The sequence below is a fragment of the Ranitomeya variabilis genome, chromosome 1 (assembly GCF_051348905.1).
Source record: "Ranitomeya variabilis isolate aRanVar5 chromosome 1, aRanVar5.hap1, whole genome shotgun sequence".
Taxonomy (NCBI): Eukaryota; Metazoa; Chordata; class Amphibia; order Anura; family Dendrobatidae; genus Ranitomeya; species Ranitomeya variabilis.
Genome location: NC_135232.1, coordinates 907212560 through 907356738, shown reverse-complemented (window position 1 = coordinate 907356738; position 144179 = coordinate 907212560). Strand labels below are relative to the sequence as shown.

At 43.6% G+C, this 144179-nt stretch overlaps 1 protein-coding gene across 1 annotated transcript; it reads right to left on the bottom strand.

The window, feature by feature from the left end:
• Window positions 1–33386: 33386 nt before the first annotated feature.
• Window positions 33387–107638, bottom strand: ETNPPL (ethanolamine-phosphate phospho-lyase). Its single transcript, XM_077278991.1, has 13 exons — window positions 107266–107638; window positions 77222–77340; window positions 76912–77071; window positions 60332–60406; window positions 60142–60235; window positions 54758–54874; window positions 51653–51735; window positions 50229–50454; window positions 48972–49126; window positions 44501–44590; window positions 39308–39438; window positions 35009–35073; window positions 33387–34070 (listed from the first exon to the last, which is right to left on the bottom strand). Exons 1-13 carry the CDS (start codon window positions 107319–107321, stop codon window positions 33963–33965), a joined length of 1479 nt encoding a protein of 492 aa, XP_077135106.1. The 5' UTR covers window positions 107322–107638; the 3' UTR covers window positions 33387–33962.
• Window positions 107639–144179: the final 36541 nt, after the last annotated feature.

Genomic DNA, 144179 nt, shown 5'->3' with positions numbered 1-144179 from the left:
ATCGGCCGATATTTGCTGTATCGGAATTCCGATACCGAGTTCTGATATTTTTGTGATATCGGAAATCGGAATCGGAAGTTCCCAGTGTATGGTTCCCAGGGTCTGGAGGAGAGGAAACTCTCCTTCAGGCCCTGGGATCCATATTCATGTAAAAAATAAAGAATTAAAATAAAAAATATGGATATACTCACCCCTCCGGCGGCCCCTGGACCTTACCTGGCCTCCGTTCCTAAGAATGAGGAGTTTAGGACCTGCGATGACGTTGCGGCTTGTGATTGGTCGCGTGAGCGGTCACATGAGCGGTCACGCGACCAATCACAAGCCGCGACGTTATCGCAGGTCTTTCACTCGCTCATTCTTAGGAACGGAGGCTGCCGGTTACAGCGGTTACTACCAGGGCGCGTCAGAGGGTGAGTATATCCCTATTTTTTATTTTTATTCTTTATTTTACACATTAATATGGATCCCAGGGCCTGAAGGAGAGTTTCCTCTCCTTCAGACCCTGGGAACCATCCAGGATACCTTCCGATACTTGTGTCCCATTGACTTGTATTGGTATCGGGTATCGGTATCGGCGATATCCGATATTTTTTGGATATCGGCCGATACCATCCGATACCGATACTTTCAAATATCGGAAGGTATCGCTCAACACTATCCGTGACGTTGCAGCGTCCTGGATAGCGATCTCGTTGTGTTTGACACGCAGCAGCGATCTGGATCCCGCTGTGCCATCGCTGGTCGGGGCTAGAAGTCCAGAACTTTATTTCGTCGCCAGGTTGGCGTGTATCGTCATGTTTGACATCAAAAGCAACGACGCCAGCAATGTTTGACATGGAGCTAACAACCAGCGAGAACGAGAAGTGACTCGCCGTTACGTCACTGGATCGCTCCTGCATCGTTCTGGAGTTGCTGTGTTTGACGTCTCTACAGCGACCTAAACAGCGACGCTCCAGCGATCTAGTTTAGGTCGGCTCGTTGTCTATATCGCCGCAGCGTCGCTGAGTGTGATGGTACCTTTAGTGACTGAAAACTGCAAATACAGAATAAACAACAACCACAAAACGTATTTCATCAACCCATGTATCATTTTAATCAGTGCAACGGCACCAACCTGACAATGTCTGTAGCTTGCTTAGCAAAATCCCGATGACACGTTCACTTTAAGTACTGGTGTTTTGCTGTAGATAGTCTTACTTCAGTATAATGGCACCCTTCATTGGGCTTCTTCAAAATGGCAGTTGATATGCACCTGTGCTCTGCAATCACAACTCCTTGTTGTTTCCTTAATGGCTTCAACTGGGGGAGTGAGCATGTCTGTGACAACATCTGGAGATTTCTCCTTCACGTGCGCTCACTCTGAAAATTCTAAGAAAAACAGGCAGATAGTTATTCATCATACAATACCATAAGTGAGGCATCTGATTGTCTCCAAAGTTATTCTGCAGCTGGACAATGACCCCAAACATATAGCCAATTATATTAAGAACTCTCTTCAACAAAAAAAAGAAGAACAAGATTTCCTGGATGTGATGATTTGCCCAGTCTCTCTCTTATGGTGGAGCTATGAATGCTGACCTTAACTGAGGCAAGTGAGGCCTGCAGTTCTTTGTATGTTGTTGTTGGGTCTTTTGTGACCTCTTGTTAAATCGTTGCTTTGCTCTTGGGGTAATTTTGGGGAGGTTCACCACTGTTCCTTGTTTTCACCATTTGTGGATAATTGCTCTCACTGTGGTTCGCTGGAGTGCCAAAGCTTTAGAAACTGCTTTATAACATTTTCCAGACTGACAGATCTCAATTACTCTGTTTCAAATATGTTTGTATCATGGCAAGATGTCTAGCTCTTGAGTTTTTTTTTGGTCAACTTCAGTTTTTCAGGCAGGTCCTATATTAGTGATTTCTTGATTGAGAACGGGTGTGGCAGTAATCAGGACTGGGTATGGCTGGGGAATTTGAACTCAGCTTCCCAAAGATATGATAAACCACAGTTAATTTATGTTTTAAGGAGAGGGGGGCTATCACTTTTTCAAACAGAGCCCTGTAGGTTTGGATTTCTTTTTCCCTTAATAATAAAGACCTTCATTTAAAAACTGTATTTTGCGTTTACTGTTGTGTATCCGCTTTTTGGGCTCCCCTGGTGGTTGCTGGTGGTACTGGTGACTTGTTTGCACTTTGCTGCTTCTGTTCACCTGCTTCCATCAGCGTTTGGGAGTTTCCTATTTAGCCTTGCTCTCCAGTCATTTCCTTGCCGGTCATCATTGTAACCAGAGCCTTCGGTTGCATGTTCCTGCTACTAGTCTGCTGATCAGCTAAGTGGACTTTGTCCTTTTGTTTTGTATCTTTAGTCCAGTTTGCAGTTTTTGTAATTCTCTGTAGCTGGAAGCTCTTGCGGGCTGAAATTGCCACTCCTGTGTCATGAGTTGACACAGGAGTCTTAAAGTAATTTCAGGATGGTTTTTTGAAAGGGTTTTCAGTTGACCGTGAAGTCCTCTTTTGTATCCTTCTGCTATCTAGTAAGTGGACCTCTCTTTGCTAAATCTACTTTCATACTGTGTATGTCTTTTCCTCTTATTTCACCGTTATTACATGTGGGGGGCTGCTATCATCTTTTGGGGTATTTCCCTAGAGGTAAGCCAGGTCTGTTTCTTCCTCTACCAGGCTTAGTTAGTCCTCCGGCTGGCGCGTGGCATTTAGGAAGCCGTAGGTATGCTCCCTGGCTACTATTAGTTGTGTGGTAGATTTAGCTCACGGTCAACTCGAGTTTCCATCACCCGAGAGCTCGTTCGTTATTTATATGTTTCTTACGTTCCCTTGCCATTGGGAACCATGACAGTATGACCGGCCATGTGTTAAACTTATTGGCAGAAGAAAGGAGAGAAAAAGGAAGTCTGTAAATTTTTTTTTTTTTTTCTTTTTCCCTATGCTTGCTCCATAGTTGGATCAGTTGTATTTCAGCTCTAATTACTGCCTTTGCCTTTCTCTCCTTATAATTAGTGTTGAGCATTCCGATACTGCAAGTATCGGGTATCGGCCGATACTTGCTGTATCGGAATTCCGATACCGAGATCCGATATTTTTGTGATATCGGGTATCGGTATCGAAACAACATTAATGTAAAAATGTGTAAAAGAGAGAATTAAAATAAAAAATATTGCTATACTCACCTCTCCGACGCAGCCTGCACCTTACCGAGGGAAGCGGCAGCGTTCTTTGTTTAAAATTCGCACTTTTCTTTCCTTTACGTGAGTCCCGGCTTGTGATTGGTTGCGTGCCGCCCATGTGACCGGGACGCAACCAATCACAGCAAGCCGTGACGTAATTTCAGGTCCTTCAGGATTTTAAAATTACGTTCCGGCGTTGTGATTGGTTGCGTCGCAGTCACATGGGAGACGCAACCAATCACAGCAAGCCGTGACGTAATTTCAGGTCCTTAAGGATTTTAAAATTACGTCCCGGCTTTGTGATTGGTCCGCGTCCCGGCAACATGGCCGCCATTAACCAATCACAAGCCGTGACGTCATGGGAGGCTGGACACGCGCGCTTTTTAAAATGGGCGCGTGTCCAGCCTCCCGTGACGTCCCGGCTTGTGATTGGTTGCGCCGCGGTCAACCAATCACAAGCCGGGAGGCTGGACACGCGCCCATTTTAAAAAGCGCGCGTGTCCAGCCTCCCGTGACGTCACGGCTTGTGATTGGTTAATGGCGGCCATGTTGCCGGGACGCGGACCAATCACAGCAAGCCGTGACGTAATTTCGTCACGGCTTGCTGTGATTGGTCCGCGTCCCGGCAACATGGCGCCGTGACCAATCATAAGCCGGGACGTCACTGGAGGCTGGACACGCGCGCTTTTTAAAATGGGCGCGTGTCCAGCCTCCCGTGACGTCCCGGCTTGTGATTGGTTAATGGCGGCCATGTTGCCGGGATGCGGACCAATCACAGCAAGCCGTGACGTAATTTCGTCACGGCTTGCTGTGATTGGTCCGCGTCCCGGCAACATGGCCGCCCTGACCAATCACAAGCCGGGACTTCACGTAACCAAGTAAAAGCGCGAATTTTAAACAAACAACGCTGCCGGTTCCCTCGCTGAGGTGCAGGCTGCGTCGGAGAGGTGAGGATAGCGATATTTTTTATTTTAATTCTTTCTTTTACACATTTATATGGATCCCAGGGCCTGAAGGAGAGTTTCCTCTCCTTCAGACCCTGGGAACCATCAGGAATACCGTCCGATACTTGAGTCCCATTGACTTGTATTGGTATCGGGTATCGGTATCGGATTGGATCCGATACTTTGCCGGTATCGGCCGATACTTTCCGATACCGATACTTTCAAGTATCGGACGGTATCGCTCAACACTACTTATAATCCTTGAATGGCTCTGAGCTCACCTGTTTAAAGATGGATCCTCAGAGTTTGGCTGCAGGTTTAAATAATCTCGCTACGAAGGTTCAAAATTTACAAGATTTTGTTATGCATACTCCTATTTCTGAACCTAAAATCCCTACACCAGAGGTGTTTTCCGGAGATAGATCTCGGTTTCTGAATTTCAAATATAATTGTAAATTATTCCTTTCTCTCAGACCTCACTCCTCAGGAGATCCTGTCCAGCAGGTTAAGATTGTAATTTCTTTGCTGCGAGGTGACCCTCAAAATTGGGCATTTTCATTGGCACCAGGGGATCCTGCTTTGCTCAATGTGGATGCGTTTTTCCTGGCTTTAGGCTTGCTTTATGAGGAACCTAATTTGGAGATTCAAGCTGAAAAAGCTTTGATAGCCCTATCTCAAGGGCAAGATGAAGCTGAGATATACTGCCAAAAATTTTGTAAATGGTCTGTGCTTACTCAGTGGAATGAGTGCGCCTTAGCGGCAAATTTCAGAGAGGGCCTTTCTGATGCCGTTAAAGATGTTATGGTCGGGTTCCCTGCGCCTACAGGTCTGAATGAGTCCATGACAATGGCAATTCAGATTGATCGGCGTTTGCGGGAGCGCAAACCCGTGCACCATTTGGCGGTATCTTCTGAAGAGACGCCAGAGAAAATGCAATGTGACAGAATTATGTCCAGAAGCGAGCGGCAGAATTATAGGCGTAAAAATGGGTTATGCTTCTATTGTGGTGATTCTGCTCATGTTATATCGGCATGCTCTAAACGTACTAGGAAGGTTGACAAGTCTATTTCAATTGGCACTTTACAGTCCAAATTTATTTTGTCTGTAACCTTGATTTGTTCATTATCAGTTATTACCGTGGATGCCTATGTGGACTCTGGCGCCGCTCTGAGTCTTATGGACTGGTCCTTTGCCAGGCGCTGTGGGTTTGATTTAGAGCCTCTGGAAGTCCCTATACCTCTGAAGGGTATTGATTCTACACCTTTGGCTTGTAATAAACCACAGTTCTGGACGCAAGTGACTATGCGTATGACTCCAGACCATCAGGAGGTGATTCGCTTCCTTGTGTTGTACAATTTACATGATGTTTTGGTGCTTGGATTACCATGGTTACAGTCTCATAACCCAGTCCTTGACTGGAAAGCTATGTCTGTGTTAAGCTGGGGATGTCGGGGGGCTCATGGGGACACTCCTATGGTGCCCATTTCGTCATCTATTCCATCTGAGATTCCGGCATTTTGTCTGATTATCGTGATATTTTTAAAGAGCCTAAGATTGGTTCACTCCCTCCTCACAGGGATTGTGATTGCGCCATAGATCTGATTCCTGGCAGTAAATTTCCAAAGGGTCGTTTGTTTAACCTATCTGTACCTGAACATGCTGCTATGCGCGAGTATATTAAGGAGTCCCTGGAAAAGGGACATATTCGTCCTTCTTCATCACCTTTAGGAGCCGGTTTTTTCTTTGTCTCTAAAAAGGATGGCTCTCTGAGGCCTTGTATTGATTATCGACTCCTGAATAAAATTACAGTCAAATATCAGTATCCGTTGCCTTTGCTGACTGATTTGTTTGCTCGCATAAGGGGGGCTAAGTGGTTCTCTAAGATTGATCTTCGTGGGGCGTATAATTTGGTGCGAATTAAGCAGGGGGATGAGTGGAAAACCACATTTAATACGCCTGAGGGCCATTTTGAGTATTTGGTAATGCCTTTCGGCCTTTCTAATGCACCTTCTGTCTTTCAGTCCTTAATGCATGATATTTTCCGTGAATATTTGGATAAATTTATGATAGTGTACTTGGATGATATTTTGATTTTTTCTGATGACTGGGAGTCTCATGTTCAGCAGGTCAGGAGGGTTTTTCAGGTTTTGCGGGAGAATTCTTTGTGTGTAAAGGGTTCAAAGTGTGTTTTTGGGGTTCAAAAAATTTCCTTTTTGGGGTACATTTTTTCCCCTTCTTCTATTGAGATGGACCCTGTCAAGGTTCGGGCTATTTACGACTGGACGCAGCCTACTTCTCTGAAGAGTCTCCTGAAATTCTTGGGCTTTGCTAATTTTTATCGTCGATTTATAGCTGGTTTTTCTGGCGTTGCTAAACCTCTGACGGATTTGACTAAAAAGGGTGCTGATGTTGCCAATTGGTCCCCTGCTGCCGTGGAGGCCTTTCGGGAGCTTAAGCGCCGCTTTTTGTCTGCCCCTGTGTTGCGCCAGCCTGATGTTTCCCTTCCCTTTCAGGTTCAGGTCGATGCTTCCGAGATTGGAGCGGGGGCGGTTTTGTCGCAGAAAAGTCCCGACTGCTCAGTGATGAGACCTTGTGCATTCTTTTCGCGAAAATTTTCGGCCGCCGAGCGAAACTATGATGTTGGTAATCGGGAGCTTTTGGCCATGAAGTGGGCATTTGAGGAGTGGCGTCATTGGCTTGAGGGTGCCAAACATCAGGTGGTGGTTTTGACTGATCACAAGAATTTAATTTATTTGGAGTCTGCCAGGCGCCTGAATCCTAGACAGGCACGTTGGTCGTTGTTCTTTTCCCGTTTTAATTTTGTGGTCTTGTACTTACCGGGTTCTAGGAATGTGAAGGCAGATGCTCTTTCTAGGAGTTTTGAGCCTGACTCTCCTGGGAATTCTGAACCTGCTGGTGTCCTTAAGGATGGAGTGGTTTTGTCTGCTGTCTCTCCTGATTTGCGACGTGCTTTGCAAGAATTTCAGGCGGATAGACCTGATCGTTGTCCGTCTGGTAGACTGTTTGTTCCTGACGAGTGGACCACTAGAGTCATCTCGGAAGTTCATTCTTCTACTCTGGCAGGTCATCCGGGAATTTTTGGCACCAGAGATTTGGTGGCTAGATCCTTCTGGTGGCCTTCCCTGTCTCGAGATGTGCGTGTTTTTGTGCAGTCTTGCGATGTGTGTGCTCGGGCCAAGCCTTGTTGTTCTAGGGCTAGTGGGTTGTTGTTGCCCTTGCCTATTCTGAAGAGGCCTTGGACGCACATCTCTATGGACTTTATTTCGGACCTCCCTGTTTCTCAGAAGATGTCTGTCATCTGGGTGGTGTGTGACCGTTTTTCTAAAATGGTTCATTTGGTGCCATTGCCTAAGTTGCCTTCCTCATCTGAGTTGGTCCCTCTGTTTTTTCAAAATGTGGTTCGCCTGCATGGTATTCCGGAAAACATCGTTTCTGACAGGGGTACCCAGTTCGTGTCTAGATTTTGGCGGGCAGTCTGTGCCAGGTTGGGCATTGATTTGTCTTTTTCGTCTGCATTCCATCCTCAGACCAATGGCCAGACGGAACGAACTAATCAAACTTTGGAGACTTATTTGAGGTGTTTTGTGTCTGCGGATCAGGATGATTGGGTTGCCTTTCTGCCGTTGGCGGAGTTTGCTCTTAATAATCGGGCTAGTTCTGCCACTTTGGTTTCTCCTTTCTTTTGCAATTCAGGGTTTCATCCGCGCTTTTCATCTGGTCAGGTTGAATCTTCGGATTGTCCTGGAGTGGATGCGGTAGTGGATCGGTTGCATCAGATTTGGGGACAAGTGGTGGATAATTTGGAATTGTCCCAGGAGAGGACTCAGCAGTTTGCTAACCGCCGTCGTCGTGTTGGCCCCCACCTTCGTGTTGGGGACTTGGTGTGGTTGTCTTCCCGTTTTGTCCCTATGAGGGTTTCTTCTCCTAAATTTAAGCCTCGGTTCATCGGTCCTTATAGGATTTTGGAGATTCTTAACCCTGTCTCCTTTCGTTTGGACCTCCCGGCATCTTTCGCTATCCATAATGTGTTCCATCGGTCGCTGTTGCGGAGATATGAGGTACCGGTGGTTCCTTCTACTGAACCTCCTGCTCCTGTGCTGGTGGAGGGTGAATTGGAGTACGTGGTAGAAAAGATCTTGGACTCCCGTATTTCCAGACGGAGACTTCAATATCTGGTTAAATGGAAGGGCTATGGTCAGGAAGATAATTCTTGGGTAACTGCCTCTGATGTTCATGCCTCGGATTTGGTTCGTGCCTTTCATAGGGCTCATCCAGATCGCCCTGGCGGTTCTTGTGAGGGTTCGGTGCCCCCTCCTTAAGGGGAGGGTACTGTTGTGTATCCGCTTTTTGGGCTCCCCTGGTGGTTGCTGGTGGTACTGGTGACTTGTTTGCACTTTGCTGCTTCTGTTCACCTGCTTCCATCAGCGTTTGGGAGTTTCCTATTTAGCCTTGCTCTCCAGTCATTTCCTTGCCGGTCATCATTGTAACCAGAGCCTTCGGTTGCATGTTCCTGCTACTAGTCTGCTGATCAGCTAAGTGGACTTTGTCCTTTTGTTTTGTATCTTTAGTCCAGTTTGCAGTTTTTGTAATTCTCTGTAGCTGGAAGCTCTTGCGGGCTGAAATTGCCACTCCTGTGTCATGAGTTGACACAGGAGTCTTAAAGTAATTTCAGGATGGTTTTTTGAAAGGGTTTTCAGTTGACCGTGAAGTCCTCTTTTGTATCCTTCTGCTATCTAGTAAGTGGACCTCTCTTTGCTAAATCTACTTTCATACTGTGTATGTCTTTTCCTCTTATTTCACCGTTATTACATGTGGGGGGCTGCTATCATCTTTTGGGGTATTTCCCTAGAGGTAAGCCAGGTCTGTTTCTTCCTCTACCAGGCTTAGTTAGTCCTCCGGCTGGCGCGTGGCATTTAGGAAGCCGTAGGTATGCTCCCTGGCTACTATTAGTTGTGTGGTAGATTTAGCTCACGGTCAACTCGAGTTTCCATCACCCGAGAGCTCGTTCGTTATTTATATGTTTCTTACGTTCCCTTGCCATTGGGAACCATGACAGTTTACTCTTGTTTTCTTTGTCTAATATTTAACTTTGTTTGGTGATCTGAAACATCTAAGTGTGACAAATGAATGCTAAAGAATAGGAAATCAGGAAGGGGGCAAACACTTTTTCACACAACTGTATGTAATATGGCAGGACTACCCAAGTCAGGGGGAGAGGAAACCCCATTTACAATGAGAAGATCCTAAAGTGAAGGACCTTTTTTTTCTACGTGCACTTCAGCACATATCGATTCAAGCTCTGATTTCTCGGTAAAAGTGGAACAGATTGACTAACTAAATGTGTGGCTGGATTTGTCTTTACAAGAACAACATGTGTATACAAATAGTTTGGGGGTTAGGGGTTGCGGGGAAATCCTGCTAATATATTCCCATCAAGCGGCACACACATTTCTACGTGCAGGGTATGGGCTATAACGATGGCAGTTCATGTAGGGTAGCAGCCGCCTAGTTGTTGCAAAGACCATTGAAGGTCCTTAGCGCTGCTATAAATGTGGCACTAGTCCGTGGGGGCTGCTAGAAATGTGGCACTAGCTAGTACCCCCCAACGAGAAGCATTTTGGTGAGATAGGCTGTGACATAGGGTGGTCTCCCAAAGATGTAAAGAAGCAAGAAATGTTTGGCATCAGCAATCTAGGGGATTCGTGACGACCAATTAAACAACACTTTGTAAATTTCATAATTAAATTATTTCCTGTAAAAGTTCAATCTAATCACCCAGCACATTGTGCTACTTATGTGAGCTGCATCCATCAAGCACATTAAACCTAGATGTGGGAAGAAAAATAACATTGTTCTCCATCATTACGTGAGATACCACCCCTTCATACACCGACTGAACAACCCCTAAATTCCTATTCAATGTGTACAATCAAAGCTATCAAACAGCATTTTTAGATATTTTCTTATGGTAGCAGCATGAGTATTTCATCAGATGCAGAACTTTGTGATGTCTGCACCCCAGCACTTAAGAGTCTGTAGGAAATTGTCCGAAATAAAAAGCATGCCTGTCTATGCATTATATTCTGTGTACTCAGGATTTTTGAACAGGCAGCTGCTATGCACTATTTAGCATGTAGAATAAGCTGTGTCATCTGGATTATATCTGACAATAGTTAATCAGCGGGTGTTTGAGGAGGAAGCTCCTGTAAACTCTTTTCAAAACTCCCACACTCTATGCAATGCAATGCCCATTATTTTAATCCTACATATGACGCTCCATGCTACAGTCCACCTGTATGATGATAACTACTAGGCATAACAATTACCAACAACTACTGGTGAAGGTCTGTTAAGAAACTTGCCACAGGCACAAAAAGAAGGCATGACCTCTGTAATGTCAAGTAGAAAACATGAACCTAATGAGACATTCAATATTTCAATTTTACAACTAAGTTTCTGCTTGCGGAGTAATAATGTAGTGCAGTCTAAAGACGTGCTCTTTATGAAGGGTGCTTCATGGCATTGCCCACGTGGTCTCATAAAAACGTGACTCATCTTTAAAGCGGATAGATCTCCATTCCTCCCTACAATGCAGTCTTGTTCTGCACCATGATAGGGTCTTGAGAGAGGTGGTGTGAGGTCATTGAAGAGGTCTTGTCAAGGGAATGTCACACTGGCCCTATCCCCAACATTATAGCGTGAGGTGACCCCTGTAGCTGGAACCCTGTAGCCTTCATTCCAGGTACACATTTTGTTGTTAAACCAATGGTGGCCATTTATTAAAAGTGTCCCAGGAGCAGTTTTACATCACAATGCCAGACGGCATGTTGCTCATGCTTCTGTGAGCAGCCTGTGAAACGCCCGCCAGGACCGTGGGGTACTCGGCACCGGGTCCAGTCGCTCTTAAAGGGGATGTCACGTGGCTGTGACCCGGTCTGTGGCCCTGGGACTCAATTAAAGGGGGGAAGAATAAAGTCTATTGTTCGTGACACCAGCTGTGGTGTTCGGTCAGTGGGGACCGACACTGCTTAAAGAGGTCCTCTGGGGTGATGGTATGCAGCAAGATGGTGACGCTTCCCACAGGTGAAGCGAGGTCCCCAGGGCTTCCCAAGTGTAGGGCACAGATGGTGTGGTGGATGGTATAGCAAAGAACGAGGACACAGGTTTGCAGTCTTTACCTGGTTTACTGATGGTAGTAGTAGTCCTCAGTCCAGGGTACCAAGTGCAGGGTAGCTGTGGTCCGGCTGGCTTGGAGGCAATAGGAGATCCCTCTCCCAGGTGAGTTCTGTAAGCCTTTCCTACTTGTGCTATTTTGTTGATTAGGTCCCTGCTGCTTGAAGCTTATTGCAAGTCCCCTCTCTCCTGTCCTAAGACACATGTCTGTACGATAGGCAGTTCGAGCCTGTTTATAGGATCTTTATCATGACCCAGGCTCTAAGGTCACTGCTTCACCTCAGACTTGATGCAGGCAATTGACATACAGTCCTATGCCCTCCGGTTCTGCCGTGTGTTCTGGAGAACAACACGACCTCGGGCTCCCGGTACCCGGCTTCTGCGCTCTGGCTCCTAGGATGTACTTCCAATGTTCCCCTTCTGAACCCTTTCCTCTTCTGTTTCCCTCTAAGCTCCTCCACAATTCAACTCTCCTTCAGATTCTCCCTCTTGTCAGGGGTAGCTGCTCCCTCGTTGCTGCTCAGCCCCTACGTCTGTTACAGATGTCCTTCTACTTTCCTCTCCTCTCTCAGACTGACTGGCTCCTCGTCCAGACCAGGATACATAAAGTGTAAGGAAGCTCCCCTGAATCCGGGTCCTGAGCTCCCCCTCCTGGCCTAGATTCAGACGTGTTGAATGTGAGTGCCTTACCTGATACAGAGAATCTCCCTTGCCTCCAAGTGTGACATCACCCTCCCCGAAAGGAAGGCAACATCACTGCAACAACCGGTTACCTGGGGTGTTGCACCTGCATGGCCTAATTGTGCTACTATAGCCTGCGGCATCTCCGGTCTTGTCTTCAATTGTGTACATCCCTGGTTATCAATTACAAAGGGAGCTGCCATCAGCAGATCTTGATGACTTGTGTGCCCAAGTGCATTCAGCGCGGCAATATTCTTCACACAGCCATTAATAATGTAATTGATAGCACGTCTATGTGTGTAAGTACGTGTATTTCTGCACTGGTCCACAACTTTTTCTTCTTAGTGTTGCAATGTCAATGTTAAGGAGTGATATAAAGAGCATTAACTTTAACTTTAACACAGTACTTTAACTGATTTTAAAGGTAATTTATAGACTATTTAAAGGGACTCAGTTTGAACAGTGATTCTGTGCTGGCAAAGTCCTGCTACTCGGTACTTCACAGTGGGGCCAATCATTTAAATACACCTTCCCACCTGTTTGTTTTCCCTCTATCTCCACCCTCTCTCTTCTTTGAGCCACAGCTCTGGCTTCATAGAGCCAGAAAATGGTGGAGATAGATGCAAACTAAGCAGGTGGGAAGGTGTATATAAATGATTGGTCCCACTGTGAAGCACCGAGCACCTGTGCTTAGTTTAATCAGTCTTTCTGTGCTGACAAAGTCCTTTTAAAAGGAACCTGTCACATTGGAAAACACTATTTACCTGCAGATATAGAGATAATATGCACGTATATAGAATTACAAAGCTGCCCGGCTGCCTTACTGAAAGTGCGTCTACTGGGAGAAAATTAAGTTATTTCCTCCCAGGAACTGCTGGCTTTCAGTCATAGGGCCGATGCAGAGAACACTTACAGTCATCACCCACGTCATCACTCATCACAGTCTTGGTACTTTGATTTATAGCCGGCTTTGCAGCACATCTGTGCAGAGCGAGATGTCAATAAATGTGCCAGGAGTGCTTAGAGCCACTGCTCATAGTATGAGTGGTGATGTGAACTGTGACTGTAGCTGCTCTGTGCTCTTGAGTGAAAGCTGCTGGTCAGAGGAAATAAGTTCATTTTTGTCTTTTTGCCACACTTTTATTAAGTTTTATTTATTTTATAATGTTTATTAAGCATTGTAACAGTATTTACCTGCAGATTTACCCTATATCTGCAAGTAAATAGCATTTTCCAAGGTGATTGGTTCCCCTTAAGATTGCTCCAGGACTGGATACAAAGGGAATCCGTCAGCATGTTTTTGCTATTTAATTTGATAGCAGCACGATATGCAAGGGAGCCTGATTATCGGGATGTGTCACTTATTAGGCTGCATGTTGTAGTTTCAATACAATCAGGTTTTTATTGGCAGGAGATTATCAGTACTTGACTAGGTCCCATGTGAAAGCCAGTCCAGCTAATCTGTGTAGCCCATCCCCCACTATTGATTGGCAGCTTATTGACAATGCATGGTGTAAACAGGAAGACGACAATCAGTGTTGTGGGCAGACTTCTAGGCACCTCGGAATTTTGACCACTGCTATATCAACAACAGAGAAAACAGGAATTTTATGAAAACTACACAAAGCACCAAGCAGTCCAGTAAGTGAAACATAGCTAGAATCCGGCTCTCCCCCCCCCCCCTACATCTCAGATTTCATGGCAAAAAACTGCTGACATATTCCCTTTAAGTCCAATCTGTATTCCAGCTTCTGTTCTCTCAGTTCTACTGAACCAAACTTAGCTCATAACAGCCTATGGTATTTAAACTCCAATAAGTTGAACCACAGGGAATCTGGTTGTTGTAATTCTTAAGGGCAATTCATACTTGGCAGCTGTTCACGCTCCATCAGGAGCCCTTATCCAGCCCTTTTCACTTAGAAGTAACCCTTTAAGGGAAGCAATGGACTTCCTTATGTCATTTATATGGAATAAAATGCAAAAACTCTATAAAATCATAAGGCATATGGTGGTACAGTAGAAAGGGAGTGTGAATAAGGGTCTTATTAAAGCTAATTTCCAAACAGAACCATAATACATTTGTGTAAATTAGACATTTAGGTTTGGTTATGCCAAAGAACCTGAATCTTTTTGATAAATTCATATATGGGCATTAGTCAAAGCCAGACTGGCCATCGAGCAAATCTAACAATTGCCAGATGGACTACTGCGGCCGTGTGCTGTGTCAAATACAACACTGACAACACTATCGGTGTCCTCAGGACATTGGTACTGTTAACAGCTGTGGAAGAGCATGTAGCCACCACAGGTTACTTCCAAATATGCAGGGACCCCAGTTGGCACAATGAAGTCACTGCAACACACCGCCCATGTAAAAGATAGGAGACGGCTGCTGCAGCATGATTAGGTGAGTATAAGGTTTTTTACTGTGGGCTGTGGTGACCATAGTGTGTGAAGGGACCATCATACTATATGGAGGGCTGTGGTGAGATCATCATATTGAATTGAGGATGTGGGAGATCGCCATACTATGTTTAGAGGCATCATACTGTATTGGGGCTGTGGGGACTATCATACTATATGGAGGGCTGTGGGGGGGCCATCATATTGTATTGGGGCTAAGGGAGATCACCATACTATGTTTTGGGGCATCATACTGTATTGGGGCTGTGGGGGACCGAAATACTGTATTAGGACTGTCGGGACCATCATAATGTATGAATGTGTTGTGAGCACTGGTGGACATCATACTGTGTGGGAAACAGTGGGATCCATCATAATGTGTGCGTGTGGGTGGAATAGCGGTGACCATCATATAGTGTGGGGGCAGTAGTGATCATCATACTGTGGATGGAGGTGGGGGGCAGTGGTGACAATCATACTGCGCTGGAAACAGTGTTGACCATTATATTGCGGATGGCGAGGTAGTGAAGACCATCATACTTTGTGGGGGCTGTGGTGACCATCATGCTGTGTAAGTGGAGGAATGTGGGAACATTATTCTGAGTGTTGGCATTTTGGGGGGTATAGTGGGTGATAACACTAGGGAGCTTTAGTAGCGGCAATATTACTGTGTAACTGATGCAATACATGTCCCTCTCTGTACCTTTAAAAGTAGGTAGGTATGCCCTTCTGTGACTGCCTCTTTGTGCTGAGATAGGACTTTTACCATGGGGTTCTTTGATTTCTATGTATGGAGGCATGAGCATTATTACAATAAAGAGGCACTCAGGGTCATGTTTATATATGAGGCACAATGCGGGATTGTTATCATTGTACAGTAAGAACAAAAGGCATTATTATTATTAAAAAAAAAGGGGTGTTTGTTCTATTATAAAAAGAAGCGGGGTCATTATTATTATAATGGGCCAAGGGGAATTATTATAAGGCAACATAAGGGAATATTATTTCAATAGTATGTTGTGTAACTTTAGGGAGGCAGAGGGGAGCATTATTACTAAGAGGAAGTACAAACAGGGCCAGAGTTAGGGGCAGGTAAACTAGGCATTTGCCTAGTGCCCCCACTCCACAAGGGGCCCCCAGCAAGTGGTGGGGTGCAGCGGGCGCAATGACGTCACTTCATCACGCACCATGCTGTGCTGACCAGTGGAGCTGGTGAGTAGACGTGCTGCAGAGAGCAGAGCAGCCAAGGAATGACAAGAGGAGAGTATTGTATTTTTTTCTAAATCAGTGAGTACATGGTGGCCATTATACTGGAGGATTATAGGAGCTGCATTATACCATATGTAATCAATGGGGCTTCATTATACTCTGTGGGGGCTGCATTATGCTCTATGGAGGCTGTATTGTACTCTATAGGAGCTGCATTATACTCTATGAGGGCTGAATTATACTCTACGGTGGCTGCATTATACTCTGTGGGGCTGCAATATACTCTATCAATGGCTGTGAGGAGTGCGTACTATACATACTATACGGGGGCTGCATTATATTCTATCGAGGACTATGGGGAATGCACTATATTATATGGGGGCTATGTTATACTATACGGGGGCTGCATTTAACCAGGAATTGAAGCTCAAGAGAGATAATTTGCATATTCCTGGTGCATTCTGGGAAGTGTGAAGAGTCGCCATGAGTCTGAGGATCTTTGGGTGTACCTGGATTGAGCAACTTGGAGGAAATCATCAAATCGAATCTTTACAGTGATTCCACAGAAATTTGTTTTGTTCAACATGTACAGTAGAAGGTGATTACCCATATGATGTGCTGCAATGTGTGCTATATGTTTACAGACTTGCCAGAGGAAAGGTAAACTTTACGTGCCAGAAATGCAAGCTTGTGACTCTGTTAAAGAAAAAGGTGCAAAGTCTTCAGGAGAGACTAGCTGCACTGAAGCTCATCAAAGAAGATGAGGCTATTCTTGACAGAGCAGAAGAATCTCTTCAAAATGTTGCAAGAGAACTTTTCTGCACTCCTTCAAAAGCTAATGACAGAGTAGAAATAACTCTTCAGAATGTACAAAGAGAAGCATCTTGCAATGTACCTGCACAAGAAGAGAAATGGAAGCATGTGACCCAGAGAAGCAGGAGGATGAGGAGGCAGTCACCACCCATACCACTGGAGAACCGCTGCCAGGTTCTCAAGCAGGATAAGTATGAAGATGTAACTCAAAGAAATGCTTTGCCTTCAAAGAACACCCCAGTAAGAAATCAGAAGCATCTTGAAGAGAGAAAAAGAAGCACTGTGATGAAGAAGAAAAGGAGAGTAGTTGTGGGGAATTCCCTAATGAGAGGAACAGGAGCCGCTATCTGCCGACTGGACATTACCTCACGAGAAGTGCGCTGTCTTCCAGGTGCCCAAAACAAAGATGTGTATGATAGGGTATCAAGACTTTTCAATGCTACAGACGATTATGCAAGCCTACCAATACACATAGGAACAAATGACACAGCAAAAAAGAACCTGGAAACTATATGCAGAGAATTTGAAGACATAGGCCAGAAAATTAAGGAACTGGAAGCTCAGCTCATCTTATCAACCATCCTCCCAGTGGGTGGACATGGACCAAGGAGATTAAACAGAATTCTTCAGGTGAAAAACTGGCTACATCAATGGTGCCATGGACAACGTTTTGGGTTTCTTAACCATGGAGTGAATTACCTGTATGATCGACTACTTGCTAGAGATGGGTTGCATCTTACGAAAACAGGAAAACATATATTTGGTAGGCACCTTGCTACACTCATCAGGAAAGCTTTAAACAAGATACAATATGGGATGTGAAATATACGGCCAGGAAAACATATGCAGCTAAAGAATTATTTTGAGAACCCTGCTATTAGAAATGGAAATAAAGAGCAAAAACAACAAATTATTAATGAATATAAAGGAGTAGAAGAAACCGATTACAAACTAAAATGTGTCTATACAAATGCACACAGCATGGGAAAAAACATGGAGAAGTGGAGCTGCTAACACAGGAAGAGAGATATGTCATAGGAATCATTGACAATTGGTTGGATGATGCACATGATTGGAATGCAAATCTTGAAAGCTACAACTTATTTATTAAAAGTAGTGTTAACAAAAGTGGAGGGGGTGTTGCATTGTATGTTAGTAAAATGAACATTTCCACAGAGATCCAAGCTTCAGAGACTGGTAGCTTTGTAGAAATTGTTTGGGTAAATATAGAAGGAGAGAAGAACAGAAAGTAGGTGTTTACTGTATGCTGCCTGGACAGACTGAAGATATGAATTAACTCTTTTTACATCATATCTCTCTGTTATACAAAAAAAGTACAAGATAATGATTATGTGAGATTTCAACTATCCAGATATTTGTTGGAAATCTCTCTGAGGCAAAAATAATGGGCCCAGAAAATTCTTATCTTCTCTTGTTGACAACTTTATCTTTCAAAGGGTAGAAGAGAGAACAAGAGGATCTGCAATCTTGGACCTAATTCTTACCAACATGGAGGAAATGGTTGAGAAAGTAAAGGAGTAAACGATCATGCTATCCTTGAATTTTGGATTACAAGAGTAGGAAGACCTGCAAGGACTCAGATTTTAAAATTGGACTTCAGAAAGTCAGACTTTAATGGACTCAGAAAGAGGGTAGGAAAGGTCCAATGGCTGAATGTTCTTGATGACAGAAATGTCCAAGAAGGATGGAAGATTTTGCAAAATGAAATTCTCACTGCACAATCAGTAACAATCACAAATGTATATTACCGTATTTTCCGGCGTATAAGACGACTTTTTAACCCCTCAAAATCTTCTTAAAAGTCGGAGGTCGTCTTATACGCTGGGTACAGACAAATGTGCATATGGTGGGTGGGGGGAGTGGTCCGATGACGAAGAGAGGGGGCGTCTCACAGGAAAGTGTGAGTGGAGTAGCCCCCTGTTACCTCATTGCGGCAGCGTGGGGGTCTCTGTGCTGGGGAGCGGCGGCTCCTCATTGCGGTAGCATAGGGTTCCTGTGCTGGGAGCGGCAGCTCCTCTTCGTGCTGTGGGGGCTCTGTGCTGTGGGGCGGTGCATCTTCTTGCAGCATCGGGGCTCCTCTGGCATCTCCGCAAGGCCCGGAGGCACCGGCAGCTCCATTATTACGATGCGGTGGCCTCCGGGAAAATGGCTGCTGGGGGCGGCGCATGCTCAGATTCAGATCTCGTCTCCCGAGATCTCGGGACGAGATCTGAATCTGAGCATGCGCCGCCCCCAGCGGCCATTTTCCCGGAGGCCACCACATCGCAGCAATGGAGCTGCCGGTGCCTCCTGGCCTTGAGGAGATGCCGGAGGAGCGCCGACGCTGCAAGAAGATGTACCGCCCCACAGCACAGAGCCCCCACGGCACAAAGAGGAGCTGCCGCTCCCAGCACAGGAACCCTATGCTACCGCAATGAGGAGCCGCCGCTCCCCAGCACAGAGACCCCCACACTGCCGCAATGAGGTAACAGGGGGCTACTCCACTCACACTTTCCTGTGAGACGCCCCCTCTCTTCGTCATCGGGACCACTTCCCACCCCAAAAGGCACATTAGTCACCGGCCCTATAAGAAGACATACGGCACATTAGAAGACCCCCGACTTTTAAGAAGATTTTATATTTTAACTGGAAAAGTTGGGGGGTCGTCTTATACGCCCAGTCGTCTTATATGCCGGAAAATACGGTAATTGGAAAGAGGGGCATATCTAAAGAAGAATATAATGCTGTTTGGAGGGAATTCAGGGTAAGTGTTAGAAGACCTAAAGTCAGTAATGAAGTGAGGCTAGAAAGGGAGGCTGAAAGCAGCAAAAAAAGGATATTGGCGGTATGTCAAAAGCAAAACAAAAATTAAAGATGCTATAGGATTTTTATGGGATGAAAATGATGAAGTGGTCAAAAATGATGTTGAGAAGGTCAAACTTTAAAATTCCTATTTTAAATCTGTGTTCTCCAAGAAAGCAGTGGTAAAACGGGAAAGATTTATTCTGATTTCATGTCAGATATTGAGAAAAACATGCATATGTATCTTTTTATATAGTGTATGTAAACTTCTGCTTTCAACTGCATGTAAGTGCTTGGATAAGAATACAGTAATTAACCAGAGCCAGCATGGATTTATAGCAAACAAGTCATGCCAGACTAATCCAATCTCCTTCTATGATAGAATCACTGACTTGGTAGACCAGAGAAATGTGGTGGATATAGTAAAACTCAACTTCAGCAAAGCATTTGATAAAGTATCTCATACTATCCTTATTGAAAAAATGTATGGGATTACAAGGCTACAGTTAGGTGGATTCATAACTGCACAGTGATCGTACAAAAAGAGTGGAAATAAATGGTTGCACATCCAATTGGTAGATTGTTTCAAGTGTGGTGCCACAAGGCTCTGTCCTGGCCACAGTGTTTTTTATAAATTATCTAGATAGGGGAACTGCAGGTAAAGTAATAAAATTTGCAGATGATGCAATGTTAGGAGGGATAACTAATGCTAGAGAAGACAGAGAAAGGATTCAGAAGGATCTAGATAAGCTTGAACAATGGGCAGCGACTAATAGAATGGTATTTAACAGGGAGAAATGCAAGACTCTACATTTGGTCAGGAAAAACAAAAAATACATCTACAGAATGGGAAGAATAGAAGTAAGCAACAGCAAGTGTGAAAAAGAATCGGGTATACTAAAAGATCACAGACTGCACATGAGTCAACAGTGTGATACAGCAGCAAAAAGGCAAATACAGTTCTAGAATGTATTAAGAAAAGCATAGAATCTAGATCACGTGAAGTAATTATCCCCCTCTACTCCACCCTAGCCAGGCCTCATCTGGAATACTGTGTATAGTTCTGAGCACCATGTTTTAAAAAAGACATTGAAAAACTGGTGCAAGCTCAGTGAAGAGTTACCAGGATGGTGAGCGGACTGCAAAATATTTCCTACGAGGAATGGTTAAAGGATATGGGGATGTTTAGCTTGCAAAAAAGAAGGCTGAGAGGAGACTTAATAGCTGTCTACAGATATCTGAAGGGATGTCATAGTGTAGACAGATCATCCTTATTCTCATTTGCACATGGAAACACAAGAAGCAATGGAATGAAACTGAAAGGGAAAAGATACAGATTAGATACTAGAAAAAACTTTTTGACAGTGAGGGTGATTAATGAGTGTAACAGACTGCCATGAGAGGTGGTGAGTTCTCCATCAATGGAAGTATTCAGAGGCTGGACAGACTTTTGTCTGAGATGGTTTAGCGAATCTTGCATTGAGCAGGGGGTTGGACACAATGACCCTTGAGGTCCCTTCCAACTCTAGCATTCTATAATTCTATGGTTATACTCTATCAAGGACTATGGGTAATGCAATAAACTATGTGTCCTACATGAGGAGTGCATTATACTGTATGGAAGACTAAGGAAAGTGCGTTATACAGTGTGGAAGACTATGGGAAATGCATTATAATGTATGGAGGACTATGGGGAATGCATAATACTGTATGGAGGACTATGGGGAATGCATTATATTATATAAAGGATTATGGGGTGCATTATACTATGGCAAGTGCATTGCTCTATATGGAGGATTATAGGGGGTGCATTATACAATATGGAGGACTATATGAAGTGAATTATTCTGTATGGAGGACTATTGGGTTCATTATATTATATTGAGGACTATGGGGTGTGCATTATACTGTAGGGATGACTATGGGGTGCATTATACTATATGAATGACCATGGGGAGTGCAGAGTGCTATATGGTGGTCTATGGGGAGTGCATTAGACCATATGGAGGACTTTAGTGAGTGTATTATACTATATGGAGGACTATGGGGACTGTATTATACTATATGGAGGACTATGGGGTGCATTATACTATGTGGAGGACTATGGGGTGCATTATACTAAACAAGCAAAATACTGCCTATTCATTGAGTAATTGTATTGTTTATGCCAAAACAAAAATCATTGTTCTCAGTGCACATTGAAAACTGCAGATATGATGCTGATACATGGTATTGTGTGAGGACAGACTGATCTACTAGTGATCGTTCTGTGGTCATCATCCTAAGGCAGTGAAGAGAGGCCAGGAAACAAGTGTCGAATAACTTCAATATTGTATATATATATATATATATGTAAATACATCCGAAATACAGAGTACAAAGGGATCATTATTACAGTGTAGGTGCAAGAGGGGACACTGTGATTGTGTCAGACACAAAAGAAAGGGACTATTACAATACAGGTCAAAGAGAGGGCATTATTACTGTCTAGGACAGATGGTAAAGCTGAACACTCTTCTTGGCAAAAAGCCTCCAGTTCCTGTAAATTACTGGGCTGTCTAGTATGAACTGCATGCTTGCGATCTCCCCAGAGTGGCTCAATGACACTGAGGTCAGGAGGCTGAGATGGCCACTCCAAAACCTTCACTTTGTTCTGCTGTAGCCAATGATAGGTCGACTTGGCCTTGTGTTTTGGATTGTTCTCATGTTAGAACGTCCAAGTACGTCCCATGCGCAGCTTCCGGGCTGATGAGTGCAAATTTGCCTCCAGTATTTGCTGAAAATGTGCTGCATTCATCTTTCCTTCCACTTTGACCAAGTTTCTTGTGCCTTTGTAGCTCGCACATCCCCAAAACATCAGTGATCCACCTCCGTGATTTATGGTAGAAATGGTGTTCCTTTCATCATAGGCCTCTCTCCAAATGTAACGTTTATAGTTGTGGCCAAAAAGATCAATTTTTGTCTCATCACTCCAAATTACCTTGTTCCAGAAGTTTTGAGGCTTGTCTCTGCGCTGTTTTGCGTATTATAGGCAAGATACTTTGTGGCATTTGCACAGTAATGGCTTTCTTCTGGTGACTCGACCATGCAGCCCATTTTTCTTCAAGTGCCTACTTATTGTGCATCTTGAAGCAGCCACATTGCTAGTTTTCAGAGAGTCCAGTATTTCAGCTGATGTTATTTGTGGGCTTTTCTTTGCATCCTGAACAATTTTCCTGGCAGTTGTGTATGAAATTGTTGCTGGTCTTCCTGACCATAGTTTTGTTTTTACAGAGCCCCTGATTTCACAGTTTGAACGCTGCTGACTGGCATTATCAATTCCTTGGATATCTTTTTGTATGCCTTTCCTGTTTTATACAGTTCAAGTACCTTTTCCCGTAGATCCATTGACAGTTATTTTCCCCATGACTCACAATCCAGAAACATCAGTGGCTGGATGAAAGATGCAAGAGTCTGTCTGGATCCCAGAAACTCACTCAGCTTTTATGCACACACACTGATTACAAGCAAGCAGGTCACAGGTGAGGATGTTACCTTTAGTAGGCAATCAAACCCATTTGTGTCAACTTCTGTGCATGTTATCAGGCCAAAATCACCAGGGCATATGAACTTTTTATCAGGGTCATTTGGATATTTTGGGTTGTCATTATGATTTAAAAAGAGAAAACACAGTAGTTTGACAATAAATGGCTTCACCCAACCACTAACCATGAGTGGAGAAAAATTTTTGGTGTTATCATTCATATTCTCTAAAAAAAGGCCAAGAAAGCAAACATTCTGCTGGGGTATGTAAACTTTTGAGCACAACTGTATATGGTCTGAAGAGCAATGATGTACTAGTGATATTACCATTATATGGTCACTATATGGTGATAATATAAGTTCTAGATCAGTAGTCTTGGTTAATGATCAGTATGGCAGTATTTTCCCTACTGTGCAGTATATGCTGGTAATATGTTGTTATGGTCTGGTGGTATTTGTTATATTAGAATATTATTATTACACTATTATTATTGAATGACATAATCCATTATTGGAAACATAGGTCTTGTAGTAAATCTTGATTTCCTGCAGGAACGATATTATAAGTAATAGAGACCCCCATCTGGGGATGTGGATGGAGCCGGCATGGGCTTTAAAATGCCATGGCTGAATTATGTCAGTCCGTCCCTGGTGTCAGTATCAAATATTTTGTTTCCCAGTCGCTCTTAACATTTCCTGCTGACTTTGTAGAACATTTTACAAACATTGTTCCTATGTCACACAGGAATGACAGAAGCAATTTGTACACACAGAGCAGGATATAACCAGTTTGTTTCCAGGTATTTAACGGAGGGCAAAGACCAAGTGTCTGATAGTGTCACAGACCTGTGAACAACTGTAACGCTAAGGATCAAGGTTCCAGCAGGTAAACAAAAAATTCTACATTTACTTCATTATGACCTTTACAAGTGGTATATCTCATATGAAAGTCAGATCCAACAGCTTGAATTTCTCTGTCCTTAGTGTGCAAACATAAATGAATTTCCATTTCACAGCAGATCTGGGTATTTTATATACTGAAGTTGCAACATTTATTAATACACACAAGAATAGACAGCAAGGGAAATCATACCTATTTAACCTAATTAAATTAGATTATGAATTTTTTTCCCCTTATTTTACAATATATCTTTCATCAAGGATGCAATCCATGCATTCTCATAACCATGGACAAATAGTATGTAGCATAAAATAGTCACACAGTGTTTAAAGGGCACCTGTCACCCCGTTTTTTCCGTATGAGATAAAAATACCATTAAATAGGGCCTGAGCTGTGCATTACAATAGTGTATTTTGTGGACCCCGATTCCCCACCTATGCTGCCGAAATACGTTACCAAAGCCCCGGGCAGCAGAGTGCTCCATCTGCGCACGCGCGGCCACAGGAAGATGGCCGCCCCCACCGATCACCAGGGAAATAGCGCAGATCGCACTCTTTTCCCTCCCCTGTGCAGTGGATTCGGGACCTTGGGCATGCGCAAACCACTACGCCACCAACGGAAAAATAAGCAAGATCTGGGGGAAGAAACAGCGATGTCACCACGCCCATTTGACCAGACCAGCCTGATTGACAGGCAAAAGCGGCTACTTTGGTAACGTATTTCGGCAGCATAGGTGGGGAATCGGGGTCCACAAAATACACTATTGTAATGCACAGCTCAGGCCCTATTTAACAGTATTTTTATCTCATACGGAAAAAACAGGGTGACAGGTTTCCTTTAAAGGGAATGTATCATCAGAAAATGATCTATTGTTTAAATCACGGTTTTCTGTTAAATGTATTTTGTTATTGCAAGTTTCTTTTCATATCACGATCTTTATTAAAAAAAAAAGATCTTTTGCAATTTTCACACTGGTCACAGGTAGTGATGGGCTAACCCCCCGATGTTTGGGATCGGCGTGTTCACCCTAGTATTTCTGTAAAGTTCGAGTTGGGGCAGGAGATGATGCAAACTTGCGTCCGAACCCCAAACTTGGACTTTACAAATATGGTATGGGGTGGGGAGGTTTGTAAAAGAAAGCATAAAATTAATAATAAACATTATAATTATACTTACCTGTCCAGTGATGCGTCCTCCCGTCCTGCTGTCTCCCGGCTGCATCTGCTTCCGGGGCTGCTCATTACCTTCTAGCAGTATTCACAGCACTCGGCAGTCTTCGGCTTTTTCCGGCAGTGTTCGTGCAGGGTCTAGTTTCCAAAATTGTTTCCCCTGTTCATGCACAGTAGGGGCTCTACAAATGGGACATGACGTCAGCTGATGATTCCAGGAAATTTTGCATTTAAAAAGTCAAATGGCGCTCCTTTCCTTGGGAGCCCTGCCATGCGCCCAGACAGAAGTTTTCTCCCTCATATGGGATATTGACGTACTCAGGAGAATTTTCACTACAAATTGTATGGTGCAATTTCTCCTGTTACCCTTATGAAAATGCTAAATTTGGGACTAAAATAATATTTTTTGTGAATAAAATGTGATTTTATTATTTTCACGGCTCAACGTTATAAACTTCTGTGAAGCACCTTGGGGTTCAAGGTGCTCACCACACATCTAAATACATTCCATGAGGTGTCTAGTTTCCAAAATGGGGTCACTTGTGGGGGTTTCCACTGTTTACGCACATCAGGGGTTCTCCAAATGGGACATGACTTCTGCTAATCTAATGATTCCAGGAAATTTTACATTCAAAAAATCAATTTACACTCCTTCCCTTCCGAGCCCTGCTGTGCACAGAAGCAGTAGTTTTCTCCCTCATATTTGGTATTGGCGTACTCAGGAGAAATTACACAACAAATTGCATGGAGCAATTTCTCCTGTTACCCTTATGAAAATGCAATATTTTGTGCTAAAACCACATTTGTGGGGAAAATTAGATTTTTTTATTTTTACAGCTCAACATTATAAACTTTTGTGAAGCACCTGAGGATTTAATTTGCTCACCACACATCTAGATCTGTTCCCTGAGGGGCTCAGTTTCCAAACTGGTGTCACTTGTGGGGGATTTTCACTGTTTAGGCACATCAGAGGCTCTCCAAATGTGACATACATCCGCCAATTATTCCAGCAAATTTTGCATTCAAAAAATCAAATGGCGCTCCTTCCCTTCCAAGCTCTGCCGTGCGCCCAAACAGTGGTTTTCTCCCTCTTCTGGGGTATCGGCATGCTCAGTAGAAATTATAGAATAAATTTTGGGGTCCATTTTTTCTGTTACCCTTGTAAAAATAAAAAAAATGGATCTGAATAAATTTTTTTGATGAAAAAGTTAATTGTTCATTTTTATTTCCACATTCCAAAAATTTCTGTGAAGCACCTGAAGGATTAATAATCTTGAATGTGGTTTTGAGCACATTGAGGGGTGCAGTTTTTAGAATGGTGTCACTTTTGGTTATTTTCTATCATATAGACCCCCCAAAGTGACTTCAAATGTGATGTGGTCCCTAAAAAAATGGTTTTGTAAATGTTGCTGTAAAAATGAGAAATCGTTGGTCAACTTTTAACCCTTGTAAATTCCTAACAAAAACAAAAATATTTCAAAATTGTGTTGATGTAAAGTAGACATGTGGAAAATGTTACTTATTAAGTATTTTTTGTGACATATCTCTGTTATTTAAGGGCATGAAAATTTAAAGTTGGAAAATTGCGAAATTTTCAAATTTTTTGCCAAATTTCATTTTTTTTCACAAATAAACACAAGTCATATCAAAGAAATTTTACCACTGCCATTAAGTACAATATGTCACATTAAATAATCTCAGAATCACTGGGATCCATTGAAGCATTCTAGAGTTATTAGCACATAAAGTGACAGTGGTCAGAATTGTAAAAATTGGCCTGGTCATTAACATGCAAACCACCTTCGGGGGTAAAGCGGTTAATTAGAATTAATCCAGTGCTATGGGTGTGTCAGCCTTCTTGTGAGACATCATGTTTTTACTAATAACAGAGCACAGCAACCTATGTAATGGTAGCAAATCCAAGGTTATGTTGGCATTGTTTTCACTTCTCTATTAAATTATATAATATAATATGTAGTTTTCTATCATAGCCATAGCATTGATGTAACACTAACCTCTCATCACTACACAACACTATCACACTGTGGTTGTCATTGATGTAGGGCATACATTTAATATTGTACATAACTGAATATTAGGCAATTAAGTTTTGCATTGGCACTGCATGGACTGGCACTAACCCACCTTATTTAAAAGGAACCTGGCAAAAGATTCATGCTACCCAAACCACGGACAGCAAGAATCAGAGCCTCACTGCTAGATTGCAGCTAGGTATGTTTTAATGCCCCCATGCACATCAGATTAATGTTGGCCAATATTGATGGGCTTGGCTGAAGCACCAGCCAACTGATTGTCAGGTGAGATGTAGATCGGGCGTCTCCGAATTCGGATTGCTTGTGGGTTTATTCTCCCGGAGATATGCCGCCAGCAGAGATGTCTGTCGCTGTTTTTTCATGGAGAGCACAATATTGCATATGGGAGCTCATGTGTATGGGAGTGACGACCAAGGTGACTGTTAGACAAATGATAATCCGAAGCATCATACAGCTAAAAGTCATCTTATGTGTTTGGCTTTAGTCTAAAACTTTGCAACATTTCAGAGAGAACATAGTCTGAAAAACCAGCCAGATACTCTATGTGTCCATATGGAGAGACTTGTAAATCAATTTGTGTGGGGTGAAGAGAAGCCCGCTGCAGATTGCACCAAACTAGTCCGCTCTCTCCATATAGTCTCCTTTTTCAAAACTATGTTTTCTCTGAAATGCTGCAGTGTTTCAGAGAAAGACATCCCTGGCTGCAATCATCAGGCTCTGCTTTGGGCATCATAAAAGCTCTTGTGTTGAAATTGCAGATTTTTTCTTGGCTTGTCTTGTCGGTTGCATAACTTTCTGTTGACTCTGCACATTGGCACATTGTGATTATTTCACACTGTTCCGTTCTGCTGGCTAACATAAGGTAAATGACCCTAGCTACGTAAAATATGGATTTTTCAACTCTCTGCATACAATAAGTTGTATAGTTGATGTCTTAAATAGTGATGAGCGAATATACTCGTTACTCGAGATTTTCCGAGCACGCTCGGGTGTCATCCAAGTCTCTTTCAGTGCTCGGAGATTTAGTTTATCTTGCCACAGCTGAATGATTTACATCTGTTAGCCAGCATAAGTACATGTGGGGGTTGCCTGGCTGCCAGGGAATCCCCACATGTACTTATGCTGGCTAACAGATGTCAATCATTCAGTTGCAGCCAGAAAAACTAAATCTCCGAGCACTAAAAAATACTCGGAGGACCCCCGAGCATGCTCGAGAAATCTTGAGTAACGAGTAAATTCGCTGATCACTAGTCTTAAACCATTCAGTTTCAGAGGTGCACTGACCATTTGCTTACAAAGGCAATACTGTAGGAGCCAGAACCAAAAATTATCTAAAACCCCGATTCTGATATCATGGAGTCTATCAGCATTTTTGACCTTACAGAACAGCAGATGACTCTAGATAAAAGACTTGCAGATGTTTCAAACCTTGCTGTAGCATTTTACCTGCAGCACTAAATAAAAAAAAAGAAATTTGAATCCAGTGGGCACCTTTCCTGCAATTACTCTAGAGGTAAAGGTGAAGTTCTCTCAGCTCTTTGCTATATAAGGGTCCACAAACTCTTCCTTCTGACTGCTGTAGCTTCCATCAAAGACCCTTCTATAGTAGTTGGTCAAGAAGAGGGGAGGGGATTTGGAGTCACATAATGCAGAGAGCTCCTAAACTTTAGTAAGCGGCTTAAGAGCACACTTAGACCACCATTATTGCTCCCCATATAATCTGCTTCCCCATGTACTCCAAGCATAGGCTTTCTGGATCATTCAATAATGCTCACCTAATCACGTGTGTTCTCCACCTAACACTATCACACGACAAAACTTTGCATTTGTATTTATTTTATCCCTGACCCATCTCTTCAAACTAGCACTTAAAAGGTTTATCTAGGATTATTTCACTTTTTTACAATAGGCCTAAGAACTAATAGGCAGTTAGCTCCTATCTACCAGCCTGTTGTGACCGCTGCTGGTCTCTGTCGGCACGGAGTGGTCACAGACCACTATTGCTGGTAATTCAGTGGCTGCTGCAGACATCACATCAACAGAGCAATGGCTTCTCTTCCTCTCTGCTCCGTTGATATGGAGTGAATGACAATGTCATGCTGATTGACAGCTGTCTTCTCACTGCCTAACTGCATGAAGCAGCTGTCACACAGCATGACATCAGCAGTCATGCCCCATCAACTGAGCAGCCTGGAAGAAGAGTCTGTTGACATTGAGCAGTTGAACCGCAGGCAGGAATGGTCGGTGTTGCCTCTGTTTGAAACTATCTACCTGTTAGTTTTTATGCCCATTTCAAAATAAAAAAGTCCTGGAAAACTCCTTTAATATTAACAGTTTCTGATCGATTATGGTAATGGCACGTGGATTAAACTCTGATCATAGTTTGAGCCAAGCATCAGCTTAGTGTGATCCAATTTTCTCGGATCAGAGAATCGTAGCACAAGTGACGAGGAGATGGAGAACAAGTTTTCTCCATCTTATCCATTGTGTGAGTGCATTCGAGAGCAGTCAGATGTTTTCAACGCACCCATAGACTTGAATGGCTAAGTGCCATCCAATATGCAGAACCACTTGCGGCATGCTGCTACTTCTCTCATAGCCAATTAGCAAAATAAAACCCGCAGATTAGCACTGCCGCATAGAATAACATTGGTCCAAGTGCTATCTGATAACACATCGGATAGTGCTCATCCAATGTATATGCTTATGTGAGTGAGCCCAAAACATGCAACTATTACACCCATCCATGAGAAGCCATATCTAAGCCCATCCTATGTATCTAGCTATTGCCACCTGTTATAAATCCTCTTTTCCTCAAACCTCCTTGATACAAAAGTCCACCTTTGAAGTGAACCTCGATTTTTGCTGCTCAGAACATCTAATGCATCATGAATCCAATGCAATTCTATGAAGAACATCCACACAATAAACTCATCGTACTCTTAAGAAAAACTCACGTTGCCAATTTCAAACACACACCACAGATCAGTATATGCAGCATAAAAAAGAAGCACAGAGGGCATGAGATTTCTGTAAGTCCCATACACTTTGCTGGGACTGTAGGACGCTGTGTTTTTAGAGCAGCAAAAATACATAGCGTCAAAAACTCACCAAAACCTCATGTGACCTTAACCTCACAGTCTTTTTCATATACCCACGCATGGCTAAATCTTGCTAGCACAGCTCATCAGTAGCCTAAAGTGAATCATAGCTTGAACTAATGCCAGTCAGAAGAGGGTCCAAGAACTAGACCTAACCACAAAAATAAACAGTATAAAAAGACATTTGTGCTTATAGGCAGTTCATGTCAGGACAGCGAGGAAGTCACTTGGCAAGACATGATGAAGTACACAAGTACAGAAATTAAAAGAAGAAGATGGTAATTTAATATAGCAATTAGTACTTGTTTGCTTCATTCTTTAATTAAAAAGTAACTTCACCTTGAGTGAAAAATTACTCGCTAAGGTATCAAAGTGTCAAAATACAGAAGAGACAGACTTTTTAGGATATAGAGTTTGTCATAGGCCCATTGCTGTTTTAATCAACTTATTAAGGTTCATGCAGACAACTATATCTGGTCCACATCCCAATACAATGGTAACACCCTTCACTAGGGGCATGGAGGAAGGCGATCCCATATCTTAACCATATTGTCATCTAGAAAACAGTGTTCTTAGTCGTTCATGTGGGGAATATGCTGCCATGTATGACACCCAGTTGACTGTGATACTCTTCTAAATTGCACATCAGATTACAGCTGAAGCACACACAGTCATGTACTTGAGGCTTTGCTCTGCTTTATGGAATATGGCTCCAAAAGTGATTATGGCAAGTGACTGTGTTTTTTTTTGTATTTTATTATACAGCACTTATGGTACCTTAGGGTACTGTCACACAGTGCAATTACGATCGCTACGATGGTACGATTCGTGACGTTCTAGCGATATCGTTACGATATCGCAGTGTCTGACACGCAGCAGCGATCAGGGACCCTGCTGAGAATCGTACGTCGTAGCAGATCGTTTGAAACTTTCTTTCGTCGCTGGATCTCCCGCTGTCATCGCTGGATCGTTGTGTGTGACAGCGATCCAGCGATGTGTTCGCTGGTAACCAGGGTACACATCGGGTTACTAAGCGCAGGGCCGCGCTTAGTAACGCGATGTTTACCGTGGTTACCAGCGTAAAAGTAAAAAAAAACAAACCGTACATACTGACCATCTGATGTCCGTCAGGTCCCTTGCAGTCTGCTTCCCGCTCTGACTGTGAGCGCCGACCGGAAAGTGAGAGCAGATCACAGTGGTGACGTCACTGCTGTGCTGTGCTCTCACTGTACGGCTGCACTCAGTCAGAGCAGGAAGCAGACGGCAAGGGACCTGACGGACATCAGATGGTCAGTATGTACGTTTTTTTTTTTTTTACTTTTACACTGGTAACCACGGTAAACATCGGGTTACTAAGCGCAGCCCTGCGCTTAGTAACCCGATGTTTACTCTGGTTACCCGGGGACTTCGGCATCGCTCCAGCGCCGTGATTGCAAAGTGTGACCGCAGTCTACGACGCTGGAGCGATACTCATACGACGCTGCGACGTCACGGATCGTGCCGTCGTAGCGACGAAAATTGCACGGTGTGACGGTACCCTAAGGCTCTATTCACACCATTATTGTAAACATTTGTTCAGCTTCACAGCATGCAGTAATATTCATGATATTACAGTGATGGAAAACTTGATGTAATTCTGACAGACCCTAATGGAAGTCCATGAGATCTCTTAGGCATCCTTGGGATCTTTTGTGTGATGGATTCAGCAAAGTGTTTTGGCTCCATTACAAATGAAGCAACAATGCTGATGAAAATAGTTTCTAACAGAAGCAACTGAAACAATTAATGATGCTTGGATCATCATCTCTGATGTCATTCGTAGGCACTTTTTTATTCGGCAAGAATTTAGATCTGGACGGATCCATTTATAATAATCCTGCTGGTTCCTTGTCAACTTCTCTACAATTTAGAAATACATTAGCATTTTAAAGTATGTGAACCCTTCAGAATTTTCTATATGTACAATTAAATTCGGTCTAAAATGACATCAGATATTCACACAGAAAAAGTAGAAAAAGAGAACCAAATAAAACAAATGAATCAAAAGACTTTGTAATATTTAACTGAGAAAAATGATCCAATATCACCTGTATGTGAACAGTAAAAGTAAATGAACCTATAGTGAACAGTACTGGGCCTCATCAGAGCTGGTAGTGCCAACCTAATGTGAGAGGCGCAGCGATATCAGGGCTCACTGCATTGATAAGAAGAAGAGATGAGCAACTGACAGGGGGACTGTGAGGAGAGGAGGGACTGTATAGGTGAGTATTAAAGTGAATATAAGTTTTTTTTAACCTCTTGATGGACCTTTACAATTCAGAAAAATGGTGGACGACCACCGCAATTTTGCCAAATCCATGTGAAAGCAAATTGCAAAAAAATCTTCAGTTTTGTAATATTCAGTTAGAATAATTCCACTGGAATATATTCGCTCTTCTCTATTTAAGATCATTTTTACGCATCCTGGGTAAGCAAAGATTACTCCAAGCGTAAGGTGTATAATAGTTTACAAAGTCACAAAGGAACCCATGGTAATCTATAAGCAACTAAAGGCCTGATAATGGAAATGCTCAAGAGTCCACTATCAGTAGGACACTGAGCAACAAAGGTGTGCATGGCAGGATTGAAATGGGATAAACCAATGCACTCCAAAAGGGACCTTTCTGCCCATCTTCAGTTTACTAAAGATCATTTGGACAAGCTAAAGGTATATTATAACAATATTTTGTGAACAGATGAGCCGAAAATAGAGCTTTTTGCTTTAAATGAAAAACATTGTGTGTGAAAAGCCCTAGTGCATTACTGCATAAAAACCTCATACTATCTGTGAAACAGTATATTATCACATTTTCTGCCCGTTTTGCTGCATCTGTACTCGGGTGGCTTGTCATCATTGATGGAACAATGAATTCTACATTATATTAGCAACTTTGAAAGTGAAATGTCAAGACATCTGTCCATGAGCTGAAAGTCAAGAGAACATGGGTCATACTGCTAGACAATGACCCAATACACCACAAATTGTACTACAAAAGAATGGCTGAAGCAGAATAAAGGTAAAGCTGCAGAATAAAGGTAAAGCTGCAGAATGGCCAAGTCAAAGCCCCAATCTTAATTCTATAGAAATCTTGTGAAACCGTTCATGGGAGAAAATCCACCAACATAACATAATTAGAGCTGTTTTGTAGAAATAAATGGGTTAAAATTCCTCCAAACTGATGAGCCAGACTAATCAATAATTACTGGAAATGTGTAGATGCAATAATTGCTGCACAAGGGGTCACAGCAGATACTGAAAGCAAAGGTTCACATGCTTTTGCCACTCACAGATACTGATATTGGATCATTTTTATTGTTCTAATATTTTTACTATCGAACTTTTCAAGCACGGCTGCAGATAGATAAATAATACACATTTAAGAAATACGGTAATTAAACTGGTAAATGAAATGGTTTATTGATATTACTATAAGTAATAGTGAAAAGTTACAGTACAGTATTATATTTATATAGTATCATTATCCAATACGTTAGGTTAAGTCTGTCACCAATAAGTCTCCACACGATTTCATGAACTTTACAGTACTGTCATTTGTTCTCCACGTTTGTTCCTATTACACAATTGTATGATTTATTGGTTAGACTTTGGATTGTGAAATAGCTGTACAAATACCATGATTACTAAATTAAGAATTCCGCACATTAATTTGCAAAACCTGATAACATGATGAAATATTGTAACTTGGCAATATGTATGAAAAGGTTATTTGATGGCATTGCACTCTCATAATGCACCACCCCCAAGCCAGAAATGTGAAATTGTGTCATATATTTAAGCCATTAAAACATGGATATAGTTTCCATTCCAATAAGATATATTGAAATTACAGGCACGCATACAATACAGATCACGGTAGAACCATGCATTTCTACCATTACCCATCCATACACTAGCTTTCATCGCAATATTGGAAGCATTAAAAACTGCAAAGGAATCTGGCATCTGGTTTATGTTCTTATTCTTTTGTTGCTGACGGCATGGTTTTCTGAGTGTAATCCACTCTTTTGGGTTCTGCAAACATTGCCTTGTAAATTGTTAGAGGTCTCATGTGCATCCTGTAAAGAGAAAAAGTTTATGAAGGTGAGGTTGCACATCTATGGTAAATGACCTTACATATTAGTGGTCAGAGCAATATTATCACATTACTGGAAATGAGCTTATGCCACTATCATCATGTGTATGGGTTTCCTCAGACTACTGCCATTCCTTAAAGAACATCCTAGCACACAACTGACTTCCTCTGGAGATCGCCTTGCGTCTGTGTGGTTTTGTCGAATGTAATGCATTTTTTAAGGCTGGCCAAGAAGCATTCCCACAAACACCTCCGGCACTGCTTTTCTCTAGATAGGATAGATGATCGAAGGTTAGGGAAGATAAAAGTTCTACATGTCCGATCCTTTTTTATCACAATAGCTGACTCTGGGACATAAGGAAGGAATTATAGGAATGAGAATGTTTGTAAATCCACTATAAAATTATGTGATCCAGTGATAAAAATGACATGTCTATGGACACGGTAGTACTTGATCTTGGAAAAAACCTATTTTAATGACAAATTTAGTGCTAATTAAATAAAACATGGTAATTGTAACCATAAAATGTCTACTTCAACATAAAGCAATCTCATATTCTTCATTTAACAGCATATACAGTACATAGACCAAAGGACTTCTACATAATTTTTGGACGTATACGCCTAGACTAGACTAGAATAGTAGACTACAACCTGGTGCCTGCCTCAATAGGTGTAGACAGCCAAAAATGATGTACAGCAGAGCACACCGTGACTCCGTCTGCATCATTATAGTCAATGGCCCCCTCAGTGCATACGAATAAATCCCGATTTGCTTGGCTTCAGACAAAAACCCAGAGAGAGACACTGAATGTAGGGTCAAATGTGATGTGAACATTGCCTGAATAAGAAATCTCCTCTAATAATATTTAAATTGCTGCAAAGATACAATGGTACAAATCAGCAAGGTTAGCAACTTACTTTTCTTTTGTTTCCAGACTGTTCACTCGTTATGGCTTGTTTTGTTCCTGTTGCTTCTTCAAAAGCTGCAAAGAAGCAATTACAAGATGTTTTTTGTCACCAGTGTTTTCCATTATATAATTCTAGTGTAGCTCAGAATATTATCGGTTTGCAATGGTGGTTCATAAATGTCTGGACTTAGGCAAATTCAACCAAAAGGAAATTTCCTTGAACTTTCTCCTCAGTTAATAATATGTAACTTTTAGATGTTATAACTGTATACACTGTCAGAATGGGGAATAAGGAACTGTCATGTATTGCTGCTGTTGCCTTGCTATGCAATAGGTTGGCCTTTTATGAGTTTGTCCTCCCTCTCTCCCTGTCTGCCTCCCTACCTCTGATGTCATCTTATGAGGCTCATGTCTTTGCATCTCTGGTTCAGAAAAGTCTTTTTACCTACTGTATTGTGCTTAACTACAAGAACTAACCTTCTGCTGGAATTTTCATACATGCCTCCTGCAGTCGAGTCAAGCTATCCGATGAAATCTCTCTGTGTGAGTACAAGTACATGGAGATATCCATAGAAATGGAGTCTCAAGTGTCCTACACTCGCGGCCTAGTTATGGAGCCAGAATAGGAATTGTTTTCCAATGAATTCTGTCTAGAAAAGCAGTCAGTTCTCTGATATACTATGGATCACTTGGGTAGCGAGAGTTGTCAGTGACTGGGACAAGTGTTGCACCCACTAACTCTGAGTGTCACCTTAAGGGCTCGCTCACACAACCGTATAAATTGGACGAGTGCTATCTGTTTTTCTACCACTAGAACTCGGACCAGTGTTATTCAATGGGGTAGTTCTGATGACCATTCTTTTGACTGACAGAATCTGTCTGTGAAAAAAATCTCTGCATGCTGCAATTTCACTCTGAAGTCAAATGGGTCAGAGAAAAAATCAGATGCCATTCAAAGCCACAGTAAAGCATCCGATTTTTACTAATGCATTACAATTCTGATTCATAGGAAGCTCTAAACAGAAAAAACAAGCCAGATTGAATACTGAGTGTACACAGATGACAAATGAGAAAATAATCATCCTGCGTTTCCGGATGAAAATAGGCCCAATTTTTATTACGCTTGTGTGACCCTAACTTAAAACTAATAATGCCCCCTGAGTGCCCCCTTTCAAAAGTGTTAATGCTCCCTTAAAAAGTAACGATGCCCCTGAGTGCCACCTCCAAAAGTATGAATGCCATCTTTGACCAACCCACACAAAAAATTGTACTCATCTAATCCAAGGAACTGGATCCTTTTCTTCCCTGCACACAGAGTGGGTGATGCAGTGCAGCGATATCACAATTTGTGACTTATCTCGGGGAAAATAATGCAATTGGTGGGCTGAAACTGTACATGCACGATCAACACCTCTGTCAGCTGCTGCTCCCATACACATTGCACTTTTGGCCTAAACCGTCAGTATCAACTCAGTTAGCCTACAGTAGTCTAATGCAGGGGTGCACAGCCTGCAGCCCAGGAGCCACAAGCAGCCCTCCATGCCATTTTGTGTGGCCCTGAGCATTCTGTATACAGTACTTTGCAGGTCAGAGTGGAAAAGTGTAGCACATTGCTGAGGAGCGAGGATGGACAAGCAGGGATAAAGCACTGTTTAACCATAGCTGGGTCCACCATACATCAATAAACTAGTTCCTTGAACTCTGCTTAGTACTTTAGAAAGGTATATGTGAGTTAGGGTACTGTCACACAGTGGCACTTTGATTGCTACGACGGTACGATCCGTGACGTTCCAGCGATATCCATACGATATCGCTGTGTCTGACACGCAGCAGCGATCAGGAACCCTGCTGAGAATCGTACGTCGTAGCAGATCGTTTGGAACTTTATTTCGTCGCTGGATCTCCCGCTGTCATCGCTGGATCGTTGTGTGTGACAGTGATCCAGCGATGCGTTCGCTTGTAACCAGGGTAAACATCGGGTTACTAAGCGCAGGGCCGCGCTTAGTAAGCCGATGTTTACCGTGGTTACCAGCGTAAAAGTAAAAATAAACAAACCGTACATACTCACATTCCGGTGTCCTTCAGGTCCCTTGCCATCTGCTTCCCGCTCTGACTGACTGCCGGCCAGAAAGTAAGAGCAGAGCACAGCGGTGACGTCACCGCTGTGATCTGCTTTCACTTTACGGCGGCACTCAGTCAGAGCGGGAAGCAGACAGCAAGGGACCTGAAGGACACCGGAATGTGAGTATGTACGGTTTGTTTTTTTTAACTTTTACGCTGGTAACCAGGGTAAACATCGGGTTACTAAGCGCGGCCCTGCGCTTAGTAACCCGATGTTTACCCTGGTTACCCGGGACCTCGGCATCGTTGGTCACTGGACATCTGTCTGTGTGACAGCTCTCCAGCGACCACACAACGACTTTCCAACGATCACGGCCAGGTCGTATCGCTGGTCGTGATCGTTGGAAAGTAGCAGAGTGTGACAGTACCCTAAGTGGGGTGGTTGTCTACATATGAAACTTGCACTATTCTATTGTAAAGGTAATTGTGAAATACAGCCAGCAACTAGAACCATAGTCTTCAATGAAGAAAGTTACTTGTGTGCAGGGTCTCATCCTGTCTAGAGTACTGATTGGAGGAGATGATCACCACTTTTCCCTGATATGTGAAAGTCCTGGTAGTGGTATCTGTATCTCTTAGACCTGTACTTTTGACATTCCATAAACCTTTCAAAAGGTAATACCCCTATAACTGCGGCCCTTGAAGTAGTTCAATATGATAGCATGGCCCTTGGACCAGAAAAGGTTGTGCACCACTGGTCTAAGGTGTATGGGACCCTTTATTCTGCCATTTGTTTGTCTGCCCTTACACTCAATAAGAAATTCTGAAACAATTATTGACAATCCCTGACACAGAAAATGCCAATGCAATCTGTCTAACCTTGTGCATTGCTGATAGCTGCACATATTGGCAGTATCCAAGGCAATATACTTTATCTTTACTGACGTGCACAGACGCAGCACTGAGATATGGAAGTATTATAGATGTCAACAACACAAATACAGTCTCCGACTCCTGTACATATGTTGTACAGGACAGTGTCCACCATCTGACTGTATTGAGAGATTTGCTGTTTCCCATGTATAATATCTACACCTTATCATAGATAAGAGGCCCGTGAACTGCACCTTCTCTATTCATGACCTATTTTTTCTTTGCTGTGATCTTTTAGCCTTTGTAAATAAATTTACCGACTTGCTGGCTGCAATGTTTGTCTTTTCTCCTAAGTTACCCAAAAGCAGAAGAGATTGAGATGTTTATAAAATGTATATGTTGTAAAGGCCCCGTCACACTTAGCGACGCTAAAGCGATCCCGACAACGATACGACCTGTCCAGGATCGTTGCTGCGTCGCTATGTGGTCGCTGGTGAGATGTCAAACAGTGAGATCTTCCAAACGACGCAGCAGCGATGCGGCGACCTGTAGCGACCTGTACAACGATGTCGTTGGTCGTTGTGACCCTGTCACATGGCAGCTATTATGACGATTCAGACCTCGATGAGGGATGTCCTGTGTGACGTTATAGTCACACAGGCGTGCATTTGCGTTGCCTTTTCCGCGCCCATTCAGTTCCGATTGGTGGTCGCTACTGCGTTCTGATTGGTGGCGGCCTTGCCTTATGAGGCGACAGAATAGCCCTTCCGTCCTTTGTTCCTGACCACGTGGTCAGGAACAAAGGATGGAAGCGCTACTATGTCTCCTTCTGTCGAAGGCATGACCGCCAATCAGAACGCAGTAGCGACCACCAATCGGAGCGGAGGGGTGCGGAAAAGGCAACGCAAATGCACGCCCATGTGTCGGTGTCTGAGTCGTCAACGAGGTCGTTGGTAAGGTGTCAAACACAGCGATGTGTGCTACCCAGCGGAACCTCAACGATCAAAAAAAGGTCCAGGCCATTCCGACACGACCAGCGATCTCACAGCAGGGGCCTGGTCGCTGCTACGTGTCAAACATAGCGAGATCGCTACTGAGGTCGCTGTTGCGTCACAAAACTTGTGACTCAGCAGCGATCTCGCTAGCGACCTCGCTTAGTGTGACGGGGGCTTAAGGCTACATAAGAAAATGTATGTTTCATTCTTTATGTGTACAATGCATATGATATGTATCTGTGAAACTTTTGTTACTTTCAATTCATACATTGCTTTTCAGGGCTTTGGGAAGCTGTGTCTCCCTAGGTATAATTTTTAATGGAATATTCCTTTTTTATAGAGGCTTGACATTACAAAATATTCTCTTGCGGTGTTCTTACCAGTAAGTAATTCATCTATAATATCCACCACCATCTTAGCATCTTCCTTTGTAAAGCACATCGGAGGCTTAAATTTAAGAACATTTCTATGGGGGCCATCTGCACTCAGAAGAATATGTTTTTCTTTCAACCTGTAATATACAGAAATATTTAGGTTTTTTTATTTTTATGTTAAACTTAATTTTCCATAAATGTTTAGTCATAAAACATTCAGAACAAATAAAGTGGTAGGAACAGATGTCATGAATTGTCTTATAATAGTTTCCAGGAAAAAAGAAAATGCAAAGCTATAGTCATAGGCTAACTGAGTACTAAAAGAGGTCATTTACTGCTTTTATATTGATGACCTATCCTTAGTATAAGTTAACGATTTCATATTAGTGGGGGTCCAGCCAATATCACCTCCGGTGGCCAGATGTAGAGAGTGTAAATAATAGAGCACAACAGCTCCACACACTATTTAGTGTACACAATAGAGCACAATAGCGCCACACACTATTTAGAGAACACAATAGAGCACAACAGCTCCACACACTATTTAGTGTACACAATAGAGCACAATAGTGCCACACACTATTTAGAGAACACAGTAGAGCACAACAGCTCCACACACTATTTAGTGCATGTGGCGCCCCAGGGTCCTGGTCGTCGCAGTGGTATTGCTTTCTTCTCGGCGAGAGTGATATTATGTTTGGAGGCAAAGAAGGATAACTGCATCCAGGTATCACAAACATGCAACACATTTCACACTCCAGGCACGAGGGGGAGCTTCTGCTCCTATTTATTAAGTCACTCCCCACATAGGTAAGGGAGTAGGGAAAATGAGGTAGTTGCTGGCTGAGCTCAGCTCAGTTAGTCAGTCCCTGACAGGGGTGGGATCCTGTCAGTGAACGAAGGAGAAAGGACACGGAACTGTGCATGCCCTCAGAGCTGTAGCTCCCAGAAAACAGACACACAGAAGGCAGAACTGTATTGCAGCGAGCGTGAAGGGAGTTGCAGCAAAGGAGAGGATACCAGAAGGGGACAGCTCTACACAGGCTGCCGCCTTCTGAGGCGCAGAAGCCCGGTAGCCTGAACACCGAGGGAGTAAGGACCTTTATGCTTTGCTCCAGAGACCGGCAGGACAGCTAATTGCAAGTTACCTGTCCGCCCTACACCCAGGAGGCACAGTGGCAACCTTTGGAGGCCAGGGCGTGTTAGAGTCCCTATAAACAGCATCAAGCCACCAGTCATACGGGTTTGTCCTATCCTATATGGGGGACAGAGAGAAAGACATTACATCTGTGAGGACCTTATGTGAAGCCTTAGGCAGTAAGGAACTACAAACACTGCAGCGCAAGGGAAGGCTACTGTTTTCCACCTGGACAAGGGGACTCTGGACTTGCCTGAACTCAAACTGTGGCTTTGCGACACTGCAGGAGCCCAGCTGTGTTCAGTGTCAGTGTACACTCTCATTGCTGGTTGTTGCCTGCAGTACAGTACCAAGTGCCATGTAAAGACAGGAGCTGGAACACACTAACACTGCAGGAGTACAGACATGTGCCACTCCCACACTGTCAATGTGTGCTCTGTAAGAGTGCATACTGACGCTAAAGGTACCTTCGCACTCAGCAACTTTACAACGAGAACGACAACGATCCGTGACGTTGCAGCGTCCTGGTTAGCGATCTCGTTGAGTTTGACACGCAGCAGTGATCTGGATCCCGCTGTGATATCGCTGGTCGGAGCTAGAAGTCCAGAACTTTATTTGGTCATCAGGTCGGCGTGTATAGTCATGTTTGACAGCAAAAGCAACGATGCCAGCAATGTATTACATGGAGCTAACGACCTGTGAGAACGATAAGTGAGTCACCGTTAAGTCACAGGATCGCTCCTGCATCGTTCTGGAGCTGCTGTGTTTGACGTCTCTACAGCGACCTAAACAGCGACGCTCCAGCGATCGGCTCGTTGTCTATATCGCTGCAGCGTCGCTGAGTGTGACGGTACCTTAAACCTGGCTGAGCTCCTACAGTGTCACTGTGTAGGTTCCAAGCTGCTGGTTGTGGTCAGGCAGCAGTTGCTTGGGTGCTTTTAATTAATATATGTCAATGTGCTCAGTATGCATATAGAGGGGACATAACGGTGCCCTGAGCCCTTGGTCACAATAAGCGTGCACCAAAGACCCCTCTTGTGCATACAATTTTTTTAAATACCTAAACCACTAGCATCTATACTACAAATATATATATTTTTTAATAGGAATTCATTCTACTACCTACATGTGTAAGTCGTTGAATTAAACCCTTTGCCACATTCTCTCATAGACAACAACTGATTACTGAATTATCATCATCTGCCTATTGTCATGGGACCAATCATATGTTATTCATAGTATGTAGATAAATAGGACAATAGGAGTTCTTAGTGGGGTAATAAATGTGGAATGTAATAAAACTGGAGTGTGTAACTATAGATTTGCTGTATTGATAAAGACACTGAAATCTTGAATACTAGGTTTCACTAGTTGTTAATTGTAACATTATTCAGTATCTATAAGGCTACATTCATGTCTAACAGTCCAAGCACGGACCATGATGCTCAAACTCTCCGGAGGTCTTCTGGCTTGAGCTTGATAGCTCCGTAGACATACATGAGGCTGTGAAGTCAGGAGACGCAATAACGGGCCGCAAAAAACCCAGTAAGTATAAAAGAAGCCTTAATGGTAGAGATACTCCTTTACAGAAAGAGAAAATATTTACAGTCATGGCCAAAAGTATTCACACCCCTGCAATTCTGTCAGATAATACTCCGTTTCTTCCTGAAAATGATTGCAAACACAAAGTCTTTGGTATTATTATCTTCATTTAATTTGTCTTAAATGAAAAAACACAAAAGAGAATGAAGCAAAAAGCAAAACATTGATCATTTCACACAAAACTCCAAAAATGGGCCAGACAAAAGTATTGGCACCCTCAGTCTAATACTTGGTTGCACAACCTTTAGCCAAAATAACTGCGACCAACCGCTTCCGGTAACCATCAATGAGTTTCTTACAATGCTCTGCTGGAATTTTAGACCATTCTTCTTTGGCAAACTGCTCCAGGTCCCTGATATTTGAAGGGTGCCTTCTCCAAACTGCCATTTTTAGATCTCTCCACAGGTGTTCTATGGGATTCAGGTCTGGATTCATTGCTGGCCACCTTAGAAGTCTCTACTGCTTTCTCTCAAACCATTTTCTAGTGCTTTTTGAAGTGTGTTTTGGGTCATTGTCCTGCTGGAAGACCCATGACCTCTGAGGGAGACCCAGCTTTCTCACACTGGGCCCTACATTATGCTGCAAAATTTGTTGGTAGTCTTCAGACTTCATAATGCCATGCACACGGTCAAGCAGTCCAGTGCCAGAGGCAGCAAAGCAACCCCAAAACATCAGGGAACCTCCGCCATGTTTGACTGTAGGGACCGTGTTCTTTTCTTTGAATGCCTCTTTTTTACTCCTGTAAACTCTATGTTGGTGCCTATGCCCAAAAAGCTCTACTTTTGTCTCATCTGACCAGAGAACATTCTTCCAAAACGTTTTAGGCTTTTTCAGGTAAGTTTTGGCAAACTCCAGCCTGGCTTTTTTATGTCTCGGGGTAAGAAGCGGGCTCTTCCTGGGTCTCCTACCATACAGTCCCTTTTCATTCAGACGCCGACGGATAGTAAGGGTTGACACTGTTGTACCCTCGGACTGCAGGGCAGCTTGAACTTGTTTGGATGTTAGTCGAGGTTCTTTATCCAACATCCGCACAATCTTGCGTTGAAATCTCTTGTCAATTTTTCTTTTCCGTCCACATCTAGGGAGGTTAGCCACAGTGCCATGGGCTTTACACTTCTTGATGACACTGCGCACGGTAGACACAGGAACATTCAGGTCTTTGGAGATGGACTTGTAGCCTTGAGATTGCTCATGCTTCCTCACAATTTGGTTTCTCAAGTCCTCAGACAGTTCTTTGGTCTTCTTTCTTTTCTCCATGCTCAATGTGGTACACACAAGGACACAGGACAGAGGTTGAGTCAACTTTAATCCATGTCAACTGGCTGCAAGTGTTATTTAGTTATTGCCAACACCTGTTAGGTGCCACAGGTAAGTTACAGGTGCTGTTAATTACACAAATTAGAGAAGCATCACATGATTTTTCGAACAGTGCCAATACTTTTGTCCACCCCCTTTTTTATGTTTGGTGTGGAATTATATCCAATTTGGCTTTAGAACAATTCTTTTTGTGTTTTTTTCATTTAAGACAAATTAAATGAAGATAATAATAACAAAGAATTTGTGTTTGCTATCATTTTCAGGAAGAAGCTGAGTATTATCTGACAGAATTGCAGGGGTGTGAATACTTTTGGCCATGACGGTATATACAATCCACTGGCTATGACATTTTAAAATGTTCCAAGAAACCTTAGAATAAAGTTGATGAAAATGATCAATTTCAACCAAAATGTTCATTGATTGGGTAAAAGCTTAAGAAACAACTGTATCAGCTGAATCATCGCTGGTCGTCATCATTTGTAATTAAGTCCACTATGTTTAATTTTTTGGGCCAAAAGTCGTGCAAATGAAAGATTGTTCATCCATGAAGGATTTTTTATTGTCATCTGGTGAACATCAGTAATGACCTTTATGTAGTAAAATGTTGTCTCGTGTTGAAATTAAAATTGTTCGTTAAATGTTCTTTCGTTAAACAATCATGTAACCAGCAACATACTTTAATCTAATGTTTAAGTGGACTTTTACTTGAGATAGGAAGGGTTCCTTTTTGATAAGCTTTTTGTACTGCTGTGCTGGTAACTACTCATGGACTTACCGTGAGGCAGGATAGTCAAGAAGTCCAGAGTCAGTACCAAGAGGGCTCGTAATAGACAAAGGGAAAAGACAAATGCGTACTAAGGTAACAGTACAGTGCTAAATAGCCCAGTAATCAAACAGAATGGATGACTTTTGGAGGAGATCCCACAGACCTAGCCAGAAGGGACAACTGAGCTGTCAATCAACCTCTGCGTTAGATTGGATGGTAGAGCTGTCACTCACAATCCTGACGGGTCAGCAAGCCCTCGATCCCACATGGTGGCAGAGCTGTTATTCACATTGTCCATAGGACGCTGTGAATGGTGGAATCATGACACTTTTACTCGGCACGCACTTGCCTCACTGTTAAATAACGAAATACTTACTTATATATGATGTGCTGGGCCTCTGCTGTAGCCGGAGTCCTCAGTTGTCGGTCTTTAACCAGATCTACACCAACGAATAAGCCGACACCTCTGAAAGAATAGTGAATGATAGTTTAATATATTTTTACAGCACATAAAGGTAATATGCATTGTAATATGTAATATGAGCTTAATACAAATTGCTTTGCTCTGTATAAATCTGGGGTTAATAAAGTGTTTTATATGTAATTAATAGTCACGGCTATAGTTGAACACATACTGTAATAATAATCATTTGTATTTTTATAGCGCCAGCATATTCTGCATAACTTTACAATTTTAGAGGGGACCTGTACAGACAATAGATACATTACAGAATAGCAAATAGCTCAGGCGTGAGGACCCGGCTGGCAAGCTCACCATCATGTATAATACACTGTAGTCTATAACGATTCAGTGTAAACTTATTTAGCCTTATAAGCAATTTTATAAAATTTTACAGCATCCCATCTTTTTTTTGGATGTTGAGTAATTATTTTCAACCCCAATTCCCAAAAAGTTGGGACGCTGCATAAAATGAAGAAACAAAACAAGAATGCAATGATTTAGAAATATCTTATTACCATATTTTATTCACAAAAGAACACAGAGCGCATATAAGGAGTTGAAAGGTGAGACGGAACTATGTCTAACTTTCCACTTCTGATCTGTGTTCTATGTTCTTTTGTGAATAAAATATTTCAATCATTGCAATCTTGTTTTCATTACACTTTACACAAGATCCCAACTTTTTTGGAATTGGGGTTGTATAATAAATATATAAATTATTATATTAGAAAAATACATGTAAGCATATAACCTCTTCTTATAATATTGAATTAATATTCACGACATAAATGGACGACCTAAAATGTTCTTAGATTTAATGACCAAATCGATTTGTTATATATTTCATAGCCCGCTGGATTACTTATAGCAAATAACTGTGCAAAGATTTCAGTCTAATGATCCCATACACATTAGATTAAAGAAGGCCAAACCTGCAAATTTCTGTGGAATTTCTGGGGGACACCTAATGTGGATGGCGGCCTGCTGACTTTCCCTCAACAGAAAACAAGGGGGAGATAAGGATCGACAATTTGTATTCAAATCCCTGGCCAGTTTGGTCTCCAGCTAGGGGAGCCTTAGGCTACTTTCACACTAGCTTCGGTACGGGGCCGTCGCACTGCGTCGGCCCAACGTACCGACGCATACTGTGAAGAAAATGCCCGACGTTGGCAGCGGAAGCAGTCTTAAGATGCTTCCGCTGCTTCATTGTAAGGTCCGGGGAGGAGGGGGCGGAGTTTCGGCCGCGCATGCGCGGTCGAAAATGACGGTCCCGAGGCACAAAAAAAGTTACATGTAACTTTTTTTGTGGTGGCGGTATGCCAAAACACAATGCAACCATCGCAGGACGGTTGCGACGTGTGGCACTGCGTCGCTAATAAAAGTCTATGGAGAAAAAATGCATCCTGCAGACAACTTTGCAGGATGCGTTTTTTATCCACAAAGACGCATTGCGACGTGCAGTGCACGACGCTAGTGTGAAAGTAGCCTTAGACAGAGGTGTGCGGCTCTGTTCTCCCTAATAGATAATACATTAAGACTTGCTGAGCATCCATGTCTATGGGAAAGTCATGAAAGATACTGTAGCCATCAACCAAGCTAGTGTTTATCCAACAGATATCTGACTGACCTGTTTAGGCACCTTTAGGGTACTGTCACACAGTGGCACTTTGGTCGCTACGACGGTACGATCCGTGACGTTCCAGCGATATCCATACGATATCGCTATCTCTGACACGCAGCAGCGATCAGGGACCCTGCTGAGAATCGTACGTCGTAGCAGATCGTTTGGAACTTTATTTCGTCGCTGGATCTCCCGCTGTCATCGCTGGATCGTTGTGTGTGACAGCGATCCAGCGATGCGTTCGCTTGTAACCAGGGTAAACATCGGGTTACTAAGCGCAGGGCCGCGCTTAGTAACCCGATGTTTACCGTGGTTACCAGCGTAAAAGTAAAAAAAAACAAAACCGTACATACTCACATTCCGGTGTCCTTCAGGTCCCTTGCCGTCTGCTTCCCGCTCTGACTGACTGCCGGCCGGAAAGTAAGAGCAGAGCACAGCGGTGACGTCACCGCTGTGATCTGCTTTCACTTTACGGCGGCACTCAGTCAGAGCGGGAAGCAGACGGCAAGGGACCTGAAGGACACCGGAATGTGAGTATGTACGGTTTAGTTTTTTTTTACTTTTACGCTGGTAACCAGGGTAAACATCGGGTTACTAAGCGCGGCCCTGTGCTTAGTAACCCGATGTTTACCCTGGTTACCCGGGACCTCGGCATCGTTGGTCGCTGGAGAGCTGTCTGTGTGACAGCTCCCCAGCGACCACACAACGACTTTCCAACGATCACGGCCATTTCGTATCGCTGGTCGTGATCGTTGGAAAGTTGCAGAGTGTGACAGTACCCTTAGACAATGACAAGCATTGAAGATAGTGTTATCTTGCTGGGACTTGTGTTCTGGGATTGGAGGTCTTTCGTCCCTGTATGCACTTGGAGCGCCCCTAGATGCAGGGCCGCGGGGTACTCAGTACCGGGCCTCTCTGTTTCAGTTCAGGGGTTGTCACGGTGGCTAGACCCGGTCCGTGACCCTGCTAAGGGGCGTCCAATGAAAGGTGTAGGTGGTGGTGCGTGGTGCAGGTCGCGGTGAATAACGAGGACACAGGGCTGCAGTCTCTTTACCTCTTTACTGAAGACTTCAAGATCCTCAATCCAGAGTACGGTTAACAGGGCTGGCTGAGACCGGCCGATCCGATGGCACCTCCAGAGTTCCCTTTGCAGGTGGAAATCTGTGCCTACCTTCTAGTTCCTGTGTGTTGTAGCACTTCCCTGCTGAGCACCACGGGATAGTCCTCACAACTGTTGTGTCTGTTTCTGATGTTCTTTCCCACAACTTATATATGTTCTGATGTTCTTCTCCGTCCCCCAGATGATATGGCTAGGACGCACCCGTATGACGGGTAGGCCTGGAGTTCTTCCGGGACCCTAGTGACGCCCCTCTCCCACAGTTGCCCCCTATGTCTGCTTAGGTGATTTAGGTGAGACAGCCAACCTATAATTAACTGTCCTGCCGTTGGTTTGAAGTAATGCTTGGAGCCCAATACTTCCTCGGCATTCCGGCCACCGACTACGCGCCTCAGTAGGATGTTGCCTCGATCTTACGGCACGACTCCTACTGGTGTTATCTCCTTTTTGCTATGATCTCATTTCTCACTCTTCACAATAAACCTCGCTTCTTGTCCTTTCTTGAGATACCGCCGCGATGTAGTGCAGGCGCGGTTCCTTAACATTCTTTCTTGTTCACTAGGCCTCTATCAGGATCCCACCCCTGACAGGGACCCCCCTGAATCTTCCCCTGCAACACCCTCTGCCACAGGATGTTGCTTGGTTCCAACCCAGTCAGCTTCTGTCTAACTTTCTATCCAACCCCCAGTTTTACCAGATTGTGAGGAGTGGCCTAATACATAGTGCCCTTTGCTCCATCCTGGATGCCAGACTATGAAGTGTATTGGTGTCTGTGATACCTGGTCAGATGAACTCCTTAAGTGCCATCAGACCTACCATCACTCCCCTTAGCGACGGAGCATCAGTACTGCAACGACCAGGACTCTGGGGAGCTGCACACTCATTATAAGACCCTTGAAACAACTTGCCATACCCTTGTTTGCGAGCAGTCTAATTTCTATATAAGATCAATCTAACACAGGTTCTTGCTACCCTTGGTACCAGCTAGACTTGGTCCGCTCTTTTTAGCCTCATGATCTATCTTTATGGTATATATGCCCTTAGTCTATAGGTGTAAACTCTTCCTTATGTATCATCCTGTCATCAAGATTTGCAGAGTATCTTCTCTTCTTTTTATTCTTTATGCTGTGAATGTATTCACCATTATGACACGTAGTTCATATCAAGGCATATAGAATTCAGAATGACTACATAGTGCTCATAGTTGAATTTTTCAAAGAAAATGTTTCTGCTACGTAAATGAAAGAAAATTACGTCCAGCTGTTTTTCCAAAGTAATTGTCTCATATATATTCGTAAGGAATGTTTCCATTGCATTCCACTGAATGAAGCGTCTCATGCTCACATGTGAACAGAACATATAACACTGAAATTAATCATTATTATGAGTTTCCATTTCTGGATTAGAGGAAACTGAACATAGTTAGTGATGCTAACAATCATTCCATTCATTCCACTTGTGAGCCTATTCGGGAACTGAGGAGCTGCTGCTATACTTATGTCATTCACAGTCAGTTATTATGGAAAGTAGGAGGGAGAGGAGAAATATGGCCAAGAGAAGGACAGCTGGTGACCTTGCCCTGCAGCAAGGTGTTTTGGAAATCTATTTTAGCATCAAGGCAGATCACTTTTACAGAGAGCAGTTACCTGATATCACCTATCATCTGGTGTTTTTCTTTCTGCTCCTGCAGTAGTTCTACAAGATAGTTTCCCACTCTGGTAGCATTTCCTCGCAAATCTTCTTTTTCAATAATATCAAGCACTGCCAAGCCAATTGCACAAGACACAGGATTTCCTCCAAACTGCAAAAGTTACAGAGATCAGTTTTACCAAAAGTCACTGAAAAATTATTAATAAAATCACTTGCAACATGTGAGGCCTTTCGAACTTGCTATTTGAGAGCTGTCTTGTAAAATAACTGTTGTTATATGAATGGGCCAGGGCGGATGTTCGGCCACCAGTCACTGTGTGCTGAGCGGTGGCTGTAATCTCTTCGGGCACGCCTCTGTGACTGAAAGCCTGAGGAGTAAAGTTCATTTTCTGCCAATAACTGCACTTTCAGCAAGGCATCTGGACAGCATTGTAATGCTATTAACTTGCAGATTAAACCTATATCTGTAGGTTAAAAGTATTTAGGGACACAAAGGTTTTTAAGCTTACCATTGTATATAATGGTCATTTGAATCCATGGATTAATTTACTGAGTATCAAGCAATTTTGCAATAACTTTCTGTTAAAATTTGCCCCCGTTCTCCCATTATTTCAATGTTAATATTCTGTTGTTTACTTCTTGATGTCCAGGGGCCAGTTCACTCCGTGGTCTAGAAGCGCAGGCTGAACATGCTCAGTGGTCCTCTTTTCAGTCAGCTTCAACCCCACTGCACTTTCAATGCTGCAAAGTTGCCATATAGCAACATTGAGAGGCCAATGTTCAGGCCCGCAGCAAGGCAATGCCACTGGTCTGTACTACTACTGAAGCAGGAGCGCCTGCACTGATCCCCAGCAGTCAGGAAGTTGACGACCTGGGGAGTAGTGCGCTCCTCAAATGCACAGACTAGAGCAACCCTTCAAAAGAATAACTCAACCCTAGACAGACCTCTGTGTACATGATTATTATTTGCTCTATAGAAAAGATATTAACACATTAAAGCTAATGGGGTGGAATACAGGCTGTACTGTTCTTTTGTTTGCTTTTAATGAAATATTATTATTTATAGTATTCTAATATATATAATATATATATATATAATTCTATATTAATTTAAGTATCTTTGTAATTCTACACACTTTATATGGGATGATAATGGTAGCTTACTATAGCAGTAATTAATAGCCATATAGAAGGACTTATCAAGTGCATAGTTTTCAAATGACGTACAATTTTTTAATTTTTCACAAATTTACCGTGTTAAAGTATTCCAAGCCAGTCGCTCCAAATGCTTCTGCAATTTCCTTGGTTGTCACTACACAAGACATTGGATGCCCATTACCAATAGGCTTTCCCATGGTGACAATGTCTGGCACAAAGTCTTCACCTTGTAACTGGAAACTCCAAAAATGTTTTCCAACTCGTCCAAATCCAACCTGAACTTCATCAGCTATAAATACTCCTCCAGCCTTATGTACGTACCTGGAAAGAAATATATACATCAATCAAATGCGGAAATAGGAAAGAGGAATATAAATGCTATCAGGGAATGTGAGTAGAGGGCATGAGTTCCACAGACAAAATGTTGTTATTTTTTGCCAGAAATGGAGCCTGTAGTGATGAAATTATCACATCCATGGGCCATGTCTCCCATCAAAATATATTTGTGGCAAATGTATGCATGGCTATTGCACGTTAAAGTTACTGCTCTGACTACAAATGTTATCTGTATAGGTCTTCAAAGTGAAATATGCACCAGAGTCAATCAATAAAGGACCACAAAATTTGGGGGTTTATGAGTGGAGTATTAGAAATAAGTGGATCCCATTGGTCTGCGAAGTAAAATGCCTTCAGTATTGCTTATTGGGGCAATATCAATATCTTCAAAATATAAGCTTTTTGCGACTTGAAAGGGAATCTACTAGTTAAAATTTTGATCAAATGTAAGTATGTAAAAAATGCCTTGGATGTTTTGTAGCATTTTATTTTTAGAAGCTCTGCTGGGGGCAGGAATACTGATAGCATACCCATGCTCTCTGTAATGTCTGTGCACGTACACAATGCATACTGATAGCATACCCATGCTCTCTGTAATGTCTGTGCACGTACACAATGCATACTGATAGCATACCCATCCTCTCTGTAATGTCTGTGCACGTACACAATGCAGCAGGGTGGGTGCGCTTTAGGGCAGATACAGACTGGGTGAGCTGGCTATAATTTAATTGTTTGGACATATCAATATATTTGGTGTATACTTTGGCTTTCCTAACTTATCTGCACCCCTAGCAGTACAATAGAGCCATTTGTCCATCCATCTACTTGTAATTTGATGACTCTGCTGCCGTAACCTACGTAGCAAAGCTAAGAAGCAAAAAAACTGAAATATCTTTTTTGCTCCAGAAGCTAGTGTAAAAACTGGAACTGGAATCAAAAATATATTTATAATACAATCCTGATTTACATACTATGCCAAATTCAGATGACAATTGCTCCATAAAAATAGACAGTTTGTGCATTGCTGAACCCTAGAAAGACATACGTGCTTCTTAATGTAATTGGCTCTTGTATGACATGTTCGTTACACTTTCGATATAATGGTCTTGGGTATAATCTAGATTTCCTTTAATAACTTTTATAGTACTTAACCAAAGAAATCCGTCATAAACTGTGTACATACTCTGAGACTTTCTGGAAATAGCCGGGTGGTGGGATGATTTGACCTCCACAGCTTTGCATGGATTCAGCAATGAATGCAGAAATCTATACCAAAGAAAAGAAAGTCAGGGCAATATTCTTGTAGATTCTGGTAAAATGTCTTCAGTCCACGATGTGTAACCTTTATTGACTGTAAAATAATTAATCTAAAATACCTAAATAATAAATATATTATCCTACATTCCATTATAAAGTCAGTTTGGTGGCAAGAAGGTTGGTAAAAAGGACCACCATTATTCAGTAATGCTCTGAATGTCACTTGACCTTGGCTATGAAGACCTTCATTAGATCCACAAGAGCACTAAACAATAAAAAGTGCTGGTTTAGTTCATTTCTTCCTACAAAAAAAAACCCTTTATGATAGTTCATTACCAACAACTGATTATTTTCTAGTTCTAGCAAGGGAAAATCAAGGTTATGTAATATAAAACAATCCGTTTTATTCTTAATAGTAATAATATTTCTTTGATAAGTTATTATTAAGCCTCCAACTGTAAAGCATATAGCTATACCTTGTTTTCCCTGAATTGTCTCCTGTGTAAAAGTAGGCTGAGTTCTATTGACCTGAGAGGAGAATCTTTGGCAATCAATTTACAAACCCAATCCAAGAAATATCGGACCTACTATTCCCTATATATGAAAACTGTTCAATAACCCTTGCTCTTAATTTTGTCTTGAATTTACAAATTTTTTCTGTATTGTTTTTTTGTAAATTATAACACATTTTTGGTGTTCAGTATCATCATCCCTAATCTGAAAACACAAAGCTGTGAATAAATGAATATATACACTATACAGTTGAAGAGAGCCACTACAGTGCAACATCATGGGGAAATCCAAAGGAGAGATATAAGTCTTTAGCACAGCTTGGTCAGCAACTGGGTAACTGGGTCATCAAAACCTACAATATGTAAAGGGGAGAAAAAGGGAAAAAGAAAAACTGACCATTAGTAAGAAGGTTACGTAAGGTCGATCCATAAATTCCTCAGAGTAGAAGTAGTATAGCACAGCATTATGTCAGTCTCATAAGATTAGTAGAAGAGTATGGAACAAGTGTTCTGGCTAGCAAGGCTTGTGTTTCATAACCATCCTTTTGTCTTGGAATGAATGCAAGTCTTTCAGTCCCTATGACAAAGGCTTTTTATGAGGTCTAAAGAATAAACAGTACGTAAACAAATCATTTTATCCACCTAAAAGTCACCCATTTGGCATTCTATATATTTTAAAGCCCTACTCTTCCAAAATATCATAGTTGCAATTATCGATTTTATTTAATCTTATAGCAAACTATATTTTTTTTATTATATTCATTTTATTATACTGCTTAATTATATTTTGAATAAATACTAAGTGAACTACACATCTGAGGCATAATGTCTACGTAATGCAGCTTAATTGTCCAGGAACTTAGAATTTTTTTTACTATTTGAAATAATAGCTAACACATAAATGGATGACAGAATGATATGAATGTTCCAAGGAGCATATGATTATTACATTCTGTTCTGTAAAGCCAAAGCCCTTGGCAGGAGAAGAGCTCGTTATTAGGGCCTAAACCTGATCACAGGATATCCTGTTGGGCTTTAGCAGATGTGTAGAAACATTTCCTTAACATACTTGGAAAATTTATACCCCAGTAAAGAATAATAAATCCAATCCCAAAAGAGCAGTGGTTGTTAAATATTTTCGGATGGGTAACACCCTTAACCGGGGACAGGAATATTAAGCCTAAAAAAAAGCAAACAAGTTAAACAGAATACTAGTGTTTCTGCCTAGGAGAAAAAGGTGTCATTTTTGGAACTACCTACCCAATTATAACTACAACCTGACTCATTTTCTTTTTTGATTGGGTCGTTGCCATGTACTTAGTGTGTTATGATGCATTTATCCCCCCAGGTCAGTTATGTACACAGTAAGAATATACTCTGGGCTAGACCTATCCTGCTGGCTTCAGTTTAACTAATGACAAATGCGTCACATCAAGCAAACATGTTAGATGCTTCCAAAGCATTACCTGTCATGCAAACAGGACTTTTAATTAAATGGTATATGTCGGTGGGGGAATTTTATTGAGACCAGTGTGTATGTCAGGTGCAGATTAAACAGATTCAGGTCTGGAGTAAAATGTGATAAATTCATTAAGAGGCACAATACTTTTAATGAATGTGGTCGCCCATGCGCTGAAATCAGAAATTAGATCCAGTAATGGATTGGAGTACATATCTCCTGTAATTTACACCACTTTTGTGGCAGAAATGATAATTAATAAGTTGGACCAAGGTACGCTATGACCTTTCCCGAAGAACCACCCACACTGCACAAAGTTTGTGAGGCTGGCATAAAAAAGCCAAAAGTCCATTTTAGTTTTTTTTGCAACTATGCGATGGGCAAACACTTTTAGACATTTTCACCAACTATTTTGACAAAAAGGACATGATGAATTTGCCCCGTATGAGGATAGTTCAGCAAAAAAAACCTGTATCTCACATGACTGTCACTGTTTTTTTCCACATGCCAACTTTATTTGACAAATATTATATGTATTCATGTCACCTGTTCCTTGCAATACAAAAGTCACCCCTACAGCTTTATCCAAAAGGTTTACATTTCTCATATCTACGTCTGCTATACAAACCAAGGTCATAAATACTGACATAACAAAAAACCCAAAATACAATATGCCCATGGCATGGTGAAAGGAGAAAGGCTAGTGGGCTAGTCGAAATTAGAATACCTTTATTCTGACTTTGACTGAACAGTTGCATAAAAGGTAAAAACGGATTGTCAATGTTAAATTTATAAACTAGATAGATGGTTTAACCAAAGAATCATATCATCATATAACACCATCCAAAAATATTTCCAGTCTGTGAATGTTTAAGAGAGGCAACTAAGGTAGGATAGGATATAATTAAATTAGATTTTGGTCAATAGTTTGGTAGTTCATCAATATTTTATGGCTTTTTGTGTGTAGATGTATAGATACATGGATACAGACATAAACACACAGATACAATGGATGAAAAACTTGTATATCTCAGGAGAGTGTTAATGTCTCCACACTAACCTGTCGATTATTTTGATGAGCCTTTTTAATGACATCCTTTACTTCATCAGCATATGCTGTCCCAGGGTCAGGATGGTCTTCTCTGTATTTACCCCTGTAGGTATCAGGTGATGGAGCCTGGAAAATTAATATTTTTTTTTAGTTTTATTAAAAAATTATTCCCATAATCACATTTTTTAACAAAGCACAGTAAATGCATATGTATTGTTAATAAACAGACTAAGCCTATCAAAGTTTCTTTCTTGTACCTTTGTGTCTTTTTTTCTTTCATCTCTCTATGCCTCTCTGTGCATCCAGCTTCACATAGCAGAATGGACAGTCCTATACTTATCTGCTAAAACTCCATTTCCCAGCTTTCTCCAGCACTGCAGACCGTTTCCCTCTTTCCATTGCCCCTGATTAGCCTTACCTATCTGAGTTATTATTAACCCCTTCCCGACATTGAACATATCCATTCTTCATGGTCAGCTAGTACTTACTGACCTTTGACTTATGGATAAGTCATAGTTGCCTTGGTGATCCGATGTCATGACGACATCGAGCTTGCGCTGGTGTTTCAGTGTAAATCTCTGAAATACATGATTCAGATGGAACCCACAGCAGAAGATTGCCTGTGGATGCTGTCAGGCCTATGATCCAGCGGTGTCCGACTTTTTAGGCATGCATAAAAATGCAGTTTGCCACAGTTTTGTACACTTCTGATAAAAAGGACATCGCTGAATAGAGGTGACTCTGCTGCCTCATCATCGTGAATGGATCCTTCAGGAGTTTCATCTGAATCAGGTCACTCAGAGATTTAGATGGAAACACCAAAGTGTTCAGCATAGAGCACAGGATAAATCACCATCGTTATGTAAAATGTTCCAAATAAAAGCTTCAACTCAATCCACAAAAAAAGTCCCCATTTAGGTCCGTCATCCATCAGTGGAAACATAGGGAGCTTCCACATTACTCGTAGAACAAAGGTTCTAGAAAAACTAAATGACTCCCCGCCCCAAAAGAAATTCAGCAAATTCTGTGCTCTCGAGTTCAAATGCTCTGCTCCCTTCTGAACCCCACAGTATACGTAAACCACATTTAGCGCCCACTTGCTTGGCATTTCTGTAACAAATTTTGTGGTCATATTTCTCCTGTTACCCCTGTGAAAATAAAAAATTGGGGCTAAAATAACTAATAGCTAAAATATTTTTGTTGGAAAAATTAGATTTTTTTTATTTTTACGGCTGTATGTTATAAACTTCTGTTATGCACCCAGGAGTTCAAGGTGCTCACTACACACCTAGATACATTCCTTGAGGGGTCTAGTTTCCACGGGGTCACTTGTGATGAGTTTCCACTGTTTAGACACATCAGGGGCTCTCCAAATGCGATATGACACCTGCAGACCTTTCCATCAAAATCTGCATTCCAATACGTCACTTCTCCCTTTCTTAGCCCTGCCGTGCGCCCAAACAGTAGATTTTCATTACATATCGAGTCTCTGTATACACAGGAGAAATTGCACAACAAATTTTAGGGTCCATTTTCTCCTGTTACCTTGTGAAAATAAAAAAATTGGGACTAAAACAAATTTTTTGTGGGAAAAATATGATTTTTTTTATTTTCACGGCTCTTTGTTATAAACTTCTATGAAGCACCTGAGGGTTTAAGGTGTTCAGAACACATTTCAATAAGTTCCCTGAGGGGTCTAGTTTCCAAAATGTTGTCACTTTGAGGGTTTCCACTATTTAGGCACATCAAGGGCTCTCCAAACGCAAAATGGCATCCGCTAATTTTTCCAGCAAATTTTGCATTCATAAAGTTAAGTGGCGTTCCTTCCCTTCTAAGCCCTGCTTTTTATTTTCACGGCTCAATGTTATATATGTCTTTGAAGCACCTGGGGATTTAAGATGCTTAGCACACATCTACACTGTGCACAATTATTAGGCAAGTTGTATTTTAGAGGATTATTTTTATTATTGATCAATAACTATGTTCTCAATAAACCCAAAAGACTCATAAATATCAAAGCTTAATATTTTTGGAAGTTGGAGTGAGGTTTTTTAGATTTGGCTATCTTAGGAGGGTATCTGTTTGTGCAGGTAATTATTACTTTGCAGAATTATTAGGCAACTTAATAAAAACCAAATATATTCCCATCTCACTTGTTTATTTTCACCAGGTAAACCAATATCACTGCACAAAATTTAGAAACAAACATTTCTGACATGCAAAAACAAAACCCCAAAAAATTAGTGACCAACATAGCCACCTTTCTTTATGATGACCCTCAACAGCCTTCCATCCATAGATTCTGTCAGTTGCTTGATCTGTTTACGATCAACATTGCGTGCAGCAGCCACCACAGACTCCCAGACACTGTTCCGAGAGGTGTACTGTTTTCCCTCCCTGTAGATCTCACATTTTATGAGGGACCACAGGTTCTCTATGGGGTTCAGATCAGGTGAACAAGGGGCCATGTCATTATTTTTTCTTCTTTGAGACCTTTACTGGCCAGCCATGCTGTGGAGTAGTTGGAGGCATGTGATGGAGCATTGTCCTGCATGAAAACCATGTTTTTCTTGAACTATACCGACTTCTTCCTGTACCACTGCTTAAAGAAGTTGTCTTCCAGAAACTGGCAATAGGTCTGGGAGTTGAGCTTCACTCCATCCTCAAGCCGAAAAGGTCCCACAAGTTCATCTTTGATGATACCAGCCCATACCAGTACCCCACCTCCACCTTGCTGGCGTCTAAGTCGGAGTGGAGCTCTCTGCCCTTTACTGATCCAGCCTCTGGCCCATCCATCTGGCCCATCAAGAGTCACTCTCATTTCATCAGTCCATAAAACCTTTGAAAAGTCAGTCTTAAGATATTTCTTGGCCCAGTCTTGACGTTCTATCTTATGTTTTTTGTTCAGAAGTAGTCGTTTCTCAGCCTTCCTTACCTTGGCCATGTCCCTGAGTATCGCACACCTTTTGCTTTTTGTTACTCCAGTAATGTTGCAGCTCTGAAATATGGCAAAACTGGTGGCAAATGGCATCTTGGCAGCTTCACACTTGATTTTCCTCAATTCATGGGCAGTTATTTTGCGCCTTTTTTGCCCAACACGCTTCTTGCGACCCTGTTGGCTATTTGCCATGAAACGCATGATTGTTCGGTGAACACGCTTCAAACGTTTGGCAATTTCAAGACTGCTGCATCCCTCTGCAAGACATCTCACAATTTTTGACTTTTCAGAGCCCGTCAAATCTCTTTTCTGACCCATTTTGCCAAAGGAAAGGAAGTTGCCTAACAATTTAGCACACCTTATATAGGGTTTTGATGTCATTAGACAACACCCCTCCTCATTACAGAGATGCACATCACCTGATTTACTTAATTGGTAGTTGGCTCTCAAGCCTGAACAGCTTGGAGTAGGACAACTTGTATAAAAAGTATCATGTGATCAAAATACAACTTGCCTAATAATTCTGCACACAGTGTAGATAAGTTCCCTGAAGCGTCTAGTTTCCAAAATGGTGTCACTTGTGTGTGTGGGGGGGTTCCATTATTTAGGCACATCAGGGGCCTTCCAAACGCATCATGGCATCCGCTAATTATTCCAGCAAATTTTTCATTCGAAAAGTCAAATGGCGCTCCTTCCCTTCCGAGCCCTGCCATGTCCCCAAACAGTGGTTTTCCCCTACATATGGGTCTAAAGTAAAAAAAATTTTGAAAAAAAGTTAAATGCTCATTTTTTCCTTCCATGATCTAAAAATTTCTGTGATGCTCCTAAAGAGTTAATAAACTTCTTGAATGTGGTTTTAAGCACCTTGAGGGCAGCAATTTTTAGAATGGTGTCACTTTTGGTTATTTTCTGTCATATACACTCCTCAAAGTAACTTCAAATGTAATGTGGTCCCTAATAGAATGGTTTTTCTACGTTTTGTTGAAAAAATGAGGAATCGCTGGTCAACCTTCTAACAGAAAAAATTGTTTCAAAAATTACGCTGATGTAAAGTATACATGTAGTAAATGTTATTTATTAGCTATTTTGTGTGACACAACTCTCTGATTTAAGGGCACAAAAATTAAAATTTTGAAAATTGCTAAAATTTTCTTCAAATTTCCATTTCTTTACACAAATAAACGTAATTCATATAGAAGAAATGTTACCACTGTCATGAAGTACAATACGAAAAGTTAATACTTCATAAATTGAAACTGGTCAGAATTGTAAAATTTGGCCTGTACATGAAGGTGAAAACAGGCTTTGGGGCTGAAGTGGTTAAAATAATCTAAGAGTAGAATTCCCCTTATGCTCTGAGCACTTAATGCTCCTGCATAAGTTCCCTGCCTTACTGATTTCATTGGTAGCATGTGTTAGTAGAGCAAAACAATCCTGCACTCTAGGGCTATGCTTGCTGTCTACTGTTGACAGATCAGTTTTGTGATGCTGCAATTACTGCTCTATCCATTCATGCAGGAGATAATCCTCTGTTGTATGCAGCAAGCAATAAACAGCTCAACTAATCTCAGCCCCTGTATATAGCTCCATCCTGCAGTATGTCCTCTCAGCCCCTCTGTATAGAGCCTCCTCCTGTAGTACATCGCTCTTTTCAGCCCCCTACTGCAATATATCTCTCCTCTCAGCCCTTGTACACAGAAACCCGTCCTTTAACATATCTCTCCTCTTTACCAATGTTTAAAAAGCCCCAGCCAGTAATATATTTCTCCTCTCAGTCCCCTGAATACACAGCCTCATGCTGCAGTATATCTTTCCTTTCTGTCTCCTCTATACAGGGCCCCATCATGCAGTTTTGCTCTTATTTTAGCCCTGGAATATAGCTCCATCCTGCAGATCATCAGTCCTCTTAGTAACCAGCACACAGGCACAATTCTGCTTCCTAGCTATCTACACCACAATAAAGGAGGCTTTTCCCCTTTCCAATACATCATCCCCTACAGTAGAAGCTATGTTCTAGATACAGCACGGCTATGCTGACAGTATGCTCACTGAGAGAGTCTGCACTTTAGATGTAATTTTGAAAATAACTTTACAGTTAAGATAAAGTGGTAAGTGCAAAATCAATACAAACATAAAAGTACTGGAACTGAAAATGGTTATTTTGCTTGCTTATGTAAATGAATAGTTTCATGGAAAATTAGTAATTTTTGGAAACTTTTTAAAAACCAATGATAAAACTCTTGTGATAGAAGTCTAGAATTTGAGAGCTTATTGAAAACTGATTTATCATTCAGATCAATGTGAACTGTATAATTTCATATTTTACATAGTTTAGTACATTGTGTTATTAAAAGGTAGCATTTCAAATTGTAAGTATGAGTTACAAGCTAAATTATGAGTTAAGATGGTAAAAATAGAATAATGATAGTAAGTGGAAGGGCTAATAAACACTCACCACATGAACATATTCTTTTTTGGCTTCTTTTCCGAGCTGTTGAAATTTATATGGACTTATGTCAATCAAAGACGTCACGTGTCCATGGTAGGCGCTAAAACAACAAATGACAAGTTTAATGTGTAAAAAATAAACTTACTAAGCAAACAAATGTGAACGTTCTACGGTATAATGACATTTAAAAACCTACTGGTCAAGGGTTATCACATCATGGTGTCCAGAGAATTGGCGCGCCAAACGTAAAGCTAGGTCATTTGCTTCTGACCTGCAAGAGACAGTTGAACAAATAAGGGGTGTAATACCATTACGTACTCTTTGTGAAAAGTGTTTCAGAAAAACAAACAAGAATTAAATTCACACTAGCATATAAAAAATTGTCCTTTTTTCATCCAGAAAAACAGGACGATTTTTTTTATCTGAATTGTCATCTGCATGCCATCCGTTGTTATACAGCCGCAGTAATTAAAATTTACAAGAACAGATACAGTTTCTGATTTTAAGGAACTGCAATGTGTCCCTAAAAATTAGATGCTATATGGATAATCCATATGGGATCTGGGTTCACCCATAGACTTGAGTAGGTGAGTCCGAAATATGGAAGAGAATAGTGCATGCCGCAATTTTCTTCACATCCTTGTCAAGAAAACAGTTACCTGAACAACACTGTTGAATAGTATTTTGCTTAGTACTATCAGTTTTTTCATGGACAATACTTTGTGTGAGCATCACCTTAGAACACACATGTCAAATCTGGCCCTAAGGGTGATTATATTTGGCCCGTGACACTGGGGACTATGAGGTCTGTATAGAGGACTATGTGGAGCCCATTATACTGTATGGAGGACTGTGAGAGACCTATTATATTGTATGGAGGACTATGTGGGGCCCTTTATACTGCATGGGCGCCAATGTGGGGCCCGTTATACTATATGGAGGACTATGTGGGGCCCATTCTACTGTCTGGAGTACTATGTGGGGCCAAATATCCTATATAGAGTACTATGTCAGGCTTTTTATACTGTATAGAGGACTATGTGGGACCCATTATTCTGTATGTAGGACTATGTGGGGCCAATTATTCTGTATGGAGGACTATGTATGGGCTATTATTCTGTATGGAAGACTATATGGGGCCCATTATTCTGCATGAAGGACTAGGTAGGGCCCATTGTATTGTGTAGAGGACTTTATGGGGCTCATTATACTGTGTGGAGGTCTATGTGGGGATCACACTTGGAGCATCATACTGTGATGGGTCACCATACTTTGTTGAGGGGTACAGTAGGGTCCTCATACTGTGCGTGTGAAGGGTACTGTTGAGGAATTCACTGTGGGGGTATCAAACTGTGTTTGGGGGGCATTTTTATTGGCATCATACTTTATTATCTGTATTATTCATTAATATAAGGTTTTATATCTTTTGTTATTACATATTTAAATTAAGCCATTGGGCCATATGCTTTTTACTGCTCTTACATAACATATCATTCCAGTATGTCCCATGTAAAAGTATGTCCCATGTAAAATGCACTTTTTTAGTGGTGGACCAAGCTTTTTAAGTTTGTTTCCATGTGATCCATATGAAAAGTTTCATCATTACGGTATATTTTAATGATCAGGAAAAACTTCCTCAACTGTAGACATTTTTTTAATAAATATCAAGGTTGGCCCGCAACTTTGTCTGACTTTTTAACTATGGCCCTCTGTGTATTTGAGTTTGACATCCCTGCCTTAGAGACAACTATGTAAAACCCAATCAAGGTGAAAGTGAAAAATTCTTCTTTATTGTGCCATAAAATGCGACGTTTCAACCCAAATGGGTCTTTATCAAGCATGCTTGATAAAGACCCATTTGGGTTGAAATGTCGCATTTTATGGCACAATAAAGAAGAATTTTTCACTTTCACCTTGATTGGATGCTGTCCTTCACTTCAACTTATGGTATGTGCTCTTCCACCTGGGTCCGGTGGATATAGGACGGGCATCCTCGGCCTCTGTTCCTGTTAATTTTTGTCAGATGTGCTGTCGGCCTTGCATTTATCTTTGAACTATGTAAAACCCATCATATATACTGCTTGGTATCACAAAAAATGAGATATGTGTTACATATTTGCAGTAGTTGGTAACATTGTATTATATGTTTTACTCCTGATTTTACATTAAAGGGGTTGTCTGGTCAAAACCAATAATAATTCAGTCACTCTGTGTGACTGCAGACTTATCAATCCCCCCATCGCTTGCACTGTGCGCTGCAAGGATTCGCCAGTTTGAGACCGAGGAATGGAGGGTATGTATAAGTTATACTTACACCCGGCCAGTGGGCGTAGCCTCTCTTCAATACACTTGTATGGAGAGAGACAGCGCTCTCTAGTTGGACACGCCCACTGTCCGTCCACATCATTAGATGGGGCGCGTCCTCGGTTCTATACAAGTGTATGGAGTGAGGCTGCGCCTACTGGCCGGGATATGTATAACTTATACATAGACACCGTTCCCCAGTCCGAAACTGGCAAATCCCTGCAGCACATAGTGAGTGTGCGCTGGGGGGATTCATAAGTCTGCAGTCACACAGAGTGACTGCAGACTTATTGGCTTGGACAGGATAAGCCCTTTAAAGTAACCACTGAGCGTGAATATATTCAAGTCTATCTGTCCCTGCCCTCAATCATGTTCTCTGATATTCCCATGTAAAAGAGGCCAGACTGAAAGGCCATGGCTGCACTGTTCCACTTACAGTGTCACATTTGTTCATGGATTGTATCTGCTATTGTATCCATTAAAATGGCCGATGCTGACCTGCAATATCTCACACAACCAGTGGACCACTGTCGTGATGTTTTGTAATCCTTTAAAAACCTATTTCAATAAGTGAAGTCTATATGAATTTATCTCCCGCCAATATTGGTGGGATCTCCAAACAAGTATCAAGTTGTCTCTAAATATGTTTCTGAGTTTTGCCATCCAGGAGAAAAATGTTTAGAGTTTGTTTTTTCCATTATGTCTTTTTGGGGTAATTCTCCCCACCACGGCTACTAATAACGTAGTTTCTCTGTAGTTACATTGGTCCCATATGTTAAGGGCTCCCATTGAACATGCACCCCATAGCAGCTGCGGGTACTATGATACGATGTACACCCTTGGTTGCTATTTTTCTTATAGTATTAGCAGTCAAACAATATGTAGAGAGCATGTTCTTGGCATCAAACAAAATGTTCTTCACGCTCTACTATTCAAGAAAATAGATGATTTTAATTGTGCCCTACGGGATGGGTACACCTTGAACACATATCTCACATAGGCCTGTTCATGTTGAGGGTGTTACCAGCCCCTAAGCCACAGATAATATGTAAAGAACTTTGTCTGCTTAAATTCTTTATTATGTGCACTTTTATATCACTATTTCTGACTCATTGTATAGCTTCATATCTGCTGCTATTGCTTTTTTATTTTAGTGCTATACTTGAGCATTTATATGCTCTATTGTAAGCCATATTTGAGAGCATTTTCATGGACTGTTACAATAAAGATGCACATTAAATTAATTATTTTAGGCTGACTGAGCTCATTGTAGCCTATTTAGGTTAAAGAGAACCTGTCACCTACTCAATAAAATTAAGTTAATTACCTTGTAAAAGTTCCCCTGAATCTCCCACTTTTTCCCATTTTGAGCTGCGCTGCTCCACTGTAGCAATATTCACACTTGTTGCTTTTAGAGTCAATATGAGAAATTTCTACTTGTAGCTAAACAGGGCCTTTCTTCAGAGTCTTCTCTGAAGGCATGCATTATCATCTCTACCTCCTAGACTGCTAGATCAGCACCCGAGTTGTGATTGGCAGCATCTGGAAAGGAGGAAGGAAAGCACCCACCCCTAGAGAACACTCTAAATAATCACCCAGTTGAACTATAAGAAGAGATTTCACATACTGTGCTACTAAATATTTAAATGTGAATATCTCTACAATGGAGTGGTGCAGCTCAAATGGAAAAAGAGAAGCAGAATCAGGGGAGCTCAGGGATTTTTGCCAGGTATTTAGCTCGATTGTTTTGAGCAACTGAAAGGACCTCATTAACTCTCTGTATGGGGGCAAGTTATTGGTTAGTAACTATATAATTGTAGCTTATGGGTCACTTTTTAGCATATTATTGAGGTTAACTGTTGTGATTTTGCTTTTTGCTCCCTCTAGTGGTCATTAGTGATTTGACTCTGGAGCTTCTGTCTTTTCCTATATCCTCACCTGGGCCGTTAGTTCAGGGGCGTTGCTATATAAGCTCCCTGGACCTTCAGTTCAATGCCTGGCATCGTTGAAATCAGAGCTAATCTGTTGTGCTCTTGTCCTATGATCCGGGTTCCTGTATTTCAAGCTAAGTCTGCTTCCTTGCTTTTTGCTTTTGTTTTGTTTGGTATTTTTGTCCAGCTTGTTCCAATCTGTATCCTGACCTTTGCTGGAAGCTCTAGGGGGCTGGTGTTCTCCCCCCGGACCGTTAGACGGTTCGGGGGTTCTTGAATCTCCAGCGTGGATTTTTATAGGGTTTTTGTTGACCAGATAAGTTATCTTGCTATATTCTGCTATTAGTAAGCTGGCCTCTCTTTGCTGAACCTGGTTCATTTCTGTGTTTGTCATTTCCTCTTACCTCACCGTTATTATTTGTGGGGGGCTTGTATCTTGCCTTGGGGTCCCTTTCTCTGGAGGCAAGAGAGGTCTTTGTTTTCTTCTCCTAGGGGTAGTTAGATTCTCCGGCTGGCGCGAGTCATCTAGCGATCACCGTAGGCATGATCCCCGGCTACTTCTAGTGTTGGCGTTAGGAGTAGCTATTTGGTCAACCCAGTTACCACAGCCCTATGAGCTGGATTTTTGAATCTCGCAGACTTACACGTTCCTCTGAGACCCTGTCCACTGGGGTCATAACAGTATGCCAGGCCAGTATTAAATGTTTAATGCATTGCAGAAGTGGGATTATAAGAAAGAAAATTTTGAGTTTTTTTTTTCCCTCTCTCATTTTTTTTTTTTTTCTCTTTTCCCCTTTACCTCAGAGTGGCTTAAGCTTGCTGCAGACATGAATGTCCAGACCTTGATTACAAGTGTGGACCAGCTTGCCGCTCGTGTGCAGGGTATACAAGATTATGTTACCAGAAATCCTAGGTCTGAACCCAAGATTCCGATTCCTGAACTGTTTTCAGGAGACCGATTTAAGTTTAGGAATTTCAGGAATAATTGTAAATTGTTTTTGTCCCTGAAACCTTGTTCGTCTGGAGACTCTGCTCAACAAGTAAAAATTGTTATTTCATTCTTACGGGGTGACCCTCAAGATTGGGCTTTTTCGTTGGCGCCAGGAGATCCGGCATTGGCTGATATTGATGCGTTTTTTCTGGCGCTCGGTTTACTTTATGAGGAACCCAATCTTGAGATTCAGGCAGAGAAAGCCTTGCTGGCTATGTCTCAGGGCCAGGACGAGGCTGAGGTGTATTGCCAAAAATTTCGGAAATGGTCCGTGCTGACACATTGGAACGAGTGTGCACTGGCCGCTAATTTTAGAAATGGCCTTTCTGAGGCCATTAAGAATGTTATGGTGGGTTTTCCCATTCCCACAGGTCTGAATGATACCATGTCCCTGGCTATTCAAATTGACCGGCGGTTGCGGGAGCGCAAAACCGCAAATTCCCTCATGTTGTTGTCTGAACAGACACCTGATGTGATGCAATGTGATAGAAAAACCGCAAATTCCCTCATGGTGTTGTCTGAACGGACACCTGATTTGATGCAATGTGATAGAATCCTGACTAGAAATGAGAGGAAAATTCATAGACGCCGGAATGGCTTGTGCTACTACTGTGGTGATTCTACACATGTTATCTCAGCATGCTCTAAACGTATATCTAAGGTTGTTAGTCCTGTCACCGTTGGTAATTTGCATCCTAAGTTTATTCTGTCTGTAACTTTGATTTGCTCACTGTCATCTTATCCTGTCATGGCGTTTGTAGATTCAGGTGCTGCCCTGAGTCTTATGGATCTCTCATTTGCTAAGCGCTGTGGTTTTATTCTTGAACCATTAGAAAATCCTATCCCTCTTAGGGGTATTGATGCTACGCCATTAGCAGAAAATAAACCGCAGTATTGGACACAGGTTACCATGTGCATGACTCCTGAACACCGCGAGGTGATACGTTTTCTCGTTCTACATAAAATGCATGATTTGGTTGTTTTGGGGCTGCCATGGTTACAGACCCATAATCCAGTCCTTGACTGGAAGGCTATGTCAGTGTCTAGTTGGGGCTGTCGTGGTATTCATGAGGATTCCCTGCCTGTGTCTATTGCTTCTTCTACGCCTTCGGAAGTTCCTGAGTATTTATCTGATTATCAGGATGTCTTTAGCGAGTCCAGGTCCAGTGCATTGCCTCCTCATAGGGAATGTGACTGTGCAATAGATTTGATTCCAGGCAGTAAATTTCCTAAGGGAAGACTGTTTAATCTGTCGATACCTGAACATACCGCTATGCGTTCATATATCAAGGAGTCTCTGGAGAAAGGACACATCCGTCCGTCTTCTTCCCCTCTTGGTGCGGGATTCTTTTTTGTGGCTAAAAAGGACGGATCTTTGAGGCCTTGTATTGACTATCGGCTTTTAAATAAGATCACTGTCAAATTTCAGTATCCTTTGCCGCTGTTGTCTGACTTGTTTGCCCGGATTAAAGGTGCCAAGTGGTTTACCAAGATAGACCTTCGTGGTGCGTACAACCTTGTGCGCATTAAGCAAGGGGATGAATGGAAAACCGCATTCAATACGCCCGAAGGTCATTTTGAGTACTTGGTGATGCCTTTTGGGCTCTCTAATGCCCCTTCAGTTTTTCAGTCCTTTATGCATGACATTTTCCGGAACTATCTGGATAAATTTTTGATCGTTTATCTGGATGATATTCTGGTTTTTTCTGATAATTGGGACTCGCATGTGGAGCAGGTCAGGATGGTCTTTAAAATTTTGCGTGAAAATTCTTTGTTTGTCAAGGGCTCAAAGTGTCTTTTTGGTGTACAGAAGGTTCCCTTTTTGGGGTTCATTTTTTCCCCTTCTGCTGTGGAGATGGACCCAGTCAAGGTCCGAGCTATTCTTGATTGGACTCAGCCCTCGTCAGTTAAGAGTCTTCAGAAGTTCTTGGGTTTCGCTAACTTCTACCGTCGTTTTATCGCTAACTTTTCTAGCATTGTGAAACCTTTGACGGATATGACCAAGAAGGGCTCCGATGTGGTTAATTGGGCTCCTGCTGCCGTGGAGGCTTTCCAGGAGTTGAAACGTCGGTTTACTTCGGCGCCTGTTTTGTGCCAGCCTGATGTCTCGCTTCCCTTTCAGGTTGAGGTGGATGCTTCAGAGATTGGAGCAGGGGCCGTTTTGTCGCAGAGAGGCCCTGGTTGCTCTGTTATGAGACCTTGCGCCTTTTTCTCTAGGAAGTTTTCGCCTGCGGAGCGAAATTATGATGTGGGCAATCGGGAGTTGTTGGCCATGAAATGGGCATTGACTTGTCGTTTTCGTCTGCTTTCCATCCTCAGACTAATGGACAGACGGAGCGAACTAATCAGACTTTGGAGGCTTATTTGAGGTGTTTTGTCTCTGCTGATCAGGACGATTGGGTGACCTTCTTGCCGTTGGCTGAGTTTGCCCTTAATAATCGGGCTAGTTCCGCCACTTTGGTTTCGCCGTTTTTCTGCAACTCTGGTTTCCACCCTCGTTTTTCTTCGGGTCATGTGGAACCTTCTGACTGCCCTGGGGTGGATTCTGTGGTGGATAGGTTGCAGCGGATCTGGAATCTTGTGGTGGACAACTTGAAGTTGTCACAGGAGAGGGCTCAGCGCTTTGCCAACCGCCGCCGCGGTGTGGGTCCCCGACTACGTGTTGGGGATTTGGTGTGGCTTTCTTCCCGCTTTGTTCCTATGAAGGTTTCCTCTCCCAAATTTAAACCTCGTTTTATTGGTCCTTACAAGATATTGGAAATCCTTAATCCTGTATCCTTTCGCCTGGATCTTCCTGTGTCGTTTGCTATCCACAACGTGTTTCATAGGTCCTTGTTGCGGCGGTACGTTGTGCCTGTGGTTCCTTCTGCTGAGCCTCCTGCTCCGGTGTTGGTTGAGGGCGAGTTGGAGTACGTGGTGGAGAAGATCTTGGATTCTCGTCTCTCCAGGCGGAGGCTTCAGTACCTGGTCAAGTGGAAGGGCTATGGTCAGGAAGATAATTCCTGGGTGGTCGCCTCTGATGTTCATGCGGCCGATTTAGTTCGTGTCTTTCACGCCGCTCGTCCTGATCGCCCTGGTGGTCGTGGTGAGGGTTCGGTGACCCCTCACTAAGGGGGGGGTACTGTTGTGATTTTGCTTTTTGCTCCCTCTAGTGGTCATTAGTGATTTGACTCTGGAGCTTCTGTCTTTTCCTATATCCTCACCTGGGCCGTTAGTTCAGGGGCGTTGCTATATAAGCTCCCTGGACCTTCAGTTCAATGCCTGGCATCGTTGAAATCAGAGCTAATCTGTTGTGCTCTTGTCCTATGATCCGGGTTCCTGTATTTCAAGCTAAGTCTGCTTCCTTGATTTTTGCTTTTGTTTTGTTTGGTATTTTTGTCCAGCTTGTTCCAATCTGTATCCTGACCTTTGCTGGAAGCTCTAGGGGGCTGGTGTTCTCCCCCCGGACCGTTAGACGGTTCGGGGGTTCTTGAATCTCCAGCGTGGATTTTTATAGGGTTTTTGTTGACCAGATAAGTTATCTTGCTATATTCTGCTATTAGTAAGCTGGCCTCTCTTTGCTGAACCTGGTTCATTTCTGTGTTTGTCATTTCCTCTTACCTCACCGTTATTATTTGTGGGGGGCTTGTATCTTGCTTTGGGGTCCCTTTCTCTGGAGGCAAGAGAGGTCTTTGTTTTCTTCTCCTAGGGGTAGTTAGATTCTCCGGCTGGCGCGAGTCATCTAGCGATCACCGTAGGCATGATCCCCGGCTACTTCTAGTGTTGGCGTTAGGAGTAGCTATTTGGTCAACCCAGTTACCACAGCCCTATGAGCTGGATTTTTGAATCTCGCAGACTTACACGTTCCTCTGAGACCCTGTCCACTGGGGTCATAACAGTTAACTATTTTAGGCACTATGGAGCAGAGGTGTTTTCTATTGTCTGACAGTTCAATGCTCTGTGGTTGGCAAAGAAGAAAATCAATATTAAGAAAAAGATAACCTATATTTCTATTGCTATCTTGTTTTCTCAGAATCATTTGCAAAACCTTATTGATGGTTTCAGGGAACTGTGTACTTGTAAGTGTAGGTTGAATACTAGGGTTAATATTGTACATGAAACTTTCTTTGCCACCCAAAGCCCAAATTTGCACAATTTAATAGACCAGTTCTGTTTGCAAATTGGGGACATGACTGGGTCCATTTACAGCTCTGTACACACATCTGCGACATGGATCAGCTATTAAATCAAGTACTGACTCATCCACAAAATAAGTAAGATTAGTGCATGTTGCGATTTTAATGGTCCATGTGCAAAATCTCTCATGTGCACGAGCGAGTGCATTGGCTTAATTTAAAGGGAACCTGACAGCTGATACATCCTGACTGATCCACAGGTAGCATTTATCAGACACTGGCTGCATTATTTCAGCCATATATTGTTCACCCTGAATTACTGCTGTGTTTTTGAGAAAAGCATTTTTTAAAAGGTAGTGGAGGCTGAGCCGCAGGGCCGCCATCAGAGTATTACTACCTTGACTGACTTATGGGCCCCGATGAGCAGAGTTGGGTTTTCATTGGCTGTAAGCCATAATAATCAACATTAACAGAAATAAACACTTGAAATAGATCATTCTGTTGGTAATGACCCTATATAATATATGAGTTTCACTTTTTGTATTGAACTGAAATAAATTAACTTTTTTCCATCATACATGACGGCACCACGAGAGAGGGGATTCGCCCATCAAGGACAGGAAACCTTCAAGATAAAAGGGGCGGCTCCTCTCTCCACATCAGTTGGTTTCCTGTCCTTGACGGGGAACCCTCAAGATGGAAGACGTCTGATGAAGATGGATGACGTCTGAAGATTGAAGAGGATGCCGGGGCCTGGGTCGGGTGGATTTGGGCAGGCTCTGTCTGCTGCACCCGTCACCAGGTACCCGTAGTCGCCTCGGGGGTCAATGTATACCATGCCCCCCCCTGAGCGAAGCATGGCCACAGCCCGCGAGGCGAACGCCCGGGTGAAGTTCCTCCACGGGGGCCGCAGGTGCGCTTCCCCCCCTGTCGAGTTGAGAAAAATCCTGCCTGTCCACGGGGGTCACTTTATGGTGCCCCCCCTGTTGACTACTGGTGGCCATGCAGCCCGTGAGGCACATCGGTGCCCGGGCTTAGTAAGTCTCCTCGGAGGTTGGGGCCCTCCCTGTCGAGTGTCAAAAGCAGGTCTCCCCCCTTCCCCCGCCTCCCTGACGGTACCTGACAAGCGGTGTTCGGAGAGTGGTGAGGTAACTGCGCTGTCTGTGGCATGGACGCTCCGGAAAGCCTCCCTCCAGCGGCACCAGGTATCCAGGAATTGGAGGTACGTGCGCGCGCTCGCGCGGAACGTTTAATGCGGGCAGAAGGGCAGGGGGACCAGAATCTTCGGCGCGCACCGGAAGTAAAGGCCGGGTGCGCGCCCGGAAGTGAAGGAGCGTGCAGGGCCGTGTGCACGCGTTGGAACCGGCGGCAGCACTCAGAGGCAGGATCAACCAGGTGAATGGAGCGTGCACCGGAGGTGGTTGCCGGGTGTGCGCTCTGGCATCACTTTACTGCGCAAACGTTGCGCAGGGCGGCAATGGCAGGATCAGCCAGGTAGATGGTGACTCTAATAGCGCGCACCGGATGTGGTTGCCGGGTGCGCGCTCTGGCATGTTTACACAGCGCAGGCGTTGCGCTTGCGTGGGCACGATCAACCAGGTGATTGATTGCACATAGAAGCACCGGAAGTGGTGCAGGCACGATCAGCCAGGTAATCATTCAGGACAGGTGCGATTATACACCTGATCACTGAAGCAGCCAGTAAGGCAGGATCAACCAGGTGATTCATTAGGAAAAAAAAAAAAAAAGTGAATCTATTTAAACAAGCCAGAAACGCTGCCCTGTGTCACTAAAACCAGGCCAGGTTGAAGGTGACTACTCTTGCTAAGTGTTAACGTGTATGATGGAGAGTCTTTCACCAGAGCATTTGATGCCACAGCAAGAGATGCAGGAGAGGCGGTCTCGCTCAAGCGAAAAGAGCCAGTCCCGCCATGGCAGCAGCAGAAGCCGCTCGGACAGCGTACGGACGGATCGCCGTGCCAAGGAGGGGTCCCTAGTCTCAGTGGGAGACATGGAGAAATCCAGCCAACCTCCGGATCCGGTACCCGTACTTTGAAAGCGTCCGAGTGGTGAGTGATCTGCGAGAAAGTCCAGCACGCTAATGTCTGTTCTTTTCTCTTCTCTTATCTCCGTCTCTCCCCTCTTTTCTTACATACATTGCGGGGTGGAGTATAGGAGGTCCCCAAAAAGCATCAGGGGAAAACTAAAAATAAGGAGTGCCCCTTATGTAAAAAACCCTTAAAGACATCTTGGGGTAAAAGACTGTGTCAGGAATGTATCAACCAGACTGTTGCGGAGGAAACACCCTCCTTTACGGACAGCCTAAGGTCCCTGATTCAGACCGAAGTCTCTAGGTCCGTAAACGCATTACAGACAGCTGACACAGATGCCAGATCTAGGGACAGATCCAGCCCTTCAGTAGGATCCCAAAGAGATTCCTCGGGGTCAGAGCAGGATTCCGATACAGCCCGCTGCTCTGATAGTAGCTCAGAGGGAGAAGACATCTTTCCAGCAGAGGCTACGGATAAGCTTATTAAAGCTGTTCGCTCTACCATGGGGCTGGTAGATGAGAAGGCCAAAAAGACAGCCCAGGAACTCATGTTCATTGGCCTACAAAAGAAAAAGCGGAGGTCTTTCCCTGTTAATGAGCAGCTACAAGAACTAATTAAAAGGGAATGGCAAAAGCCAGAAAAAAGGTCCCAGTTAACTACCTCCCTAAAAAGAAGGTACCCTTTTGAAGAAGAGGCGTCCTCATCTTGGGACAGAGCCCCAAAAATTGATGTGGCGGTCTCCAAAGTTGCCAGGAAATCCTCCCTGCCATTCGAGGACCTAGGTTCTCTAAAAGAACCTCTGGATAGGAAGGTGGACAGTTCCCTGAAGACAGCTTGGGAAGCCTCAGCAGGAGCACTAAGGCCAGCCATCGCGGCCACTTGTGTAGCCAGATCTCTTAAAATCTGGATAGACAACCTGGAGGAACAGGTAGAGAAAAAAGTTCCCAGGGAAACTATCCTGGAGGCAATACCAACTATGAAAGCAGCGGCGGTGTTTCTAGCTGAAGCATCAGCGGACTCGGCTAGGCTGGCAGCAAAGTCAGCAGCGTTAGCCAACACAGGACGCCGTGCCGTATGGCTTAAATGCTGGCCAGGAGATACTCAGGCGAAGATGAAGCTCTGCTCTTTGCCTTGTGAGGGGAACTTCCTCTTCGGACCGGCTTTAGACGAGGTGTTGGAGAAAGCCGGGGATAAAAAGAAGAACTTCCCGAAACAGCCGTTTCAGCCCTTTCGTCGCTCCTTTCGGAGAGGTCAAAAATTCCGGAGACAGCAGTACAGAGACCGAGACAGGAGCAACCTGGACAAGCGACCCAGGGGAGGAAAGGGCTTCTATTTCGGCAAGTCCCCCAGAGACACCAAAAAACCCTCCCAGTGACGGTCCTTCTCAGGTGGGAGGGAGGCTCTCTCACTTCCTTCCAGCCTGGGAGAGGATCTCATCCAGCATATGGATCCGGCAGATCGTAGGATCAGGCCTAAAACTAAAGTTTCACCACTGGCCTCCAAGAAGGTATATGCAGACCCCAGTACAATCCTCTCAGGAGAAACAAGACAGTCTGGAAGGAGAAGTAACATCACTCCTAGACAAACACGTCTTGGAGGAGGTTCCTATAGAGGAAAGAAGGGAAGGATTTTATTCCCCTCTTTTTCTCATAAAGAAACCAGACAACTCCTGGAGGACAATAATAAACCTAAAAGGCCTCAACAAATTTCTTGTAATACCATCATTCAAGATGGAGACCATAAAATCAGCGGTGAAACTTCTCTATCCCCAGTGTTACATGTCCGTCCTCGACCTCAAGGACGCTTATTATCACGTCCCAATCAGACAACAAGATCGTCGGTTTCTCAGAGTGGCAGTCCAGATGGGGTCCCAGCTGCGTCACTTCCAGTACAAGGCTCTGCCCTTTGGGATAGCAACAGCCCCACGGGTATTCACAAAACTGATAGCAGAGGTCACAGCTCATCTCAGAGAAAAAGACACTCTGATAATACCCTACCTGGACGACTTCCTGATAGTGGGGAAGAACTTTTCTCACTGTCAGGAACAGGTCAGGATAGTGATGGACACTCTTCAGACACTGGGATGGCAACTAAATCTCAAGAAGTCCAAGCTGGAGCCAGCTATGGTCCAGAATTTCCTGGGGATAACGGTAGACTCCGTGGCACAGGAGTGTCACCTCCCAGAAGGAAAAGAGGAAAAAATCAAACAAATGATTATGACCACTTTAAAAAAACCGGAAATGACTTTAAGAAGGGCCATGTCGGTGTTAGGATCCCTAACCTCCTGCATACCGGCAGTAAAATGGGCCCAGTTCCATGCAAGAGAACTGCAATGGTGTGTGCTGCAGAACGACCAGGAACTTCAGGGGCAGTTAGAGCAGAAGCTCACTCTCCCACTCTCTGTGCTCCAATCTCTCAGATGGTGGTTACAGATAGAGTCATCCCCGAGAGGAGTTCCCTGGACATTCACAGCCTCCAAGGTGATCACAACAGACGCCAGTCCGTGGGGGTGGGGAGCCCACTCAGACACACTATGGGTCCAAGACCCCTGGGCTCAAGAGGAGAAAGATCTATCCTCAAACGAGTGGGAGCTCCTAGCAATAGAAAAAGCGCTAGAGAGATTACTTCCTCACTTGGCAGGGCATCATGTGAGAGTCCTATCGGACAACCGAACAGCGGTCGCATATGTGAACCACCAGGGAGGCACCCGCTCTCGGGCTCTGATGCACGTAACCACAAGACTCATGTCTCTAGCCGAAAGGCACCTCCTGTCATTATCGGCCCTGCATATCCGAGGCGTGGACAACATAAAGGCAGACTTTTTAAGCAGGAACCACTTGAGGCAAGGAGAATGGTCCCTAAAAAAGTCCGTTTTTCAACGGATAGTGCGCATGTGGGGAAAACCCAAGATAGACCTCTTTGCCTCAAAAGTCAACAAGAAAGTCCAAAAGTTCTGCTCCCTGAACCCAGCAGACAGGCCGTTGGCAGTAGACGCCTTCAGCATAGAATGGACGTCAGGACTCCTGTATGCCTTCCCACCGATATGTCTAATCCCAGTGGTTCTGAGGAAGATCAGGGAGGACAAGGCCAGGGTAATTGTCATAGCTCCCTTCTGGCCGAAAAGACCGTGGTTTTACTGGCTGAGAGTGATGTCAGTGACGGACCCATGGGTTCTCCCGGAAGACCAGGACCTTCTAACGCAGGGTCCCTTCAACCACCCGCAGAACTCCGGGCTTCATTTGACAGCCTGGCATTTGAGCGGTCGTTACTAGAGGAAGAAGGGTTCTCAGCTGGGCTAATATCCACCTTGCTCAGCAGCAGAAAGCCAGTAACGACCAAGATCTATGGGAGAATATGGAAGAAATTCCTCTCCAGCTCAGGGCCAATACGGGAAGGGGAGGTCCCAATAGTGGCAATACTGGAGTTCCTGCAGAAGGGCTTAGATCTGGGGTTAGCTGTTAGTACCCTCAAAGTACACATTTCAGCCTTAGCAGCCCTATTTAACTGTGACCTGGCAAGTAATAGGTGGGTGGTGAGGTTTGTCCGAGCCTGTAGTAGAGCTGACTCTGTTCCATCTCCTACTCCTCCACCATGGGATCTAAATCTAGTGTTAACAGCCCTGACGGAAAGCCCCTTTGAGCCATTAAATACAACTTCTGATAAAATACTAACATTAAAAACAGCTTTGTTAGTGGCCCTTACATCAGCCCGTAGGGTGGGGGATTTACACGCGTTGTCAGCTGACCCCCCTTACACACAAATCATGGACGATAGGGTTGTATTAAAATTAGATCCGGCATATCTCCCCAAAGTGGTATCGAGATTTCATAGGGCTCAGGACATAACCCTACCCTCTTTCTGTCCCAATCCCAGTAACCAAAAAGAGGAGAGACTCCATTGCCTAGACGTTAGGAGATGTATCCTACAGTATCTAGAGGTGACAAAATCCTGGAGGAAGCATAGGGCTTTATTTGTTTCGTTCCAGGGGTCAAGGAAGGGCCTTAAAGCCTCAAAACAGACTATAGCTAGATGGGTGAGAGAGGCCATTATTCTAGCGTATAGTAGTGCAGGCAAGGTTGTTCCACAGGGTCTGAAAGCCCACTCCACGAGGGCCATGGCGACGTCGTGGGCGGAGAGAGCAGATGCTACCATCGACCAGATTTGTAAGGCGGCCACTTGGTCCTCTCCGTCTACGTTCTTTAAACATTATAGGCTAGACCTATCTGCTACCTCTGATCTCACATTTGGGAGAAGAGTGTTACAAGCAGTGATCCCTCCCTAAAGAGAATACAATCTCTGTAACTCTCTCGTGGTGCCGTCATGTATGATGGAAAAACACGGGTATTACATACCTGGTAATGTGTTTTTTCATGAGACATGACGGCACCCTTATATTCCCACCCTTTTGATCACGTCATTAGTTGGGTGCATTATTAGCATTATTTGTATTATACACTCCCTGGGGTATCGGTGAATAGAACCGTATAGGATGTATTATTTATGTGTACACTAACCAGCGGAGTTCCTCTCGTACTCTGTAAACAACTGATGTGGAGAGAGGAGCCGCCCCTTTTATCTTGAAGGTTTCCTGTCCTTGATGGGCGGATCCCCTCTCTCGTGGTGCCGTCATGTCTCATGAAAAAACACATTACCAGGTATGTAATACCCGTGTTTTGATGATATTCTAATTTTGTGAGAAGCACCTGTATACCACAAAACTTACAATTGTGGTGAAGCGACTTTGTGAAGCTTTTTGTTAAATTACGTTGATAATGCCAATAGAAATAATCCTATAACTATCTTCATTTAGTTTAGGCAGGTGTGGAAAAAAAGCTGAAAAGTATGAATTCTTTCAAAAATATAAGTACCATCTATGTGTCTGATTGACTCCAAATGTATTCTGCAGCAAGACAACGAGCCCAATTATACAGCCAATGTCATTAGGAACTTCAGTGTAAAGCAGAGCAAGGAGTCCTGGAAGTGATGTTATGGCCCTCATAGAGTCTTGATCTCAACAACATCAAATCTGTGTTGGACTTCATGAAGATGCTTTGCACAATCTAACATCCACAGAAGATCTGTGGTTAATTCTACAAGATGTTTGGAACAACCTCACTGCCAGCCTCCTTCAAAAATTGTCTGTAAATGTACCTAGACGAACTGATGCGTTGATGCTGTTTAAACGCAAAGATTGGTCACACCAAATATTGGATGATTTCGATTTTTCTTTTGTTCATTAACTTTTCATTTTGCTAATTGATAAAAATAAACTATTTTGATTTTTTTAATGCATTCTTACTTTGCCATGTGTTTATCATTATTACAAATATGTTATCAAAATATCTGGTATGTTGAGAAACTTGAAATATTATGATCAACCATACCCTGAGTTCACAAAGTAGCAAACAGACAGCTTCTCAGGCAGGGTCGCTGTTAGGCGTTCAGCGTACTGGACAAGGTTGTCATGTAGGAATCTAGAGTTTGTATTGAGTAGCTCCATCTGCTTCACTGCAGCCTTTGTCACCTCGGGATGACTATGTCCAACTGCAAGTGAGGAAAGAAATGCATTATTCACAAGCGAGTTCTGCCAAAAGCACACAATGATCCAATGAGATCATACTAACAGTTGTGTTAGACAGTCTAGTGTGTATATGTGTAGATTGACTTACCCTTATATATAATTGATAGACTTACCATGAGCAACATTATTTATGCAGTCCAGATATCTTTCTCCTTTCTCATCAAACATGTACTGCCCTTTTGCACAAACAATCTTAATTGGATCTTTTGCAAAAAATACCTTGCAGGATGGTCTGAAAGGGAATAAATATTATAATTAAAGACCCTATTATCTATGCTGCTCTCTGATATAAAGAATACAATATTTTCTTCGGAATTCTAGAGTCAGTAAAAACCATACCACTCTTTCCAAAAGTGTTAGATGTCCAAAGGCTTGCTCGTTGCTAAGGTAAGTTCTGGGGCAGACGACACGAACCCTATGAGATGGTACATGGCGTCTATAATACTGTGTGGTGCCCATGTGATTGCTTTTAGGGAAGAGTTGCTTCATAGCATGACATACATATAAAATTGGATGCATATTGGGGAAAAATATATGAGCCTATAACAATATACGGGCACTGTATTACAACTCTGTATAGCATGGATACATCCTGGGGCGGATGATAATGAGAGCACTCTGTGCTATTTTCTGGGGCATGGACCTTGGGAGAGGGAGATTGCCCTCATTATAATAGTTTTTGCTAACATTGTTGGTGGTGGTCTACATTGCCGGGCAAGGGGTGTTCCTGCAGCTCCACTGCTTGCAATAGAGAATCTACAGGTGGTGCTTTCTCTATGACTCGGCAAAAAGCAAGAAGTGGTCGGCACTCCGTGTTACAGTGTGACGCTGGTGGAGGAAGTATAAATGGAAAGGCAAAGAATCCAAGCACTCGCATATTGAGGAGTAGCTGTTTTATTGCAATCAAAGCAAATCCATAGATGTTTCAGCCCATCCCTGGCTTGTATCAAAGCTTTCTCTATGAATCAACCTTGACAATTATGTAATTTAGCAGGTACCCACTGGCCACCGAAGGAAGGAAGGAAGCAGAGCTGCAGAGATTGTTTGGAGAGGTGATTCTTCTTTTTTTCAAATTTAAATTGAATGAATGGAGATATGGGAGAGGACAAGTACTATAAGGAATTGGAGGTATGAGAGGAGATGTGGAAGTATAAAAACGAGGGAGTGGGTGCTGGGAAAGAGGACATGAAAGTAAAAACTGGGAGTAGGGGCTGGGAAAGAGGACATGAAAGTAAAAAGTGGGAGTAGAGGCTGGGAAAGAGGACATGAACGTAAAAAGTGAGAGTGGGGAATGGGAAGGGGGCCATGAAAATATAATGAATTAGGTTAGGGGAGCAGCAGGAGAACAGTGGTGGGGGGCTGAAGATGCAGGAGAGTGATTGGTAAAGAGTTGGGGGAACAAGTGGCTAATTAATATATATTTTTTTGGCCTAGAGAAAAATGGCTAATTTTACATGTAGTGTGTGTGTGGGGGGCACAATGCTGACATTAATTTACATTATTAATGGTGGCTTGCATAATGGCTAATTATTAGTGACTAGATGGTGGCCCGATTCTAACGCATCGGGTATTCTAGAGTATGCATGTCCACGTAGTATATTGCCCATTTACGTAGTATATTGCCCAGCGACATAGTATACAGCACAGCGACGTAGGATATTGCGCAGCTACGTAGTATATTGCACAGAGCCACATAGTATATTGCACAGCTTTGTAGTATATTGCCCAGCCTTGTAGTATATTGCCCAGCCACGTAGTATATTGCCCAGCCACGTAGTATATTGCCCAGCCACGTAGTATATTGCCCAGCCTTGTAGTATACAGCAGAGCCACGTAGGATATTGCCCAGCGACGTAGTATATTACCGAGGCATGTATAGGGCCAAAAAATAAACATACTCACCTAACGATCCGAGGGCCCCTTGTAGTGTATCATACTCACCATTCTTGTCGCTGCTCCTCTGCGTCCTGCCTCTTCTCTTCCTGGGATCCTGTGCAGATGGTAGTGCTCGGCTTCAGGAAAATGGCCGCTGGATGCTGCGCGTGCGCAGATCGAGATCGCGGCGGCCATTTTCCTGAAGCCGAGTTCCATTGCAAGTGCCAGGGCTGGTGGGAGCAGGACCTATGAAGACGTCGCGGTCACATGACCATGACGTCACGGCAGGTCCTTGCCGCACACCAGCCCTGGGACGGGACCGCACCGCAAGCTGACGCTTGTAATGGAGCGGTCCGGGGAGCGTGGCGAGGAGCGAGAAAGGCGGCGGAGGGTGAGTATAGCAGGTTTTTTTTTTTTATTTATTATTTTTAACATTACATTTTGTACTATTGATGCCGCATAGGCAGTGTCAATAGTACAAAGTTGGGGACACACAGGGTTAATAGCAGCGGTAACAGAGTGCGTTACCCGCGGCATAATGCGGTCCGTTACCGCCGGCATTAACCCTGTGTGAGCGGTGTATGCGGGCGCCGGCAGTGAGTGCGGGGAGTAAGCGGCCATTTTTTTCTGGACTGTGCGCGTCGCTGATTGGTCGCGGCAGCCATGACAGGCAGCTGCCGAGACCAATCAGTGAACGAATAACGGTGACAGACAGAAGGACAGACGGAAGTACCCTTAGACAATTATATAGTAGATGAGCGAGTGTACTCGTTGCTCGGGTTTTCCCGTGCACGCTCGGGTGACCTCCGAGTATTTGTTATTGCTTGGAGATATAGTTTTCATTGCCTCAGTTGCATGATTTACGGCTTCCAGATACGCTGAATACATGTGAGGAATGCCTGTTTGTTAGGGAATTCCGACATGTATTCAACGTATCTGGAAGCCGTAAATCATGCAACTGAGGCGATGAAAACCTTATCTCTGAGCAATAACAAATACTCGGAGATCACCTGAGCGTGCTCGGGAAAACCCGAGCAACGAGTATACTCGCTCATCACTGCTAATTATGTTAATGGTGGGTGCATATCTGCATCGACGCAGTGTAAGGGAATATGTATTCTTGAAAAAAAAATTGTATACAGTATATGTGACTTTTTTTCTGGCAAGTGATCAGTGCAGCAAACACTACAGGAATGTATCACAACTTTAAAACACTGACATAAAAGTTTGACAAGATGGAGAGGAAGCAATGAAAATGAGTCTAATCAGTGTTAAGTTACTGGATGACTGACCGGCAGCACCAAACGACCGCCACTCAGTAAACCTTACCCAATTGGCGGTCATTTAATAGCCTCTTCCACAGGCAGCTTGTAGTAAATGATGTGCACTGAGCGATCTGTAATAAATCATTCAGTCTGCATAGGCTGCCACAGTTCTTGGCAGTGCGATTCCTGTTTACACAGGATGCTGTCCTACGCAAAAGATAATCCCACCTGATGAACGAGTGTTTTCCTTGTTCATCGGTTGATCAGCAGCCTGGATAATCATGTAACAATCATTCTTAAGCTAGCTCATCAAGCATGGTGGCTCAATGGTTAGTACTGTTGCTTTTCACCGCTGGCGGTCCTGGGTTCAAATCCCACCAAGGACAACATTCGCAAGGAGTTTGTGTGATCTCCCCATGTTTGTGTTTTCTCTCACATTCTAAAGCTAACAACACTATAGAGCATTGCTTAGATTAGATGTAAGCATATGGGACCTGATTCACCATTTGCATTTTTAAATCACTTTTCATATTTGTTTTGTGGTATTCTTTGTGCCAGTTTTTCAAAAATAGCGTATGCAGTCTATATTTCTATCTGTTACCTTTTTTGTTATTTTTTAGCACAAAAAAGTTTCATGGCAAAAAAAATTGCAGCAGTTTTGCGACTTTTTGAAACGTTGTTAATTAATGAATCAGGCAAAAACATCACAAAATATTAACCTCAGCCCACAATGAAGACCTAAAAAGATACAAAAAATGCAAAACAGGCAACCACATATTAAAGGGAACCTGTCACCCCCCTCAGGCGTTTTTAACTAAAAGAGCCATCCTGTGCAGCACTAATGCTGCATTCTGTCAAGGTGGCTCTTTTAGTTGGGGTCCCTGCCAACGCTGAACTATTCATTTTTAGAATTTGCCTTTCCTACCTGTAGTTTGTGAGGGGGGCATATCTTTCGCCCCCCGACACAGGCGCCTCCCAGCCATCACACAGGGCCTCCGTGTCCAGCCCCACCTCCACTTCATTAACGTCCCGGGCACCTGCGCTGTAAGTTTTTTTTTTCAGGCATGCGCAGTTTGCGCTGCCCTTCGAGTCCCATCACATGATGGGAACTTACAGCGCAGGCGCCGGGGACGTTAATGAAGGAAGTAACTTTCCATTTTTGTCTTGTGACATTCATTCTCATTTTTTGTGCCAAATTCTTCAAAATTGCGCATGCAGTTAATGAATTTGCTGCTTATTCAAAAATGGTCTTTTTTCTGCCCTGAGCTATTTTTTGCAACTGTTTAGTGCAAAAGTCTAACGTTTTGTAAAATGCAAATTACTGGTGCACTTAAAAATACACCAGAGGGGATTGGAGTGGAGTTGCACCAAAGTTTTGAAACGTCACAATTGATGAATCAGGAAAATCATCTAGAATCACTAAACTCTCCCCACAAAGCCAAAAGCTAAAACAGACCTAAAAAATGATGCGAATAGAATAATGAATTAGGTGTAGACAAAAAAAAGCAAAACCACGCTAATCTAGGCAAAAACAGGCACAAGGGCAATAATGAATCAGGGCTTAAGTAATTTTGTGTTTATACAGTAAGTGCCACAATGCCAAGCTATCTCTGGGCTTTACTTCCTGAGGAAACAATGAAACCGAAATAGAAGAGCATAAATATTACTAGTAGTGACAATACATAACGTATTTCGTCTCCTCTCACTACATAACGTTTCTCGTCTCCTCTCACTATAGAACGTCTCTCGTCTCCTCTCACTTTCAGACTCTGAATACTTTTAGCCCTTTATCCTGGTGCATGCAAAACCAGTTCAGACTGGTCGAAGGGCACTAAACAACTGTAATCAGCTGTCACAGAAGATAATGACTAGACAGAAACTGTAGTCTTTCTCTAATAACAGGACATTTGCTAGAGACCAGTCCAAAAGTTTTATCCAAAATTTCCACTTTTGTTGACAGCAGAACTTTTCATTAAACTTCTGAACAAGAAAAACATGCAAAAAAAAAAACGAGGCACTGACTTCATCTTATTGTGACAAGTTTCCATGATGATTTGTACTGTACGTGTTTTTTACACTTTCTTTTATGTGTTAGGAATAGATGTCAGACAGGTTGAACACATCAGCCTTCCGCAGTTCTGTCACTGTTGACAGCAAGACTTTACTTTTGACAGTTACTTTTGACAGTTTGTAGCAATATTCTTGCTGTAAAAAGACTTAAAGGTGTTTTATGGGACTATTTTTTTTTCATGGGACTAAAAATTGACAGGCAGGCAGATGCTAAGTATCTGTCTGTTCTGCCTGCTGCCTGCTCAGAGCAATCACAGACTTCTCCTGCCAGCGATTTAGGTGCTTCATGTCAACAGAGCAGCTCTTCCTTTTCCAGGCTGCTCTGTCAACGGGGAGTGACTGCCGGCTTTATGGTGATTGACATCCATTCCTGCAGTTATACAGCAGGGACATGACTAATGATCAGCATGACAATGACAGTGATGCCCAATCCACAGAGCAGAGGGGTAGATAAGCAGCTGCTCTGTCGAGGTGATGTCACCGGAAGAAGCAGAATCGCTGGCAGGAGCGGTCCATGACTGCTGTGAGCCAGCAGAGATCAGCACCAGGCTCAACATGCAGGTAGTTAACAACTACCTGCCTGTTAGTTCTAAGGCTTATAACAAAAAAAAATATTCCTAGATAACCTCTTTAAGCTGCATTTACACTGAATTATAATTATAAACGAGCATTCTTAAAACTGCTGAGTTTATGATTATCTTGCAGTGTAAACAGGCTGCAGATCCCCGAATGAATAAGCAAAATACTCGTTTATAAGATGAATTGATCTTTTTCATTGCACAAAAAGAAATCGTTCTCATCGGTGCATTGACCTGTGTAAACAGGACTTGAGCTACCGAGAACCATGACAGCCTATTTGTACTGACGATCTATTACAGATCGCTTAGTGTGCATAATTTTCTTTGGTCTAGACATGCATTTAAATGACTGCTGATCGGTAAAGGTTTTGTATCATGCTGTCAGTCGGCCCATGTAGACAGACCCTTAGAAGGTACCACAACAGACCCCATTATAAATCTATGGGCATTGCATGCTGTTTGAATTCATAGCAAGACTAGTTTGGCAGGTGTGAATGAAGAGTAAATGAAGCAGCAGTACTCAATGTCAAGCTGCAGTCACAAAAGCAAACAAGAACTTAGGATGTACAATGGAGGAAATACGTATTTGATCCCTTGCTGATTTTGTAAGTTTGCCCACTGACAAAGACATGAACAGTCTATAATTTTAAGGGTAGGTTAATTTTAACATTGAGAGATAGAATATCAAAAATAAAATCCAGAAAATCACATTGTATAAATTATATAAATTTAGTTGCATTTTGCAGTGAGAAATAAGTATTTGTTCCCGCTACCAACCATTAACAGTTCTGGCTCCTACAGACCAGTAAGACGCTCCGAATCAACTCGTTATCTGTATTAAAGACAGCTGTCTTACATAGTCACCTTTATGAAAGACTCCTGTCCCCAGACTCAATTAATCAGTCAGACTCTAACTTCTACAACATGGGCAAGACCGAAAGAGCTTTATAAGGATGTCAGGGACAAGATCATAGATCTGCGCAAAGCTGGAATGGGCTACAAAACCATACGTAAGATGCTGGTTGAGAAGGAGACAACTGTTATTGCAATAGTAAGAAAATAGAAGAAATACAAAATGACTGTCAATCGAAAATCGATCAGGGCACCATGCAAAATGTCACCTTGTTGGGTATCCTTGATCATGAGGAAGGTGAGAGGTCAGCCTAAAACTACACGGGAGAACTTGTTAATGATCACAAGGTAGCTGGGACCACAGTCACCAAGAAAACCATTGGTAACACATTATCCTGAAAAGGTTTAAAATCCTGCAGTGCCTGCAAGGTTCCCCTGCTCAAGAAGGCACATGTGTAGGCCCATCTGAAGTTTGCCAATGAACACCTGAATTATACTGTGAGTGATTGGGAGAAGGTGCTGTGGTCAGATGAGACAAAAATTGAGCTCTTTGGCATTAACTCAACTCGCCGTGTGTGGAGGAAGAGAAATGCTACCTATGACCCAAAGAAAACCATCCCCACTGTCAAGCATGGAGGAGGAAACATTATGTTTTGTGGGTGCTTCCCTACTAAGGGCACAGGACTACTTCACTGCATCAATGGGAGAATGGATGGAGCCATGTACCGCAAAATCCTGAGTGACAACCTCCTTCCCTCCGCCAGGACATTAAAAATGGGTCATGGCTGAGTCTTCCAGAAAGACAATGACCCAAAACATACAGCCAAGGCAACAAAGGAGTGGCTGAAAAAGAAGCACATTCATTAAGGTCATGGAGTGGCATAGCCAGTCTCCAGACCTTAATCCCATAGAAAACTTATGAAGGAAGTTGAAGCTCCAAGTTGCCAAGCGACAGCCTCAAAATCTTAATTGTTTAGAGATGATTTGCAAAGAGGAGTAGACTAAAATTCCTCCTGACATGTGCGCAAACCTCATCATCAACTAAAAAAAGTCTGACTGCTGTGCTTGCCAGCAAGGGTTTTGCCACCAAGTATTAAGTCTTGTTTGCCAGAGGAATCAAATACTTATTTCCCACTGCAAAATGCTAATAAGTTTATATAATTTATACAATGTGATTTTCTGGATTTTATTTTGATACTCTATCTCTCAATGTTAAAATTAACCTAGTCTTAAAATTATAGACTGTTTATGTCTTTGTCAGTGGACAAACTTACAAAATCAGCAAGGGATCAAATAGTTATTTCCCCACTGCATAAAAAGAGAGATAAGATCCCGCGATCCCAACGTATTATTACCTCTTTATAAATCACTGGTGAGGCCACATCTAGAATATGCAATCCAGTTTTGGGCTACACATTTTAAAAATGATATTCAGAAGTCAGTTCAAAGGCGGGCATCTAGATTATTACAAGGGATGGAAGGCCTCTCCTATGATGTGACGTTGGAATAGTTGGGCTTGTTTAGCTTAGAAAAAAAGACGCCTCAAAGGGCATCTCATTTACATGTATAATACATGTGTGATCAGTACAAAGGACTTTTGCATAACTTTTTCCTTCCAAAGATCACACTAAGGACCATAGGGCACTCATAATGGGTGGAAAAAAAGGCAATTCCGACAGCTAAATAGGAAAGGCTTCTTTACAGTTAGGGCAGTCAGACTGTGGAATGCCCTACCACAAGACGTAGTAATGGCAGACACTATAACAGCTTTTAAAAAAGGGTTGGGCGATTTCCTCGATTCACATAACATTGCGGATTATACTTAAAGGGAGGGTGCCGTGATTTTAGTTTTTGTATTAATAATTATTGATTATACAATCAATTATTTTTAATACAAAAGTAAATGTACCTCTTTCATACTTTTTTATTTATTCACTTTTACATTCACCACTGGAGGCCGCCATTTTCATTAGTGTGGGTGTAAGTGTCTGGGCACGACACTTGCACTCCTCACTTACGGCAGCCATGGACATAGGAGCCAACGGTCGGGCTCCGACCTCATCTCCTCCTGCCTCTCAGCTGTGACTTGGCCACGCCCACTGAGCTGCCACGTCACAGCTGTGAGAGGAGATCGCGGCCATTTTGTTTATTTCCCTCTGCCATCGCACACACAGCTCAGTGCGTGCGATGGCAGAAGCTGCTGCTGGGAGAAGCTGCTGCCGAGCGTCCAGGGTAAGTATCTGCAGCGAGGAGCTGTGATTGCAGCCTGTACTTAGTATTACATTACAGGCTGCAATCACTGCCGACCTGTTCAGAGCACAGCAGGGAGATCGTCGCACTGCTCTGCCCTGAACATGACTCAGCACTTCCTGGTAGAGGAAAGAAGGTAAGTACAGAGTTTTTATTTTCTTATGCATCTACCACTGCTACCAGCCCCTATATAGCACTTAGCACTGCCTGCCTGCCTCTGTATACCACTGCCTGCCTCTGTATACCACTGCCTGCCTCTGTATACCACTGCCTGCCTCTGTATACCACTGCCTGCCTGCCTCTGTATACCACTGCCTGCCTGCCTCTGTATACCACTGCCTGCCTGCCTCTGTATACCACTGCCTGCCTCTGTATACCACTGCCTGCCTGCCTCTGTATACCACTGCTACCTGCCTGCCTGCCTCTGTATACCACTGCCTGCCTGCCTCTGTATACCACTGCCTGCCTCTGTATACCACTGCCTGCCTCTGTATACCACTGTCTGCCTGCCTCTGTATACCACTGCCAGCCTGCCTCTGTATACCACTGCCTGCCTGCCTCTGTATACCACTGTCTGCCTGCCTCTGTATACCACTGTCTGCCTGCCTCTGTATACCACTGCCTGCCTCTGTATACCACTGCCTGCCTCTGTATACCACTGCCTGCCTCTGTATACCACTGCCTGCCTGCCTCTGTATACCACTGCCTGCCTCTGTATACAACTGCCTGCCTCTGTATACCACTGCTGCCTGCCTCTGTATACCACTGCCTGCCTGCCTCTGTATACCACTGCCTGCCTGCCTCTGTATACCACTGCCTGCCTGCCTCTGTATACCACTGCCTGCCTGCCTCTGTATACCACTGTCTGCCTGCCTCTGTATACCACTGCCAGCCTGCCTCTGTATAACACTGCCTGCCTCTGTATACCACTGCCTGCCTGCCTCTGTATACCACTGCCTGCCTGCCTCTGTATACCACTGCCTGCCTGCCTCTGTATACCACTGCCTGCCTGCCTCTGTATACCACTGTCTGCCTGCCTCTGTATACCACTGTCTGCCTGCCTCTGTATACCACTGCCTGCCTCTGTATACCACTGCCTGCCTGCCTCTGTATACCACTGCCTGCCTCTGTATACCACTGCCTGCCTGCCTCTGTATACCACTGCCTGCCTGCCTGCCTCTGTATACCACTGCCTGCCTGCCTCTGTATACCACTGCCTGCCTGCGTATACCACTGCCTTAGATACACGGCTCAGCAGTCAGTATCACAGGACAGGATTAGATACACGGCTCAGCTGTCGGTATCACACAGGACAGGATTAGATACACGGCTCAGCTGTCAGTATCTAATCCTCTCCTATGCACTCCTCTCCCCCCCGCGTGTCTTTCCTCAATGTGGTTTATTATTTTTGTTGTGGGAGATGAGGGAGTCGAGGATTATGCATTCGGTATGGATTAAAAAAGATTAATAAAGGACTTTATTCTGGCCGAGTCTTTATTTACAATACAACTATAGGATTAGTAATGGATGGGTGCCTTATAGACGCCTCTCCATTACTAAGCCGTGGGCTTGATGTCACCGGACAATATGAAGGTGACATTAACCCCACAAATATGAACCCCACTTGCTACCGCTACAGGGTAAGTGGAAATTGCCAGGCAAAGCGCCAGAAAAGGCGCATGTAAAAGGCGGCTGAGAGCTGATGTTTTTAGCCTGGGGGGGACAATATACATGGCCCCTTCCTAGGCTATTAATGTCAGCCCGCAGCTGTCTGCATAATATTTGATGGTTATTAATTATAGGGGGCCCCACGTCTTTTTTTGGGGGGTGTCCCCCATTTTAATAGCCAGTAAAGGCTATAAGTACAGTTGTGAGCGTGTGAGTGTGAGCACACCCTCTCACCCACAGACCAGTACACTGCTCTCCTGAAATACTGTGCTCCTGTCACCCTGCTCCTTCCACCATACGTCTCTCACCTCCCTAGAGCAGCACAATACCATATGGATCACGTATAATGCCGCTATATATATTTATCACATAATACTCCCATAAAGACCACACATTATGCCGGGATATTATATATATAATATCACACATTATGCCGCCAAGTATTGTGTGATCTATGTGACGGTATTATATGAGATCTATATGGCAATATTATGTTTGATCAGTGTTGTGGAATGATGTAAAAACTATATGACGGTGGTATATGAGAACTATATTGTGGGATTATGTGTGATCTATGTGGAAGTACTAGGTGAGAATTATATGGCGGTATTATTTGTGATCTATATGGTGGTATGTGAGAACTGTATGACAGTATTGTGTGATCTATTTGATAGTATTGTGCGTGATGTATATGGCGGTATTATGTGTGATCTATATGGTGGCATTATGTGAGAACACTATGGCGGTATTATGTGAGAACTCTATGGCAGTATTATCTTCAGAAAGCGGACCCATTCTATGGTGGTTGTGGCTGAGCACCTGCACGTGGGTCTGGGGTAATAGAGGGGGCAGCATGACCTTCAGTTAGGTGCAGTCAGGGCTGGTGATGCAGCTGAAGAGAGGGGTCTCATTTTTATCGTTACTATATGGCTACATTTCCTTCCCAGCATCACCCCGGACTGCGCCTGACGTCTCGCTTTCACACATCGCCAGGACAGGATGGAGAAGACAGGATCTGAGGAGGGGAATGGGGTCTTTGCATGCAAAGTCTGGATCAGAACAGGCCATCAATCCGCAGAAATGTTTCCTGGATTTCTGTGGAGCAGACGGTCCATCCATGTGTATAAAAGACAGCACTCTATGTACAATCCCTGGCTGCTCCGCGCACTGAACATGGTGCCCCTCCATAGACCAGCACACTGCTCTCCTGAAATACTCTGTGCTGCTGTCACCCTGCTCCTCCACCATATATCTCCCTCTGTGACCCCCATAGACCAGCACACTGCTCTCCTGAAATACTCTGTGCTGCTGTCACCCTGCTCCCTCCACCACATATCTCCCTCTGTGACCCCCATAGACCAGCACACCGCTCTCCTGAAATACTCTGTGCTGCTGTCACCCTGCTCCCTCCACCATTTGTCTCCCAGAATCCTTGCTGCCTGCCATCCTCGGTGACTGTCTACTTGTCAGTATAAGGCTGCCGTCACACTAGCAGTATTTGGTCAGTATTTTACCTCAGTATTTGTAAGCCAAAACCAGGAGTGGGTGATAAATGCAGAAGTGGTGCATATGTTTCTATTATACTTTTCCTCTAATTGTTCCACTCCTGGTTTTGGCTTACACATACTGAGGTAAAATACTGACCAAATACTGCTAGTGTGACAGCAGCCTTACTCTGCAGTCACCAACAAAATGGCTTCTCACTGGGTTCCTGAATATCATCCTCTTATCCCTTAGCAAACACCCAGAAGGGAAGGAGAGGAGACATCACACACGTCAGCAGACTCCGCCCATAATTACTGCAGTGCTGTAATGTGAGCTAGTTGTACACTAGGTTTTTCTGAAATTTCAGCAGCTGCTCCCCCTAGTGTTTAAAAGTGGAAATTCCAAAACTTTTCAAATTATTTTTCATATTTTACTAAATTATGAACAAATGAAAATATTTTTTAAGAAAATTTAAACATTAATTCTTTACATTTTTACAATTGCTGTAAAAAAAATTTTTTTTTATGGCACCTTCCCTTTAAATTTGTGACAAATGTACAATTGGTGGAGAAAGGTTGAACTTTATCGACCTAGTTCTTTTTTCAACCTATATAACTATGTAACTATTTATGTAACTATGAAAGATAAAGAATGCTAATTTGTTTGAAAGGTCTTATATTTTCATTATTCTAGATTATTAGAGACATTACAGATTAACAAATCAATTTGTTAATCACTGAACAAGAACCCTGTGAATCGCCTCATGCCTGCCAGATTTCCTGGTGTCTGATTTCTAGTACTGAGGCTTCGTCATCATTGTGACATGATGCACATTTGATGTTATGGTGGGCTTGCTTTTCAGAAGAGGCACCCAGGAAGCTGCAGGTAGGAGGTTAACAGCCACAGAATATTGATGTGGCCACTAGACCATGGTTCTGCGTATTAATCTGCTCATTAGGGAAGAACAGACCTGTGGAAGTTTGGGTTCTGGTACTCGACCCGAACTTTAGTCCAACGTTTGGTTTGGGTCCCAGAACTGTATCCAAACTTGAACCAGAACCTGAACTCCATTATAAACAATGGAGATCTGAGAAAATAAATCTCTCTCCCGTTCTCTCACTCTCCCCTCCCAGACTTCACCCGCAACTCTGAACATTACAAAGGAGTTCCAGGGAAAGTCCGTGTTGGGCGTTTAGCACCGGACACTAACTGTCCAGTACGAAGGCCAAACTTTTATGTTCGGCTTCACACATCTCTACCACTCATCTCTGATAGATATTTTTGTTATTTAATCTTTTATTTATTTTAAGATATGAAATGAATAAAATCATCCTTGCCATCATCGTGCAATGCTATAATAGCTATTCTTGTTAATTCAAATTGTCTGGGTCATCTACACCCGTGATGACTCTAGATGTTAATGAATTTGTAAAGCACTGGCAGAAGTGATGACAGATGTCTTGAGGAGGTATGGGAACAATAGCTAGGGCAGTCAAAAAGCCTACATCAATTTGAACTTTTAGGCTGGGATCACAGGAGCATATAGTCTTTCATGCGAGAGAATTGGGCAGATTATGCTAATTATGCTAATGTCACTGGGATCAAACTGTCCGAGTTTGATCAGTGTCATGTAGTGTGATTCAATTCTCTCGCATGAAAGAATCACATCACAGGTTTGGAGAACTTCATTTCTCCATCTTCTCCATTGCCTGTGATCTGTGTGTGCTCTGCCAAAATTCTGCAGAGCCGGCATTGGAAGAGGACAGGTGCTTTTCCACAACTATGCAAGTTTTAAAATATGGAAATGAAAAGGTAATATTACACATAATTTGTATCACAAGTCCATAAAAGTCCAATCTATCAAAATAAATATAATATAATATTCGTTTGAAAACAAAATCAAAATGCCAGATTTGCATTTTTTCAGTTACCGGAGTTCACAAACAAATGCAATAAAAAGTGATCAATAAGGTATATGAACCCCAAAATTATATCAATAAACACATCAGAATGGAATGCAAAGAAACAATTTCTACACAGCTCCAAAGTCCAAACATAAAAGTGAAAGCTACAGCTCTCAGAAAATGGCAGCATAAACAAACATTTTTTTTCTTCAACTTTCAGAATTTTTTTCATTGCTAAAATAATAAAAATTTGTATTTCTATAGCGCCATCATATACTGTCGCACTTTATAATTCAGAAAGTACTTGTGCAGACAATAAAGATATTGCAGAGTAACACATAATTCAACACATTCCAAGGAATGAGGGCCGTGCTCACAAGCTTATAATCTATGCTATATAAGGGCTGTCCCACATGTCCAGATAATTCCGGTACCGGAAAAAATCGGTACCGGAGTTATCCGTGTCCGTGTGCCCGTGAGCTCACGTAGGCCATACGTGCGGCACACGTGTGCCGCCCATGTGCCGAGTGGGTACCACACGGAGCGTGTGGTACCCACGCGTGTGGTACACTGCATCGTGCTGAAGCCGCGATTCATATCTTCTGTGCAGCAGCGTTTGCTGCATAGAAGATATGAATAATAGTGTTTAAAAGAAAGATCTATCTGTGCGCCACCCTCCCACCCCCTGTGCGCCCCCCCCGCTGTTCTGAAAATACTCACCCGCTTCCCTCGTTGGCTGTCGATGCTTCCTGGTCTGACCGCGCCTTCTACTGTATGCGGTCACGTGGGGCCGCTCATTTACAGTCATGAATAGGCGGCTCCACCCCTATGGGAGGTGGAGCCACCTATTCATGACTCTAATCGGCGGCCCCACGTGACTGCATACAGTAGAAGGGGCGGCCAGCACAGAACACTGCGAGGGAGGCGGGTGAGTATTTTCAGAACAGCGGGGGGGCGCACAGGGGGTGGGGGGGGCGCACAGGGGGTGGGAGGGCGGCGGACACATAGATCTTTCTTTTAAACACTATTATTCATATCTTCTATGCAGCAAACGCTGCTGCAGAGAAGATATGAATGGCGGCTTCAGCACCATGTGGGGGGGACACCGCTTACTGTAGCGCTGTCTCCTGCACGCCACACGGACTGCACATGGAGAAGGTCCGTGTGTGGTCCGTGTTTTACACGGACCCATTGACTTTAATGGGTCCGTGTAATACGTGCGCTCCCACGAACACTGACATGTCTCCGTGTTTGGCACACGGAGACACGGTCCGCAAAAAATCAATGACATCTGCACAGATGCATTGATTTTAATGGGTCTACGTGTGTCAGTGGCTCCGGTACGTGAGGAAACTGTCACCTCACGTACCGGAGCCACTGACGTGTGAAACCGGCCTAAAAAAATGTTACTAGTATGATTTCGCTGTAATTATACTGACAAGGGGAATCATATTGCCCAATTAATTTTACTGCATAAACAATGCTGTATAAGCAAAACCTGAAAAATGATGGCCGAACTGCAGTTATTTTTATTTCACCTCTCATGGAATTATTTTCCTGTTTTCTAGTACTTGATACAATAACATTTATGTTGTCATTCAAAAATACAACTCGTCCTGCAAAAATCAAACTCCTATACGGCTATAATGATGGAAACATAAAAAACGTATCACTCTTGGAAGACAGGGAGGAAAAATCGAAAGCACAGAAGGGAAAACAAAAAAAATTGTCTCAAAGGGGTTAAATCATGCAAAACAACCTGGAAAATCCTACCCTGCCAAAGTATGAATAATAGTGAAAATGAAAACACACTAATAAATGTCTACATGTGAGCATACAGTACACTTACAGAAAATACAGGACACAGATATGGGTTAGGGGAATTACAGAAATCTCAGAATGATTTTTAAAAAAAGTTTCCAGGACTTAAAGAGAACTTGTCACATTGTGCAGGCAGCCTGATCTGTGGACAGCCTGACACATTGCTGGTTTGGCATGTCAGAGGCTCTTCAAATGTGACAAGGCATCCGCAATTTATTCCAGACAAAATTGAGCTCCCTGTGGTCAGCGCTTATAGCAAGTGAGAATTTCTGATACACACAGGTGATCTGATCATCGCCTGTGTGTAGCAGAGGCGATCAAAGGACTGCAGCTTCTCGTCTCCCATGGAGACTATTGAAGCAGGCAAAAAGTAAAAAACAAACGTTTTTAAAAATAAAAAAAATAAAAGTTCAAATCACCCCTCTTTTGCCCCAATTCAAAATAAAACAATATAAAAAAATCAAATATGCACGTGTTCGGAATGGCCCGATCTAGCAAAATAAAAAAAGAATTAACTCAATCGCTAAACCGTGTAACGCGAAAAAAATTTAAAACGCCAGAACTATGTTTTTTTGGTTGTTGCTATAGGTCATGGAAAATGTTGCCATTTTTTTTTAATATTTTTATTTTTTTTCACCGCTTAAATAAAAAATAAGCTATACGTGTTTGGTACCTGTGAACTCGTAATGACCTGGGGAATCATAATGGCAGGTAAGTTTTAGCATTTAATGAACATGGAAAAAAAAAACAGTGGAATTGCACTTTGTTTGTAATGTCACTACACTTGGAATCTTTTTCCTGTTTTCCAGTACAGGATATGTTAAAAACAATGGTGTTGTTAAAAAGTACAACTCGTCCCGCAAAAAAGAAGCCCTCGCATGGCTATACTGACAGAAATATAAAAAAGTTATGGCTCTGGGAAGAAGGGGAGCAAAAAAAGGAAACGCAAAAACTAAAATACTGATGGTCGTTAAGGGGCTAAGCAATTGGATGTGCCAGGTAAATGTAGCGCCCCCACCGCTGCAGGGCCGGGGGTACCCGGTACCGGGCCTCTCTCTGTCTCAGTCCTGGGGTTGTCACGGTGGCTAGACCCGGTCCGTGACCCTGCTGAGGGGCGCCCAATGAAAGGGTGTGGATGGTGATGATGTTATGGTGAGGTGCAGGTCGCAGTAAATAACGAGGACACCAGGTTGCAGTCTCTTTACCTCTTTACCGAAGGCTTCAGGATCCTCAGTCCGGAATACGGTTAACCGGGGCTGCGCAAGTCCAGCCGGTCCGGTGGCACTTCCAGAGTTCCCTTTGCAGATGGAAATCTGTGCCTACCTTCTAGCGCTTGTGTGTTGTGGTCCTCCCCTGCTGTGCTTACGGAATAGTCCCCACAACTGTTGTGTCTGTTTCTGAAGTTCCCTCACAACTCGATTCTGATGTTCTTCTTCGTCCCCCAGATGATATGGCTAGGACGCACCCGTATGACGGGTAGGCTCGGAGGTCTGTAGGCTCCAACTGTTGCCCCCTATGTCTTCTTAGGTGATTTGAGTGAGACAGCCCGCCTATAACTGACTGTCCTGCCGTAGGTTTGAAGTAAGGCCTGGAGCTCAATACTTCCTCGGCGTTCTGGCCACCGGCTACGCGCCTCAGTAGGATGTTGCCTCGTCTTACAGCACGACTCCTACTGGTGTTTCTCCTTGTTGCGTTGATCTCGTTTCTCACTCAGCACAATAAACCTCGCTTCTTGTCCTTTCTTAGGGTACCGCCGCGATCAGGTGCAGGCGCGGTCCCGTAACGTTCTCTCTGTTCGCTAGGCCTCTGTCAGGATCCCACCCCTGACAGGGACCCCCCTGAATCTTCCCCTGCAACACCCTCTGCCACAGGATGTTGCCTGGTTCCAACCCAGTCAGCTTCTCTCTAACTTCCTCTCTAACCCCCAGTTTTACCAGATTGTGAGGAGTGGCCTAATACATAGTACCCTTAGCTCCCCCTGGAGGCCAGACTGTGAAGTGTATTGGTGTCTATGATACCTGGTCAGGTGAACTCCTTCAGTGCCATCAGACGTACCATAGCCCCCCTTAGCGGCGGAGCATCAGTACTGCAACGACCAGGACTCTGGGGCGCTGCATAAATACAGCATCCTTATCACGTCCGAGAGATCTATTTGTTCATTTCTGCAGTTTGCATTGTGAAGTCTGGAGACAGATCTGCTCTAAGATAGAATAGAATATGGAATTGCATTGGCTTTCTTAGCGGCTGGACTATCATAGTGTTTCACAAGTCTTTCAAAGAGGTTTTTACTAAGCAACGAGAAGTTTGTTTACTGATGGGGTGGATTGGAAAGAAGGAGCGCATAGGAAATGATTACAATGTGTGGGCTGCTGCTTAAATGGAAAACAACTGTCTGGTGGTGGAGAGAGCACATATGTGGCCAGGGCAGCGCTGCACAGCCGGCGACTTCTGGCTACTGAGGTGACTGTAGGGCACTGATGTTTGTTTCCCTGCAAGCTATCCTCCTTGTTTCTGTTACTCCACTGGAATGAGTGGGTTTTATCCCAAAAATTATTTACTAAGTGAATTGATATTCAGGTGTTTGCCCACACTTCAGTCTGGCAGTTCTTGCCAATTGTGTACAGAAAGCTGCCAAAGCAAAACTTGTTATCATGCATAGAGCCTCTTAAAACCTCAGGGTTTGGTATAATCAGAGAATTAGCGCTTTGTATTTAACCTATTAACCTACCAGTCAGTAGCGTAGCTACCGGGTGGGCAGAGGGGGCCATCGCCCCAGTGCTCAGAGGGGGCCACCCGGAGCTACGCTACTGTAACTGTATTGCAGTGAACAGCGCAAGGATACATTCTGCGGCAGAGCAGGGAGAATTGATCTCCCTGCTCTGCCACCCGGCCGCTATGGGCCCCTGAGCAGGTGGGGAGGGGCCGGTGCTAGCAGTGAGCCCCCCACCCGTCATCGCAGGGTCAGCTGTACCAGCATCTAGCTGATGCAGCTGACAGCTTGATGAGGGAAGGAGCGCTACGCTCCTTCTCTCATCATGCCCCTGTCAGCGCCTGACGTCACCCGGCGCCCGCGGTCCAGAGGTGAGCGGGAGCAGAGAGCAGCGCAGGAATCAGGAAGAAGAGAGGTGAGTATTGATTTATTGTTTTTCTTTATGGGGGCTGCCTTATATTAGAGGGTCTGCCGGGGGGGGGTGTGCTGCTTTATACTACAGAGTCTGCCCGTGGGGGGTGCTGCCTTATACTTCAGAGTTTGCCTGTGGGATGTGCTGTCTTATAGCACAGGGTCTGCCAGTGGGGGGGGGTGCTGCCTTATACTAGAGGGTATGCCTTTGGGGGGTGCTGCCTTATACTGCAGAGTCTGCCTATGTGGTGCTGTCTTATACAAAAGGGTCTGCCTATGGGGTGTTGTCTTATACTACAGAGTTTGCCTATTGGGTGCTTCCTTATACTACAGGGTCTGCCTATGGGGTGCTGCCTTATGCTATATAGTCTGCCTATGGTGGTGCACTATACAATATAGAGTAGGCCTATGGGGAGTGCATTATACTATATGGAGTCATATGGGGGTGCATTATACTATATTTAGGACTATCTGGTGCATTATACTATAGGGAGGCTATCTAGGAGTCCATCATACAGTGTGGAGATTACAGTGAAGGGGCCATCTTACAGTGTGGAGATTACAGTGAAGGGGCCATCTTACAGTGTTGAAGCCATCAAACAGTTTTGGGGCTACTAAGGAGCCTGTATACTGTGTGGGTGGTACTATACAGTGAGGGGGCATTATACTGTGTATAAGAGAGCATCATACTGTGTATTGGGGAGCTGTACAGGGAGGGGGCAGACTTGACACATTATTCAATGTTAAGTGACCACTTATTGTTATAGGGGAACTCAGGTTACTGTGACTATCAAAGGGGCACAGTGGGCAATATTACTTTCTAGGGGGCAAAATGTGGGCACTGTTTTCTAGGGCACTTGCACCTGGCATTACTATATTATACAGAGTTGCTTTAGAATTTAGTGGGCACAGAGAACCGCACAGCAGGTGCAGTAATAGGGACACATAGGGCAGCAGCGGCTCAGCATTGGGGTATCAGCAGGATGAGGAGTTTGTGCAGGTTGGGAATAGATGGTGATGACTGAAAATATGAGGCGTGAAACGTGTCTTTTTTGCTTTCTCTGCAGCCGAGTCCTGGCTGGAAGAAGTTGTCGTGTAGTTCTGGGCCAGATGGAAAAGACGTGAAAAGTGAACGACTCCATCAGAAAGAACATCAGTGGTAAGTCATTATCTGTAACTGTACTGTGATCTCTTATATGTTCTGTAGGACTGGAATCTACCACTGACCATATGGCGGTAATATCCATATTGGTCATCTGCTGATGTTCTCCTTCACTATTATGGTGCGTCACCCAGTTGTAATCAAGGTTACCTGGTTAGGGGCCCACTCAGAAGCTTCGCCCCCTGAACCAAAACCCTAGCTACACCTCTGCTACCAGTACAAGAGCAAATGACAAACAAGACATGGTTATTGGAGGGTTACATAAAGTTTAGGCTGCTATTGCACACCCATAACAGGCAAGGTCAAGTATATCAGAATCTGCTCTAGCCATCCATGTATTAGATGTTGCCTGTTGGCCCTCTCTTGCCACCATTAGCCGGACCATTGCCAGGACAGCGTATCGCTTTCTTTGAATCCTAGTATTGGACAGAGTGAACTGTTAAGTACAAGACACCCCACAAGGGTGAGAAGGATATGTAGCTGTATGGCTAGATCCTTGTATTGTTTATCTCTCCTGCCCAATGTAAAGGCTTGGCAGGGAAAGAAACTACCATTACTACTGCAATTCTTTCCTTTCTATGGTGATGTGCCCCTTTGATCAGGGTCTGTTAGATGCCTGGAACACAACCGAGAGCTGACTATTGTATTACTAGATATTTTATGAACTATTTCCTTGAGTTTACAATTTAGTTCAAAATCCAGGAAGCCTTATACCTTGTCGCCTGTGTTAGGGACACTACATGGCTAGCCAGGACTTTCCTTGTCTCGACAAGAGAAAGCTGATCCTGCTCAGAGACTATTCCATTTTGGACAGTCTGGATGTACAGTAGTAGAAGAGGATTAACACCCTCTCCTTCCCCCTCTCCCCTTCCCTATTCCCTTCATCCTACTCGCCACCACTCATCACCGTCTGTAATTGTCTGAATGTGTATACTGTAGGTATGTGGGGCTGTTAGTGTAACATGCGTCCTGACGCCTAGTAAAGGGACATTTCTGCTATATGTTGTACTTTCATGCTATGACGGATTATGCATAGCGTCTAATGACACACACTGTGTACTATAATCAGTTTTATTTGGGAATCTGGCGCCATTGGAAGGCAATTATAGGGCTTGTTTGCCCCTGCCCCCTACTGTCTGTGGAAGACTGCGAACTTTAGACATTAAGAAATAGAATACACTGGAAAAAACAGATAATGTGAAGTGTAGATTAAGTTGTTTCCTTCCTGCTTGCAACGGGCTGCAGCTTCTCTGATTGTCCTGTTTTTTCCTGTTCACAGTCAATGAACTACTGACAACACTTTACTACTGCTGATCCTCATGAATAATAGGAAGGGTTACCCAGCCCTCCGCTTTTGTTAGTTGGCTCCAGTGTTATATTCCCTGTATAATCCTATTTGTTGGTGAGAGAACAATGAATCAGGCTCTTTGCGGACTGGACATATGGGATCTTCTATCTATCTGTTATCTATCTATCTATCTATCTATCTATCTATCTATCTATCTATCTATCTATCTATCTATCTATCTATCATATATCTATTATCAAATTCAAATGAGCTTTATTGGCGGGACTAAGTACACGCTAGCATTGCCAAAGCATATGGTAAAAATACGGGGGTGGGGGAGGGAGGCATATAGAGGTCCAGGATATATCAGACTCTTTTAGAGGATAAGGGAGGTTTCCAGGGTGGGGAACAGGAGTCCATGACATATCAGGCTCCTTAGTCTGTGGCAGGCACTGACATATTCCGCTGCTATGGCCACTGCACTTCCCTCTTCCCCCTATCCAATATTTATCTATCTATCCATCATCTATCTATCTATCTATCTATCTATCTATCTATCTATCCATCTACCCATTATCTATCTATCTATCTATCTATCTATCTATCTATCTATCTATCTATCCATCTACCCATCATCTATCTATCTATCTATCTATCTATCTATCTATCTATCTATCTATCCATCATCTATCTATCTATCTATCTATCTATCTATCTATCTACCATCTATCTCATATCTATCTATCGATCTATCTATCTATTATCTATCTATCCAATATCTATCTATCTATCTATCTATCTATCTATCTATCTATCTATCTATCTCATATCTATCTATCTATCCATCTATCCATCATCTATCTATCTATCTATCTATCTATCTATCCATCTACCCATTATCTATCTATCTATCTATCTATCTATCTATCTATCTATCCATCTACCCATCATCTATCTATCTATCTATCTATCTATCTATCTATCTATCCATCATCTATCTATCTATCTATCTATCTATCTATCTATCTATCTATCTATCCATCATCTATCTATCTATCTATCTATCCATCATCTATCTATCTATCTATCTATCTATCTATCTATCTATCTATCTATCTATCTATCTACCATCTATCTCATATCTATCTATCGATCTATCTATCTATTATCTATCTATCCAATATCAATCTGTCTATCTATCTATCTATCTATCTATCATCTATCTATCTATCTATCTATCTATCTATCTATCTATCCATCTATTCATCATCTATCTATCTATCTATCTATCTATCTATTATCTATCTATCCAATATCTATCTATCTATCTATCTATCTATCTATCTATCTATCTATCTAATATCTACCTATCTATCCATTATCTATCTATCTATCTATCTATCTATCTATCTATCTCATATCTATCTATCTATCTATCTATCTATCTATCTATCCATCTATCATCTATCTAGCTATCCATCCATCATCTATCTTGTATCTATCTATCTATCTATCTATCTATCTATCTATCTATCTATCTATCCTATATCTATCTATCCATCATCTATCTATCTATGTATCTATCTAGCATCTATCTATCTATCTATCTATCTATCTATCTATCTATCTATCTATCTATCCATCTATCTACCATCTATCTCATATCTATCTATCCATCATCTATCTATCCATCTATCTCATATCTATCTATCTATCTATCTATCTATCTATCTATCTATCTATCTATCCAATAGCTATCTATCTATCTATCTATCTATCTATCTATCTATCTCATATCTATCTATCTATCTATCTATCTATCTATCTATCTCATATCTATCTATCTATCCATCTATCCATCATCTATCTATCTATGTATCTATCTAGCATCTATCTATCTATCTATCTATCTATCTATGTATCTATCTATGTATCTATCTAGCATCTATCTATCTATCTATCTATCTATCCATCCATCCATCTATCTACCATCTATCTCATATCTATCTATCCATCATCTATCTATCTATCCATCTATCTATCTCATATCTATCTATCTATCTATCTATCTATCTATCTATCTATCTATCTATCTATCCAATAGCTATCTACCTATCTATCTCATATCTATCTATCTATCTATCTATCTATCTATCTATCTATCTATCTATCTATCTATCCATCTATCCATCATCTATCTATCTATGTATCTATCTAGCATCTATCTATCTATCTCATATCTATCTATCTATCCATCTATCCATCATCTATCTATCTATCTATCTATCTATCCATCTACCCATTATCTATCTATCTATCTATCTATCTATCTATCCATCTACCCATCATCTATCTATCTATCTATCTATCTATCTATCTATCTATCTATCTATCTATCTATCCATCATCTATCTATCTATCTATCTATCTATCTATCTATCTACCATCTATCTCATATCTATCTATCGATCTATCTATCTATTATCTATCTATCCAATATCAATCTGTCTATCTATCTATTATCTATCTATCTATCTATCTATCTATCCATCTATTCATCATCTATCTATCTATCTATCTATCTATCTATCTATCTATCTATCTATCTATTATCTATCTATCCAATATCTATCTATCTATCTAATATCTACCTATCTATCCATTATCTATCTATCTATCTATCTCATATCTATCTATCTATCTATCTATCTATCTATCTATCTATCTATCTATCTATCCATCTATCATCTATCTATCTAGCTATCCATCCATCATCTATCTTGTATCTATCTATCTATCTATCTATCTATCTATCTATCTATCTATCTATCTATCTATCCATCTATCTCATATCTATCTATCCATCATCTATCTATCCATCTATCTCATATCTATCTATCTATCTATCTATCTATCTATCTATCTATCTATCTATCTATCTATCCAATAGCTATCTATCTATCTCATATCTATCTATCTATCTATCTATCTATCTATCTATCTATCTATCTCATATCTATCTATCTATCCATCTATCTATCATCTATCTATGTATCTATCTAGCATCTATCTATCTATCTATCTATCTATCTATCTATCTATCTATCTATGTATCTATCTAGCATCTATCTATCTATCTATCTATCTATCTATCTATGTATCTATCTAGCATCTATCTATCTATCTATCTATCTATCTATCTATCTATCTATCTATCCATCCATCTATCTACCATCTATCTCATATCTATCTATCCATCATCTATCTATCCATCTATCTATCTCATATCTATCTATTATCTATCTATCTATCTATCTATCTATCTATCTATCTATCTATCTATCTATCCAATAGCTATCTACCTATCTATCTCATATCTATCTATCTATCTATCTATCTATCTATCTATCTATCTATCTATCTATCTATCTATCCATCTATCCATCATCTATCTATCTATGTATCTATCTAGCATCTATCTATCTATCTATCTATCTATCTATCTATCTATCTATCTATCTATCTATGTATCTATCTAGCATCTATCTATCTATCTATCTATCTATCTATCTATCTATCAATCCATCTATCTGTCTGTCTGTCTGTCTGTCTATCTATCTATACATCATCTATCTATCTATCTATCTATCTATCTATCTATCTATCTCATATCTATCTATCTATTATCTATCTATCTATCATCTATCTGTCATCTATCTATGCAGCTTTCTAAGGCATGGTTGTTGGTTAGGAAATAGAGAGGTGAGTCAATAGAGTTAGGGTCCATCCAATGAGGCCACCGTGTCCCTGTGAATGTTTTTTTTACATTTTTTGATCAATAATATTATGTTGCAATAGTGGAATTCATATATTCATTAATTGCAGGCTGCTGATGTATATACTTAAAATAGATACCGCGCTCAGGTGTTTAAAATGAACTGCCTATGATAGCCCGAATAAAACACGAGAGTGTGTAATGATAAAATCCAGTGATGGTGGGCCCGAAGATACCCACCAAAATATCTGTAAGTGATTATGAGAATGCACTGAACAGCAGGGTACCTGTCAGCTGCCCTGTACGGATATCAGTGCACAAAGGTTCCCTCAAAATATAAGTGTTGGTTCAAAGAACCCTTACCGTATGATGCCACTGAATGCACGCTGAGCACTTCCTGGTGTATATACAAGGGGGCGTGCAGACTATCGTAGGTGGTTGCGACGGGCGCACAGTAATCCTGCGGGTGACGGGCGACAGGTGGGCACACAGGTAGTGGTCCTGCGTGACCTGCGTGGGGTTAGGCTAGTAAGTGCAGAGCCAGAGAGCGCCCCGGCCGAAGGCGTCCCTGGTTGCACTTAGAAACAAAGATGGCCGACGCTGCTAAGCAGCGTGTGACGTCACAGGCCTAAGGAGCCCTGCTGGGACCAAAAAGCAAACCAACGCGTTTCAAAGGGTAATCGCCCTTCTTCATCAGGGTTGGAGCCTGCAGGAGGGCTCCTCCTCAACATATGCCTTCACTACCCCTATGTGCACGCCCTCTAAAGCAAAAAACCCGCTCCAGTCAGCTCAACTGTCAGTGAGCTACGATGCCTGCCACTCACACACTAACCAACCCCCTATAATATACAGAATGTCCCTTATTGGAGGACATAGAACAATGTACCTAAATCGGAAAATGACCATATGCTGTGTATGGAGGAATTATTAAAAAATGTGTACATCCTAAACAATAAATTACCCTACCTTTTATTAATAAAACATGCTAAAATAATAATATTTGTAAAATTACACACACGGAAAGAATATGTAAAGATGCACAGACGATATGCTCTCTACCCTAAAACGGCGTATAAACGCCTAATCAAACACTCATAGACCAGTGTACTGATGTCTCCACATAAATTACATGTAGATACATGGGGACTGTACAATCGAACAGGGCAAAAAGCATAGTTCCACATCACCTGTCTGCCCAATGTACCTGTACTAAAAAACAATATAAAACCATATAGTGTTAAAATCATGCCATTAAAATGCGTATAATTCAAAATCGTGGTTCAAACCTTTAGGGGTGAGGCAATCTAACCTGAATATCCATTCTGACTCAGCTTTGGACATTTGTTTCAGGAAATTGCCCCCTCTCAAATTTTGGCGGACTTTCTGAATTCCGCAAAAGTGCACGTCCTCCACCCTCCTATTGTGCACCTCCCTAAAGTGGCGAGATAGGGGGTGGCCTACGAACCCCTTCTGTATGTTTCTCAGGTGTTCTCTTATGCGTATCATTAGCTTTCTCTTGGTCCTGCCAACATACAATTTTCCACAGGGGCATTGAATCAAATAGATAATGCCTGTTGAGGAACATGTTATCTTGTCACGGATATTGAATATCTCCGTGCCACTGGAATTTCTAAATGTAGTTTGGCAGCTTCTCTTACTGCCTGTATGAATACAGCAATAACAACCCCCACATGACACGAAACCCCCGTTGGGATTGGATCGCTGGTTCCCCAACGAATCCTGCTTGTTATAGGCCAATTTGGCCGTAGGGGCAGTTGTTTAATTTGTTCGGAAATAGACACTAATCCTTGGGGGTCGGGATATTAGTAAGCCACACCGGAATTGTAATATCCCGAAGGGACAATTTACCAGGATCCGACGCAATTGTACTGACCTGAACGATTTTGATCAAGAATCCGGGCATCTCACACAACAATTTCTGGAGAAGGGGTACCCTTTGCCTCTGGTGGAACAGGCAGCAAAAGAAGTGAGGGCTATACCCAGGAGCACTTTAATACACAAACCTAGACCCGACCCCCAAGGATTAGTGTCTATTTCCGAACAAATTAAACAACTGCCCATCATAACACAATTCCACGCGGGATATAAGCAATTCCAGGGGATTATTCGGAAACATTGGGCAACCCTGCAGAAGGACAGGATCATAGGGGAACATTTACCGTTATACCCCAGGTTTGTGTACAAAAAAGCTCAGACGCTAAACAATTTGTTGGCCCCTACGGCCAAACTGGCCTATAACAAGCAGGATTCGTTGGGGAACCAGCGATCCAATCCCAACGGGGGTTTCGTGTCATGTGGGGGTTGTTATTGCTGTATTCATACAGGCAGTAAGAGAAGCTGCCAAACTACATTTAGAAATTCCAGTGGCACGGAGATATTCAATATCCGTGACAAGATAACATGTTCCTCAACAGGCATTATCTATTTGATTCAATGCCCCTGTGGAAAATTGTATGTTGGCAGGACCAAGAGAAAGCTAATAATACGCATAAGAGAACACCTGAGAAACATACAGAAGGGGTTCGTAGGCCACCCCCTATCTCGCCACTTTAGGGAGGTGCACAATAGGAGGGTGGAGGACGTGCACTTTTGCGGAATTCAGAAAGTCCGCCAAAATTTGAGAGGGGGCAATATCCTGAAACAAATGTCCAAAGCTGAGTCAGAATGGATATTCAGGTTAGATTGCCTCACCCCTAAAGGTTTGAACCACGATTTTGAATTATACGCATTTTAATGGCATGATTTTAACACTATATGGTTTTATATTGTTTTTTAGTACAGGTACATTGGGCAGACAGGTGATGTGGAACTATGCTTTTTGCCCTGTTCGATTGTACAGTCCCCATGTATCTACATGTAATTTATGTGGAGACATCAGTACACTGGTCTATGAGTGTTTGATTAGGCGTTTATACGCCGTTTTAGGGTAGAGAGCATATCGTCTGTGCATCTTTACATATTCTTTCCGTGTGTGTAATTTTACAAATATTATTATTTTAGCACGTTTTATTAATAAAAGGTAGGGTAATTTATTGTTTAGGATGTACACATTTTTTAATAATTCCTCCATACACAGCATATGGTCATTTTCCGATTTAGGTACATTGTTCTATGTCCTCCAATAAGGGACATTCTGTATATTATAGGGGGTTGGTTAGTGTGTGAGTGGCAGGCATCGTAGCTCACTGACAGTTGAGCTGACTGGAGCGGGTTTTTTGCTTTAGAGGGCGTGCACATAGGGGTAGTGAAGGCATATATTGAGGAGGAGCCCTCCTGCAGGCTCCAACCCTGATGAAGAAGGGCGATTACCCTTTGAAGCGCGTTGGTTTGCTTTTTGGTCCCAGCAGGGCTCCTTAGGCCTGTGACGTCACACGCTGCTTAGCAGCGTCGGCCATCTTTGTTTCTAAGTGCAACCAGGGACGCCTTCGGCCGGGGCGCTCTCTGGCTCTGCACTTACTAGCCTAACCCCACGCAGGTCACGCAGGACCACTACCTGTGTGCCCACCTGTCGCCCGTCACCCGCAGGATTACTGTGCGCCCGTCGCAACCACCTACGATAGTCTGCACTCCCCCTTGTATATACACCAGGAAGTGCTCAGCGTGCATTCAGTGGCATCATACGGTAAGGGTTCTTTGAACCAACACTTATATTTTGAGGGAACCTTTGTGCACTGATATCCGTACAGGGCAGCTGACAGGTACCCTGCTGTTCAGTGCATTCTCATAATCACTTACAGGTATTTTGGTGGGTATCTTCGGGCCCACCATCACTGGATTTTATCATTACACACTCTCGTGTTTTATTCGGGCTATCATAGGCAGTTCATTTTAAACACCTGAGCGCGGTATCTATTTTGAGTCTTCCTTTTTGGTCTTTCAGAAGTGGCACATATTCTGGAGATACCAGCAGCTGGGTGTTTTTTACAGAGCAGCCCCACAGTTCTCAGTGGGAAGAAGTGTTGAGCGCCAGTGTATTTGTATTTGATGTATATACTTATGTCTATTTAAATCCTATCTATTTACCATACATCTGTCTACATTTTAATTATCTATTTTGAGCATTATATTATAGGAATACCACTGTACAGTGAAATCATATTGCAGAGTTTTAGCACATTGTTGAAAAATATTTACAATTTGTGCTATAACATGTTGAATTTGATCATTCTTTTATACGTAAACTTTACCAATTTAATTAGGGCCATATCAGTTCGCTAAGTTCTCGTCTGTAAATATTAGGACATGTGTGATTGTACCCAGAAATGTGAGAAGCCAGCTTCCTTTTCTACTGCCGTCTGTTCTTTTCGGAAATGCCTCACTTGTGGTCAGTGTGCTGCTGCTTGCACCAGACTCCTTTCTCCACCACTCGGTGGTATGGCAGGTTTATGTAGTATGGCAGGTTTATGTAGTATGGCAGGTTTATGTAGTATGGCAGGTTTATGTAGTATGGCAGGTTTATGTGGTATGGCAGGTTTATGTAGTATGGCAGGTTTATGTAGTATGGGCATCTTGTGTTGTTTTCACATACTCCCTCACGCCATTCTATTAGGAATGTCTGCCTGGAATGATAAGTGCAGATGGGAATTATCTACACAAGGATCTGCTCTACCTCAAATATTAGGTCTCATCTAATTTTGGGTACACTGACATTCAGGATCCAGGGCTGCGGCATTTTGGCACTAGGTATTATTGCTGTTTACTTTCCACTAGTTACAGTCAACATCAAACTTACTGCTCAGCTTTGTCAGAACTAGAGTCAGCTGTGATCCTGAGTCAGGAATGTAATAATAATAATAATAATAATAATGTAATGTCCCACATTGTATAGTACGTGTATGGTACAAGTAACATATGGTACCATTCAACAGAATAAAACCACCACCACCCTATATGATGCAGGATATGTCCTGATGCTTAACTCTTTAGGAATAAGTACAACTGTATATCTGAAGCAGCAACACTAACAGATGATGATAAAGTACTGAAATGATAGTTTATTAATATTCCGCAGTGTAGACTTACCCTATGTGCTTTTTCCTCAGTTCAATGGTTCTCTCCTTGCAGTATGGCTCACACATTTCTGCTCCTGTCAATCTCCCCCTGGCACAGACCTGCAGACCAGCTGAGCTCCTGGGACTCTTGTGTGACCACAGGCGGGGAGAGCTGGTCTCCTGCTTTATGCTCTCACCCTATTTGGCTGAGTTTTCTAAGGACACTGCCTCTTCCACTCCCCTCTCACGCCTCTGCCTGACATTAACTCCTCCAATGATGATGGGCTAGCAAATGGTTAACTTTTCCAACTTTTGTTCTAGTTGAAGATATAAAAGCGGTAACATATGCCTTCGAAATGTCTACTACGCAGTTATTGTACCGACTCCATGCATGTATTGGGTACAATGTCCTGCTGACTGTTCACTAGCTAATTTAAATTATTAACTTACAAACTTTGTATTCCTGTGCTTTCCTAACTGTTTAACCCTCTTGTGAATAGACTTCACCCTGATAACAGCTCTATAGTGAGTCCTTGTCTATATACAGCATATTCTCTTCTGGTGGGATTCCAGTGCCTTAGGGTACCGTCTCACAGTGGCACTTTGGTCGCTACGACGGCACGATCGCATCGCATTGTATTGTATAGCTGTATTGTATGTAATGGAAGCAGTGAGGGATTGAACTAAACTTTAAGAACATCTGGTGCACCATGGGACACTGGTTAGGCCCCTTTCACACATCAGTTTTTTGCCGTCAGGCATAATCCTTCGAGTTTTGAAAAAAACGGATCCGGCAAAATTTGCCGCCGGATCCATTTTTTTTTCTCATAGACTTGTATTAGCGACGGATTGTGACGGATGGCCTCACGTTTCATCCATTTTTCGCCGGATCCGTCAAAAATTTGCTTTCCGGCGGCCGGAGAAAACGGACATAGGAACGTTTTTTGTGTCTGTCGAAAAAACGGGCAGCAACAGATCCATCGCAGTCCGTCATTTGATGTAATGAAGCCCTATGGCATGGGTCCGGCGACGGATTCCGTTTTTTTATACTAAGCATTTTCCATTCTGGGTCTCTCTCTCATTCTCTCTCTCTCCCTTTCTCTCTCCTCCCCAGAATCCAATTAGCCAGATCATCTAGTCGGATCCGGCTAAAAACCAGATCTGTCGCATCAGTTTTTCACAATTTGTGACAGATCCGTTTTTTTCAAAATTCGCCAGATTGAGCCTGATTGCATGGTTGGACTGGTGTGTCTGGGGCCCACAGTAGGAATTGACTCTAGGGGCCTGTCCTACAGCTATATTCCTGTTAACCATTATCCCAGCTATAGTGGAGTATCGACTGTAAAACACAGGCGGCTCCTGCACATCTACTGTGCGCCACCATAACTGGGATGTACAATTAAGGTAGTTTACATTATAGGGCTTTATTGAAAGCATGTCATGAACAATCCACAGGTTAGGTAGGTGATTACTTATTGATTGGGAGAACCTGACCAATGGAAACCGTGCCAATCGGAAGGATGAGAAATTTTTACTCCTGACGGGGAACTTTTATCCCCATATTAAAATGGAGCAGCAGGTCAGATGTCTGAACGCAGTTCTGCAGCGCTCCAGAGTCCTGGTCGTTGCAGTAATGTCGCTCTGCCACTAAGGGGAGTGATGGTACGTCTGATTGCACTAAAGGAGTTCACCTGACCAGGTATCACAGTCACACACTACACTTCACACTCCGGCCACCAGGGGGAGCAAAGGGTTCTATGTATTAGGCCACTCCTCACACTCTGGTAAAACTGGGGGTTGGATAGGAAGTTAGGGAGAAGCTGACTGGGTTTTGCCCAGGTAACATCTAGTGAGAGGAGAGCGTTATTTGGGAAGATTCAGGAGGGTCCCTGTCAGGGGTGGGATCCTGACAGAGGCCTAGCGAAAGGACAGAGCGTTACGGAGCCGTGCCTGCACCTCATTGCGGCGGCATCTTAAGAAAAGACACGAAGCGAAGGATACTGTGGAGAAGTGAGAAACGGGATCACAGCACAAAGGCGATAGAACCAGTAGGAGTCGTGCCCCGAGATCGGCAACATCCTACTAAGGCGCGTAGCCACCGGCCGGAATGCCGAGGAAGTAATAGACTCTACACATTACTTCGAACCAACAGCAGGGCAGTTAACTCTAGGTTGGCTGTCTCACCTTTTACGCTTAATGAAGACAACGGAGGCAATTGTGGGAGAGGGGCGTCTCTAGGGTCCCTATAAAATAACTCCAGGCCTATCCCGTCATACGGGTGCGTCCTGTCCATATCATCTGGGGGACGGAGAGAAAGAACAGAAACATACACGACAGTTGTGAGGACTATCCCGTGGTGCTCAGCAGGGAAGTACTACAACACCCAGGCGCTAGTAGGTAGGCTACTGATTTCCACCTGCAAAGGGAACTCTGGATGTGCCTTTGGACCGGCCGGTCTCAGCCAGCCCTGTTAGCAGTGCTCTGGATTGTGGATGCTGAAGCCTTCAGTAAAGAGGTATAGAGACTGCAACCCTGTGTCCTTGTCTTTTACTGTGACCTACACCCACCACCTACTCCTTGTATTTGTCGCCCCTTAGCAGGGCTATGGACCGGGTCGGGCCACCGTGACATCCCCAGAACCGAGAGACCCGGTACCGGGTACTGTTATGGACCTGGTGGTTAGGTGCACCAGGAATGACCTGATAGTTAAATACGGAATCGGGACGAGCTCTGGGGAAATGGGAACTCTGCTGACCGCAAACCCTACTCCTATCAACACAACTAGAAATAGCCGTGGAGTGTGCCTGACTCTGCCTAGACGCCTCTTCACAGCCTAAGAGCTAACTACCCCTAAAGAAAGGAAACAAAGCCTCACTTGCCTCAGAGAAATTTCCCCAAAGGTAAAAGCAGCCCCCCACAAGTATTGACTGTGAGTTAAGAGGAAATCACAAACACAGGATGAAATAGGTTTTAGCAAAGGAGGCCAGTCTAACTAAACAGATTGAGGACAGAAAAGGGATCTTTGCGGTCAACACAAAAAACTACAAAAAACCACACAGAGTGTGGAAAAAATACTCCCGCACCGACTCACGGTGGGGTGGTGCCACTCTGCACCCCCAGAGCTTCCAGCTAGCCAGGCAGTTTCATGAAAGCAAGCTGGACTAGAACTTAGCAAGAAAAAACATATGTAACAAATGAACAAGCAGGAACTTAGCTTATGCTGGAGTAGACAGGTCCTAAGAAAGATCCAGGAGAGATCTGAACCAGTACTAGAACATTGACAGCTGGCATGGAGTAACGATCTGAGTGGAGTTAAATAGAGAATCCAGCCTAGCCCTAAACGAGAGCAGCTGGGGAAGGAATCTCAGAACCAGCAGCTCCACTCACAGCCACCAGAGGGAGTCCACGGACAGAACTCACCGAAGTACCATTCATGACCACAGGAGGGAGTTCGAGAACAGAATTCACAACAGTACCCCCCCCTTGAGGAGGGGTCACCGAACCCTCACCAGAGCCCCCAGGCCGATCAGGACGAGCCAAATGAAAGGCACGAACCAAATCGGCAGCATGGACATCAGAGGCAACAACCCAGGAATTATCCTCCTGACCATAGCCCTTCCATTTGACCAAGTACTGAAGTTTTCGTCTCGAAATACGAGAATCCAAAATCTTCTCCACCACATACTCCAACTCCCCCTCAACCAACACCAGGGCAGGAGGATCAACGGAGGGAACCATAGGCGCCACATATCTCTGCAGCAACGACCTATGGAACACATTATGGATGGCAAAAGAATCAGGAAGGGCCAAACGAAATGATACAGGGTTAAGAATTTCAGAAATCTTATAAGGACCAATGAAACGAGGCTTAAACTTAGGAGAAGAAACCTTCATAGGAACATAACGAGATGATAACCAAACCAAATCCCCAACACGAAGTCGGGGACCAACACGGCGACGGCGGTTAGCGAAACGTTGAGCCTTCTCTTGGGACAAGGTCAAATTGTCCACCACATGAGTCCAAATTTGCTGCAACCTGTCCACCACAGAATCCACACCAGGACAGTCCGAAGGCTCAACCTGCCCTGAGGAAAAACGAGGATGAAAACCAGAATTACAAAAAAAAGGCGAAACCAAAGTAGCCAAACTGGCCCGATTATTAAGGGCGAACTCAGCCAATGGCAAGAAGGTCACCCAATCATCCTGATCCGCAGAAACAAAGCATCGCAGATAAGTTTCCAAAGTCTGATTGGTTCGTTCGGTTTGGCCATTTGTCTGAGGATGGAAAGCCGAAGAAAAAGACAAATCAATGCCCATCTTAGCACAAAAGGACCGCCAAAACCTTGAAACAAACTGGGAACCTCTGTCAGACACGATGTTCTCCGGAATGCCATGCAAACGAACCACATGTTGGAAAAATAATGGAACCAAATCAGAGGAAGAAGGCAATTTAGGCAAGGGTACCAAATGGACCATTTTAGAAAAGCGATCACAAACCACCCAGATGACCGACATCCTTTGAGAAACAGGAAGATCTGAAATAAAATCCATGGAAACATGCGTCCAGGGCCTTTTCGGGACCGGCAAGGGCAAAAGTAACCCACTGGCACGAGAACAGCAGGGCTTAGCCCGAGCACAAGTCCAACAAGACTGCACAAAAGAACGCACATCCCGCGACAAGGAAGGACACCAAAAGGACCTAGCCACCAAATCTCTGGTACCAAAAATCCCAGGATGACCAGCCAACACCGAACAATGAACCTCAGAGATAACTCTATTAGTCCATCTATCAGGGACAAACAGTTTCTCCGCTGGACAACGGTCAGGTCTATCAGCCTGGAACTCCTGCAGCACCCGCCGCAAATCAGGGGAGATGGCAGACAGAATTACCCCCTCTCTGAGAATACCAGCCGCCTCAGGAACCCCTGGAGAATCAGGCACAAAACTCCTTGAAAGGGCATCAGCCTTCACATTCTTAGAACCCGGAAGGTACGAAACCACAAAATTGAAACGGGAGAAAAACAGCGACCAACGAGCCTGTCTAGGATTCAACCGCTTGGCAGACTCGAGATAAGTCAGATTCTTGTGATCTGTCAAGACCACCCCGCGATGCTTGGCTCCTTCAAGCCAATGTCACCACTCCTCGAATGCCCACTTCATAGCCAACAACTCCCGATTGCCAACATCATAATTATGCTCAGCAGGCGAAAACTTTCTCGAAAAGAAGGCGCATGGCTTCATTACAGAGCAATCAGAACTTCTCTGAGACAAAACAGCCCCTGCTCCATTTTCAGAAGCATCAACCTCGACCTGAAAAGGGAGCGAAACATCTGGCTGACACAACACAGGAGCCGAAGAGAAACGACGTTTCAACTCCTGAAAAGCCTCAACGGCCGCAGAGGACCAATTCACCACATCAGCACCCTTCTTGGTCAAATCAGTCAACGGTTTAACAACACTAGAAAAATTAGCGATGAAGCGATGGTAAAAATTGGCAAAGCCCAGAAATTTCTGAAGGCTTTTCACAGATGTAGGCCGAGTCCAATCATAAATAGCTTGGACTTTAACAGGATCCATCTCAATAGTAGAAGGGGAAAAAATGAAGCCCAAAAAGGAAACCTTCTGAACTCCAAAGAGACACTTAGATCCCTTCACAAACAAGGAATTAGCACGAAGGACCTGGAACACCATTCTGACCTGCTTCACATGGGACTCCCAATCATCCGAAAAGACCAAAATATCATCCAAATATACGATCATGAATCTATCCAGATACTTTTGGAAGATATCATGCATAAAGGACTGAAACACAGGGGGAGCATTAGAAAGGCCGAATGGCATCACCAGGTACTCAAAATGGCCCTCGGGCGTATTAAATGCTGTTTTCCATTCATCGCCCTGTTTAATACGCACGAGATTATACGCCCCTCGAAGGTCTATCTTGGTGAACCAACTAGCCCCCTTAATCTGAGCAAATAAATCAGACAGTAGAGGCAAAGGGTACTGAAATTTGACCGTGATTTTATTAAGAAGGCGGTAATCTATACAAGGTCTCAGAGAACCATCCTTCTTGGCCACAAAAAAGAACCCTGCTCCCAATGGTGACGACGATGGGCGAATATGCCCTTTCTCCAAGGACTCCCTTATATAACTCCGCATAGCGGCGTGTTCTGGCACAGACAAATTGAAAAGTCGTCCCTTAGGGAACTTGCTACCAGGAATCAAATTAATAGCACAATCACAATCCCTATGAGGAGGTAGGGTACTAGACTTGGGCTCATCAAATACATCCAGGTAATCTGACAAAAGCTCAGGGACTTCAGAAGGAGTGGAGGAAGAAATTGACAACAATGGAACATCCCCATGTACCCCTTGACAACCCCAACTGGACACCGACATTGATTTCCAATCCAATACTGGATTATGGACCTGCAGCCATGGCAAACCCAACACGACCACATCATGCAGATTATGCAACACCAAAAAGCGAATATCCTCCTGATGCGCAGGAGCCATGCACATGGTCAACTGGGTCCAGTACTGAGGCTTATTCTTGGCCAAAGGCGTAGCATCAATTCCCCTCAAAGGAATGGGATGCTGCAATGGCTCCAAGAAAAAACCACAGCGCCTGGCAAAACTCTAAGTCCATCAAATTCAGGGCAGCGCCTGAATCCACAAATGCCATAACAGAATAGGATGACAAAGAGCAAATCAGAGTAACGGACAAAAGAAATTTAGTCTGTACAGTACCAATGGTGACGGACCTAGCGAACCGCTTAGTGCGCTTAGGACAATCAGAGATAGCATGAGTGGAGTCACCACAGTAAAAACACAGCCCATTCTGACGTCTATGTTCTTGTCGTTCAGCTCTGGTCAAAGTCCTATCACATTGCATAGGCTCAGGCCTCTGCTCAGAGGATACCGCCAAATGGTGCACAGTTTTGCGCTCACGTAAGCGCCGATCGATCTGTATGGCCAAGGACATTGATTCATTCAGACCAGCAGGCGTGGGGAACCCCACCATAACATCCTTAAGGGCTTCAGAAAGACCCTTTCTGAAAATTGCTGCCAGGGCACACTCATTCGACTGAGTAAGCACAGACCACTTTCTGAACTTCTGGCAATATACCTCCGCTTCATCCTGACCCTGACACAAAGCCAGCAAAATTTTCTCTGCCTGATCCACAGAATTCGGTTCATCATAAAGCAATCCCAGCGCCAGAAAAAACGCATCTACATTACGCAATGCAGGATCTCCTGGCGCCAGGGCGAATGCCCAGTCTTGAGGGTCGCCACGCAACAAAGAAATAACGATTCTCACCTGCTGAATAGGGTCACCAGAAGAGCGGGGTCTCAGAGCAAGAAACAGTTTACAATTGTTTTTGAAATTCAGAAATTTAGATCTATCCCCAGAAAACAAATCAGGAATTGGAATTCTAGGCTCTAGAATGTTTTGTACCCTTGCAGCGAGTTGATCTACACTAGAGGACATACCTTGAATGTCCATATCCACACCTGAGTTCTGAACCACCCAGAGTTTAAGGGGAAAAGAAAGGCAAAACACACTGCAGAGAAAAAAAAAAATGGTCTCAGAACTTCTCTTTTCCCTCTATTGAGATGCATTAACACTTTGTGGGCCAGCTGTACTGTTATGGACCTGGTGGTTAGGTGCACCAGGAATGACCTGATAGTTAAACACGGAATCGGGACGAGCTCTGGGGAAATGGGAACTCTGCTGACCGCAAACCCTACTCCTATCAACACAACTAGAAATAGCCGTGGAGCGTGCCTGACTCTGCCTAGACGCCTCTTCACAGCCTAAGAGCTAACTACCCCTAAAGAAAGGAAACAAAGCCTCACTTGCCTCAGAGAAATTTCCCCAAAGGTAAAAGCAGCCCCCCACAAGTATTGACTGTGAGTTAAGAGGAAATCACAAACACAGGATGAAATAGGTTTTAGCAAAGGAGGCCAGTCTAACTAAACAGATTGAGGACAGAAAAGGGATCTTTGCGGTCAACACAAAAAACTACAAAAAACCACACAGAGTGTGCAAAAAATACCCCCGCACCGACTCACGGTGCGGTGGTGCCACTCTGCACCCCCAGAGCTTCCAGCTAGCCAGGCAGTTTCATGAAAGCAAGCTGGACTAGAACTTAGCAAGAAAAAACATATGTAACAAATGAACAAGCAGGAACTTAGCTTATGCTGGAGTAGACAGGTCCTAAGAAAGATCCAGGAGAGATCTGAACCAGTACTAGAACATTGACAGCTGGCATGGAGTAACGATCTGAGTGGAGTTAAATAGAGAATCCAGCCTAGCCCTAAACGAGAGCAGCTGGGGAAGGAATCTCAGAACCAGCAGCTCCACTCACAGCCACCAGAGGGAGTCCACGGACAGAACTCACCGAAGTACCATTCATGACCACAGGAGGGAGTTCAAGAACGGAATTCACAACAGGGTACCCCGCTGCCCTGCGTCTGGGGGCCGCTCCAAACTTGGCGTCATGAACAGGATGTACTTAAGCCTGAGGAATCAGGTCATGTGTGCCTTGGAACTGTGATTGAATTGTGCTTGAACCATGATTTATTGCAAAGACTGTGTATTGCTATTTCCCGCCAAAAACGCCGCCATTACAGCGCAACGAGGAGCGCAGGAGAAGAAGGGCGTGGATTTGTGGGCATGGACAAACTGAAGAGTGCGAAAGACAATAGCCGCCCAGTCTAAGTATTTCTGTACCTTGACGACGTGTCCGTCAGCAGCCGAGATCCGCCTCCTGATTCTCAACGGAGGGCGGAGACAAAGAAAGCTAAACCGCCCACGAAGGAGAGAGCGGAAAAAGGACCAGGAAGAAGAAAACCACGTGGAGGACGCCATGGGGAGCTGCCCAGGACCAGATCGTGGGGTCAGAGCAGAGTACTCTCCCAGCTACCCGCAGGGGCACCGTAACCAGGCCTCCACCGCTGTTACTGATTTCCTGCAGGCCGGAATGGAGGAGTTGATTGACTAGCTCCTGCAGATGCGGGTAACCACCAGGACCGCATACCGGACGACACCTGCGGAGGATTCCTCAACACCGCCACCACTCCCTACATCACTACAGGAGCCGCTGCCAGCGCCGTGACGGACGCCGCTGCCAGCAGAGCCGGCCGACATCGAGGACACCTCTGCGGCAGGTAAGAATGCCGACCCTGCTCCGGTGACTGACAAACTATTGATAGGCCCCGTCGCAGCACCACCTGCTGCCCTGACTAAGACTACCTCTGAACCGACGAGTCCCAGCACTACTACTGCAGTGTGCATTATCTCCACTACTGAACTTACTACCAAAACTGACACTCGAACCCAGATTATACCTGAAAAACCGATTAGTGACATTGATACCGCATCGAATGAGAAGTCGAACACAGATCTTCCCAGGCCAGGAAGTGTCCGCTACCAACTGATGTCTTGCAACCTACTACAAAAATAAACCTCGGAACCACGAGTATGTAAATAGTTAACGGTTTGTTTTCCTGCTGTTTTGCTGCAAAAACCCGACCAGGGTTATTCTTAAAGGGATCCCTTTGTTGACCCAGGATCCCTATTGTTTTATGTTGTTGCACAAGTTTTCCACGTTTATCAAAGACTGCCGAATCATGGACGGTGAATGGTTCACAAACTGATGTTGTATATAGTTTGCACCTTCTTAAAGGTGCCCCCTACTGGTTTTACAAAAAGAAGAGCTTTTTGAAGAGACTGTTCTGGATTACAGCGCAGAAGTTCTTGCTTTATCAGACTTGCAAATCGATAGTTTGCACTACCTCAAAGCGACTTGAGATGTCCCTCTTAAAGGGAATGTTTACTGTTGCACTTAGCCAAGATATAATGTTGCCTTAAGAGAGTTAACTAGTGATAATGTTACATAGGAATAGTATGTAGTTGGATAGATAGTAATAGGAAAATGTTTAATGATGTTCTTTAGAGATTGAGGATGAAGGAAGTTGAAGACTGAGTTTCAATAAAGTGAACCCGTAGGGGTTAGTGAGTCCTCCGGAAAGCCATAAGAAGATGGTTGGTGAATTTGTACTTAGGAAAATAAAGAAAAGTTAATTTGTACTATAGTGTTTTATAGTATGCCTTTAGTGGGTACCTGCCCTTACGCCCTTAAAGGAAAAGTTAAATTATTGTTCAGAATTTGCACTTAGTAGATAGAATGCCCGGCTGGGTAATAATGGTTATTTATAATCAGTTATTTAATAAATGTTATTTAAAATCTTAAGCACTATGTAAATATGTTCCTGTTTGTAACGTTCAAGTGTCCTCACCTCCCATAAAGGGAAGCACTGTTAAATTTACTTGTTTATTGCATTTCAAAATTTTGTATGTCTTTTGCTAACATGTATTGTTGTTCTTCTTTCCCAGTCTGGGAGTACTGGATTTAACCAGGGGGAGTGCAGCGCCCCAGAGTCCTGGTCATTGCAGTAATGTCGCTCTGCCACTAAGGGGAGTGATGTTACGTCTGATTGCACTAAAGGAGTTCACCTGACCAGGTATCACAGTCACACATTACACTTCACACTCCGGCCACAAGGGGGAGCAAAGGGTTCTATGTATTAGGCCACTCCTCAAACTCTGGTAAAACTGGGGGTTGGATAGGAAGTTAGGGAGAAGCTGACTGGGTTTTGCCCAGGTAACATCTAGTGAGAGGAGAGTGTTACTTGGGAAGATTCAGGGGGGTCCCTGTCAGGGGTGGGATCCTGACAGAGGCCTAGCGAAAGGACAGAGCGTTACGGTGCCATGCCTGCACCTCATTGCGGCGGCATCTTAAGAAAGGACACGAAGCGAAGTATATTGTGGAGAAGTGAGAAACGAGATCACAGCACAAAGGCGATAGAACCAGTAGGAGTCGTGCCCCGAGATCGGCAACATCCTACTGAGGTGCGTAGCCGGCAGCCGGAATGCCGAGGAAGTAATAGACTCTACGCATTACTTCGAACCAATGGAAGGGCAGTTAACTCTAGGTTGGCTGTCTCACCTTTTACACCTAATGAAGACAACGGAGGCAATTGTGGGAGAGGGGCATCTCTAGGGTCCCTATAAAATAACTCCAGGCTTACCCTGTCATACGGGTGCATCCTATCCATATCATCTGGGGGACGGAGAGAAAGAACAGAAACATACACGACAGTTGTGAGGACTATCCCGTGGTGCTCAGCAGGGACGTACTACAACACCCAGGCGCTAGTAGGTAGGCTACTGATTTCCACCTGCAAAGGGAACTCTGGATGTGCCTTCAGACCGGCCGGTCTCAGCCAGCCCTGTTAGCAGTGCTCTGGATTGCGGGTGCCGAAGCCTTCAGTAAAGAGGTAAAGAGACTGCAACCCTGTGTCCTTGTCTTTTACTGCGACCTACACCCACCACCTACTCCTTTTATTGGGCACCCCTTAGCAGGCCCACGGACCGGGTCGGGCCACCGTGACATCCCCAGAACCGAGAGACCCGGTACCGGGTACCCCGCTGCCCTGCGTCTGGGGGCCGCTCCAGTTCCATTCATCCTGTTTCCGGCTTCATGAAAAAGCCAAGTGCAGCGTGCAGTACATAGGGAACGAATGTGATTAGTGATCAAGTCGATCATGCCGCTCCATACTAATGGGGATAAAAGTTGGAGATTCTGCCTATCGGTGCTGGTCCCAACAGTCTGACCCCTACCAATCAATAACTTATGACTTATCCTTAGGCCACGTTCACACATTCAGTACGTGGTCTGTATCTTACATCAGTATTTGTAAGACAAAATCAGGAGAGGAACAATTAGAGGAAAAGTATAATAGAAACCCATCACCACTTCTGTATTTATCACCCACTCCTGGTTTTGGCTTACAAATACTGAACGTGTAAACATGGCTGTTACACCCGGTCCGGTTTCTGTATCTTCGCGGGGTCCCCGTCGGGACTCACGCTCTGTGCCGGCTCCACGCTGTCCGGACAGGGCCTCTGCTTCTCCTCCCTCCTCTGCTTCCTGGCATGCAGCCAGCAGGTCCTCGGGATGTGTGCTTAGGTCGCGCGCGCATGCTTGCTCCAAGTCTCTTAAAGAGACAGCGCACATTTTCCAAAAGGAGCCTCTGACCAATGGCATGTTAATGATTACTATTTCTAGCCCCTCCACCATAGGAAGGAGGCCGGAGCAACAAGTATCCTCACTTGCTAATTTCCAGTTCCTGCTAGCATGTGCTTCTGAAGTCTCTGTCAGTGCTTCGCTTACACTGTTTGTCTCCACAGACTATCTGCTACCTGTTACCTGGCTTTCCTGGACGATCTCCAATCTGCTTACTCCAGCTCCGTCTCATCCCACCATTCAGTCACCTGAACCTCAGGGCAACGTCAGTACCACTGGAACCAGCTTCTACTCATACCCCCGTTACGCACTTGTTAGCTCTACGTCACCCGCTAACCCTGCTTGTCCGTCTGTCCCGCTGGGTCAGCTACCACAAGTCCGGGTTCTAACTAGAGGTAGCACCTGTGTCCCCCAGGCATTCCATTCCGACCCTGTTCGAGGGGTCTTACCACGGGTGTCTGGGGCTCATGTAGTCACGCCCCCTTCGGAGCCTCCCAGACCATGGTCCAGAGGTTCCACATTTAATTACAATAAAAATGAATGCGAACTTCACCACCTGTGCCTCCGTTTCCATTCGTTACAATAGCCTTAGGATAGGTGATTACTTGTTTTTACCGGAGAACCTCTGTAAGTGCACATTTGCTAATGTGTAATAGTCACAGGACAGGGAGGGGTTAAACGTCCAAGTATTTAATCTCTGTTGGAAATAAGGAATCTTCCCTTTATTGATATCAAAGACAATAATTAACCTCCATACAAAACAATCCATTGCTGACTTGACATATCTCCAGAAGGCAGTCATTGACACACTCCACCACAAAAGGTCAATGCTAAAGAAGCTGGCTGCTCACAAAGTGCTGTATTCAAGCATATTAATGGAAAGTTGAGTGGAAGGGAAAAAAGAGTGGTAGAAAAAGGTGCACAGGCAACCGGGATAACCGCCACCTTGAAAGGATTGTTAAGAAATCGCCATTCAAAAATTTGGGGGAGATTCACAAGGAGTGGAATGCTGCTGGGGTCATTGCTGCAAGAGCCACCACACACAGACGTATCCAGGACATGGGCTACAAGTGTCACATTCCTTGTGTCAAGCCACTCATGACCAATAGACAACTCCAGAAGCGTCTTACCTGGGCCAAGGAGAAAAAGAACTGGACTGTTGCTCACTGGTCCAAGGATGTTGTTTTCAGATGAAAATAAATTTTGCATTTCATTTGGAAATCAAGGTCCCAGAGTCTGGAGGAAGAGTGGAGAGGCCATAATTCAAGCTACTTGAGGTCTAGTGTAAAGTTTCCACAATCAGTGATGGTTTGGGGAGCCATGTCTTCCGCTGGTGTAGGGAAGACCAAAGTCAGCACAGCCATCTACCAGGAAATTTTAGAGCACTTCATGCTTCCCTCTGCCGACAAGTTTTTTGGAGATGGAAATTTCATTCTCCAGCAGGACTTGGCACCTGTCCACACTGCCAAAAGTACCAATACCTGGTTTAAAACCAACAATATCACTGTGCTTGATTGGCCAGGAAACTCGCATGACCTTAACCCCATAGAGAATCTATGGGGTATTGTCAAGAGGAAGATGAGCGACACCAGACCCAACAATGCAGACGAGCTGAAGGCTGCTATCAAAGCAACCTGGGCTTCCATAACACCTCAGCAGCGCTACAGGCTGACTGCCTCCATGCCATGCCACATTGATGCAGTAATTAATGCAAAAGGAGCCCCGACCAAGTATTAAGCGCATTTACTGAACACACATTTCATTAGGCCAACATTTCAGATTTTAAAATAATTTTTCAAGCTGGTGTTATAAAGTATTCTAATTTACTGAGATAATGACTTTTGGGTTTTCGTTGGCTGTAAGCCATAATCATCAACATTAACAGAAATAAACACTTGGAATAGATCACTCTGTTTGTAATGACTTTATATAATATATGAGTTTCACTTTTTGTGTTGAAGAATTGAAATTAATTAACTTTTTGATGATGTTCTAATTTTGTGAGAAGCACCTGTATATGCACAGCACTGATATTTTTTGTAAATATTGTATTTTAATGGCATGGGTTTGGCTTCTGTGTTGATTGGTGAATGTATGACAGCCACACTATATAAACCTGCCCTGTATGTTGTAATATATACTTGATAAAGACCTATGAAAGGTCGTATTATGATGGCGGAATAACCTTGAACACTTGAGGAAGATTGACAGTCACTTTCTGTTTCTTCTATTTTCTAATAATTGTGCCATCAGCTGTTGCCTTCTCAACAAGCTTCTTGCCTTTTGTCCTGTCACCTATCCCAGCCTTATGCAGGTCTACAATTTTGTCCTTGGTGTCTTTTGACATTTCTTTGGTCTTGGCCATGGTGGAGAGGTTGGAGTGTGATTGATTGAGTGTGTGGACAGGTGTCTTTTATTTAGGTAAGGAATTCAAACTGGTCTACCTAATTACAAGTAATGAGTGCAGACTAGCATGGATTCTTAAAGGGAACCTGTCACCCCCAAAATCGATGGTGAGGTAAGCTCACCGGCATCAGGGGCTTATCTACACCATTCTGTAATGCTGTAGATAAGCCCCCGATGTTACCTGAAAGATGAGAAAAAGACATTCGATTATACTCACCCAGGGGCGGTCCCGCTCCGATGGACGTCTCAGGTCCAGCGCCTCCCATCTTCATTCCATGACGTCCTCTTCTGGTCTTCACACCGCGGCTCCGGCGCAGGCGTACTTTGTCTGCCCTGTTGAGGGCAGAGCAAAGTACCGCAGTGCGCAGTCGCCGGAAAGGACAGAGAGGCCCGGTGCGTGCTCACTGCAGTACTTTGCTCTGCCCTCAACAGGGCAGACAAAGTACGCCTGCGCCAGCACCGCGGCGTGAAGACCAAAAGAGGACGTCATGGAATGAAGATAGGAGGCGCCGGAGTGGACCTGAGACACCCATCGGACCGGACCGCAGCGGGACCGCCCCTGGGTGAGTATAATCTAACCTCTTTTTCTCCTCTTTCAGGTAACATCGGGGGCTTATCTACAGCATTACAGAATGCTGTAGATAAGCCCCTGATGACGGTGAGCTTACCTCATCATCGATTTTGGGGGTGACAGGTTCCCTTTAAAGAAAAACTAACAAGTCTATGAAAGCCAAACTTTTTGCTGGTTGGCACTTGATCAAATACTTATTTCATGCAATAAAATGCAATTTAATTTTTATGTTCCTCACTGTATATTGGATGATGTCTATGTTCATCTAAAATAGTGAATAATGGAAAGCAATATAAAAAGTTGTCTATGGGAAGTCCCGGGGAAATTTTTTTTTTTTATAATACTACTAAATGGTAAACTGGAGATTGTGCACTGCTGTTCTCACATGAAATGTGAGAGGATTGGAATATTAAATTAAAGATGTATTGTTTTTTATCTTCTAAACAGACACATACTTGCAATTATATTTCTTTTGGAAACTCATCTGAAAATAATATCCACTTGATAAAGAAACGATGGTCAGGTCAGGAATTTCACTTTGTGTATTCATCCCACTCTACATCTTCTGTTTATATTCCTCCTCCATATATTCCAGTCAGTTTAAAACAATTGCTTCATTTTATTTTTTGGAGGAGTTTGTGTCCACTGTTATAGCTTCAGATTTTAATTATATAATGAATCCCCAGTTGGATAGTGTCAGTATATAACCAGTCAGATGCTTGGAAGACACTAAACCTGCAGAAAAACTTATTCCCATGTTCCAATAAGACATACAGCTAAGATTACACATGAACCAAATGGGGACTAAGGCCATTATCCAATTTTGATATATTTTCACCAGAATCAGATAGAGGCTAGACCACCACTTAGACTGAATCCACGTTGCTTTTCAATATTAGACAATCGGGAGCCTATCGCAAAATAGTTATGCAAGTTTTGGGATTTTAATTGTGGTACAGCCCAGTTACAAATCATTTGGAGCACTTTTAAAGCAGTCAATACTAGTAAAGATTTAATGGTTAGGAGGAATATCTAAATAGAAAAGTTTAACATCACTAATGTACTGTATAAGAGGGTAACCCAACAGAAGAAAATAATAGGTTATGGGAGGCACAAAGGAAGTTTGTCATGACCACCCTCTTTTAAGCTGGTGTGACATTTGGATGTGATTAGGAGTAACATGAGTGGTGTAAGATGGCCACCGGACATGTCCTTGAGGGGAAATATGCATCATCGAGGTTGATAGCTTCGGTGATGTAAACCCTGGAAAGCAGGCTCCAGCACATATAATGCTGAGAGAGTCAATAGGGCGTATCAGGGCTGGGTTTTACGAGCAGTCAAAGAGATGAGTGGGACTGAATGCTCACATATCCCACCTCGGGGGCATGATATTGCAGATAAAATGGAGACGAATTTTCTCATTCAGTGTCTGGGTCTGGAGATGTGTGGATCTCCTGTGTGTTCATCTGTGCTAAGGCCTCAAGAACTAGACACTAACCTAAGTGGGTGAACCCACAATCCTGTAAAGACTATTTACTTTGGTCTTTCACTTTGTGCCGGAAAAGGCTGTTTTTTTTTTGTTTGGTTTTCTGAGCGGTTTTTGCAGTCTTAATAAACCAGAATGGACATTTTTAATGAAACAGTTTCCTATGCCTACTTTAACTGCAACCAAGGGAGAACAGTGGACACAAACATAATAAGGCCCTTGTGCTAGAGCAATATACTGTATGAGCCCTTTGCAGCCCAATAGCTCAATATAATGCACAATTCTACCTACGGTGGAGGTGGAAGTGGGCCACTCTACCTCTCGGGCCCCTTTATGACTGCTCAGCTGGCACCAATGATATGTCTGCCCAGGGGTGTAACCACTACAAGATAACTTTGTCTGTCTAAAATGATCAAGCTGAATAATAAACAATCCTGGATAATCACCCAAAACTGACGCCACTAAAGTTTGATTCATGAGCTAGCAATTTTCAGAAGCCTTCAGTTACTCCCTCACTTCTCGACAGACAATCAAACTTGGCACATGGATTTGTTTAAGAACACACAACATAATTTATTACATGTGGTTTAATATGGTGTAAATAGTTACAATGCTTAGCCCCTTAGTGACAGAGCCAATTTGGTACTTAATGACCAGGCCAATTTTTACAATTCTGACGACTGTCACTTTATGTGGCTATAACTCTGGAACGCTTTAACGGATCCCACTGATTCTGAGAGTTTTTTTTTATGACATATTGTATTGCATGTTAGTGGTAATTTTTTTTTTATATGACTTGCATTTATTTATGAAAAAAAATGGAAATATGGCGAAAATTTTGAATTTTTATGCCCTTAAATCAGAGACTCATGTCACAAAAAATAGTCAATAAATAACATTTCCCACATGTCTACTTTACATCAGCACAATTTTGAAAACAATTTTTTTGTTAGGAAGTTATAAGGGTTAAAAGTTGACCAGCGATGTCTCATTTTTACAACAAAATTTATAAAACCATTTTTTAGGGACCACTTCACATTTGAAGTGAGTTTGGGGGGTATATAAAACAGAAAATACCCAAAAGTGACACCATTCTAAAAACTGCACACCTCAAGGTGCGCAAAACCACTATCAAAAAGTTTATTAACCCTTCAGGTGCTAGTTATAATGCTCCAGCATATGATGGGCCCCATATATTCCTAAGTACAGTATAATGAGCCCCTTATATTGCTCCATACAGTATAATGAGCCCCATATAATGCTCCATACAGTATAATGAGCCCCATATAATGCTCCATACAGTATAATGAGCCCCATATAATTCTCCATACAGTATAATGAGCCCCATATAATTCTCCATACAGTATAATGAGCCCCATATATTGCTCCATATATAATGGGCCCCATATAATGCTCCATAAGTATAGGATGGGCCCTATACAGTGTAATGAGCCCTATATAATGCTCCAGTATATGATGGGCCCCATATATTGCTTCATACAGAATGGGCCAAATATATGATGCTCCAGTATTTGATGAGTCCAAATATTGCTCCATATATAATGGGCCCCATATAATGTTCCATAAGTATAGGATGGGCCCTATACAGTGTAATGAGCCCTATATAATGCTCCATACAGTATATGATGGGCCCCATATATTGCTTTACACAGAATGGGCCAGATATATAATGCTCCAGTGTTTGATGGGTCCAAATAATACTCCATTTATAATGGGCCCGGGCCCCATATATTGCACCATATAGAATGGGCCCCATATATGATGCTACAGTGTATGATGGGCCCATATAACACTCCATATATCATGGGCCCCATATATGATGCTCCAGTGTAGGATGGGCCCATATAACGCTCCATATATAATGACGCCGGCCCTGGAGCTTATAGTCCTATTACAATACTTTACTTTGATGAAAAAATATTTGTTAACAAAGAGACTTAAGAAAGTTGTAGGTTCCATAATACATATCATATTGGCCAAACTGGTTTTAGGCCCCCCCCCAGGGGGACAGATTTGAATATGTGTAGACTATTTGCCAATATTCAGGCAGGGAAGAAGATTGTCTGTTCCATCCTGTCATTCAATTCCAATGAGGCTTTCGACAGGGTGCATTGGAGGTTCCTCTTGAAGGTGGTGAGCAGATTAGGGTTAAGCTGTAAAGGTACCTTCACACTAAACGATATCGCTAGCGATCTGTGACGTTGCAGCGTCCTGGATAGCGATATCGTTGTGTTTGACACGCAGCAGCGATCAGGATCCCGCTGTGAGATCGCTGGTCGTTGCTGAAAGTCTCGAACTTTATTTCGTCGCTGGATCTCCCGCTGACATCGCTGAATCGGTGTGTGTGACACCGATCCAGCGATGTCTTCACTGGTAACCAGGGTAAACATCGGGTTACTAAGCGCAGGGCCGCGCTTAGTAACCCGATGTTTACCCTGGTTACCATTGTAAAAGTAAAAAAAAAAACACATACTCACATTCCGGTGCCCGGCGTCCGCTTCCCTGCACTCCTCCTGCATCCTGTGTAAGTGCCGGCCGTAAAGCAGAGCGGTGACGTCACCGCTCTGCTCTGTGGGAGATGCCGGAGATGTTCGGCGCTGACACAGGATGCAGGAGGAGTGCAGGGAAGCGGACGCCGGGCACCGGAATGTGAGTATGTGTTTTTTTTTTTACTTTTACAATGGTAACCAGGGTAAACATCGGGTTACTAAGCGCGGCCCTGCCCTTAGTAACCCGATGTTTACCCTGGTTACCAGGGGATTTCGGCATCGTTGGTCGCTGGAGAGCTGTCTGTGTGACAGCTCTCCAGCGACCACACAACGACTAAACAGCGACGCTGCAGCGATTGGCATTGTTGTCTGTATCGCTGCAGCGTCGCTTAGTGTGAAGGTACCTTAACTTTATTTACTTTGTTCAGTTGATGTAATGTTTATTTCCTTTAGAGCCATGATGGAACACAATGGTAAAAAGTATTTAGTTTTACAAAAGGTACTAGACAAAGGTGGTCCATGGTTGTGATGGAGAAGGTGATAAGGTCTTTTTACATGCTGATGACATTGATTGTCTTAAAGAGATAGATGTTTCTGTACTGGGAGTAATTAGAACAGTTTAATATTTTGATTTACAATCTTGCTTTGAGGTAAATTATGCAAAGTCTTTTCTTCTTCTATTGGTTGAAGGTCCTCATCACAGGAGGTGAGTTAATTAGGTTGGAGAGAACACAGAGTTTTGACTACCTAGGAATTACGGTCTGTGGAGATGTTAATAGCTTTATTGACACTTAACATCTTACCTTTGATACATAAGATTAGAAATAAGTAAAGGTACCTTCACACTAAGCGACGCTGCAGCGATATCGACAACGATGCCGATCGCTGCAGCGTCGCTGTTTGATCGCTGGAGAGCTGTCACACAGACAGCTCTCCAGCGACCAACGATGCCAAAGTCCCCGGGTAACCAGGGTAAACATTGGGTTGCTAAGCGCAGGGCCGCGCTTAGTAACCCGATGTTTACCCTGATTACCAGTGTAAATGTAAAAAAACAAACACTACATACTTACATTCGCGTCCCCCGGTGTCCGCTTCCCTGCACTGTGTAAGCGCCGGCAGTAGCAGGGCACAGCGGTGACATCACCGCTGTGCTTTGCTTTACGGCCAGCACTGACACATTCAGTGCAGGAAGCTCTGAGCAGCAGCGCGGACGCCGGGGGACGTGACAGACATCAGAGGGTGAGTATGTACTGTTTTTTTTTTACTTTTACAATGGTAACCAGGGTAAATACTGGGTTACTAAGCGCAGCCCTGCGCTTAGTAACCCAATATTTACCCTGGTTACCATTGTAAAACATCGCTGGGATCGTTGCTTTTGCTGTCAAACACAACGATACACGCCGATCTGACGACCAAATAAAGTTCTGAACAAAGTATAGATGAATCTTCCACTTTCCAGGGCAGATAAGGTTGCTCTTATTAAAATGACTATTTTGTCACAGTTTCTCTATGTTAGGTGTCTGCTTAGTCTGGGTAAAGAGAACCTGACAGCTGATTCATACCGCCCAAAGCACAGGTAGCATGTATCAGACACTGACTGTTTGATCTGAGCCATATATGTTTGACTCCGAGGCAATGCGGCATTTCAGAGAAAAACATACTGTAATTAAATAAACAAGCTGCATAGTAGAGTAATTGAAAAGTTCAATCCCTGTCGGCTTCTCCCCGTCCGGTGCCCTATATACATGTGTAAGGAGAAACTCGCCACTAAAGAGGAGCTTATAGGAAAAAGTCACCTGGGATCCGTCTGTCCCACTAGATTCCCATGTGGTTAGGTCACCGACCAGCTATTAAAGTTTGTCGCAGTGTTTTATAGTCAAACGTAGTGTTGAGCGACTTTTACTTTTTTAGGATCGACTCGGGTTTTGTCAAAAGTCGGGTCGGGTGAAATCGGCCGATTATTGCGAAAAGTCGGGGCCGACTGACTGAAACACGAAACCCAATGCAAGTCAAAGGGGAATCAAAGTCGGCAGAGAGTGGAGGACAGGAAAACACCTACAGTGCCTATTTTAATGCCAAAAACATCAATTCTTATTACTGAAGCTTGTCAATCTTAATTTACTTTATAATAATAGTTAGGCATTGAAAATTGGGGGTCATTTGGCTAAAGTTGTGGGGGGGTAGGGCTGGTTCAAGTTTTTCGTGGGGCCAGGAAACGTGGACTACGTCACGGCGGTGGAGCAGGGAGAGGTAAGTATTTCAACTTTGCAAGTGCTGTGATCCTGAGCAAGCAGGGGGGGCCCACTCGTTCGCATTGGCACTGGCACAGGGCCCCTCAAAGTACAGCGGTGTGTTTGACGGCGGGGGCGCCTCCCACCGGCGGAGACACTTTTGCGTACTATGAGGGGCCCTGTGCCACTGACGTTGCCAATGAGTATGCCCCCCCACCTGATGAAGGAACCTGTACTTTCATCTGCACCTTCCTCTTTGTCCCCGTGTAAGGTGGTATAGTATGCGGGAAGGGGAACCTGACTTTCAGCAGGGTCAGATTCTGGCTGTGTAGAGTGCAAGGGGAATGTAGTGGTCTGGGTCAATGTACCAGCAGACTCATCTAGCAGTGGCTGGGCAATGGGCAGGATGAGGAGGAAACACAGATATAGGCCCAAATAATAAAGTGGGCTAAATGCAGTTCAAAATTGGTAACAGGAGTAAACTGGCGGCATAGCGTTGTTCAGAGGAGGACAATTGTAAGGAGTGGTGCAGACAGACACATGTAGTAGGCCTAAAATAAAAAAGTAGGCTCAGTGCAGTTCAAAACGGGTTACAGGAGTGAACTGGCAGCATAGCGCTGTTCAGCGGAGGACAATTGTAAGGAGTAGCGCAGACAGACACAGGTAGTAGGCCTAAAATAAAAAAGTAGGCTCTATGCAGTTCAAAATGGGTTACAGGAGTGAACTGGCAGCATAGCGTTGTTCAGCGGAGGACAATTGTAAGGAGTGGCAGACACAGTTAGTAGGCCCAAAAAAGTAAGTAGGCTAAATGCAGTTCAAAATTGGTAACAGTAGTAAACTGGCGGCATAGCTTTGTTCAGTGGAGGACAACTGTAAGGAGTTGCTGACACAGTTAGTAGGCCAAAATAATAAAGTGAGGTAAATGTCTGCCAAAAATTTTTTCAAAAATAAACAGGTGGCATAGCTACGTACAGGGGTGGGCTCCTCTGCTGAGTAGCAGACAGTGGTAGTTGGCGCGAAGTATTAAATGGTCTAAATGGAGGCCAGGGCCCCTGTATATTTTAACTATCATCTATCATTTCAACAAATTTTTATTGGCATAAGGATTTATCAGCACAGACTACACTGTGGTGGAGCAGGGAGAGGTAAGTATTGCAAGTGATAGAGCACTGTTCGACCAGGGGGGGAACACTCTCTCGTGGGCGGTGGTACTGGCACAGGGCCCCTCATATTACGACGGTGTGTATGATGTTGGTTGTGCACCACCACCATCAGAGACACTTCATTGTACTATGAGGGACCCTGTGCCAGTGCCGTCGCCCAAGAGTGGGCACACCCACCTGTCCAGGCAAATGGCACTCGCACGGGTGCTTGCGCTAGGTGGTGAGTCAGCCCATTTAGGGAGGTAAAAAAAATGGCCTATGGTGGACATTCAGCAGCTGCAAATGGAGGAATTGGAGCAGTCAGTAAGAGGAGGCCAAAAGCAAGACATTTTTCAGGCAAGCTACGTGTCAGCAGGGGAACGTGGGGCAAAATAATTAGAAATCCATGATTGGTTCATTTTAACCAGAAGGTTAGATCATCAACATTTTGGTAGCCAGACGAGTCCTTTTTTCGGTCCGTATTGAACCAGCAGCACTGAAGACTCTTTCTGATAGCACACTAACAGCTGGGCAAGCGAGCTCCTGTAATGCATATTCTGCCAATTCAGGCCAGGTGTCTATTTTAGATGCCCAATAATCAAAGGGGAATGACGTGTGAGGGAGAGCATCGATAAGGGAGGAAAAATAGTTCGTAACCATACTGGACAAATGTTGTCTCCTGTCACTTTGAATTGATGCAGCAGTACCCGTCGTGTCTGCGGTCATTGCGAAATCACTCCACAACCTGGTTATAAAACCCCTCTGTCCAACGCCACTTCTGATTTGTGCACCTCTAACACCTCTGCCATGTTGCCCCCTGCAGCTCGTGTGAGAACCATCAATGCCGCTGTGTGCTGGGAAGGCCTGAACAAAACGGTCTACAAGAGTTGCTTGTTTGGTAGCCAATATTTGCTCAAGGTTCTCATGTGGCATGATATTTTGTAATTTCCCTTTATAGTGTGGATCCAGGAGGCAGGCCAAACAGTAATCGTCATCGGTCACCATTTTGATAATGCGGGGGTCCCTTTTTAGGATACGCAAGGCATAATCAGCCATGTGGGCCAATGTTTCAGGTGTCAAATCACTGCTTGTGCTGGGTTGAGGAGCACTTTCTTGCAAATCAACATAGTTATTATTAAGGTTGAAGGAAGACTTTAAGTCCATCTAGTTCAACCCATAGCCTATCCTAACATGCCCTAACATGTTGATCCAGAGGAAGGCAAAAAAAAACCATGTGGCAAAGAGTAAGCTCCACATTGGGGAAAAAAATTCCTTCCCGACTCCACATGTGGCAGTCAGGCTAGTTCCCTGGATCAACGCCTTATCAAGGAATCTACACTGTGTTCCAAATTATTATGCAAATAATATTTCAGAATATTTTCTCTAAATTACCTATCTGAATTGCAGTCATTGTTATTTTCCAGTCACCTACTATTCTAGTATAATTGCAATGTTTTGGAACAAACTGCCTATGAAAACAGTATCTTTTAAAAAAAAAATAAACACTCAAAATGTATGTTCCAAATTATTATGCACAGCAGAGTTTTCAACTTTTTTTTTTATTTTGAACAAAAAAATGGTCAATTGTGAAGTTATAAGCATTATCAGCTTATTACAAAATGAAATCAAACAGTTTTCAAGTGAAAACTTTATTCTAGGTGATGTTACATTTGCACATAGGACCCCTTGTTCGAAAGAAGCTTCTGAACTCTCTCGTCCATTGAATTTGTCAGTTTTTGGATGGTTTCTGCTTCAATTGTTTTGCATGTGGACAGAATACCCTCCCAGAACTGTTGCTTAGATGTGAACTGCCTCCCGCCATCATAGACACTCCTTTTGATGATGCTCCAGAGGTTCTCAATGGGGTTGAGGTCAGGGGAAGATGGTGGCCACCCCATAAGTTTGTCGTCTTTTATGCCCATAGCAGCCAGAGATGCAGATGTGTTTTTGGCAGCATGAGACGGTGCATTATCATGCATGATAATGATCTTGCTGCGGAAAGCATGGTTCTTCATCTTGAACCATGGCAGGAAGTGTTGTTTTAGAAACTCCACATAGATTATGGAGTTCATCTTTACCCCTTCAGGGATCATAAAGGGGCCGACAATCTCTCTCCCCATGATTCCAGCCCAAAACATTACTCCTCCGGCGCCTTAGCCGTGTTTTCATGGGGTGTCCATCAACCAGCCATCCTCCACTCTATCCATCTGGACCATTGAGCGTTGCACGGCACTCATCGGTGAACAAAACAGTTTGAAAGTCAGTCTTCATGTATCATTTGGCCCACTGGAGCCGTTTCTGCTTGTGTGCAGTGGATAGAGGTGGTCGACAGGATGGCTTACGCACAGCTGCAAACCTCTGAAGGACCCTGCATCTTGTTGTTCTGGGGACATTGGAGGCACCAGCAGCTTCAAAAACTTGTCTGCTGCTATGACAAGGCATTTTTGCAGCTGCTCTTTTAACCTTACGCAATTGCCTGTTGGAAAGAGTCCTAAATTTTTCCTTATCAGCACGCACACGTGTGTGCTGGGAATCAGCTATATACTTCTTGATTGTGCGATGATCACGATGAAGTGTCTTGGCAATGTTGATTGTAGTCATGCCTTGACCTAAATATTCCACAATTTGTTGCTTCTCAGCAGCAGACACATCCTTTTTCTTTCCCATTTTGGCCAAAAATGTAGGCTGCTTAATAATGTGGAACAGCCTTCTTAAGTAGTCTTGCCTTTATTTGGACACACCTGCCAAACTAATTTGCACAGGTATCTGCAATTGCTTTCAGTGATATAAAGAGCCCTGACACACATCACCATCAATGAGTTTAAATGACAAACAAAAAAATTCTAACCTTATCACTCCTAAACTCTTTGTGCATAATAATTTGGAACACAGTGTAGTGTATATACCCTGTAACATTATACTTTTCAAGAAAGGCATCCAGTCCCCTCTTAAATTTAAGTAATGAATCACTCATTACAACATCATATGGCAGAGAGTTCCATAGTCTCACTGCTCTTACAGTAAAGAATCTGCGTCTGTTATTATGCTTAAACCTTCTTTCCTCCAGACGTAGAGGTTGCCCCCTTGTCCCTGTCTCAGGTCTATGATTAAAAAGATCATCAGAAAGGTCTTTGTACTGTCCCCTCATATATTTATACATTAAAATAAGATCACCCCTTAGTCTTCGTTTTTGCAAACTAAACAGCCCCAAGTGTAATAACCTATCTTGGTATTGCAGACCCCCCAGTCCTCTAGTAACCTTGGTTGCTCTTCTCTGCACACGCTCTAGTTCAGCTATGTCTTTTTTATACACCGGAGACCAGAACTGTGCACAGTATTCTAAGTGTGGTCGAACTAGTGACTTGTATAGAGGTAAAATTATGTTCTCCTCATGAGCATCTATGCCTCTTTTAATACATCCCATTATTTTATTTGCCTTTGTAGCAGCTGCCTGACACTAACCACTGAATATGAGTTTGTCATCCTCCCATACACCCAGGTCTTTTTAATTGACAGTTTTGCCCAGAGTTTTAGAATTAAGCACATAGTTATACATCTTATTACTTCTACCCAAGTGCATGACCTTACATTTATCCCCATTAAAGCTCATTTGCCATTTATCAGCGCAAGCTTCTAGTTTACATAAATCATCCTGTAATATAAAATTGTCCTCCCCTGTATTGATTACCCTGCAGAGTTTAGTGTCATCTGCAAATATTGAAATTCTACTCTGAATGCCCCCTACAAGGTCACTAATAAATATGTGTCCCGCAAAAACCCTGTACCTGACCTTACAACGCCACCAGTTTCTATTGCCCCCTGAGAAGCATCCTCCTCCCATAAATATTCATCCCCATCATCCTCCTCCTCCTCTTCGTCCGCCACCTCATCCAGGAGAGTTCCCTGAGCTGACAATGGTTGACTGTCATCAAGGCTTTCCACCTCTTCGGCTGCAGACGCTGCTCCTTAATGTGCGTCAATCTTTGCATCAGCAGACGCATTAGTGGGATGCTCATGCTTATGATGGCGTCGTCTGCACTTACCAGCCGTGTGCATTCCTGAAAACACTGAAGGACTTGACAAAGGTCTTGTAGCTTCGACCACTGCACACCTGACAACTCCATGTCTGCCATCCAGCTGCCTGCCCGTGTATGTGTATCCTCCCACAAATACATTACAGCACGCCTCTGTTTGCACAGCCTCTGAAGCATGTGCAGTGCGGAGTTCCACCTTGTTGCAACGTCGATTATTAGGCATGCTGGGGAAGCTTCAGCAATCGCTGATGGTTCTGCATACGGCTGGAGTGTACGGGCGACCAGCGGATGTGCGAGCAAAGTCTTCACACCTTCAGGAGCAGGGCTGGTAACCCCAGATAACGTTTCAGGAAGCACTGCACCATCAGGTTCAAGGTGTGAGCCAGGCAAGGTATGTGTTTCAGTTCTGAAAGGGCTATGGCAGCCATAAAATTCCTTCCGTTATCACTGACTACCTTGCCTGCCTCAAGATGTACACTGCCCATGACTGAGTTTCTTGCTGCAAGTACTCGGCCAGTACTTCCGCGGTGTGTCTGTTGTCGCCAAAACACTTCATTTCCAACACAGCCTGCTGACACTTACCACTAGCTGTTCCATAATGTGACACCTCGTGTGCAACACTGGCAGCTGCGGCTGGAGTGGTAGGGCGACTGCGCTCTGTGGATGAGCTTTCGCTTCTGGAGGAGGAAGAGGAGGGGTGTCGAACACCTACTGCCAACTGTTTCCTAGACCGTGGGCTAGGCAGAACTGTCCCACTATGGCTGTCCCCTGTGGACCCTGCATCCACCACATTAACCCAGTGCACCGTGATGGACACGTAACGTCCCTGGCCATGCCTACTGGTCCATGCATCTGTTGTGAGGTGCACCTTTCTACTGACTGATTGCCTGAGTGCATGGACAATGCGGTCTTTGACATGCTGGTGGAGGGCTGGGATGGCTTTTCTCGCAAAGAAGTGGCGACTAGGTAGGTCATAGCGTGGTACTGCATAGGCCATCAGGGCTTTGAAAGCTTCGCTTTCAACCAACCGGTAGGGCATCATCTCTAACGAGATTAGTCTAGCAATGTGAGCATTCAAACCTTGTGTACGCGGATGAGAGGATGAGTACTTCCTTTTCCTAACGAGAGTCTCTTGTAGGGTGAGCTGGACTGGAGAGCTGCATATGGTGGAACTAGCGGTGGTGGCGGTGGTGGACATGGCGGATTGAGAGACGGTTGGTGATGGTATTCTCGATGTTGGCCTACATACAGTGTTTCCTACCAATAACCTTGTGATTCCCTGACTGCTTTGGCCTTGTGACGATACCTCCACATTTGCTGCTGGTGGTGTCCTAACTGGTGGGCTTACAGTGAGGTAAGCAATGTAGCGTTGCTGACTACCTTCATTCTGAGCGGGTGCACCAACGGTATGGGACGTTTGGTAGTTAGTCCAGGCTTCCAATTAAATTTTGGACATTCTTCCCTCTGCTAAAGGTCTTTGAGCATTTCTTACAGATAACTTTGCACTGATCATTCGGATCTTGGTTAAAAAACTCCCACACTGCACTCTTCCTACTATCGAATACCTTTTCAGGCTTTGCATGCTGTGCTACTTTAACCGGTTGGCCACGCTGTCCTAAAAGTGTTTTTGGTTTTGTCAAACGTTTTTGGCCAGATACGGGCCTGCCAGATGAAAGCTGTTGCGATGTAGATGCCTGCTGCGGATCATCCTCCTCCGCTTCAGAGCTACTGCCAGCGGCACCCGGTTCCCCCAATGGCTGCCAATATGGGTCAACAACTGGGTCATTTATCACCTCCTCTTCAATGTCATGTGCACCTTCCTCTGTGTCACCATGTAAGGTGCTATAGCGTTTGGGACGGGGCACCATAGTCACATCAGGGTCACATTCTGGCTCAGTACACTGCGAGGGCAATGTAGTGATCTGAGTCAATGGAACAGCATAACAATCTAGCTGTGGCTGTGCATCTGTGCACTCCATGTCCGATTCATCTTTTAATGGGCATGGCCTGTTAACTATTTCCCTTTCTAACCCTGGCACGGTATGTGTAAAGAGCTCCATGGAGTAAACTGTAGTGTCGCCTGCCGCATCCTTCACTATTGCTTTGGGTGAAGGACACAAGGAAGCAAATTGTTCCTGACTGGGAGCATCCACTGACGACTCGCTGCTTCTATATTTCGACCTTTCTGAAGAGGAGGCGAAAGAGCTAGAGGCTGAGTCAGCAATGAAAGCCAAAACTTGTTCCTGCTGCTCCGGCTTTAAAAGCGGTTTTCCTACTCCCAGATAAGGGAGCCTTCGAGGCCTTGTGTAGCCAGACGATGATGCTGTCTGAACAACTCGAGCATTAGGTGCTATTTTGCTTTTCCCACTACCACCAGATGCTCCACCACCACCACCACCATCATTACCAGCTGGCAATGACCGCCCACGGCCTCTTCCACCAGACTTCCTCATTTTTGGGAAAATATAACCAAACTAACAACCATTATATGGTACTGTAAAACAAGGTAGAAGGTGTATATAAACTTGTTGAGAATTTAAATCTATCTGCGCTGTGTTCAGAGTTTTTATGTAAAAAACCTAAATAAATGCCTGTTAGAAATCAATCACTTTATAGGGGGAATCAATGTTTAAATGAATGTCAACAATCAAGAGAAGAAAGGGTTAAAAAGTGGTTAAAAGATATAAAAAAAATATATATATATAAATCCTGCTTCCACTATAAAGTTCAGTAGTGGTGCACTTACGTGGCCCGGACGAGGATGGCGATATCAAAAAGGTGCCGTGTGCTAGCTTCAATCTTTGTCATGTGAAGCTGTAGTGGCCGCGCACGATACTCCACAGCCCTGGATCAGCTGTCTGCAGATGATCTGACCCAGAAGGGGGTGACGGAGCAAAAGGGGGCCGTGTGCTGCCTTCGGATGTATCAGAAAAAGCTGTCGTTGTTGCGCACTACCTAACGTAGTCACCGTGCACTTCTGTTGTTAGAAGAGGGTAATATCCAATAGATCCCGTGTTTTGCCTTTCAGATGGCGGGCTGCAGGCACTGCCCCGGCCGGTGGCAGAAGATCCTGCGCTCGCATGCAGTGTAGAAAGGATTAATATTGCTGGGCTAAGCCGTTAGGTGCTCTGCTACTGCAGGACCTTACGTGACGTCACGGTCACGTGAGTATTCACGTGACAGGCTAAGGAAAGCGTGTGGGACCAATTCCTACGCGTTTCGGAGACAACCGTGCTCCTTCATTCATGATGAAGGAGCACGGTTGTCTCCGAAACGCGTAGGAATTGGTCCCACACGCTTTCCTTAGCCTGTCACGTGAATACTCACGTGACCGTGACGTCACGTAAGGTCCTGCAGTAGCAGAGCACCTAACGGCTTAGCCCAGCAATATTAATCCTTTCTACACTGCATGCGAGCGCAGGATCTTCTGCCACCGGCCGGGGCAGTGCCTGCAGCCCGCCATCTGAAAGGCAAAACACGGGATCTATTGGATATTACCCTCTTCTAACAACAGAAGTGCACGGTGACTACGTTAGGTAGTGCGCAACAACGACAGCTTTTTCTGATACATCCGAAGGCAGCACACGGCCCCCTTTTGCTCCGTCACCCCCTTCTGGGTCAGATCATCTGCAGACAGCTGATCCAGGGCTGTGGAGTATCGTGCGCGGCCACTACAGCTTCACCTGACAAAGATTGAAGCTAGCACACGGCACCTTTTTGATATCGCCATCCTCGTCCGGGCCACGTAAGTGCACCACTACTGAACTTTATAGTGGAAGCAGGATTTATATATATATATTTTTTTTATATCTTTTAACCACTTTTTAACCCTTTCTTCTCTTGATTGTTGACATTCATTTAAACATTGATTCCCCCTATAAAGTGATTGATTTCTAACAGGCATTTATTTAGGTTTTTTACATAAAAACTCTGAACACAGCGCAGATAGTTCTTTTTTGTTTCTTTTTACAACTATTTGAGTTACGGACGGGTGTTACGTAACACTATTTGCTGCAGTCTTTTAGAGTGTGCAAGCGCTACTGGCTTTTATATATATATGAGAATTTAAATCTCCCTTTTTTGGGGGGGAGACTGCACCCAAACTCAGGCCCAGTGTATTACACTACACAATGTAAGTGGCAGCACGTGGCTGGCAGATATACGACAAACAGAATTGACGCAGATCCACTTAGTGGCAATTTAACTCTCCCTTTTTTGGGGGTGACACTGCACCCAAACTCAGGCTCACTGTATTACACTACACAATGTAAGTGGCAGAATGTGGCTGGAAGATATATATATAAAAAAAAGGGACTGTACTACAATAACAATCTCCCTACAATGATCTCAGGACAAGTATGGCATCCAGCAATAAAAAAGACTGCTGCACACAAAAGTGTGGACAAATAAACAATAGAACTGTGCAGAAAGGAGCAACAGGATTTTTGCTTTTAAAAAAGCAGTTGGTTTGCACAGCGGCGTACAAACAGCAATGCAGCTATCAAGGAGCCTTATAAGGCAGCCTAATAAGCTACAGAGCTGATGCACAAAAATCTAGCCTCCACTGTCCCTGCAAAGAAAAGGTGGTGCTGGACAGTGGAAATCACTACAGCACAAGCGGTTTGGGGGTTAATCTTCCCTCTCTAACTATATCCCTGCTTCTGACGAAGCTGCAGCAACCTCTCCCTATGCTCAGATCGGCAGAAGTAAGATGGCGGTCGGCGTGCACACCCCTTTATAGCCCCTGTGACACCGCAGAAAGCAAGCCAATCACTGTCATGCCCTTCTCTAAGATGGTGGGGACCGAGACCTATGTCATCACGCTGCCCACACTCTGTGTCCTCCTTCATTGGCTGAGAAATGGCCCTGAAGCGTCATATGAAACGCGACTTTGGCGCGAAGATCGCCGACAGCATGGCCGATCCCACACTGGGATCAGGTCGGGTTTCATTAAACCCGACTTTGCCGAAAGTCGGCAATTTTTCAATTTGTCCTATCCGTTTCGCTCAACCCTAGTCAAACGTACATGGCTGAAATAACAGCCAGTGTCTTCAAATGGCCAATAGTCCAATTTCCTTTAAAGTGCAAGAATTTTACATTAATAGAAACTTGTGTTAAATGAATTAACCTGGGATTATAAACTGGTTCAAATTAAATTGAGAAACGTTAGAAAATTGGAAGGGAAGGTGGATTAGGACTTATTTTCCTTTGTGGATATGTTATTGCAGTGCAAATATTAGAACTAACAATAGGTAATGATTATGGGGGGTTTCAGATAAATTGGTTAGATTAACCTTAATTAGGTTTAAGATAATTGTTGAACTGTTGGAATCTGGATAGTTTAGGCAAAGGTGTGGCACCCCAGAAGTTCAGGTACCACAGTGGTATTGCCTTCCTCTCGGAGAGGGTAATGCCATTCCTGGAGACAGGAGGAATCCCTTTGGCAGGTAACCTTACATGCAACACATTCTGACTCCAGGCCAGAAGGGGGAGCTCTATACCCAACTTGAGGGGAGCTGCTCTCTCTGGTCGGGAGGAGGAGTCAGTTGCTAGGCAGTTACAGTTGACAGTTGGTAGGAGAAAGTGAAGGAGCACAGAAGTACTTAGGAGCTAGAGAAAGGCTGCGACTGGGCCTCTCTAAGCTGAGCGCAGAAACCGGGCACTGGGAGCCCGAGGTCGTGAGGAACTACGGGTCCCACAGCAGAACCGGAGGCCAGGAAACAAAAAGGGACTTGTCCACATAATACCTGAGGTACAGTAGCAATCAGAGTCCAGAGTCACCATGGACAGAGACCCCAAGAGACGGCTCAAATTGCCTACCATGCAGGTACTGTCCCTGACCAGGGGAAGAAAGAGGGCCTTGATAGAGAGCTACAGGCAGCAAGGGACCACAGACCAGCGCATTGTGGAAGGCTCCCAAACTGACCTGTCGTGGGGATTTCCACCTGTCTTCAGGCTGCCTGGACTCCATCTTTACCTGTTGCCAGTACCCTGGACTGAGGCTGCTTAACACCAGTAAACCAGGTATAGACTGCAACCCTGTGTCCTCCATTTATATGCCGGCATTCACCATCCCTACCAAGCACACCGGGAGCCCTGGGGACACCGCTTCACCTGTGGGAAGCGACACCATCTTTGCTGCAGCACCATCGCCCCCAGATTACCACTTTAAGCAGCGTCGGCCACCTCTGACCGAGAACCACAGGTGGCATTGCGAACTTTCCTTATTTCCACAACCCCTTTAAAGACCGTCCCTTTTACTTGGGCGCCCAGGGCCACGGACCGGGTTGCTGCCACTGTGATCACCCCTTTAATTGCGACCATACCCGGTACAGAGTACCCCACTGCCCTGACGGACGACTTATAGGAAGCATGGTAAATGTCTTAAAAAAGTTTTAGATATTCAGTTTGCACTGAAATAAACTCCTATTTGGGAAAATCTTTAAGTGAATTTCTTACTATTCCAGATGATAAAGAAACTATTGCAAAAAAGAGTCAATCATTTATTTATAGATAGGAAATTAAACACACTTGGGATAATTTGCAGGAAAAATACAATTTAGATTGTAATGTTATAATCAAGTATTCCATGCTATAGCACAAAAGATCACTTTATTTGTCAGAAAAGGTGGGAAAGCTGATATCGGTAAATTGGGGAGAATTCAATAGTAAAATATTTATAAAAATATTGGAAATCTGTCTTTTAACACCAGACATACATTAATACAGTTCAACATAGTTAATAGGTTCTATACTCCTATATGTCTATTCATAATTAAAACTTTCAGGGAAATTCATCAAAGCATTTTCAACAGATTTCTGTAGAAAAAAACTTTGAAAAGTTGAATTCACATTGACCAAAAAAAAGTTCCTTTTGGAGATTTCACGCCATACTTGCCCTAGCTGTGACAAAGTGGGCAGAACTGGGGAGCAACCCCACTCGTCAAACCCATGACAAGCGACGGCGGTCGCTACATCACAAATCTTACTCTACCAGAGAGTGAAGTGAGATTTGTGATGAGGCCCACATAGTCTTAGTTTACCTTTGGTGACAAGACATGTATAGCAAATATATAGGGATTTTGTTTGTTATTATTTCTTTTGTGTTGTGTATAATATTTTTTCTGTATATATAATTTTGTAAATAATTCATGTTCATATTTTGTGATACCCTGTACCTTTTATCTCTTTCAATAAGGTTTGAAAAAGACCCTGAGGGTCGAAACGTTACCTACCTTGAAACACTGTGGTGCTACCTTTGTTTTGGTGTTTGTAATAAAGAAAACCACAATTTTCAGACAAAACCAAATCTCCGAAAACCTTTCTTTGAGTGCGACTGTTGTTGTATGACTATAATCTGGAGCATCCCTCCATGTTCAGTCTGCACCACCCTTAGCGAGAGTGCACGTCTTGTTCTATAATACTGAGGCTCACATAGTGGCATGTGCCACAACGCACTTCGCCTAATTCATTAAGCGGCATGAGTCTCTTAATGAATCAAGAGTGTTTGCCCCAAAACGCCCCCTCATCAAGACCGGCGAAAGAATCGCTGGTCTTGATGAATCGCCCCCTTAGAGTTTATCTGTCTAACTTGCAAACACCGTGGAACAGATTTTACTTAATTGTTCTCTGAGTGTGTATGTCTTTGAGCACAATCAGACAGCTATATAATTTGTACTGAGATCGGTACACAGTGCAGAAATTGGCAGGCAGCTCTCCAAACCTGAGCATGACCGCTGCATAGAAATACATGAAGCTGTCACGCTCGGGTCAGGAGAGCCGCCGGCCAGTCCGTGAACTACATTCCGAGTTTGGTCCTATTTATCCATTTAGACAGTATTTGGAAGACATTATTTTTAAGAGTAAAGTCAAGACTGCAGTTTCGATAAGTGAATATATCTGGTCTGCTATTATAATAAATAACAGCTTAGATTGGAATTGCAGCAAAACTGGAAAGACACATCACAATATTGCAGTTTGAATCTAGGTTTTTAATTTTCAGATATTGGTAGTCCAAGCAGTCCTCTTTTACTATTTGAGAAAATCTGCTACAATAATAAAAACAACTAAAGATGTGGAGAAAAGATATGGGTCAAATCGGAATAGAATGATAATGGTGTGGGGTGGCATAATGTATGGTAGCCGGACCCCTCTAGTCTTAACTAACAGCATGGCACTATATTGATTTTGTCATTGAACCTGAAAGTGTTCAGCGCACCATTTTTCAACACAACAATGCCATTCAGCGTGTTGCTCTTCCTACTGTGAGCAACCTGCGTGGCCCAAACATGCTGCCATTGCCTGCACCGTCTCCGCACTTTTCTCTCATCTAGTCCATCTGTGACATCATTGGTTGATACTTGCAAGGGGAGCTGCCAGTAGCAAATGTTGATGATTTCCCCAAGTGTATTCTGGGTGGCAGAACATTCTTCAGACAAATATTAATAACCCCATTGATAGTATGAAAAAGCATATAACATTGATAGTATGAAAAAGCATATAAGTGTGTGTATTTCTGTGTGTGAAGCTCATACTCGATACTGAATAAATGAAAATGTTTAGAAAATGTAGTTTTCATTTTGTTATCATTTGTATATGGAGCGCCCCAACCAGGGCAGCAGGTTACTCGGTACCGGGTCCGGTCTTAAAGGGGATGTCACAGTGGCTGTGACCCGGTCCGTGGGCCTGGGAGTCCAAGTAAAGGGAAAGATCTTTAAGGGGATTTGTAATGTCTATGTTCGTGATGCCACCTGTGGTGTTCGGTCAGTTGGGACCGACGCTGCTTAAAGGGGTCCTCTGGGGTGATGTTGTTGCATCAAGATGGTAACGCTTCCCACAGGTGAAGCGGGGTCCCCAGGGCTCCCAAGGTATGTGGCAAAGATGGTGTATGCCGATGAATAAGTGGAGGACACAGAGTTTGCAGTCTTTTACCTAGTTTACTGATGGTAGCAGTCCTCAGTCCAGGGTACCAGGTGTAGGGTAGTTGTAGTCTGGCCAGCTTGGAGGCAATAAGGGATCCCACTTCTGGTGAGGTCCGAAAGCCTTTCCTATTTGCGCCAGATGGCGAGGTCCCTGCGGCTTAAAGCTTGCTGACAGGTTCCCCTCTCTCCTGTCCTAAGACAGATGTCTGTACGATAGGCAGTTTGACCCTATTTATAGGATCTCTTAGATGACCCGGCTCTTAGGGTTACTGCTTCACCTCAGACTTGTTACAGGCAATTGACATATAGTACTATGCCCTCTGGTTCTGTCGCGCGTCCTGGAGAACAACACGACCTTAGGCTCCCGGTACCCAGCTTCTGCACTCTGGCTTTGAGGGTGTCCTTCCGCTGTTCCCCTCCTGAGCCCTTTCCTCCACTGTGCTTCTTCCCTCTAAGCTCCTTCACTATTCAAGTCTCCTTCTAATTCTCGTTCTTTCCAGGGGTAGCAGCTCCCTCATGGCTGCTTTGCCCCTACGTCTGCTCCAGACGACCTTCTCCTCTCCTCACTCCTCTACAACTGGCTGATTCCTCCTCCAGACCAGGAAACATAAAGTCCAAGGAAGCTCCCCTGAATCCAGGTCCTGAGCTCTCCCTCCTGGCCTAGATTCAGATGTGTTGAATGTAAGTGCCTTACCTGATAGAAAGAATCCCCTTGCCTCCAAGCATGACATCACCCTCCCCGAAGGGAAGGCATCATCACTGCAGCAACTGGCTACCTGGGGTGCTGCATATATCATTACAATGTCTATCAATCTTTTGAATTCCTTAATTTGTGTAATCTTCATGACTTTTCCTTCTTGATGTTGCAATTTCAAATGCAAGGAGCGTTATTTTAAGGCTTTGCAGAGTTTGCTTCCTAGCCACCTCAATTTATGCATGTATCAGCCATCATATCCCATGAGAGGGATGTATCCTCCATGTCAACGACAATTCACATCACAGCACCAATGAGAACAGTAATATAACCACCATCCCTGTCCTTCTATGAGACAATTGGTTGCATAACGTGGCACGGGGCAGTTTTCTACACCCTGACATGCTACAGGAAAATGGGGGTCCTGGCTGGGTATGTGGACTTCATTTATAGGGGCACTACGTCCTTGCAGGTTGGACTTCGGCTGGACAGGACCAAGTGTTGCAAAGTTCAATGAGGGAGACCACCACTCCACAATAAACGGTCTTTTACTGAGCAAAACGGTGGGGAGGGCTATGTACAGTGCAGTGTGGCTTTAAAACTTCATGGACTTTTCTCTTAGAACATAGAACACCTTCATACACATTCTGTTGCTTCCTGAATGCATTCTGCTTTATGTCCGTTAACCTTTTTCTCTAGCTTCACCATCACCCAGCGCAGCACTTCAGGAGCTTTCCTAATCTCCATCAACAGCATTACTAACTATTACACGAAACTGCTACTTCGCAACCCTTTTTCCCTTAGGGGAGCTACTTTTGCCACAATGGCCATTACTTAGCTTCTCTGCTTGCCAAT

Excerpts from the sequence above, each read along its gene's own strand:
- ETNPPL (XM_077278991.1), bottom strand. The coding sequence starts at position 107,321 with ATGTGTGAGCCATACTGCAAGGAGAGAACCATTGAACTGAGGAAAAAG. Across the intron at positions 77,341-107,265 it reads CTGAGGAAAAAGCACATAGG|ACCATCCTGCAAGGTATTTT; the intron begins GTAAGTCTACAC and ends ATTCCCTTTCAG. Across the intron at positions 60,407-76,911 it reads TGCTACTTTGTGAACTCAGG|GTCAGAAGCAAATGACCTAG; the intron begins GTATGGTTGATC and ends TGTCTCTTGCAG.